At 34.7% G+C, this 144,179-nt stretch overlaps 5 protein-coding genes and 6 pseudogenes across 8 annotated transcripts in view; 6 read left to right on the top strand and 5 right to left on the bottom strand.

The window, feature by feature from the left end:
- Positions 1-458, bottom strand: part of LOC143553360 (putative pectate lyase 5) — a 4,025-nt pseudogene extending 3,567 nt beyond the window's left edge. Inside the window, exon 1 of the transcript XR_013138820.1 lies at positions 199-458. The product of XR_013138820.1 is annotated as a putative pectate lyase 5 (transcript). The remainder of the gene's footprint in view (positions 1-198) is intronic.
- Positions 459-12,532: 12,074 nt separating this feature from the next.
- On the bottom strand, positions 12,533-13,042 carry LOC143553379 (agamous-like MADS-box protein AGL62 pseudogene; annotated as a pseudogene).
- Positions 13,043-63,779: 50,737 nt separating this feature from the next.
- On the bottom strand, positions 63,780-64,289 carry LOC143553378 (agamous-like MADS-box protein AGL62 pseudogene; annotated as a pseudogene).
- A 12,784-nt stretch (positions 64,290-77,073) lies between these two features.
- Positions 77,074-77,855, top strand: LOC143553377 (agamous-like MADS-box protein AGL61 pseudogene; annotated as a pseudogene).
- A 3,269-nt stretch (positions 77,856-81,124) lies between these two features.
- On the top strand, positions 81,125-81,800 carry LOC143553359 (kunitz trypsin inhibitor 5-like; annotated as a pseudogene).
- A 9,200-nt stretch (positions 81,801-91,000) lies between these two features.
- On the top strand, positions 91,001-97,528 carry LOC143553358 (pullulanase 1, chloroplastic-like; annotated as a pseudogene). The gene is made up of 28 exons (XR_013138819.1): positions 91,001-91,117; positions 91,929-92,064; positions 92,186-92,238; positions 92,315-92,423; positions 92,509-92,645; positions 93,043-93,242; positions 93,324-93,472; positions 93,550-93,611; positions 93,687-93,786; positions 93,842-93,968; positions 94,061-94,154; positions 94,245-94,340; positions 94,410-94,550; positions 94,736-94,786; positions 94,969-95,039; positions 95,133-95,225; positions 95,315-95,405; positions 95,517-95,588; positions 95,666-95,722; positions 95,790-95,858; positions 95,985-96,042; positions 96,115-96,191; positions 96,305-96,393; positions 96,496-96,573; positions 96,680-96,818; positions 97,037-97,146; positions 97,233-97,332; positions 97,418-97,528. The product of XR_013138819.1 is annotated as a pullulanase 1, chloroplastic-like (transcript).
- Positions 97,529-102,728: 5,200 nt separating this feature from the next.
- On the top strand, positions 102,729-104,052 carry LOC143553376 (F-box/LRR-repeat protein At5g02910-like). Its single transcript, XM_077043388.1, has 3 exons — positions 102,729-103,619; positions 103,704-103,901; positions 104,041-104,052. The coding sequence occupies exons 1-3, from the start codon at positions 102,729-102,731 to the stop codon at positions 104,050-104,052; spliced, it is 1,101 nt and encodes a 366-aa protein (XP_076899503.1).
- A 990-nt stretch (positions 104,053-105,042) lies between these two features.
- On the top strand, positions 105,043-116,390 carry LOC143553357 (putative small nuclear ribonucleoprotein F). Its single transcript, XM_077043379.1, has 4 exons — positions 105,043-105,086; positions 114,705-114,830; positions 115,169-115,233; positions 116,211-116,390. The coding sequence occupies exons 1-4, from the start codon at positions 105,081-105,083 to the stop codon at positions 116,278-116,280; spliced, it is 267 nt and encodes an 88-aa protein (XP_076899494.1). The 5' UTR covers positions 105,043-105,080; the 3' UTR covers positions 116,281-116,390.
- Positions 116,391-118,316: 1,926 nt separating this feature from the next.
- On the bottom strand, positions 118,317-118,682 carry LOC143553375 (protein S40-2-like). Its single transcript, XM_077043387.1, has one exon. It carries the CDS (start codon positions 118,680-118,682, stop codon positions 118,317-118,319), a length of 366 nt encoding a protein of 121 aa, XP_076899502.1.
- Positions 118,683-122,937: 4,255 nt separating this feature from the next.
- LOC143553356 (acyl-CoA-binding domain-containing protein 4-like) lies at positions 122,938-127,717 on the top strand. The gene is made up of 14 exons (XM_077043378.1): positions 122,938-123,000; positions 124,400-124,505; positions 124,652-124,729; positions 124,822-124,941; positions 125,044-125,110; positions 125,201-125,262; positions 125,424-125,563; positions 125,722-125,848; positions 125,931-126,045; positions 126,125-126,211; positions 126,299-126,384; positions 126,496-126,795; positions 127,153-127,212; positions 127,307-127,717. The coding sequence occupies exons 2-14, from the start codon at positions 124,410-124,412 to the stop codon at positions 127,469-127,471; spliced, it is 1,503 nt and encodes a 500-aa protein (XP_076899493.1). The 5' UTR covers positions 122,938-123,000; positions 124,400-124,409; the 3' UTR covers positions 127,472-127,717.
- A 1,677-nt stretch (positions 127,718-129,394) lies between these two features.
- Positions 129,395-133,665, bottom strand: LOC143553385 (NAC domain-containing protein 53-like). 2 transcript variants are annotated; one of them, XM_077043393.1, is made up of 7 exons: positions 133,482-133,665; positions 131,812-132,089; positions 131,475-131,663; positions 130,697-131,095; positions 130,583-130,660; positions 130,281-130,494; positions 129,395-129,777 (listed from the first exon to the last, which is right to left on the bottom strand). In XM_077043393.1, the coding sequence occupies exons 1-7, from the start codon at positions 133,663-133,665 to the stop codon at positions 129,395-129,397; spliced, it is 1,725 nt and encodes a 574-aa protein (XP_076899508.1). The 2 variants fall into 2 exon arrangements, with proteins under 2 accessions (XP_076899508.1, XP_076899507.1); XM_077043392.1 differs by having other exon boundaries at positions 130,583-131,095.
- Positions 133,666-144,179: the final 10,514 nt, after the last annotated feature.

Below are 144,179 nucleotides of genomic sequence, written 5' to 3'. Positions count from 1 at the left end.
GAGTAAAACCCAGAAGCAGTTTTTTTTAATTTTAAGTTTTTTTTTAAGGGATCTTGGGCGGTGGGAAGGTGTTAAATTGATGCATTTAGTGTGGTGTGAATGGAAAAGAGAATCATACCCAGATGTTAGAATGGTGTAATGAGTAAAACCCAGATGGGATTTTGTTTAATTTTAAGAAAAAGGTATAAAAGATGTTACCTTTGTAGTTCTTGAACTACAGCTTCAGGGTTAGGGTGTTGGTGAGGGAGTGTGAGGTTGAAAGTGGCTTTAATGATGGAAAATAGAGATGCTAAGAGGCAAAATAGTAGAATGTAGGTGTTGGGAGTGTGAGTAGGAGGCATGGTTTGGTTGATTTTGAAGGATTAAGGATGTGAAGGAAGGTAGCTGAAATGAAACAGGAGGTGGGAGGGAAGGAGTAAATTAAGGGGAGTGTTAGTGAAGTTGTATATAATAATGTGTATGGATCTGAGGTAGTTTATGCTTTTCATGGCTTTTTTTGAACTCAGAAGACAAGAAGAGTGGGGTAGCCGGGTAGGGCCAGTGGGTTGGGGGGGTGTGTGTGTGTGGGGGTGGGGGGGGGGGTGGTGGTTGAGGGGTAGATCCAAAGTCAAATAATCCTATGGCAGGGCTGAATGAATTTGGTTCATTGGTATGTTATTTATTCTGGGGATGCGTGTTTGATTACTGTTCGGACCAGTTTGGCGGGTATATGGGTGAATAGACGAATCAGAGCTTTAATTCCTGGTTCGAACCCGAAGGTGGAGGCAAAGATTTACGGATTCCATTCGGTTCCTGCGCATTAGAGGGTACGGTCTTACCATGGTTGAGGAGTCGACCTTGGAATAAGGTTGGTTTACACGTGAGATCATCCGTCGTTAAAAAAAGATAATAATAATCCTATGGTGTTCATAACTTCATATAACAAGTTCTCTTAGGGTACTAGGAGCACCTGTTGGATAAATAATCGGGCTCATTTGGATAGTTCGGGTACATCCTTCTAACGGTTTGGGTACTCCATTTGGGTAGCGCATTTCAGGTTCTGCTACCTGAGACCAAACTACTAATTCCCATAAGTCTTCACGAATAAAAACTGTTGTACAAAACAAAATTATTTTGCTAATATATGCATCCAAACCATGGGAGCACATTAAGATGCGAAACACGACAATAATATAACTTCTCACTCGCAATGTGTTCCTTGAAAAGCAAAAACCACGTAAAGGAATAAAGGAGCATCGTGGATTAAGGATGAGCGGGTACCGATATTGAAAATACCGTTACCAATTTTGGTCATCCCTACCGTGGAGTGACCGTGAAACATGATTTCCATCTAAATAGTAAATACATATTGTGAAACTAGACGCGATACACGAATTTAAAAACAAAGCCTAAAACTAAAATATTGATAAAAAGGAAACAAAACATCATGGTGAAGTGAAACCAAGATTTGAACCCGGGGACTTGTACAAGGGATAAGCGATTATGGACGTCATTAAATGTTTGGCTTACCTGTTGATCAGGAACCACTCTCTTTAGTTAGTATTTAGCATGATTGATGTAACTTTTTGTTGTAATTCTTGGTTTTCTTTGTTGTTCCTATCGTCTTACTAGTGATATAATGAAAGTTTTCGTTCCAGAAAAGAAATATCAAACTCAATGTCTTGTTTTTATGATTAAACAAAGTTAAAAAAAATAAAAAAAACTGCCTTGATGACCAATGAAAATTGAAAATAGTTAACTCATAACTGGATAACTGGATCAAATTGGGCTTTAGGGAGACGACTACTCACGTCCAAAGCCTATTAGTCCCGATGTAGATCTTACTTGAAATGCCCATGCATTAAGCCCATGACTCTAGCTTTAAAACATTAGAAATGGGCCATATTAGGATCGAACCATAAACATTAAAATTCGTACTATTTCATGAAGCATACCTTAATTTATATCTGTCATGAACCTCATAACTTTCATGGTATGCAAATCGAGAGAAAAATTCTATTGCCGAAGCTGTAAGTGTTTATTTTCAAGTTCCAAGCCAATCAATAAACGAACAAAGAAATACATCAAATTTCACTTGTCATTATATCAAGGAAACTAGCTCAAAACCTTAATACAACAAACTTTGAAAGATAATAGTGGTGAATGATATCTAACTCTAACTTGTTAGATCTATTTATACTAGGGGTGTGTTTTTTAACCGTACCCGAATAACAAACCCGAACCGAAGCGACCCGAGACCCAAATAACCCAACCCGAATTCACCCAAACCGACTAAACTCCTAACCCGAACCCGAGATAAATATTCGGGTCGGTATTTGGGTTGAAGTACCCAGATTTGGGTTGACCCGAATAACCCGAAGTATAATGCATTGATGCATGTATCCCTAATTTTATAAGGTAGTTTAGCGGTGAAGTAACACAGTGACCTTATGTATTCTTGTTCGGTTGTTCTCAAGACTCCAATTAATATTGGATTATCACATCCCAATGTATTAATGACCATAAAGCATGTGGAGAATATATCTTCTTCAAAAACTTAAAAAATATAGTATTTTAGTCAATATTTGTTGAGCATGCTTCTTCAATCTGTACAAGTATTAATCCACATGCTACAACAATCATTCATCTTGTCTAATGCATTTTTTTATGATAAATTTCACGTTTTGCTAAATAATATATGTTATTGTTGAATATGGCTGTATATTATGGTTTTATAATGGCTTGGAATATGGTTTTTAATTTATGATATTTTTAAAGGTGGAATTTTTTTTAATTTGTTAAACCCGAAACCGAACCCGAATTTACCCGAACCGTATAACCCAAAACCCGAACAAACCTAACTTATTTGGGTCGGTTCTTGGGTCAATTTGTTTTGAGCTCAAACCCGAACAACCCGACCCAAACAAACCGAAACCCGAATAAATAACCCGAAGAACACCCCTAATTTATAGTAGTTAGCTAACTTGCCAACTACATTCATTTATGTCCACTACTTGACATAAATGTCTAACCACATTAGCTATGGCAACTACTTCATTAATGCCCAACTACTTGACATTATGTCTAACTACATGACATTATGTCCAACTTCCAACTAGCCTCTTAATTCCATACACCATATCGGAATACATAGGCCCGAACCTTATAGACCCGACTCGGTTAATTACCAACATTCAACCCCTTAATTTCCGGGTTGGATTTCGGGGAGGTCTTCAACTCTAAGTAACTCGCGCATCTCCTTGAACTTGAGTCTTCCAAGGGCTTTGGTTAGAATATTAGCTCGTTGTTCTTTCTCGTTTATATGCTCAACCACTACATCCCCTTCTTCAATAGTACCATGAATAAAATGATATCGGGCCTTGATGTGTTTGGTCATTCCATGAAAAATAGGATTTTTAACCAGTGCTATGGCTGAAGTATTATCAATAAGCAAGAGTACTCCTTCCACTTGTTTCCTGGTTACTTCACTTAACAGAGCTCGAAGCCATACTGCTTGACAAGAGGCTGTCGATGCTACCATATACTCGGCTTCAAACAAAGACAAAGCAATCGTGCCTAGTTTATGTGAACACCACGAGATAGGTCCTTTGCCAAAATAGAACACATGCCCGGTGGTACTTCGTCCATCGTCTTCATCAATGTTGTGACTGATGTCACTAAAACCGGTTAACAATTTGGTACTGCCCCATCGATACCGTATACCCATGCTTGTCGTTCCCCGAACATACCTTAGAATCTGTTGCACCCCCTGCATGTGGGATTCCTTCGGGTCTTGCATATACCGACTAACAATGCCAACCGGGTATGCTAGATCGGGTCAGGTATGAAGGAGATACCGAAGACATCTAACACGCCTTCGATACTCGGTTCCATCAGCCGAAACCCCACTCTCGTCTCCATCGAACTTAAATCCGGAATCCCTCGGATATTGAGCCGAGTTATACATTTCCAAACCGGCTTGCTTTAGAATCTTTAACGCATAACTTTCTTGCTTAATCGAGATCCCGTCATTACCTTGATTCACTTCAATACCAAGATAATACGACAATTTTCCCAAATCACTCATCTCGAACCGTTCCCGCATTCGACCCTTGAATGCCTTTACTTCTTCAATTTTGGAACCGGTTACCAAGGGATCATCGACATATACCACAATAATTAATATGGACGTGGTTGATTTCTTCACGTATGCGGCTTGTTCCTCGATACATCTTTTGAAATTCATTTCACTTAGAACTCCTTTTATCTTTGAGTTCCAAGCTCCTGGAGCTTGTTTTAGGCTATAAAGAGCCTTCGAGAGTTTATACACTTTATGAATCTCTCATTCCTTTACGAAGCCATCCGGTTGTTCAACAAACACTTATTCTTGTAAATCACGTGTAAGAAGGCGGATTTTACATCCATGTGATGTACCTCCCATACTTCACTCGCGACTAGGGGTAGAATAAGTTGAACCGTTTCGAGTTGAGCCACGGGCGCGAACATCTCATCGTAATTGATCCCGTGTCGTTGCACATACCCCTTTGCAACTAATCGTGCCTTGTACTTGTTTATTGATCCGTCCGGATTTTTCTTGACTTTGAAAACCCATTTTACCCCGATCGGCTTCACCCCATTAGGACAAACCGTAAGCTTCCACGTGTTGTTTTTCTCGATCGAATCCAACTCGACTTTCATTGCTTGAACCCACTCTTTACTTTCTTTTGCTTCTTCATATTTTGTAGGTTCGTCTTCAATTAAAAGCATTAAATCTTCATCGAGTACATAATTATCAAGGTATCTTGGTGGAACCGACACCCGTGTGGACCTGAATCATGATCCGAAACTGAATTGCTGCTATTGTTCGGGTTAGATGATGAGCTCGAGCTGTTGTTTGGTTCAAAAGCAGATTCATACTCGTTTTCGTTATCGAATTGCACAATTTTCTCTCCCCAATCGATAATAAAATCTTGCTAAACACGCCCATCAACTGTTTCATTCAAATTCTCGGACCAATTCCACCCTTTCCCTTCATCAAATTTAACATCCCGACTCACCACAACTTTCTTTGTGGCCGGGTCGAGCAAACGAAAAACCTTGGAACCATGTTCGTTTCCAAGATACACCAATTTCTTGCTCCTATCATCGAGTTTCTTTAGGTGTTGGGTCGGAATTTTTGCAAATGCAATACAACCAAATACCTTTAGATGGCTTATATTCGGTTCCGTTCTTTGAATGCTTCATATGGAGTCTTGTCTTTTACCGCTCGGGTTGTTACTCAGTTTAGAACATAAGTCGAATGTCTAACCCCTTCACCCCACATATGTAACATTCGTCAATTTTTAAACCCGAAACCCGACCCATTTTAAAATTCTCATATAATTTGGATCTGCATTTATTGATTTCATGACATTTTGTTTCATTTTTTATAATTTTTTGTTGTTGTTGTTGTTGTTGTTGTTTTTGTTATTATTATTATTATTATCTATATACTTATACGATCATTGACTAAGTTTTCGTCATTAATTTATTTACTTCCCATGTATGTATATTAGTTATTTCATAGCAATTTTAAGTCTTATATGTTTATGAATTCACTAATAGTTTTACGCTCGGATTAATGAAACAACATTCATATCATGTCAATTTGTAAACTCGGATAAACAATATATAGTTTATAAAATGGAATATGTACTATTAATATATAAATTGATATATTCACTTTTATTTATTTATTTAAACTTATTAGTTTTAAGAATGTTTCATCCTCATGTACCTAGACCACAATTAAGTATTCTAATATCTTCATATTTTATCTATTGAGTCAAAACTTTTTAATTCTCCATTATTATTCTCTATTATTATTGTTTAAGACTAGCCTTTTGACTAGTTCTTGAAGTTAATTCTTTTTGCCTTGTTATTAACGATTTTATGGCTATATAAACATACCTCCATCTATTATTTCCCTTGCCCAACTCATTTTCACTCAAAGTCTATATTGCTCTCTAGCTTGTTGTATTTGTGTTAAAGTCCAAGTTTGACCAAGAAAGTCAAACCGTTCAAGTTCTTCTATTTCTTTGTTATTCCATCCTTGGGTAATTTATTAATTTATGTACAACACATCATGTTGCCATCACCATGTTGTCACTTTATGTCGACAGTCATGGTTGTGTTTCACTACCGCTTGTCGGCTCGTTTAATGTTCGGTTATAAAAGTTTTATGTTAAAAAAAACTAACCTTTGCAAAACTAATAAAACCAAACTAAACCTTTCCGACATGTCACTTCATCTTATCATTTCAAATATGTTAGACATAAACCCTACTCAAAACCGAGTTCATGTCCGACAAAAAATGAACCACTCGATTAACTTGCTTTCTTAATTAATAATCGGTTCGGCAACAAACCGAACTCATTAAAATTAACTATTAAATATTATAATCTATAATTTCCCAAAAACTAAAATAAATTGGCTAAAAGTGAAGTAACTAACTTGTTTTTCTCTTAACTTATAAAAATAGAATAAAATTATATTTTTAACAAACTTTTTATTCATGAATTCATAAACCAAACATGTCGGCCATTTTTTTCTTATCTTTCCTCAAATTCATTTTGACCCTAGTTATTTTCTTATCTAAGGTCGCTCGTTGAACCGAACTTTGTCGGTTCACTCGCTGAAGACATCTTCACTAATTTTCTCTTTTCCCGCTATTTAACATGTGAGTTTTCATAACCCCTTTTTCATCCTTTAACATTTTGGGGTGTAGTACGTTACAAATTTTTATTTGTTATTTCATAAACCAAAAGTCACACATGTGTCTCGAATGTATTTATTTCATATCATAATGCTTGTAAATTATGTGATTACGTGCTAGTTGTTTACTGTTTTTGTTGGTGGAAGAGACTCATACACATACTCAAACGCAAAGTGGGAGGGTCCGATGTGACGTACCTGCGCCGCCCATTTTTTCAAGTTTTGTTAATAAATGGCGGTATCATTATCATTATCTATACTCCAAGTAGCACGGCGAACAAGGGTTCCTTAGTAGATTTAACTTATGTCAAGCGAATGGGAATATCATGTATTTGCTTTTCTTTTACTTTAGGATTGAGACATTATATCTTGACTTGTGAATTTTACACTTTTCATATTATATACTTATGCGAAACTTTATGAATTCTCACCAATATTATTGTTGACAAAATATATTATTTTAATATAGTTGGACCATTAGGCTATTAGAAACATATCATAATGAAGTTCAACGTTATTGTATTGTTATTTGATTAGTGTCAAATTGTGTAATTGTGATTTAATGAAATGAAGTAATTGTATTTATCACATTAATAGTGTCATGAGCTTGTGAGCAATCTGTACATACCTTCCCGACATATTCCGCCCCGGCATATTACGCCGAAGGTCGAGTTGTTACAATATAACTCGTGGTACATTCCGAGCCATCAAAATACTTCTCGTCATCTCTATTAAGGTTCGGTTTCTCCGCTCAACCACACCGTTTTGTTGAGGTGCGTATGGGCGGTGAGTTAATGAGCTACCCCGTGTAACTTGCAAAATTCCATGAACTCGTGAGAAGTAAATTCTCCACCCCGATCCGTGCAAAAAGTTTTTATTTTAAATCAGGTCTCTGTTTCTACACTTGTTTTGAAACTTTTGAACATACCAAATGCTTCGTCTTTTGCTTTTAACATGAATGACCACATGTATTGGCTAAAGTCATATATCAAAACAAATACTTACCGGTTTCCAGATAAAGTGGGAGGGGTAATCGGACCACATAAATATCCATATATTAACTCCAAAATCTTCGAAGCCCGAAACGAGGCTTGGTCCGGAAATTAGTCCCTCGTTTACTTTCCAATATGGCAAGCTTCACAAACTTCATGTGTCGGGTTTATAGTCGGTAACCCGACCACCAGTTCTTTGCTAGCCATTGACTTCAATGAGTCAAAATTGACGTGACCTAATCGGTCATGTTTGAGAAACCGGGTCTTCGTTTACGTGTAAGAACATGTTCTTTGCCACACGCATCTTGACCTTGTAAAGTTGATTCGTCTTTGGTACTTTCATGATTAGCCTACCGCTAGCATCATACATCAAAAGATCGTACCTTTTCAAAAGGACCTCACACCCATTATCTGTAGCCCATGTAACACCGTGTAAGTACCCTGATTAATTTTGGGCTAAAAATGTCAAATCTGAAAGACAAGGGACTAAAAATAAAATTCTAGTTTTCCTGAATCTTCGCGCGACGTGAAGCTGAGACTGAAACTACTTCGCGCTACGTGAAGTAGAATTACCTTCCCGAATCGGTTTAAACATAAACGAATACAATTACGAAAATCCAAGATGTGACATTATATTGCTTATAAAAACCGGTTATATTTGGGTATTATCACTGTTATAACCATGTAAATATTAAGTAATTATTTACTTAAGTAGTATTTAGTTATATTTCTTTTGAAAGGTGTATCGCAGCGGCTATGTCTCTTCCTAGGGGTTATACGCTTGACATCCCCCATTACCCAAGTTTGAATTCCCCTTATAGTTGTGCTGCCAACATTTTGAGCGCAAACATATGCGACAATTCGAACATGGTCCCAAAATGAAACCCTAAAGAGAAACTCATGACCATCCCACCAAAGTGATGATGACAGTATTTAATTAGAATAGTTAATTTAAATAGTATTTAATTCTACAAACATAAATATTAAATGTAAATTTAAGTCTCTATTTAAAGTATTATAAGTATGATAATATTCAATGTAGTGAACTAAGAAAAGCTTATTTGCATTAAACAATGTATTAAATACAAGAAGTTTAGTAATTAAACAGGGATAAATTGAAATCTGTTGCATATAACACTTGTATCTTATGCAATATAATTTGTTTTAAGCATGTGGAAATTACCTTTTTGTTCACAAAATTTGCTTATAAAGGTTTATAGTATATCATAATAGCCATGTGAAAGTGAAACACATATCCTTCAGTCCCGACAAATCTTAATAGCTTATATATCATTAATATCCAGATAAACACATATTCTTTAATCAAGACAAACCTTAGATATCATTGAATAGACACTTTTCAAAATGAATGAAAAGTTTTACTCAATATTTGCAACTCATAGAGCTTTAAATGCATTTAAATATATTTTATTTGAAATTTATTTTAAAATCTTAATATGATAGATGTAGAAACCAATACGTATATTAGACAGCAGGTTTTCTCAGCGTTCGAATATTAAACATATTTGTATTCGAAATAAATCATTTTCTTAGAGTATCCTTGTCACACCCCTACCTAAGGAGGAATATGCCGGGGCGCGGCATAATTGCATCATAGCTCAAAAGACACTAAAGTAAAATACACGTGTCTCAAAGCACAACATTATCTCAAAAAGAATAAACATTACACCTTAAATAATTAAAAATAAAATTCACTAAATAAGTCTTTATTCATCATGCAACCTAAGGTCAAAGTATTCTTTATCTTGTTTCTTCATCCAATATAGCTACCTGCATCATGCGTGAAAATATATAGTTTGTCAACATAAAGTTGAGCAGGTAATCATGGTTTTTGAATACATATAATATTGAAAATGACAATTCCTTGCGATAAATATGAACTACTACAACTAGCATAACAATAAATATAAAAATTGTCTTTTCACTCGAATCACATGACAGCGTATGATCATACTAATCAGAATGAGGATGAGATACCAACCACCAAAACTTAAAATAAACACATAGTCACATTTGCACGTATAACTAATTGATCAATATCATATAATGCATATATTAGTTGTAGTGTGAAATAAAATGATTAATTGTGAACGCATAATGCCCCCAAAATATAAACGGTAAAAAGGGGGATGTGAATTACTTACCTTATCTAATAGACTAACTAAGATGAAACGGCGAGTAAGAGTTAATATGAGCTTTGTCACGCTCCTCGGGATACGTCAACAAAATTGCCTAATTGTTAAATATAATACAAATCAATTTATAAATGAAATATTAACAAGACTTACATCGCAATTAAGGTTTGATGAGGTTTTAAGCAAAATTGAAATTAACGAATTACTAGATCAATTGCTAAAGTTATTAATCGGTTTAACTAATTTGTAATCTTTTAGGGTTTAGTTCATTACATTTATTATTAATGTTGTTGTTAATTTTCATTATTATTACTATTAGTATTGTTATTATTATTATTATTATTATTATTATTATTTTGTATTTGTAATTGATAAGTAAAATAAGTAACCATTTATTAATATTAAAGATATATAGTAATGAATATAATTAATAAATACCAATATATTATATGTGCTTTGATGAAAATAAACGCGAATGTTCATTTATTGATAGACATTGTTACATGTATGTATATATTTTAGTAGAAAAATTATTTAAACCTTCAAGCTAAATCGGTTTAATAAGTGTGTGAAAATATGTAACATATTTATTATTATTAAAGATGTATAGAGAATTTATATACAAAAATATATAAATGTATATATTATAGATGCTTCAAGAAATGAGGGTTCATGACAAGGAAAAACGTGGGTTTGAGGTTCGGTTTCGTTAAATTGACGTTCCATAAGTATTATATTATTAATAAAATGAAATAGAAATTCAAATAAATCTTTAAAAGCCGGGCTTGGGGAGGTTTGAACTCGCGCCCAGGCCGGTTTCAAAGTTTTAATATCCCACGCACCTGCCATTCAGGTAGGTGCCCAATTCGTTAATCATCCCAACTAGTTAAATATATATATATACACACACACACACATATTCAAATATTCATAATCAAACCCATAAACCCTAGATTCCAATTCCAATTATTCACTCCATGTTTGTTACAATTTATTTATGGTTTTAGATGATTGTATAAAATCGAATTGGTTGCATATAATGATTACTAGAAACGATTGCGGATTAAGGGAGAACGAGGAACGAAAAGTTTTGATTGCAACTTGACCTTGAAACGGGTCTGTTCTGTTAGTAAAATTGAGTTAGGGTTTTGGGCCGTGAGGGTGTGAGGGAGGTGTTAGCGAGTTTAATTGTACATTGGTTACGTATTTATAATGGTTTAAAGTCCAAAGGCGGCGGATTTAGTTTTTGGTAATTTGGCTGTCAATTGTTACTCGTTTTCCATGAATAAAGTGTCGGTGGGATGCGATTTTGATGGAGAATCATTTTTGTAAATTCAATTCCATGATTTGGGGCGAAAAGAGCGAGTTGCCATGGTAGGGGGAAGGTGTCAACGGGAATGCTTTGGAAGGAAGAAGAAGGTTGATTCTTTTATTATTATAATTTTTGAATCGTATTTGCAGATTGGCCTGTGGTCTTTAGGGTTGGATGCAAAAATGGTAAATAGTTTAGTTTAGGGGTTGATTTGACAATTCTTGATACTTAGAATATTTTATATATAAAAAATAATAACCGAAACTAAGTCAGTGTCGTGAAATAAAATAAATGATCAATAATAAATTTATTAATCTAATTTAATAAAATAGAACAAAAAATAAAATTTGGTTTATTGGATTTTAATAATCCCTATTGATGAGTATTGGCCGATAATAATTTCTATTCATTTTATCATCACTGGCGGTCCCAAATTTAAAAAATGGTCATCCGTTAAAAAGGACTTAACGGCGTTATACTTTTTTCTGAAATTCAAACTAATGTTTTAGGGCTTTTGATCAGAAGGAGGATATGAGTCAATTGATGTAAAACTTAGTTAGAAATGGTACTCCAAAACGCCGAAACAGTGCTTCAATTCGGGTATTTGAACTTCCAATTAAAAAAAATCAAGTCGTTTACATCACTGTTTCGAGCTAAGTTTTACATCAATCGACTCGTATCCTCCTTCCGATCAAAAACCCTAAAACATTAGTTTGAAATTCAGAAAAAAGTATAACGACGTTAAGTCCTTTTTAACGGAGGACCATTGGTGGCCAACTCTTTTAAATTTGGGACCGCCAGTGGTGATAAAATGAATAGGAATTATTATCAGTCAATACTCATCAATAGGGATTATTAAAATCCAATAAACCATAAAATTTTTAAATGGATCAGGTTTTAGAGTCCGAAATTTAACGAATGTTACAATCCTTAACCATACCGAGCGACATATCGTACCGGCGGGATGATGAACCGAACTAGTATCGACCCAACAACATAGATACCTAGTGTCTATAATATAGGGACTGATATTGATATTCGACTTTATGATTTTCTATGGATATAAACACATGTTGATATCCGTTACAATGTAGGTACCATTTTCAAAATATCAAGACCGGACCAGCATTCATTTTTATGGTTTTCGATCTATTTAAAACTCCATCGCAATGCGCGAGTACGCTACTAGTTTACGCTTAAATGACAAAAACTACTAATTTTCTTAGGAGTGATAACCCTAATAACATAAAATAACATTACATTGAAGAGCAAACTAAAATACAAAAACAATAAGCACATTAAAATTGATTGACCGATCCACCCAAGGGAGATCCAAAGGCCTATGCCATATGTCTCTCAACATGCTTTTCAGCAAGCTCTCCCAGTTGCAATAATGCCATCTTCAATTGGCCAATATCTTCTAATCCTATATTCTCTATAGGTCTATCCCACCAGTTTTGTTCTTGGCTCGCCTTCTTGATTTTTTGAAGCTCTTCATTAGCTTTCCTCTTAGACTCCACCTCATTGTCCACGTTGGTGAGCTGAGTGTTGAGTTCTTTGATGTTGGCATCACGAAGATGCTGCACAAACTGAGATGTTGAGCTTGAAGTAGGAGCTGGGTTGAGGAAGCGATTTACAACCTCCTCAACATCAGGTTTCCCAAACGAGTACACTTTTTTTTTGGTATAGGAGTGCACAATGACGGCTAATTGTGCCCCACAAAGGGTGCAGAGCTCACTTGCTTTCTTAAAAACTCCAGACCGGCGTTTGGTGAAGGCCACAGATGCACTGCTTTCATTTGTGATTTTAACGATTTCAATCTTTTTTCTGCCTTCACTCTTTCTCGGCATTGTTAATTTGGGTCATAATGTATGGTTTTTTGAACGGAGCTGATAATGTATGTTGATACAGATGTTTTTTGGTTTGTGCTACTGCTAGGAGATACTGATGGATATATATAGAACCTTCCTAGGTATGACTGCATTTAAAACATCATTAATGTTGTCTACTTTATCGATTTCAATTAATCATATGCTAATTTTCCATATATATATATTGATATTGTTTTGACTATTTTATAATGTATTAATTCAAGTTTATAGTCTCAGCATTTGCTATACGGGCCTACAATATATGTTGATCTTGATAACTATATTTTCTAATGAACAAAATTTTTAAGGAATAGTTTTTATGCTGTTAAAGTTTTATTCTAATATATGTTAACCTTTGTTGACTTTATAAATTTTCCAGTATAATAAAAATAACTGATATTTACAATTGAGTAATTAATAAACAATATTCCCTTGATTGTTTGGATTCCGTACAAATAGAGTTGTTAAGGGATCTAAACATGAAGGCATAAATTCAAATATCAGTAACGTACATTAACGGCATAAATTCAAACATCAGTAGCATAAATTGTCCACGTAGATTCAAACATTAGTAGCTCCATCATATATTTGTAAATCATGGCAATTGATTTGTTTTAAGGAAAGGTTATCATGCATGCTAATGTTTTATTCTAATATATATGTTAACCTTTTGGTAAATTTATAAATTTTCTAGTATAATAAAATTATAATTAATATGAGTAATTAATTAACAATATTCGCTTTTTAGTTATGAATCTATACAAAGTTGATACGAATCTGTACATTGATTGCGTAAATTCAAAAATCAGTAACTCCAACTTATATTTGAAATTAGTGGCAATTGATTGTTTTAAGGGAAGGTTTTCATGCATGCTAATGTTTTAGTTGTTCTAATATATATTAATCCTTGTTAACTTTATAAATTTTCTAGTATTTTAAAAATAATTGATATTTACAGCCAGCTAGGAATAATTAATAAACATATTCCTTAAGGAATCCATTCAAACAAAGTTGTAAGGAATATGTACCTTGACCACGTAACTTCAAACTTCAGTAGATCTAATGTATATGCGAAATTCATGGAAATCGATTTTTTAAGGAACAATTTTCAAGCATGCTAATGTAGTAATGTTGAATTCTATTATGTGTTATCTTTGTTAACTTTATAAATTTTCTAGTATAGTAATAATAGAATTTTGTATTTTTTTTTAAGGCAGGTGATAATGTATGTTGATACAGATGCTTTTTGGTTTGTGTTACTGCTAGGAGATACTGATGGATATATATCGAACCTTCCAAGGCATGGTTGCAATCAAAACAACATTAATTTTTTTTTTTTTGAATGTTAATGCTTTCCTTCTACTATTTACAATATACCACCATTGCCAGTAATCGAACCTTGGACCTCTCACCCAAAGGCCAAAGCCTTTACCATCCCACCAAAGTGGAGATGGCAAAAAAAAAAAACAACATTAATGCTGTCTACTTTATCGATTTTAATCAATCAAATGTTGATTTGCCCCATATATGTGTAGATATCATTTTGACTATTTTCTAATGTATTAATTCATATTTATAGCCTAAGCATTGCTATACAGTGTAACACCCCGGCTTAAAGCGGATACGCCTGAGTGTGACGTGCAGATTTTTCAAAACACATGTGACACTATTAAGTGACAATATTATCATTAGTTAATTTAAACATCAAATACACAAGCTTGTAGACAAAAAAAATACATTTATTATTAGAAAAATTAAACAACTTGTCAATTTATTAATATAACCTAAGTACTAGTGTCTTCTCCACACCAGTCTCTAGCGACTGTCCCTATAGCATATATATAAAATACAAGTCAACTAAACAAATAGTTGGTGAGTTCACAAAAGTGTTGTTTATATATATATATAATAAAATCGTACAACTCCATGTGATATGTGTAATAATTGCGCAAGTAAGATCATTTCCAGTTGATAACAATCAACGTACTCAGATAATGAGGCCCTTTTCCACTCATAACAAAATAGTCCTGAGTGCGGCGGGGGGGGGGGGGGGGGATGATCATACTTATTAAGGCTACCACGTGCAAGTAAGATATGAGCAAGTAATCAAGTAACACACAAGTCAATGATTTGAATTGTAGTTTGAATATATGAATAATTAAGCAATTGATTTGGTAGGATATATATCCTACCCCTAAAGTGTGTAAAAGCGTTAAAAAAGGAAGTGTGAGAAACTTACCTCGAAAATAAGAATGATAGTTTGAACGAGTCAAACAAATGATGTAGAGAATCACCATGGCTTATCCTAAGTAAGTAAATACGTATGCTAGATTTTAACAATGAGTCTAAATGGAAAGGAAAATTACGACAGATGGGGACTTGGGTTTTTTTTTTAATTTAAAATGAGTTTAACAAAAATGAATTAAAATTTATATAAATCATTTGATATTTATTAGTTGAAGAATGATTTGTAGATGAATAATTATTAACTTATTAATACAAGCTTAAATATCAAGATTAATAATAATTTATAATTAAACGTTTTGTTTTTGAGTAACATAATAAATTAATTTACTAATTAATTAATTTAAAGGTTTTACAGGAATTATTTTAAAGAAGTTATACATAATAGTTTATATTGTACAAAAATAAACAATAATTAATTTACTCAATTAATTATTTAGAGATATCAAGCATATTAGTTATATTATAAGATATTTAAATAAAACATTTTTTTTATAAATCATCTTATTTAAAAGAACATTTATAAGTTTATGATGATCAATGCATCATAACTATTTATTTATGTTTGTTCTTGCAAAATTACTAGGTTTGATCCAGTAATTAGAAAATTAAAGTGTTTATCTTGGATATCCATGATCATAGTGATTCTTAAAATCAAAATATAAGATTTTATAATAAAAGTATAATGGTCATGAAGAAAAAATTATGAACATTCAACATAAAATCAAAACAAAACTACAAAATACATGAAATCGTAAAATCTACTTGTTAGTGCTCTCAAGCTTAAGAAAAGAATATATTTGAGGTGTGAAATTGACAGAGCACTAGTCCTCTTTTTATATGAAATTGTAGAGTTGTTATGATTATAGAATTTATGAAATTTAATCATGTTTAATATAATTAAAAACAAAAATTAAATGGTTTAAAAGGTTTTCAAATTGTTTAACTCTTTTAATAAATTTATTTAATTAAAACATTTATTGGTTTATTTTTATTAGTTAAAAAACAAAATATGAAAAGACAGTAATAATAATAATAATCCAAGAATAATTCTAGTAATTTGCATGAGAAAAGTTTATGAATAAATTATCTTGATTATGAATGTTTTAAATGATTATGAACGTTGTAAATGAGCATGCAATACTATCAGGGTGGTGAAACATATAATTACATACAAATGATCACATAAAATACATGAGATGAAAATTGATATTAATTAATAACATTATAAAATATATATATATAAATAAAAACAAAAACGAAAATTTAACACGGGTCAGGTTTTCAGGTTTTAAAATTAACGAATGTTACATACATGCCTAAAATATATATGATGATTTTGTTAACTATATTTTCTAATGAACAAAAGTTTTATTCTATTGAACAAAATTGATATTACGAATCATATTAGTTGATTTAACGGTTTTTATGCATGTTAATGTTCTATTCTAATATATGTTAACAGTTGTTAACTTTATAAACTTTTGTAGTATAATAAAAATAATTGATATTTTCGGCCGAGTAATTAATAAAAATATTTCTTCAGTTGTTAGGAATCTATACAAACAAATTAAGTTGATAGGGGATCTAAACATGGCCTCTTAAATTCAAACATCAAAAGCTCCAACGTACATCTGAAATTCATGGCAATTTATTTTAAGGAAAGGTTTTCATGCATGCTAATGTTTTATTCTAATACGTGTTAAACTCTGGTAACTTTATAAATTTTTGGTTTATTGGATTTTAATAATCCCTATTGACTGGTATTGGCTAATAATAATCCGTATTCATTTTATCACCACTGGCGGTCCCAAATTTAAAACAGTTGGCTCCCAATAGTTCGCCGTTAAAAATGACTTAACGCCGTTATACTTTTTTCCGAATTGCAAACTATTGTTTAGGGCTTTTGATCATAAGGAGGATATGAGTCGATTGACGTAAAACATAGCTCGAAACGGTGATCCAAAGACTTGATTTTGTTAATTGTATGTTCTAACACCCGAATAGAAGCATTGTTCGTCGTTTTAGAGCACCGTTTCGAACGAAGTTTTACATCAATCGACTCTTATCCTCCTTCCGATCAAAAACCATAAAATATTTGTTTGAAATTCGGAAAAAAATATAACGGTGCTAAGTCATTTTTAACGGGGACCATTGGAGGCAACTTTTTTAAATTTGGGACCCCTAGTGGTGATAAAATGAATAGGGATTATTATCGGCCAATAATAGTCAATAGGGATTATTAAAATCCAATAAACCTAAATTTTCTAGTATACAAAAATGATTGATATTTACAGCCCGAAACAATAATCCCTTTTTTTGTTAGGAATCTGTACAAAGTTGTTACGAATCTGTATAATGACTGCGCAAATTCAAAAATTAGTAGGTCCAATGTATATTTGATATTAATGGCAATTGTTTGTTTTAAGGTAAGGTTTTCATGTATGCTAATGTTTATATTGTTCTAATATATGTTAATCTTTGTTAACTTTATAAATTTTCTAGTATTATAAAAATAATTAATATTTACAGCCCGGGTAACTAATAAACAATACTGTCTTGGTTGTTAGGTGTAATGCCCCGGTCCCGGGAGCCCTACTTTGGCGTTGGATTTACTCATAAACATAGTTCTAAATATCAGAATTAATTAAAACTTTCGCGGAAAAATTAAAACTTCAAGCATTACTTTACAAAACATCAATTTTTTTTGTCTTATCATAAACAATAACATAAAACCATCACGACACTTCTTCGTAGATTCCAGCCTCTTCGGTTCATGCCATGTGTCTCCCCTCAAGCCAACTGCTTCAGCCTATTTGCCTGCATGCTTACTAAAAGTCAGCTACGCTAAGTGAGTTCTACACACATACGTATCCGAGGATACATATTACATATTTAACCTGCTTATATGTTTCGTTCATACATAGTTTCATACATTCATATAGCATATACTTTTTTAACTATCCCTACATTTTAAGAGCCTTTTGGCCAATACTTCATAGATATTATAAGCGCATGGTCCCTACCATCATAGATATTATGAGGGTCTGGTCCCTACCATCACAGATATTATGAGGCTCTGGTCCCTATCATTACAAATATTGTAAGGGTCTGGTCCCTAACGCCACAGATATTATGAGGGCCTGGTCCCTAACGTCACAGATATTATAAGGGTCTGGTCCCTACGTCACAGATATTATAATGGTCTGGTCCCTTATTAAACCATACGTCCATACGTACTTCGTTGACCTGCTATACATTTATATATAATCATGCACATCCACGTACATTGTAACATCCCGAAATTTCTAAGGTAATATTAGTTATATTACTTATTAATAGATGGAAAGTTTACTCGGGTTATCGGGAAATAAATAATATAATAGGAGTTGGTATGGGTCGGGCTAGTGTTGGGTAATGGATGCGGGTTGTGGACTTGGGTTAATTGAGATGGGTTAAATGAGAATGGGATTTCAGGGATATAAATACCCCCAAAATCCCAAAATATCTTCATTTCTCACCAACTCCCCAACACACACTCCATACACACTCAAAACACACACATTCTAACCGATCAAGATTCGAAGCCGAGACCCGAGATTTGTTGATAGATCTGAGTTGGTAAGGTAAGAACTAATCCCGCAAAGCTAATTTTACTGAAAATGGTTAGGATTTGACGGGTTAACCGGACCCGAAACCTTACTGCCCAAATCGGACCCCTAAAACGTCGATTTTAGGCCGATTTGATGGTTGGGGTTTGTAGGCGCTGATCATACGATTCCGTGGGTACCAAAATCGAGTTATTTGGCTAAGAAACGAAGGAGTTATGGGCAAAACAGATCTGCAGCGCGATAACTTCGCCTGCAAGATTAAGTTCGCCTGATGAACTTCGCCTTCAAGCGTAACTTCGCCTTCAAGCGTAACTTCGCCTAAAAGCCAAGTTCGCCTGAGGATAACTTCGCCTAAAAGCCAAGTTCGCCTGAGGATAACTTCGCCTAAAAGCCAAGTTCGCCTGAGGATAACTTCGCCTGAAGCCAAGTTCGCCTAAGGATAACTTCGCCTAAAAGCTAAGTTCGCCTGAGGTTTAACTTCGCCTGAAGCCAAGTTCGCCTGAGGATAACTTCGCCTAAAAGCCAAGTTCGCCTGAGGATAACTTCGCCTAAAAGCCAAGTTCGCCTGAGGATAACTTCGCCTGAAGCCAAGTTCGCCTAAGGATAACTTCGCCTAAAAGCTAAGTTCGCCTGAGGTTTAACTTCGCCTGAGGATTAACTTCGCCTGAAGCCAAGTTCGCCTAAGGTTTAACTTCGCCTGAAGTGAAGTTCGTTTAGAAAATAAATTAAAAACCTAATGGAAAATGTGTTAAGACAGTTAATGTAAATAAAATTTTTCCAAGCTGACCTGGCAGCTTAACCCCAGCCAGGGGCTCTGCCCCTTGGACCCCGCTAGGGGCTGCCGCCCCTAGAACCCCGCTGCCAGGGGCGCTGCCCCCGGACCCCCGTTCATTGTGGGTCATTTATAGATAGAAATACAAAACGAGTAGTAGTAGTTAATTGATATGTGTAAATATTATACAGTTAGCCGAGCCCAGTTAAAGAAAGGCATTACGATCAACGGCGAGCGTAACAGGATCCAGGTGAGTTTCTAGCCCCACTTATGTGTTATGTTTTCGGGGCTGTGTGCATACTCAATGTGATAGTTAATACACTTATCCTAAGAGATAAGTGTATGCCTTATATGGATAATGTGAACTGTATGAATGATTGCTTGATGGTACGTGAACGACCTACGGATATTGCACGTGCTGTCAGGTTGTAAAGCTATGTATAAGGTAGGAATGTTATGTATGAATGATTGCTTGATGGTGCGTGAACGATCTTCGGATATTGCACGTGCTGTCAGTTTGCAGCGCTAAGAATAAGGTAAGTATGTTATGTATGTTTATGTGTATGAACACGATAGAGATGATAAAAGAAAGAAATGATAACGTATGGTTGTATGGTTATGAAAAGGGTTAGGATTGGATGGGTTAAACCGGACCCGAAACCAAACTGCCCAAATCGGACCCCTAAAACGTCGATTTTAGGCCGATTTGATGGTTAGGGTTTGTAGGCGCCGATCATACGATTCCGTGGGTACCAAAATCGAGTTATTTGGCTAAGAAACGAAGGAGTTATGGGCAAACAGATCTGCAGCGCGACAACTTCGCCTGCAAGATTAAGTTCGCTTGATGAACTTCGCCTTCAAGCGTAACTTCGCCTTCAAGCGTAACTTCGCCTACGGCCAAGTTCGCCTAAGGATAACTTCGCCTACGGCCAAGTTCGCCTAAGGATAACTTCGCCTGAAGCCAAGTTCGCCTAAGGTTTAACTTCGCCTGAAGCCAAGTTCGCCTAAGGTTTAACTTCGCCTGAAGCCAAGTTCGCCTAAGGTTTAACTTCGCCTGAAGCCAAGTTCGCCTAAGGTTTAACTTCGCCTGAAGCCAAGTTCGCCCGAAGGGTTAACTTCGCCTAAAGCCAAGTTTGATTAGAAAATAAATTATAAAGCGATAAGTTATAGTAAGCTAATACTAGGCCACCAGATTAGGTCAGACGAGTATTGATACGTGTAACTTGTACAGTTAGCCGAGCTCAGTTAAAGAGGGGATTTACAGCTACCAGAGAAAGAAGCAGAATTCAGGTGAGTTTCTAGCCCCATTCCTTGTTATGTTTTCGGGGCTGTGTGCATACTCGATGTGTTGTTAATACATTTATCCTAAGTGATAAGTGTATGTCATATGTGATATGTGTGATAGATTTGAATGATTGTTTGTCGGTACGCGAACGATCTTCGGATATTGCGCGTACCGTCAGGTTAAAAATAAAGGTACGAATATTATATATCGTAGATGTATGAATATTTCAAATGAATACTTGTCGGGGCGTGAACGATCTTCGGATATTGCACGTACTGTCAAGTTGTAACGTTATAAATATGGTAAGTATGATATGTATGTTTATGTGTATGAATGTAATAAAGTTAATAAAAGAAGGAAATGACGGTTGTATGGTTGTATGGTTACGAAAAGGGTACCGAGCCCTAATAATACTCGAGGTATGATGTATGGTTGTATGGTAACGAAGAGGGAATCGAACCCTACTAATATTCGAAAACCAAGGGACCAGACCCTAATAATATCTGTGATGTTAGGGACCAGACCCTCATAATATCTGTGATGTTAGGGACCAGACCCTCATAATATCTGTGATGTTAGGGACCAGACCCTCATAATATCTGTGATGTTAGGGACCGGACCCTTATAATATCTGTGAGGTTATAGGGCGAAAGGCTCTTTAAAACGTATGATTATGAATGAAAAGAAAGTATGTAAGTAAGAAAGAAAGTATGTAAGCAAGAAAGAAAGTATGTAAGTAAGAATGAAGGTATGAGTACTTATGTGTGTATGAAAGAAAGTTATGAGGTTAAGTACGTATGTATGTAATAAGGTATTGTATGATTAACTAGAACTCACTCAGCGTAGCTGACTTTTAGTATGCACGCAGGTGAGTAGGTTGAGACAGCTGGCTTGAGTGGAGGACACATGGCAGAAGACTAAAGCCTGGCATCTGAAGATCTGATATGTTTTATAAGTCATGTTTTGATTTTGAAAGACAAGAGGAATGTTTTAAGACATGATTATGAATCGATATGTAATGTTTTATGAAAGTTTTATATTCCGCGTAAAGTTTTTAATTAACTCTGATATTTAGAACTGTGTTTATGAGTAAATCCAACACGAAAGTAGGGTTACCGGTAACGGGGCCTTACAAGTTGGTATCAGAGCCTTAAGCCCCATGATTACTTCGTTGGATTTACTCATAAACACAGTTCTAAATATCAGAGTTAATTAAAAACTTTACGCGGAATATAAAACTTTCATAAAACATTACATATCAATTCATAATCATGTCTTAAAACATTCCTCTTGTCTTTCAAAATCAAAACATAACTTATAAAAGCATATCAGATCTTCAGATGCCAGGCTTTAGTCTTCTGCCATGTGTCCTCCACTCAAGCCAGCTGTCTCATCCTACTCACCTGCGTGCATACTAAAAGTCAGCTACGCTGAGTGAGTTCTAGTTAATCATACAATACCATACAATACCTTATTACATACATACGTACTTAACCTCATAACTTTCTTTCATACACACATAAGTACTCATATCTTCATTCTTACTTACATACTTTCTTTCTTACTTACATACTTTCTTTACATTCATAATCATACGTTTTAAAGAGCCTTTCGCCCTATAACCTCACAGATATTATAAGGGTCTGGTCCCTAACATCACAGATATTATAAGGGTCTGGTCCCTAACATCACAGATATTATGAGGGTCTGGTCCCTATCCTCACAGAGTTGGGTAGTAACCATGATTACTTTGTTGACCTGCTATACATTTATATATAATCATGCACATCCACGTACATACTCTTAACTCTTTCAATATCATTTGTATCTCATTTATAAACATTCATATAGCAGGCACTTACCCCTAAAGTTAAGTGTATTCACTAAACACAAAGGAGTATGCACACAGCCCCGAAAACGTAACAGAGAATGGGGGCTAGAAACTCACCTGAATCCTGTTTCTTTCGGAATTGATAGTGATGCCATTCTTCAGATGCGCACGGCTAACTTTGCACAAATTACAAGCATCACTCAACCACCCCTAGTTATATCATAATTCTATCATAGTGAAACTCCTAATGAACGGGGGTCCAGGGTAGCGCCCCTGGTAGTGGGGTCTAGGGGCGGCAACCCCTAGCAGAGTCCAAGAGACAAAGCCCCTGGCTGGGGTCGAGCTTCTAGGTCAGCTTGTAACAATTTTATTTTCGCTAAGAAGCCTTTATTAAAAATTCATCAGAAAAACTAGTCGAGTTAAGTTTTACAACCATTTGGATCGCATAAGAAACCAATCGCATGGAAGAATTTCAATCGCATCGCATGGATACAAACCAGTCGCATCACATGGATGTAAACCAGTCACATCGGATGGATGGAATCCAATAGCATCGCATGGTAATTTCTAATCGCATCGCATGTCTCTAAACTAATCGCATCGCAGGTGCATCGCATGGTAATTTCTAATCGCATCGCATGTCTCTAAACTAATCGCATCGCATGCACCTGCGATGCGATTTGTCACCGTGCGATGAGAATCGTCGTTTTCTTTATTTTACCATTTTTCAGCAATTTTCCTCTGTGACTCTTCCTTATGACCCGGTTTTACAATTTTAATGGGCTTTGGGTCGTAACAACTTTGTCTACTCGCTTTTTACATAGTCCAAACGTCGCTTGTTCGTCCTATATTGCACCTGTTAAGTTGATGCTTAACAAGTTTATGTTTTTCTTGCATCTTACAGCCCGATCTACCATTATACCGAGTTGCATGTCAAAACCGACCTTAAAAACTCAACCTTTTTAACCGAAACATACCTCACGGTTTCGGGTTTGGTTCGGATCTAGACCAAATCCCGTATCTGGGCGTGTTTCTTATTGTTTGGTGATGCTAATTCACGAAATCACCTTGTTTCTCTTGGATCTTAGAATATGAGAGGAAGAGAGTATGTGCGTGTTCTTGAGGTTGAGAGTGTTTGTGGAAACAAAATGATGGAAAATGAGGTTTTTAGGTGGAATAGGGGGTTTTTATAGGAGACCTATGGGCCTTATGGCCCATAACCATTTCCTAACCCATTTCCAAGTCCATAACGAACATAACTTAAACACTAACACACAATTAAATTAACAAAATTTCCTTTATTTATTATTAATAAAATTAGGATGTTACAAGTCTACCCTCCTTAAAATAGGTTTTATCCCAAAAAACTTGCGCATCTCTTCTTCGACTTCCAAGGTAGCATCCGATCCTTTGCGGTGCTTCCATATCACCTTTACCAGGGGAATAACCTTATTACGAAGCTGCTTCTCCTAGCGGTCGACTATTTCAATAGGCTGCTCAACGTAATTCAGCTGCTTGTCTACCTCAATGTCTTGAAGAGGTACGTAAGACGTATCATTAGCTAGGCACTTTCTCATATGGGAAACATGGAAGGTAGAGTGGATTCCTTCCAGTTCCTCAGGTAGATCTAGCTTATAAGCCATTTCTGCCACACGAGCTACGATTCTGAACGGTCCTATGTATTTTGGACTCAATTTTCCCCTCTTTCTAAAACGTATAATCCCTTTCCAAGGTGAGACCTTAAGCATCACGTTGTCGCTCACGTTAAACTCAACCGATCGCCGTCGTTTATCAGCATATTACTTCTGACGGTCTTGAGCAGCTTTCATTCTTGCCTTGATCTGATCAAACCTCGAGGAGGTTTCTTGCACAACTTCTAAACTCCCAATGTTTTTCTGACCAATCTCTCCCCAACACAAGGGAGTTCTACAATGTCTACCATACAACATCTCGAACAATGACATACCAATACTTGAATGGTAGCTATTGTTATACGAGAATTATGCCAAGTGAAGATGATCATCCCAACTTCCTCCAAAGTCTAACAAACATGCATGTAGCATATCCTCAAGGGTTTGGATCGTTCGCTTAGACTGCCCATCTGTTTGAGGATGATATGCCGTGCTGATGTTCAGTCTTGTTCCCATCGCTTCGTGGAACTTCTTCCAAAACCTTGAAGTAAAGCGGGTATCTCTGTCGGACACGATCGACAACGGCGCCCCATGCTTTGTTATGACTTCTTTATTGAATATGTTTGCCAACATTTCTGACGAGATAGCCTCTCGTATAGGCAGAAAATGAGCGCTTTTAGTCAAACGGTCCACAATCACCCAAATGGTATCATGATTTCTAGTTGTACGCGATAGCTTAGTTATGAAATCCATGGTGATGTGTTCCCATTTCCATTCGGGTATCTCCAAAGGCTGCATCTTCCCATACGGTTTCTGGTGCTCTGCCTTAACCTGTAAACAAGTTAAGCGCTTACCGACATAATCTACCACTTCGCTTTTCATACCCGGCCACCAATAGTCTTTCTTCAAGTCTTGTTATATCTTGGTGGATCCTGGATGAATCGAGTATCGAGACTTATGGTCCTCGTCTAGGACTCGACCTCTAAGATTCCCATGTCGAGGAATTCGCATCCGCTCAAATCTGGTCTTCACACCATGAGTATTATCTATTAGCTCAGCCTGCTGCTCCAAAATCCCTTCTTTCTTCATTATCCCTTCATCCATAAGCACCTCCGACTTACCTTGCTGATCTCTTCAAAGAAATATGAGTTGATAATCAGCTTATAAGACCTCACTGTCACGATGACTTCTTCGTTCTTCCAGCTTAAGGTGTCAGCGACCACATTAGCCTATCCGTGATAGTAATTGATGTCGTAGTCGTAGTCCTTAATAAGTTCTAACCATCTTCTCTGTCTCATGTTCAGCTCTTTCAGCTTAAAGAAGTACTTCAAACTCTTATGATCTGTGTAAATAGTACACTTAGTACCGTACAGGTAATGCCTCCAAATTTTGAAAGCATGCACAACCGCAGCTAGCTCTAAGGGATGCGTTGGGTACGTGCTTTCGTGAACCTTTAGTTGTCTGGATGCATATGCTATGACCTTCCCTCGTTGCATCAACACACAACCTAACCCACGACGTGAGGCATCAGTACAAACTACTAAATCCTCATTAACATTGGGTAAACCAAGGATTGGAGCTTGCATGAGTCTTCTCTTCAATTCTTCAAACGCTTCTTCCTGAAACTTACCCCAACTAATCTCCATAGTCTTTCGGGTCATACCGGTCAACGGTGCGGCTACCTTGGAGAAGCTCGGAATGAATCTCCTATAATAGCCAGCCAACCCTAGGAAGCAGCGTATCTCAGTTGGGTTTTGCGGAGTCTTCCAATTCTTTATCGCTTCAATCTTCGCTAGGTCCACATTAATCCCCTTGGAATTGATTATATGACCTAGAAATTGTACCTCTCGCAGCCAAAACGCGCACTTTGAAAACTTAGCATACTGTTTCTCCTTTTTCAAAAATTCTAGTACTTCTCTCAGAAGCTCAGCATGGTCTGCCTCACTCTTCGAATAAATCAATATATCGTCGATGAAAACGATAACCGACTTATCTAACATCGGCCGGCATACATTATTCATCATTTCCATAAACGCTACGGGAGCATTGGTTAGACCAAACGACATCATGAGGAACTCGTAGTGTCCATACCGCGTCCGAAACGCTGTTTCAGGGATGTATGGCTCTTTTACTTTCAGCTGATGATAACCCAATTTGAGGCCTATTAGCGAGAACCAACTAGCACCTTGCAACTGATCAAACAAATTATCAATCCATGGAAATGGATACCTATTATTCACCGTAAGCTTATTCAACTCCCTGTAGTCGATGCACATTCTCATATTCCCATCCTTCTTCTTAACGAATAACACCGATGCGCCCTACGGGGAAACACTTGGCCTTATAAAACCCTTATCGAGGAGTTCTTGTAGCTGGGACATCAATTCTTTCATCTCGGATGGCGCTAGACGGTAAGGTGCTTTCCCGATAGGCTGTGCTCTTGGCATTAACTCTATCTGAAATCCTACCTCATATTTCGGCGGCAACCCCTGAAGGTCCTCAGGGAACACTTCTGGATAGTTGCACACTACAAGAATGCCCTTCAATTCTTTCGTCTTGGCCGTAGCTTTGACAATATACGCCAGGTAGGCAGTGCACCCTCGCCTTAATAAACCTTCGTCTTTTATCATCGAAATGACGTTAAGCCCTGAACCTTCTTTATCACCATAAACCTTCACTGTATCACCATCCAAAGACTTCAGTCTGATCAATCTACTCTTGCACACTATCTGAGCTTCAAACTCAGACAATCAATCCATCCCCCATACTACATCAAATCCTCCTAAGGTTATCACATAAAAGGTAATAGGGAACTCATGCCCCTCTAACCCGATCTTACCATCTATAACCATTCTCATTATTCTAACAGAGCTTTCACAAGCGGTTTCTACTGTAAAAGTTTCAGGCACACGACAACATTTCATTTTTGCTAACTTACAAAAGGCCGTATCTACAAAACTTCTATTTGCACCGGAATCAAATAACACAGAATGGGAAACAGCGTTTACTAGAAACGTACCAGTCACAACATCTGGGATATGCTTAGCTTGTTCTTGCATCAGCATGCAGGCTCTAGTCTTTGGCCTAAACTACTCAGCATCCTTTTTTTCGCTTCCCCCGGCTTCACCTTCTGTGCACTCCCTTGCCATATGAGCCGTCTTACCATACTTGTAACACGCGGACTTTGCACTACATTTATTTGCATAATGCCCCACCTTCCCACACTTATAACAGGCATTAGACCCTAGCCTGCATTCTCCTCCATGAGCTTTTCCACACTTGTTGCACACATCACTACTCCTACTCCACTTGCACTCCCCACTGTGCATTTTCCCACAAGTCTTACATGGTGTTTTCTCCACACCTTCTGTTTCTTATCCTTGGGGTTCCACATCTGAGTACCAGGTTGCTTCGCAGGAACAACCGACTTCTTCTCTTTATGTTCTTCCACCACCACATTATCAACAGCCAGGTCATCGTAAACCATTTCTGCAAGTTTGACAGCAGAATCAAAAGTAACAGGTTTACTAGCTCGGACTAGGGTGCGGACATTCTGTGGTAGTCCCCTCAAGTAGCACTTGATCCTTTTTGCCTCAGTGTTTACCATATCAGGCACTAATCTGGACAGGCGGCTGAATTTGGTAGTGTACTCACGATGTGTCATTTTCCCCGCCTTTAGATTCAAAAACTTCATCTCAGCCCTTTCTACCTCATTATCAGCACAAAACCTCTTCATGATCATCTCCTTTAAGTCTTCTCACTTCAACGCCTAGATCTCTGTCGGAGTCTTCCTCTGCCCAACAATCTCCCATCAAAACATAGCTTCATCCCCAAATGACTAGGTAGCAAAGTCTACCGCTTGATCGGGACGGCATTCGCTAATTCGGATAACCTTGTCCATCGTAGTTATCCATTGGAGAGCAGCGATTGCATCCCCCTTTTACCAGACAGCTTCGGTGGGTCACAACCTTTGAACAACCTATAGCTACACTCACCTCGGCCCCTCTTTCCATCATCAACCTTCACAGACCGAAATTCACTCAATTCCTCTTTCTCAGTCTCCTCATCTTTCTTACTACCTTCCCCTGTCTTCTTCATGGTTCTTGCACGAATTTCAGTAGACTTATCCTATTGAAGATTCTTCACTGCATCAGCTATTGCCTGAGTAATGGCAGCTTGAATAGATGGGTCAAGCTGACACCCTTCATCTCGCACACTCATGCTTCTCTCTTCACCAGACTCGATGATCGATTCTTTGGAGGGTACTCGTGCAACACGTGGCCTACCACGGCATCCCGTGAGCTTTCCTTGTTTAGCAGGCTTCTTAGTACAAGCCATTCGAATTCTAAAGAAAAACACAAACATCGTCACTTCAGGAACTATTTAGTACAAGGATAGTAAGGCTGCAGGTAAGAACAGTGGCCAACTTTGACTAGCTGCTCACATTACTCTCCGTATCCTATACATTTCCTTTCGTGAGTGCACTTGTGCTAGATTCTACTTATAACCGTTAGATAATCAAACATTTCAAGTATAGCAAGTAATTCTCTTTCCAACAATTTAACTAACCTTTCTACTCATTCTTACAATATACACAAGATGATCTATATACTAAGCTTGCTCGAGTGACACATGGCATTCTCGGACCGGCGTCTTCTTTCGCTCCTTCACTTTGTCCCATTCTTTATTCGAGTCTAAGCATGTTGGATGCTTATTCTTTCGAACTTATGCTCTGATACCAACTTGTAAGGCCACAGTCCAGGTAGCCCTACTTTGGCGTTAGATTTACTTATAAACACAGTTCTAAATATCAGAGTTAATTAAAAATTTTGCGAAATAATTAAAACTTCAAGCATTACATTACAAAACTTTAATTTTTTTGTCGTAACATACAATTTGTCTTATCATAAACAATAGCATAAAACAATCATGACACTTCTTCATAGATGCCAGCCTTTTCAGTTCATGCCATGTGTCTCCACTCAAGCCAACTGCTTCAGCCTATTTGCCTACGTATATACTAAAAGTCAGCTACTCTGAGTGAGTTCTAGTTAATCAGGCAATATACATTACATGCACATACTTACACATACGTATCCGAGGATACATATTACATACGTAACTTGCTTATATATTTCGTTCATACATACTTTCATATAGCATATACTTTTATAACTATCCCTATATTTTAAGAGCCTTTCGCCCTATACCTCACAGATATTATAAGGGTTTGGTCCCTACCATCACAAATATTATGAGGGTCTGGTCCCTATCATCACAGATATTGTAAGGGTCTGGTCCCTAATGTCATAGATATTATGAGGGTCTGGTCCCTAACGCCATAGATATTATAAGGTTTTGGTCCCTAGTGTCACAGATATAATAAGGGTCTGGTCCCTTCTTTCCATACCACCATTAAACCATATGTCCATACATACTTCGATGACATGTTATATATTTATATATAATCATACACATCCACGTATATACTCTTTCTATATCATTCGTATCTCATATATAGACATTCATATAGCATGTACTTAACCCTAAAGGTAAGTGTATTCTCTAAACACATAGGAGTATGCACACAACCTCGAAAACATAACAGAGAAAGGAGGCTAGAAACTCACCTGAATCATGTTTCTTTCGGAATTGATGTGATGCCATTCTTTAGCTGGGCACGACTAACTATGTACAAATTACAAGCATCACTTAACCACCCCTAATTATATTATAATTCTTTCATAGTGAAACTCCTAATGAATGGGGGCCGGGGGCGGCGCCCCTGGTAGTGGGGTCTAGGGGCGGCAACCCCTAGCAGGGTCCAAGGGGCAGAGTCCCTGGCTGGGGTCGAGCTGCCAGGTCAGCTTGGAACAATTTTATTTTCATTAATAAGCCTTTATTTAAAAATTCATCAGTAAAACGAGCCGAGTTAAGTTTTACAACCACTGGATTGCATAAGAAACCAATCACATGGAAGCATTTCAATCGCATCGCATGGATGAAATCCAATCGCATCGCATGCACGTGTGATGCGATTTGTCTCCGTGCGATCAGAATCGTCGTTTTCTTTATTTTACCATTTTTCAGCCATTTTCCTCCGTAACCCTTCCTTATGACCCGGTTTTACCCTTTTAATGGGCTTTATGTCGTAACAACTTTGTTTACCCGCTTTTTACATAGTCTGAGCGTCGCTTGTTCGTCCTATATTTCACCCGTTAAGTTGCGGCTTAATAAGTTTATGTTTTTCTTGCATCTTACGGCCCGATCTGCAATTATACTGAGTTGCATGTAAAAACCGACCTCAAAAACTTAACCTTTTTAACCGAAACATACCTCACAGTTTCGGGTTTGGTTCGGATCTGGACCAACCCGCGGATTCGGACGTGTTTCTTGTCGTTTGGTGATGCTAACTCATGAAATCACCTTGTTTTTCTTGGATCTTAGAAGAATATGTGAGGAAGAGAGTTTGTGTGTGTTCTTGAGATTGAGAGTGTTTGTGGAAACAAAATGATGAAAAATGAGGTTTTTAGGTAGAATAGGGGGTTTATATAGGAGACATATGGGCCTTATGGCCCATTACCATTTCCTAACCCATTTCCAAGTCCATAACTAACATGACTTTAAAACTAACACACAATTAAATTAACAAAATTTCCTTTGTTTATTATTAATAAAAGCAGGATGTTACATTAGGAATCCGTACAAACAAAGTTGTTAGAAAATCTGTATATTGACTGCGTAAATTTAAACTTCAGCAACTCTAATGTATATTTGAAATTAATGGCAATTGTTTGTTTTAAGAAAATGTTTTCATGTATGCTAATGCTTTAATTGTTCTAATATATGTTAATCTTTGTTAACTTTATAAATTTTCTAGTATTATAAAAATAATTAATATTTAAAGCCCGAGTAAATAATATTAGGAATCCGTACAAAGTTAGAAAATCTGTACGTTGACTGCGTAAATTTAAACTTCAGCAACTCTAACGTATATTTGAAATTCATGGCAATTGATTGTTTTAAGTAACGGTTTTCAAGTATGATAATGTTTTAATTGTTCTAATATACGTTTATCTTTGTTAACTTTATAAACTTTCTAGTAACATAAAAATATTGAAATATACAGCCAACCGGGTAATCAATAAACATTTGTGTTATGAATGACCAACTGTAGGACTCCTTCGGTTTTGTGGTTTTACCTAAAACTCTGGTGTCCGTAAAACCTAAGCGTTGTCGGTACAAGGAGTTGAGTCTAGAGTTCGGTCGGTTGCTTTTATGTTCGTTACGATACCGGAACTAAAACAGAAAAAATTGAGGTGGGCCAATGGGGTGGCTGACAAAATTGAAATGCTTCTAATACTGCCCAAACGCGCAAAATGCATAGATCTAGAGGGGTTATGTAACCATTCGACAGCAGATGTAGGGTTTGAGGCTTGTAATGTTGAAATGTACTTAGGTAACTCCTAAAAGCTAGTCAACTAACTGCCCTAAATCCATTTCGTAACAACTTTTCGAGCTCGGCACACCTTGTTATAAGAAGCATCAATGAAGCTCATCTAGATCTTTTTACTTGTCTTAATTTGTATTAGGTGAAGACTATGCCTTAACGAATTTCGTGGAAGATGCGTGCTGCAATATCTTTGGTTTTCAAACTTATGTCATTGTTTCAAATGACCGTTTCATAGCAGTTGTGTGAATTCACACATCTAACAATTCTCCACTTGTGATTATTGGTCTTTTTAGACGCACAGACAAGCCATTTACATGGGGGATATCACGAAAATTAATGTTGCACCTAATTAGGTTATGGGCTATTTTGCTCTCCGTTGTTACAGTTATCTTTCAGTAACTATCCTTAACTAGTAGCTACGGTTACACTTTAGATTCTACAGTCGAATGGGAAGAATCAAATCATCTTCTGAACATACAAGATGAATTGGTTTACCTTCTTTATTCCACGTATCCATGTCGACGTGGTTATCAAAATGAAAACGCTTCATACTCTCTTAAATCCATAAGATCCTAAGAATTGTTGTCGACTACGTGGGAGGATTCTGGATTAGTAGTAGAATTGTATTGTTCGGAAATCCATGTTTGGCTACATCATCATTGTAAGATTCATCGTTTGACGATATGACCTTAAGGTCATTAGTAGTTCGTGGATAAGCTTCTGATTCGAATTCTCATCATATTGCCTATCTTCAAGGTTGGTATTGTCGACAAACCCATTTCAATTAATTTTCAGGTGAGTTGGTAGTATCTTGATATGTGTAGATTGTTCGTTTGGAGCCTCACATACAGAAAATCTGTGTAGGAGATCCTTACAGCTGGATTGTTGTGCACACGTTATTGGCTCGATGCTAGTGAAAATGTTAGGACAAGTTTTCTTCAATCGTTTGTTGCTAAATAATACACTTCAAAAATTCGATCGTTGTAGATTTAAGATGATTGCGAAAAGCCTTGAAAAGTGTAATATAATTTCATCCGAAAGGAATACAATTCCGTTTGGAGTTGAATACGAAGATAAATTAAATCAACAAAATCTTCGTACGATATTTTTGTGAATAATCACACAAAGCAATCCCATATTTGTATGAAACACCACTGCCCCCAACAAAATTGAACGAAAATTGGAGGAAACAATGTATGTTGCAACTTAATAAAAGTCAGTTGTGAAATAAGATGTTGTTGATAAACGTTTTAACTATAAATATAATTGCAACGAAACCTAATCTAGCTTATTGAAAAGTCGTGTAGCGACGTGTTTTAATTTCAAAATCTCTAATGCAAGTACTTTGACATGTTTACGGATTTGACACCACAAAACCCATTACAAATTCAGCTTTATCAAGTGATTTGACTACACTAAACCCATTGCCAAACGATTTGGCAATGCAAAACCCAAAGCTGATGAGTTAGACCTTGACTTTGGCATGTGAACTAGCTGATTTGGCAATGACAAAAGTGATTGCCAAATGGTTTTGTGAACAGTTTAACTTCGACCAAATATGACACATGTATGACAAGCCCATGTTGAAGAAAACTAATTACCAATTCATTTGGCAATGACCCATATAGGACAAATTATTGCAAGAATCCACCCGTGTGATAATCTAATTTCTATATATTTCAGATTATTTTAGAAAATATGTTATGTGTTGAACGATTGGCAATATCATTACAGTTAACAAAAAGAAAATTTAACATTTTTAATTCCATCTGACGTTTTCTATACGTATATTTGACGTTTACTATATTTTTCACCCGGGTGTTACACGGTTAACTAACCTAGTAATATATAAGACAGCACGTCTTATGGTACTATGCTAACTCAGCGTAATCAAAATTTTCACACATATGGCAAACATGCTAGAATGTCTTTTTCATATTCCCGGCAGTTGCGCTCATTATCTAATACTTTCAACTATTTCATAAGACTTGATTATACGACTTTTAATTGTAATATATTAAAAAAGTTGAACTATTTCTTATATAGATTGGTTGGTGACAACAAATTTATCCGGTTGGTGACAACAAATTTATCATGCTCAATCAACTTCCAAGTTATAAGGACTTTAAGGATGACTCTATCTTCAAAGTTTGTGTAATCCATTTTTGGGATAAACCTGACTCCAACAGACAATAAAATAGCATATAAATTTCAAAGATGACAGTTTTCCTTTGCAGCGTGTTTCGCGATGGCCATTGACAAAGCCAAGGTCAATCACTTGTACTTGAAAGAACCCGTGTTCTCACACGGACAATTATAAATGGCTTTATCAAGAGTTACAAGCAGATGTGGACTAAAGATCTTGATTGTTGATAAACAAGGTTTTTTAATCAATACAACTACAAATATAGTGTACAAGAAAATTTTTAGTTATTTATAAAATATTTGTGTAATGTTTGCTTTCTAATTGTTGTAATTTTAATGCAAGTTGTAATTGTATTAACATATGATAATTGTGTTGTTTATTGTATTTTGCTTGTTGTTATAATTAAAATTTTATAAATTCCGTGTATTATACAGATCTCACAAACTAGTATTTTATAGAATAGACCTAGATAATTTTTACAACCTGTTATAATAAAGTTTTACTATTAACAAGGCTATAAATATCAATAATTACATCCGAAAATATAGTAAAGCAATATCAACATGTATTGAAGTTCAATATATGTTTGACTATGTTTTTTTAATGTAAGTACATGGGTATACCTTAATGGCAATAGGGTTAAAATTGAGTTGGCAAGGGTTAATGAGTGGTATACCACTCTTTTTATGGGTTAAGGGACGTTAAATGCATGGTAACTTAAAATGTTAACAGACTTTAAAATCTTCTACACACAATAAATTAATAATCAATTTTACATTAAATAAAAAGAGGTAAATAGGAGATTAAACAATTTCTTTTAGTGTGAGGTGGAGTGAAATAGGATAAAATGGGTGATGGTTATGCATTCATGGAGTTAAAAAACGTAAATATATCCCATGACCTAATGAAAATTATTGATATTTACAACCACATTATTTTTTCCAAGTTAGGATACGTAATAACAATAATGTTTGGTCACAATTATAGATTCTAATGGGCGTTGTTAAACGTACCACCTTTCTCTATATTTGGTAAGTTAAAATGTTAACAATAATGTTTGGTCACATTATTTTCTCTATATGTTTGACTCTGTTTTTTTAATGTAAGTACATGGGTATACTTTAATGGCAATGGGGTTAAAATTGAGTTGGAAAGGGTTAACTAGTGGTATACCACTCTCTTTACAACATTTTGAGAGGACATGAGTGACTCAATGAAGGAAGACTGATCCTGAGAGCGTTTGGATTTTACCACAGGTGGGCTTTCGGACGAGTGGGTTTCCCTAGAACTAGAGATAACTTATAGGCGCTTAAGGACTCCGTACGGTTGGGTTGGGCCAGCTGGCGGTGGCCCTTTTCCATCGGGTTATCCTGTATGAAATACCTAGGTATTCTATGTTTGTTGGTCGTTCAAAAAAAATTGTCAAAGGTTTCAATTCTGATTTGCTTCAATAAGGGGAACCAAATGTTGTTATTAAGGTATCTAATCTTTAAAAGAATTATTAATCTAACTATCTAAGCTAACTATATTATTAAAGCAAAATGATTTTTTCACATGACATCATTTTAGGGCCTTTACATAAGATGACACGTAGATACCATGCGAGCAGTTTTCTATTTTATCAAGCCAATCAGTTATGTTATATTTGGAAATCCCAATAAATAAGTTATAAAAATATTGTAGATGATTTAATATATATACAACGGGTTAGGTTAAAATAAAAACCCACTTGAGTTGTGAAAACTTTAGAAACTCATTCTCAACCACATATTTTTAATTAAAGTTTGAATCTTGTGGTCTACAATTAAAGTTAATAAAAAATGTAAACATATATATAACATTTTCTCTCTCCTGAAAACATAGATAAAAATTAGTAAAAAATGTTTAAAAATAGCAAAAAAATGTTTTTTTTTTATTTTTCGATGTTTTGTATTAAATGTAACAACATATATTACATGTTCAAAAAAAAAACAAAAAAAAAACGATGTTACATAGGGTTTTTACAACTCAAATGAGTTTTAATTCTATATTTTCCCTATATACAACTTCGTTAAATATATATCCTATTAGTATGTTATAAGTTAACATTTGAATATATTTAAATATAATGATTTTAGCATATCTTTTTTAATCACACGGATCACTATCCAATGTTGTATTTAAAAAGGTTTTTAGAGATTTATGAATTGTAAAATTTTATTTATCATCATTTATATCTTGTTAATGCATAAGTTATGTTATTATGTATATTATTAAATTTAATTTTTTTTATTGTATTTTTTTAACCACCCTTGTATTACACGTGCCCTGTCCTAGTAATTCTTATAAAATTTTGATGCACTAATAACAACATTAATGTTTGGTTCCCTTTATGGATTTCAATCATTAATTCTTATAAAGTTTGGGTATATTAATAACAACATTAATGTTTGGTTACGGTTAAGCTAAACGTATTCGTTCCTTTACTTGTCATACCCCTCCCATGAACTTTTATTTCCTTAAGAATTTTATTTGACATATTACTCTCTTGTAATATTTTGTTGTATTTTATGGTATCCTTTAAAAATATTAAATTAAAAACTATAAAGTTTTCATTTCCTTATTTTTTTTATTATTATTTCTTATAAACTTTCATTTCCTTAAAAAATTTGGTTTGACATATTACTCTCATGTAACATTTTTGTTTTATTTTATGGCCCCTCTTTAAAATATTAAACTAAAAGTTAAAGTTTTTTTTCTCGTTCTTTTGTGTTTATTGTACTTGACATAATATTTATTATTATCAATATTGATGCATTATTATACTTAAAAACAACATACATGTACACACACACACACATATATATATATATATATATATATATTTATTGATACTATTAAAATTTTAGAAAATATTATAAAAGTTTACAATATTAATTATTTAATACTAAAAAAATAAATTAATAATAGTAGTTTAATAGTTTCTAAATTGATATATGTAGTGGAGACTATTAAGTGAAAAAATGTTGTAGAGACTAATATGTATGTAAATAATGTTAAGAGCTAATAGTATTTGATCTAATAAGTTCATAGGGGTGTAATTCAGTAAAAATGGTATGGATGAGTACGTTTAGCAACACCCTTGGTTACCTTTATGGATTTCAATCTTCATTTGGTTCAATAACGGAACCAAGCATTAATGTTTTACTTATTTATTGTATAACTTTAATGATTTTATATAATAGAATTGAAGGATGAATATGTGTTCGGCTAAACGTACCTCATTTGTTACTTGTCATACCCCCTCCCCTGAACATTAATTTCTTTAATAATTTTATATAACAACATTAATGTTTGGTAAAAGTTTGGATATATTAATAACAACATTAATGGATGGTTACCTTTATGGATTTCAATCTTGATTTGGTTCAATAAGGGAATCAAACATTGATGTTATTCATGAATGAAACCAAGCATTAATGTTGTGTATTTATTTATAGTATAAATTTAATGATTTATAGAATAGAACTGAAGGATGAATATGAGTTAAGCTAAATGTACTTTCTTTGTTACTTGTCAAACTCCTCTGAACTTTTAATTTCTTTAATAATTTTATTTACCGCATTACACACCTTAACATTTTTTTTGTCATTTTAGAATCTCCCTTCAAAATATAAAATCAAGAACTATAAATTAAAAAAAATTCTGTTTTTCATTTTTGTTTTTCTCTCCTTTTGCGTTTAAATTTATTGACCATAGTAATAACATTTACTATTGAATGCTGTATTGAAATGAATATCGATATGTCTTTATAAAAACAATAAAAGTTTTATTTTTATCTTAAAAAATGCCTCTCGCAGACAAAAAATAAAATAAAATCATTTGGATATTTTTGGTTAGGTTTAGGTTCATGAAAATAATGTCATATGAGAAAAGAACTAAATTATTGATTAAGTCGTATGCTATTTAATCTTCTTTATTTATTAGTAAACAATATGTTTTTTAAGGTAAGCTATCTCTAAAAAGTATTTTAAAAAACACTCTAAAAAATTAAAATACCTGTAGAAAGAAAAAACACTTTTCTATTTTTAAATAAGGAAAAAAAATGTTTTTTACATAATTTTTAAAATAAATATTTACAACATACAAAAATTATTTAAAGAATATAATTTCTTTAAAATAAGAATGATAATTAAAAATAACAAAATGGCAAAGAAAAACAAAATTGTATAAATCTACCAATTCTAATAAAGTAAAATAATTGAGACACATGTTCTTAAAGATTCATTTTTAGCCAAAATTTCCCGCTCAAATTATTTTCCTTTTATTAATAAAAAAATACTTATGTCATAATCAAAACATATCAATCCATCAATTAATTAAATAACTAATTACCTAAATTATAGAGATTAAAAATATATAGCTATTTATGTCAGTATAGTAAAAATATTTATATTCTTAATGAAATCATATCTACATTTTTTATATTAAATCAGTTATAAACACTTTTCGGTGTAGAAGATTAATGTGGTAAATTAATCAATGATATTTATAGATCTAAGAAGATAAAAACAAGAAATTATAAGTGAATAGCAATTTTGTTCTTACGTATTCATTTAACATTCATAGATCCATGGAGTTCTCATCCATCTCTTTCAAATCTGTAATACAAAAGCGTGTTTTAGTAATGTTAATTTTACATACAATGTTCTTTTTATGTCATTTATAATGAAACATCTTATCAGATTTTGTTAAAATTCGCTATTCCATTAAAAAATATAATTACAACTTATATCACTAGGTGCATCATTTTCGTGATTATGAAGAAATTGCGTAAGAATGCACCACACATTTGTATGAATATTCCATTATAAAATATAATTTGAACTTATTAAGCTATTTAATTTAATAAAATATAGGTTTTTTTTAATTTAATCATTTAATTTCTATATTTTAGTTGTATTTTTTTTTGAGTTTTCCATGTATCACACGGGTTCTAACGCTAGTTGTGTTAATTTATAACTTGAGAGAGTGGTACGTTTAGTAAAAATAAATTGGAACGACGTACGTTTAACAACACTAGATGAATATTATTAATGTGGCTGTAAATATCAATAATTATCATTACATTAGAAAATATAGTCATATATCAACATATATTTAAGTTCAATATATATAGTTTAGACTTTATACTATGTTTTCTGGTGTAATGGAAAATATTGATATTTACTGCCACATTAATTTCAATCCTGATTAGGTCCAAAAATGTATACAGACTTTAGAAGAATTAATGAATTAGAAGAATTAATGTAAATTTACATTATTACCAAAAACATTAATTCTTCTAAAGTTTGGATACATTAATAACAACGTTAATGCTTGGTTAGTTCTATGGATTTCAATCTTGATATGCTTTAAGAAAGGACTCGGTTTAACGGGCGACTCCGGATTAATAAGCAAAGAGATTTTTATATATATGCCCTTAAGCCTCTTAATTACATATCTTCCCAATGTTAAAATCCTAATCACATATTTCTCCTTTTTGCATGCAATTACCCTTTTCTCTTTATTATGTCACAAAATTTGTTCATATGCCACCCATGTTAGAAATATTTAGCTTATTAACTATGTAAAAAATATTTTTGATATTTGCTAACGATTAAAAAATTGACTCCAATAATGTGTTAATAATAATAATATTAATAAAGGGAATAAAAGTTTTATAAAAGTTTACAAATATTTTAGATGAATTTCAACTTTTGTATCATTTAAAATTTCATTGCGTCGAGTGACATTTCGGAAATAATATTCATACATTTAAATTATTAAATCTAGACATATATCCATTTGAGTAAGTCCAAATTAACAAGTGTAATTATTGTTGTTAGAAAGAGGATTTATGTAAATAAGTGTTTAACTAGTTTATTAAGGGTAAAATAGTTATGTTTTAGTAAATTTTAATGAAATTATGAAATATGTAACATATGTGGTTTAGGGAGGGGAAATATGTAATTGATTTTTAAGGATTGAATAAATATGTAATAAGAGAATTTAAAAAGAGGATATATGTAAATGTCCCATAAACAAAATATGAAAGAAGAGATCCTATTTATAGTTGAAGGAAGAGGGGTCTATTTAAGACAAAACTTGGAGAGGGGAGGTATAAAATATGGAAAATTCTAGAATATGGAGTGGATTAAATTAGGTAAGTTTTGAGAAAAAAAAGTTTTAAGTGCAGACCATAAATTATTAAGTGTTGAACCAGTAAAATATTATTTGATTAAATCTCTTAATGACTATATATAAAGACTATTTTATCCCTATGACCTATTAGCAAACAATTAGTTTAAACACGCTATTTACCTGAATATGTTTGAACCAAATTGATTAGAATTACAAACAACAAAATAGAAATTGTAAAATATGAAGCCAACAACTGAACTAGTTTCTTTATTCTTTAAGAAATGATTTCTTACTAAACTGTAACACAACCACAAAAGGTAAATTAAAACTCAAAAGAGGTCAACCGTGCACTTCCGGCCACAAGAACATTTCGTAAAAAGAAAATAATAATATTCTAATAAAAATAAATTAAATAAAATAAAAGAATTGGGGAGGTTATAATGCCGTCCTAAATATATATATATATATATATATATATATAATATAGTTATGTAAATAGAATTAACTTTGCTAAATTACAAAAAACACTCTATAGTTACAAAATAAATTGATCATTCATGAAATACAGAAATTTAAAACAGGTCAGGTTTCGGATTTGAAATTGACGAATGTCACACTGCTTTCTTTCGTTATTTTAACGATTTCAATCTTCTGGCGACCTTTCCTCTTTCAAGGCATTCTTAATTGAACTGATAATGCATTTGGATACAAATGTTTTTTTCTGGTTTGTGTTGAGAGATGGTAACAGATATCTGTAGCTGAATAAACAATAACATTAATTAATTGTTGGTTAGCTTTATGGATTTTAATCATTTAAATGTGATTTGATCCGATATTTCCTAATGTAATAATAAAATTAATGCGTGATCTTGTGAAGGGGGTTCTGACTCGGATTGTTTGTTTGCGGAGCCTCACATACAGTCAGACCACATAGATCTATACATTCAATTGGATTGTTATAGACTTTATTGGCTCAATAGCAATGTAAACATTAGGGCAAAAATGTCGAGCGCCTGCTGCTAAATAATACAACACTTAAAGATCGACTTCAAATGAAAAGTGTAATATAATTTCATCCTAGGTATCTTAAATCAACAAATTCTCTATATGATATTTTTTGTTGAACAATTAACAAAGTACTTCTAGCGTAATCATCACACAAAATAATCATATTTTCATACCAAAAAACCATCACCCTAATAAAATGGAAGGAAAATTGGAGTAAACATTTCTTGTTGCAAGTGAACGCTAGTTGTGAAATAATGTGTTGCTGACAAAAATTTATAACTTGGAATATAATGGTGACGAAACCGTAATCTAACTTATCACTAACTCGTGTTTTAATTTCAAATTTCCTACGCAAGTACTAGGACTTGTTATTTCAAGATTCATCCACAAGTACTACTACATGTGAATTGACACTGCAAACCCAGTGCCAAACAAATTGGCATGGGTATGGTTTCAAGACTCCTACACCACAAATGCAAGCTTATTATGTGATTTGACTACACAAAACCCATTGTCAATGCGTTTGGTGTTGAGTTTGGTTTCAACATGCCACAAAGCTACACAAACTTTATAAGTGATTTGGCAATGGAAAACCCATCGCATAACGAATTGACAATAAGTTTTGGCCCTAACTTTGGCACATGAACTAGCTGATTTGGCAATGACAAAAACTTATCACCAAATGGTTTGGCGATCAGTTTAACCTCGTACCGACTATATATAGCACATGTATGGAAAAGCGTGTGCCAAAGAAAACTAATTGTCAATCTTTTAGGCAATGACCCCATATGTAGGCTAATGCACCCCCCGGTTCCCGTGCATGTTTTGATTATCGAGCTCCTTGCTACCCATCAAACAGGCTCAGACACTGAATGGACGACTAGTCGCACTTAATCGCTTTTTGGCAAACCATGCGGATAAGTCGTTTCCTTTCGTGTCAACATTGAGAAACTGCTTAAAGAAAACGCACTTCCGCTGGACACCAGAAGCGGAAGCAGCTTTTCAGGAGATTCGGTCACGCCTGATCGAACTCCCAACACTTACAGCACCACAAGCGGGAGAGGAGTTAATCCTATACCTTTCCGCAACAGATAGAGCAACCGGGGCAGTCCTGCTAATAGAACGAAAAGGCATCCAGATGCCAATCTATTATGTTAGCCGTGTACTAACAGACGTAGAAACCCGGTACTCTACCCTCGAAAAATTGGTCTTAGCACTTATACACGCTTCACGCAGGTTAAGGCGATATTTCCAGGGCCACCCAATCACCATTCTCACCAACTTCAAACTCTCAAACGTTCTAGGCAAACCCGAATTATCGGGACGTCTAGCCAAATGGGCAATTGAATTGGGAGAATATGCAATTAAGTACAAGCCAAGACCAGCCATAAAGGGCCAGGTCTTGGCCGATTTTATTGCAGAAGTCCCCGCTTCGCGGGAGAAAGAGTGCCAGGAGGAGGCTCAACCCTCCCAGCACAAGACATCAATGATGTCTGGCGACTCTACACTGATGGAGCAGCCAGTAACGAGGGTTCAGGCGCAGGGTTAAAATTAACCAACCCATCAGGCCAAGAATATACTTACGCTATTCGGTTGGATTTTCCAAGTACGAATAACGAAGCCGAATATGAAGCATTCTTGGCCGGTTTGAGAATTGCGCGTAAGATGGGAGTGAAAAACTTGGAAGCCCACGTGGATTCCATGCTGGTGGCCAACCAAATAAATGGGACGTACACGGCTGTGAACGACACAATGGCCCTGTACCTCGCCCAGGCAAAAACCCTTATGCGTGATTTTAGTGATTGTAAAGTCATACACGTCAAGCGCAGCGAAAACAAATATGCGGATGCGTTAAGCAAGCTTGCATCACTAGCCTTCACCCACTTGGGAAAGGACATCCGCATTGAACTCCTCGAAGCACCATCAGTCCCGCACAAGGAAATTTGTGTCATCCAAACCGGTACAGAAACGTGGATGACACCAATAATAAATTACCTTGCAGCAGGAACACTACCAGAGTCAAAAACACAGGCAAGAAAACTACGCTGTAAAGCACTGAATTATCAGCTCGTCAATGACATCCTTTACAGACGTAACTTTCTTGGCCCACTCTTGAGATGCGTGGACAACCAAGATGCTGACTACCTCCTAAGGGAAGTACACGAAGGCATCTGTGGAATACACGCAGGTCCCCGCGCTGTTGTAGCTAAGCTAAACAACGCGGGATACTTTTGGCCGGGAATGCATACGGATGCACTGGCATACATCAGAAAATGCAGGTCTTGCCAGCTTTACGCACCCAACACGCACCGTCCGAAGAATGAACTTGTTCCAGTCACTTCTTCATGGCCATTTCAGAAGTGGGCCATCGATGTGACAGGCCCATTTCCTACAGCAGCAGGAAATGTTCAGTTCCTTGTGGTAGCCATCGACTACTTCACCAAGTGGATAGAAGCAAAACCTTTAGCCCAAACAACCGCGAAACATATCAAAAAATTTATTTGGGAATTTATTATTTGTCGTTTTGGACTTCCACAGAATTTGGTGAGCGACAACGGCACCAACTTTGCTGACAAGAAGCTACAACAGTGGCTGAAAGAACTTCAAATCACCCACACCTTTACCTCAGTGGCACACCCGCAAGGTAATGGTGAGGTGGAAAGAGCAAACAAGAGCATCGTCGAAGGCATCAAGAAAAGACTCTTGGAACACAGATCCGGCTGGGTGGACGAGCTTCCGCACGTCCTTTGGGCAAACAGAACGCTGAAGAAGGCCAGTACGGGAGAAACCCCGTTCAGCCTCACTTATGGCACTGAAGCCATGGTCCCGGTCGAAATTGGTCTACCCTCGCCAAGGGTCTTGATTCAGCCAGAAGACAATGATGCGGAAAGACGGTTGGATCTCATGCTAACCGAGGAACGCAGAGACTTAGCCGCAGTGCGTGAAGAGAACTACAAACGACAAATGCAAAAGTACTACAACACGCGGGTAAAACTCTGCAACTTCAAGATAGGAGACTACATACTGCGTAACAACGAGGCTTCAAACCAAGAGCGCCCGGGAAAGCTGGCCCCGGTTTGGGAAGGGCCGTACATTATCAAAGAAGTCCTGGGAAAGGGCGCATACCGGCTCGAAAGGCTCGATGGCACTCCCATCCCAAGAACATGGAATGGAGCTCAATTACGCAAATGTTATATGTAGATCAATTCCAAAACTTGTAAAGAAAAGGCCTAGAGCCACTTCTAATGGAAATGATTCTCCTTTCATAATGTATTTACCTTTATACTTATGAACTTCCCACTGGTCGGTATTTACCGCATAAACGGGAAGAAGTAAGTCGTTACGTGTGGAAGGCGGCAAAACCCGCATAAACAACGTTAAAAATAAGGGAAACCTACACGCAGGACAGATGTAAGTAAAGTTTAGCCATCCTTGTAAGTGCAAGTGACGGTCTTACCCGCACAATCACGAACAAGGAAGCAAAACTTCAACCTATCATCTACCACGTTCAAAGGTTATCCTAAAAAAAAAAAAAAAAAAAAAAAAAAAAAAAAAAAAAAGATGAGGAAAATCTACACGCAGGTCAGATATGGGTAAAGTTTAGCCATCCTACTAAGTGCAAGTGACGGTCATACCCGCACAATCACGAAAGAGGAAGCAAAACTTCACACCTATTATCTACCACGTTCAAAGGTTAACTTATCCTCAAATAAGGTAAACCTACACGCAGGTCAGATGGTAAAGTTAGCCATCCTACTACGTGCAAGTGACGGTCCTACCCGCACAATCACGGAAGAGGAAGCAAAACTTCACACCTATCTACCACGTTCAAAGGTTAACTTATTCTAAACACTTGGAAAATTGCTAATTTAAACTTAAGTCATATAACGTTTATAAAGCAAGGAATCCAATGAATCAAGCGGTCTTAGCCGCGCAAAGATTTACATTTCATAAATATTCGTTACAAGAATGGCCGGGTAACTACCCGCCTACAAGAAAGTAAATCTGTACAAACTAAATCTATCCTAGCAGCGGGAAGGGATCTTCAGGATCAGGCTTCAGGGCCACTTCCACTTGGACCAGCGCCGTCAGTAGAGCGTGGCTGTTCAAGGTAAGCCTCAAGGATAAGTAGCCCGTCATCAGCAGCAGCAATTTCATTCACCTTCTCCACCACCGGATGCGGGAAGGCGGCGTATTGATTTACTGCTTGGTCATATATGGCTTCAGTATCTACATTGTACAAAGGAAAGTTGGATGGCGGGACGCCTTTCTCAACAAACCCTAGACCAAGCAGGAAGCCGACCCGTTCCCCATCCTCGTGAGAAGCGTTGAGGGCTGCGCTCATTGCATCGTCGTAAGATGTCTCTGAAAAGACCCGATGCACAACCTGCATAAGAAAATATACAAGTGTCAACACCCTATCTACAAAGAAAAGCGTGAAGACATGAAGATAGACATACCTGAGACAACGCTTCTCGAAGAAGCCATTCCTTGGCAACCAGAGCTTCTTTAAGGGCGGCTTGAGCTTGGGTGCAGGCGCGTTCGGCTTCGCTTTTGTTAAGGTTGGCAAGTAGCACTTCCTTTGCGGCAGCCTCTTCGACGCCCTTAAGCTTCCGCTCGGTTTGGTTAAGCACGCCCCTCTGGTCCAAGATTTCCTGGAGCTTCTTGGCATCTTCCATCGCCAAGGCATCATGAGCACGTTGGAGAGCCTCTAATTTGGCCTTGAGCTCCTCGTTCTCCATGCGTAAAGGCTCAGCAACGGCTTCAGCCTTGGTGGCCCTCTCGGTCGCGTTCCTCGCAGTCTCCTTAGCTAGCCGAAGCTGTACGTTAACAGCTTGGGCAGCCTTGGAGCGGGCCTCGAGTCGCGCTTGAACCTCAACCTCGAGGGCCTTGAAGGCCTTCTCCTTCTCCGTAGCAGCTGCGGACAGCTTTTGGTTCTCCTCCCGAAGAGCCCGCGCTTGAGATACTTCTTTGGCGCGAGCTGCTTTCAACTTGTCGTTTTCACGACAAAGCAGCTCGACGCGCGGCTGCATCCGGGCTTGGAGAACCCGAAGCTCGTTGGTTAGCCTACCCTCCTGGTAGCTAGCCATGGCTTCCCCCAACGCACCATGGGGAGCAGCGTGGCGAGCCCATTCCACGCACTCCACAGGGGTACGAAGGGTTGTTCCTCGGCGTATGTTCCATCGCGGAACATACACTTCATTGGAATCCGACACTGCAAAAGAAACAAAAAAGCAGTTAGGAAAAGATGATAAAATATATATAGAAAAATGGGCCAAAAGAACCCTACGCACCTGTAGGGTCAATTACAGGCCGATAGCCGCCGAACCCATCACCTGAACCCAATGGAAATCCGTCCAAGAGGTCAGGCAGATGGGAAGGTGGCGGAAAGATGCGAGAAGCCCCACGCGTACCTGAAGGACCGGCCGTCGGTGCCGATGACGGGGGCAGGGTAGCAGCCGCCGTAGTTGCCGCCGCGGTCGCTGCCGCATAATCCGCGGCAAAAGTAACCGCCGGCTCTGTGAAGGATGCTGTAAAAATCGCACTCACAGCCGGCGGTGACGTCATCTCGGCTGGAACAGTCGGCTCAGAATGAGCAACTGAACCAGCGGAAGCAGGCGCAGGCGCCTGGGTCGACGCCTCAGGTAGGCTGACCAAACCTACCGTCATTGGCGGAGAGGTAGTACTCGGCCCCTCACCCTGGAATGCGCCAACATCCACACCTGCGTAAAGAAGAAAAGTGTTAAAAGACTTGGAAGATTAAACTACGAAGATAAAAGCCAAGAGTTGTACTTACGGGTTTTCTTGAGCTTGAACGTACGGACGGGCGGGGACGAACCCGATAGAGCCGGTCTCTTGATGCCGGTCACCGTCGTCGCCATTGGTTCTCCGGAGGTAACAGTCGTAGCCTCCGGAACAGTGGTCTTCTCACCACCGGGGTTCCCCGCCACCTCTTCACTATCTGACTCAGTGTCAGATAGGAGCACTGGATCGGCTGTGGAGGCCGCATTCTCCTTCCCTTTCCCGCCGGCAGCCCTCTTCTTCCGCACTAACGGAGGACCATCTGCGGATTCCTCAGAAGAAGACAGGATGTCAGGAATTCCAGCAGCGGGTACAGCACTGAGGGGTGGAGGAGAGAATAACGCCTTACCTGGCCGCCGGTAGCTCAGGATCTCGTGGCCCAGCGGATAGATCTCCACGAACCGATCCGCTGTTTGCTCCAGGATGGGCAACTCGTTCTCGTCAAGAGCACGAGTACCCACCCGCACGGGACCGTCAGCTTCCCGCGGGTACAGGAGCGACTCCAAATTGTTCCCCTCTGAAAGAAAAGAAACAGTTAGAAGACAAACTCATATCAGCAAGAAAGACAAGACATACCATAAGGAGTAGAGTTCAAACCGTATTCGAGAAGGATGGGAACCTGAGACGCCTCCTTCCATACCCGGCTCATCCCCAGCATCACCATCCCGGACTCCGCAAACCGGTAAACCGGAGATTGGACCCGGGATATTTTCGCAAACCATTCCGCCTCCTGGTAGTTGGTGGCGTGGTGGCTCGGAATTGCTTGGCCATTTTTAAACTTCATGGCAATGGGGACGGCGCGGGCAGAAATGTAGAAGAACTCCTGCTTCCACGATCGGAGACTGCGCTCGGTCGCGCAAATCTTCAAACCCTTGATCCGGGTTGTCAGGGTGTACCACCCCTGGATGCACCTCCAAGTATAGAAGGTCATCAGGCGGTCCACATAGGGCTCAATGCCCAAAATCCGGCACACCCACTCGAAGTGGCGAATCTTGGCGATCGACATGGGGTGCAACTCGGTCAAATGCACACCGTGCCTCTCCAGGACACGGTACACAAACTTTGTCAATGGGAACCTAAGGTTCCCATAAACAAAGAATGCAGCATATACCCCGATCTTGCCACTGGGGGCATCGTACACGGTCTGATGGGGTTCAGGAAACTCAGGCTCGAGAGGATTGAGCATGAACTTCCTAACAATATACCTGTACTGATCGCCGGGCAGAGCACACTGGCACTCGCCAGCAGTACTCTTATCATCGACTACAGCTTCAGTATCATGTGAAGACATATTGCAAAGGAAGAAGAAACGATTTCGGAGGAATGCTCAACTGAATAAGAGAGTATTCACCAGAAATCGCCTTAAGAGATGAAAGAGAAGAAGTGAAGATGTGAATTACAAATGACCCTCTTCCCCTTTATATAGTGATCGCAATTAATGCGGTGAATTTAATGCGAAGGAGAGAGAAATCGAAGGTGCAATGAAACTATGACACGTGGCAGAGAGCAGGCTGGCAACAGCTGTTGACAGGACGCGTACCATTAATTTCGCGGCCACGCGCCCGAAAAATCACGCCCACGCGCCTGAAAAAGCGTCTGGAATGACCATGTACTGTCACGTCACCATAACTTCCTGCACGTCCTGACACAGTCAGAAGAAACCGTCGCACGACGTTTCAGATGTTTGGACTGTTCTTATCCTCACCAACCTTTCGAATTTCAAAATTCAAAATTCAAAAAGATTCAAAAGTAAGCGGGAAAATACCCCTTACCTTGGCAACAAAGTAACTATAAGACGGGTGCGGATACAGTGTTAAGGCAAAACCCTTCACATACCTAGCACCCGCAGGGAATTGAAGCCAAGAATACCCCGGCAACAAAGTAACTATAAGACGGGTGCGGATACAGTGTTAAGGCAAAACCCTTCACATACCTAGCACCCGCAGGGAATTGACGCCAGGGGTACCTTGAAAGTAAAGTAACCGTAAGACGAGCGCGGGTACAGTGTTCAGGCAAAACCCTTCACATACCTAGCACTCCGCAGGGAATTGAAACCAAGAAGGATCTTCTGGGCAATGCTTGCGGAAACGGAAATAACACCCCCGCAAAGCGGGGAACGTCGAGAACTACATGTTTGAGGCTCCAGGATGGAATTGGTGGTTTAAACATAATTGATCACTATGTTCAAAACTACCAAAACCTCAGGGAGAATCCACACAAGTGAGACTCAACGCTCCTGACTTGCGAGAAGGTTACATACCTACCCGCATCATACCCAAAGATCAAGCAAAAAAATTCGGGAATTTTTGCAAGTGACATTAGGAAACCCGCGGGAAGAATCCCCACGGAGAACCTTAAAACTAAAAACCCTTTTCAAAACCCCTTGCTTAAAGTCCAAAAGTTCACCTCACTTTATTAAACATTCATGAGAAGAACATTGGACTGGGGGGACTTGAAGAGGTAGGTCCCAGCAGAGACCAGTTGGTCCCGCAAGACTCACCTTGAACAGGGACGTCTGCGCAAAGGCCATCTGCTCCCGCAGGACCCACCATGCTCATAGAATCTTACGCGCAGTACGCAAGCTGTACACGTAGGGAAAGCCTCCCAATGGTGAAGTACCCCGCCTGTTCCCGCAGTTGCGGATACAAGCCATCAGGGAAGGCTACCCGCAGACAGCAGGGCTACACGCACAAGACACTAGATACTTCAGTAGTCACATGAAGGAATGAGCAAGGCGGGAACAATCCCGCCTAAATGAGCCAGTCTGTATGATTCTGAAAGATCTTGTACTATACCTACCAAGGTATGGATAGGACAGACGATCTGACCAGAACAGCCCATAAGCCAATCACAGGGTGACAGCTCACCGACAACAGTGCGAGGAGGAGCACCCTCTAGTACTGTTTGTCACTATTAGCCGCTGCCTACTCACCAACCCTTACTGTGGGGCATGCGCAGCCTACAGTTGGTGGAATAGTGTTACTGTTGGCCGTAACCTATTCACCAACCAGCATGGCCTGCGTACAATCCACAGTAGGTGGGACGTGCATAATCTGCAGTTGGTGGAATAGTGCAGCCGACTTTGTTACTGTTGGCCGTAACCTACCCACCAACCAGTATGGCCTGTGCATAGTCCACTGTTGGTAGAACAGGAATACTATTCAGCCGGCTGTACCTTCTAGGAAACCTACCTTCGGCTATAAATACTCCAACATCTTGGAATGGTAAGATCATTCCAAGATACACTTATATTCAGAGCAATCTAGTTTGATTCTCACGCCGGAGGGTGGTCACAAGGAGGAACCCCCCCCCCCCTTCTCAGTGACGAGCTTACGGTGTTTGTTTTGCAGGTCCCCTGAAGAACAACCGTCTCTGTTGGACCTCATTCTCGTGGGAAACATTACTTAACCCCCAGATTATCTATAATCTGCACCGGGTCACTTAGTGTTTCTTCATAGGCTAATGCACCCCCCGGTTCCCGTGCATGTTTTGATTATCGAGCTCCTTGCTACCCACTCCAAAAGTAAATTCTAATAATCTATACTGGATCTAGCTAGTGGCTTCGGATCCTGCAGTGGTAGCTGCTTTGAGACTCATGGACATATCTTTGGCTCTTGGTAATGCATCAGTTTCAGAACGTAATAATAATTGTACACAAGCATATGATGCCATCATAAGTTAGTTTTATAAGACAAATAAGATATATTTCACGTAAGTAACGGAAATTGATAGACAATTTGCAAATAAGGAATTCATTCATATGATGCCTATAAGTACTTTACCTTTAATGTGTGATTTTCCATCATACTTACTCTATTAGTCATTCCACTGCTCACATTTATGCATGTTTCTTTTGATAATCATAAACTTATTTAATAGAAACAATATTAAATTGCAGATTCATTCCTTGATCATCAACCTTATATTGCATGCCATTCCAGTGGCCCGGATGGTAAAGGCTCTTGTCGTTAGGTGTGAAGATCAGGGCTTAAACCCTCGCATGAGAGTAGAATTTCTCTTGTAGTAGTTTAGGAGTAGGAGTAGATAAGTGTGTGTAGCCGTTTAAAAAAAAAGAAAGAAAGAACAAAAAAACACCTTATATTGCATTAATTTAATAGGCAAATTGGAAATAAATAATCCCAAATTTTGTGTATTGACAGATAATAATCATAACTTTAAATATCACTACTAGCGGTCCTAACTTTCAACTATTTTTGTCTCAATGGACCTCCGTCAAAAAACATTTAGTGGTGTTAACATTTAACATTGTTAAGTTTTTCCCGAGTTTCAAACTGATGCTTTAGGACTTTTGATCGAAAGAACGATACGATTCGACTGATGTAAAACTTATCTCGAAATGGTGATTCAAATGACTTGATTTTTGTTAATTGGAAATTCAAACACCCGAAATGAAACATTGTTTTGTTGCTTGAATCACCGTTTCGAAATAACTTTACATCGGTCGCCTCGTATCGTTCTTTCGATCAAAAGCCCTAAAACATCGGTTTAAAACTCGGGAAAAACTTAACGATGTTAAATGTTATTTAACAGAGGTCTATTGAGACAAAAATAATTGAAATTTGAGACCGCTAATAGTGATTTTAAAGTTGAGATTATTATCCGTGAATACACAAAAGTTGGGATTAATCATTTCCAATTTAATATGTCGAATTACACGACTTTTTGTTTGTATATCATGTTTTCATCACTTAATTATCAATTGAGTAGTTATTAACATTTCTTTTGTTTATTTTTTTTATTGACTAAACGTTACACTTTACAGAGATTATACCATTGACATCAAATTCTACACCCTAACCACCTTATCACCCTACGAAAATAGGAATGACCATTTCTTTTGTTTACAAACAAGAAATGAAGTTTGAGGTAGGAAATACTCATTTCACATTATAAGTCTTCTTTGAATTAATCTATAGTGTTGTAAGAAAACGTATATATTATAAGTGTTAACTACAACAAAAACAAGTTTATAATAATTGCAAAGTGAACATCATAAATTTTAATCCAAAGAGATTATATATATATATATATATATGGAGAGGATCAAGATTAGAACTCTTTCTTATAGAGAGAACTAATAAATAAATATTTTTAATTTAATTAAAAAAATATTTTTTCATTTTTTTCTTTCATCCTTCTTATATGTTGTTATTCTTCACTAGAAAAAAATTAAAAAATTAAAAAAAAAACTCGTTGTAATGTACATATGCAATACATCGACTTTTTTAGCTGCATATGTTCACTAGTGCGTATTTTGATATGTGCAATAGTGTTGAATAGCATATATGTAATTTTTTGTATTGTATTAGTGTAATAGTGCTATATTATATGCAAAAATAAAAAAAAAATCAATATAGTACATATGTGCATCAGTGTTGTATCACGTATATACGATAGTATGTATTGCATACAATTATTAGTGTTGTATTTGCATAGATAATGTGTATTGCATACAATTATTAGTGTTGTATTTGCATATATTCAATAGTGTGCATTGTATAATGCAATTGTGTTATATTATATGCAATAAAACACTATTGTATTTATGCAATACATATTAGTGCACATATGCACTACATCGACGTTTTTTTATGAACAATATCATCTTATTAGAAGGAGAAAAGAAAAAAAATCACAAAATATTTTTTTTAAAAAAGTTATAAATAATTTTGTATTAGTTTTCTAGTTCTCTTATTAAGAGGAGATTTCTCTAGATCCCACCCTTAAACACCATAAATTACATATTTTCCCCAATCAATGAAATCAAATTACATATTTCCCCATTTTCTAGCAAATTACTCAACTACCCTTATTTAATTAAAAAAAATAAACAAATACAAACTTAAATTAATAACTATAAAGTTAACCCACATCATCTATCATCATGTCCAGCCTACTCAATTTTCCGGCAACTTTCCGGTCACCTGGAATACCCTGATTCTCACATCCTACCTCCTCGACGCCATCTCCTCTGAATTCCGCCTTCACCCTCTTCATAACCCCACCGGAGACGTCCTTTACCGTGCCTCGCAGCTCTCAAACCCGAATTCCCTTTGCTTCCCCTCCAGTCACATCAAGCACATGTCATTCACCTTGAATTGAAAAAACGATTTGTAGACTCAATTAATTGCTTGAATCTTGAGCTTAGTTGTTTGAGTGGGGTTTCGCTCAGATCTGAAAAAACGCGACTGTGGTGGTGGTTGCCGGAGATGGATTGAGCAAACCCGGTAAAACGAAATGGTGGTTAAACTTGCAAATCTTTAGAACTTGTAGTATGGGATTAAAAACTTATTTGTTGTATGATAGAATCAATGCTATAATTCATGTTTTAGAGGGTTTTAGAGTTATGATAACTGAGAAGAAGATCTGGTATAGAAAATTACAAGGAAGAAAAAAGAGATTGGTGGTTCACCAAAAATTGATGTCATTTTTCATTTTCTTATAAAGAGTAAAATCGTCCATTAATGAGTTAATTTTAATAAAATGGGTATATATTATATTTGTTTTATGAAGAGAAAATATGTAATTGAGTTTTATGTGTTGAAGATATATGTAATTAAAGATTTTATGGAGAGGAATATGTAAATGCCCCTACATTAAATAGCAACATTTCTAGGTTAATGAAAAGCTTTTATTCAAAATTTGCAACTCATGGAGCTTAAAGCCAATTACATTTAAATATATATATATATATTTTTTTAAATCTTGTTTCCAAATAAAAAGCCATAACCTTTAGAATAAACAAATTAAGTGGGTGTTGGGTGAGCTTTTAAATTTATTAATTTGCTTAATTGATTTTTGAAAAGGCCCCTCTAAAAACTTTAAAATTGAGCTTTTTAAAAGTGATTTTGCTTTTCAAAAATCAAATAAGCAAATTTGAAAAACTCACCCAAACACCCCCTAAATATACGGTTTGATTAACTTTTTTCTCAGATTTATGATATAATTAATTTTATTAAAGATGAAGTTATATTCGAAATAATACATTTTTTTAGTATCCTAAACTATACCGAGTGTTGTTAGCGTACTGGTAGTGTGATGAACTGAAAAGGTACCGACCAAACATAGGTACCGGTGTCTGTATTATATATCGGGACCGTGCTTGCGTTTGTTTTTATGATTTTCGGTTGATATAAACATGTGTTGACATCCTTTGCAAGTTTGGTACCGGTTTTGATGACCGGAACCGTCATTATTTTAATGGTTTTCAATTGATTTAAAATATTGAACGCATGTGCATGCTTCATAGTTCATGCTTAAAGGACAAAAGGAATATATTTGCATAGGAGCGATAACCATAATAACATATATAGACCTTCAATTGAAATTAAGCAAAAACACAAGAACATTAAGCAGATTAAAACTGATGGACAGATCCACCCAAGGGAGATCAAAGGCCTATGCCATATGTCTCTCAATATACTTTTGAGCAACCTCTCCTAGTTGCGATATTGCCATCTTCAATTACCCAAGATCCACGTATCCAATATTCTCCACAGGTCTATCCCACCGGTTTTGTTCTTGGCTTGTCTTCCTCATCTTTTGAAGTTCTTTGTTAGCTTTCTTCGCAGACTCCACCTCACTGTTCACGCTGGCGAGCTGAGCGTAGAGTTCTTTGATGTTGGCATCGCGAAGATGCTTCACAGAATGAGATGTTGTTGAGCTTGCAGGATCAGGAATCGGGTTCAGGACGCGATTTACTAGTTCTTCAACATCTGGTTTCCCAAACGAGTACACTTTTTTTTTATTATGGGAGTGCACAATGACGGCTGCTTGCGCCCCACAAAGGGTGCAAAGCTCACTTGCTTTCTTAAAAACAAACGCCGGCGTTTGCTGAAGGCCACAAATGAACTACTTTCATTCGTGACTTTTATGATTTCAGTCTTTTGTCTGCCTTCACTCTTCTGCAGCATCGTGAATTTGCGTGATAATGTATGTTTTTGAATGAAGGTGATAATGTATATCGATACAAATGTTTTTTTTTTTGTTTAGGCTAGGAGATACTAATGGATATATATAGAACCTTCCAAGGTATGGCTGCAATTAGAACAACACTAATGCTGTCTACTTTATCGATTTTAATCAATTAAATGCTGATTTGCCCCTATATGTGTAGATATTGTTTTGACATTTTTTTAGAAAGACGACTTTATTTTATCTAAACTATCTCACTCTTCAAATCTAGAGAGCCCCGATGCTCCAATCTGGTCAGACTATACTGTCTGGGCCCACACTGACTTTAGAGTTTGGCTTTGGCTTGACAATCGTAGTGCCACCACAAGAGCATAGCTCTATGGCGTAGCATACGGTTGGATGAAAACCTGAGTGGGCTTAGGGTTTGTACTAACAACTTTTGCACAAGACCTAGTTCAAATCATTTATTGTCAATATTCACCCAAAGGTGACACAAGTAAGCTTTAAACTTAAGTCTCCACTGAAGAACCCAAGCCTCCTACCACTAAGTCATAAGTGGGGGATGCTTTGACTATTTTCTAATGTATTAATTCAGATTTATAGCCTCAGGATTTGCTATGTAGGCCTACAATTTATGTTGATCTTGTTAACTATATTTTCTAATGAACAAAAGTTTTATTCTATTGAACAAAATTGATAATATGAATCACAGCAGTTGATTGTTTTAAGGAACGGTTTTTATGCTTGTTAATGTTTTATTCTAATATATGTTAACATTTGTAAACTTTATAAACTTTCTTGTACAATAAAAATAATTGATATTTAGAGTCGAATAATTAATAAAAGTATTTCCTTTGTTGTTAGGAATCCGTACAAACAAATTAAGTTGTTAGGGGGATCTAAACATATATGACCACGTAAATTCAAATATCAGTAGTGTATATTGACCGCATAAATTCAAGCATAAGTAGTATAGTAAAAAATAATTGATATTTACATCCCGAAACAATAATCCCCTTATTATTAGGAATCCGTACAAAGTTGTTACGAATCTGTACATTGACCGCATAAATTCAAAAAGCAATAGCTCCAACGTATATTTGAAATTAATGGCAATTGATTGTTTTAAGGATAGGTTTTCATGGATTCTAATGTTTTAATTGTTCTAATATATGTTAATCTTTGTTAACTTTATAAAAATTCTAGTGTTATAAAAATAATTAATATTTACGGTCCGAGTAAATAAGAAACACTATTGTCTTGGTTGCTAGGAATCCGTACAAACAAAGTTGCTAGACAATCTGTATGTTGACTAGGTAAATTCAACCTTCAGCAACTCTTAACGTATATTGGAAATTCATGGCAATTGATTGTTTTAAGGAACGATTTTCAAGCATGATAATGTTCAACTTTGTTCTAATATATGTTAATCTTTGTTAACGTTATAAACTTTCTAGTATTATAAAAATATTTGAAATATACAGCCAACTAGGTAATTAATAAACATTTGTGTTATGAATGACCAACTGTAGGACTCCCTTAGTTTCGTTGTTTTACATAAAACTTTGGTGTCGGTAAAATCCGAGCGTTGTCGGTACAGGGAGTTGAGTCTAGAATTTGGCTGGTTTCTATTATGTTCGTTACGATATTGAACCTAAAATAAAAATAGAAAATTGAGGTGAGCCAATGAGGTGGTTGACAAAACTGAAATGCTTCTAATACCTGCCCAAACGCCTAAAACAGATATTTAAAAGTATGACAATGGGAAGATCTAGAGGGTTTATGTAACCATCCGACAACATTTGTAGGGTTTGAGGCTTGTAATGTTGAAATGTACTTGGTTAATTAACTCCTAAAAGTTAATCAACCAACTACCCTAAATCCACTTCATAACAATTTTTCGAGCTCGACACACCTTGTTATAAGAAGCCTCAACGAAGTTGATCTTGTACTTGTCTTATTTGTTTTAGATGAACGACCATGTCTTAACGAATTACGTGGATGATGCGTGCTTCAATATCTTTGGCTTTCAAACCTATGTTGTTGCTTCAAATGACCATTTCATAGAAGTTGTGTGAATCCACCCATCTAGCAATTCTCTACTTGTGATTATTGGTCTTTTTAGACGCACAGGTACAAGCCATTTACATGGGGGGCTGTCGCGAATACTAATGTTGCACCTAATTAGGTTATGGGCTATTTTTCTCTCCATTGTTACAATTATCTTTCATTAACTACTAGCTTCAGTTACACTTAAGATTCTACAGTCGAATGGGAAGCATCAAATCATCTTCTGAGCATACCATGACGAATTGGTTTACCTTCTTTGTTTCACGTATGATGAGTGGGTAAAAGAATGCGTTTTTAATGTCTAGTATCGTGTGTTTTAGCTATTTATATATATCGAACACGATTACTTTGAGATCTTTTATGATTGCAGGTGTGTTGGTGCTTAATGGAGCTTAATGGAAGCTATGGGGATGATACTTGAAAGTTAAAACGAAGATGAACGAGACCGGTAGTCAAGATATGGAGAAAAAATAAAAAAGACCATGCAGGCAGCATATTATGCTGCCAGGGCCGCAATTTGTGGTCCTGTCTGGTAAGAGAGGCTGCAAGTACCAGCGCTGATCAGGCAATTCTGGAGGAGGAGGCCGCAAGCTGTGGCCATATGAGCACAAATTGCGGCCTGTTTCGTAAAAAGATGCGGATTTTAGGTTTTTGCCTCCATATATAAATATAACCTTAGGGTTATGAAGGGGGAACTTTTCCCGGCCGTTTTGGGGTATTATGAAGCCATTTTCCACCATCCTAACACCTACCAATCACCACAATCTTCCATGGTTTCATCCTTCCAACCCATAATCGAGCTAATCATGATGCGGAGGCAAGACTAAACCACTCGTGACCACTTCAGGCGTAGGGTTTGAAATTGAACTGATTATTTTTATGAACATTACATGTATTGGGATTTAGTTTTGATTAATCTTTTGGTTGATTGGATCTATATGTTTATTAGAATTGATTAAACAGTTGTGTTTCTGGGACTTTCGTTTATCATCAATTATTTGGTTTATGTTCATCAACATTTAGGATTAAGTTCTTATCATCATTGAGCCGTTTACCACTTATCATTGATAGATGCTAAGTTTTGTATTAATGAACTGGTAATTAGATAGACCGTGTTCAGTTGTGTCAATTCTTCAGATTAAATTCTGTGAATCATCATAACCAAATTATTGTGTCTAATAATTATTTTCTTATTCTAATAAACGAATTATGTCTATGTGATTCCCCAATTGGTATAAGTTTAATCAGTCAGTGTATTGCATTACCTGAACCTGAAGTGTATCACTGTTTTCTCTAATTGTTTTACAACCAAATCAATATTTAATTTGTTTGACATCGTCTGTCCGCTTTAGGTTAATTAATTAGTAAACAATGAACTATAATAGCACTTTCCACTGATTCTCTGTAGATTTGACACCTTACTTGCCCTAGCTAGTAAAGGTAATTTTTATAAATATTTTTGATTGACCTTTCGACATCGATCAACGTATCCATGTCGTGGTCATCAAAATTAACAAGCTTCATACTCTCTTAATTCCATAGGATCCTAAGAATAGTTGTCTGACTACGTGGGAGGATTCTGGATTAATTAGTAGTGGAATATTGTATTGTTCGGAATCCATGTTTGCCTACATCATCATTGTAAGATTCATCGTTTGATGGCATGGCCTCAAGTTCTTTAATAGTTTATGGAGAAGTTTCTGCTTCGAATTCTCATCATCTTGCATATCTTCAAGGTTGGTATTGTAGACAAAACCACTTCAATTTCATGTGAGTTGTTGATATGGGTAGATTGTTCGTTAGGAGCCTCACATACAGAAAATCTAAGTAGGAGATCCATAAAGCTAGATTGTTGTGCACACGTTATTGGCCCAATGCCAGCAAAAATGTTGGGGCAAGTTTCTTCAATTGTTTGTTGCTAAATAATACTGACACTTCAAAATTCGATCGTTGTAGATTTAAGATGATTGGGAAAAGCCTTGAAAAGTGTAATATAATTTCATCCTCAACGTATACATTTCCGTTTAGAGTTGAATATGAAGATAAATTAAATCAACGAAATCTTCGTATGATATTTTTTGTTGAATAATCACACAAAGTAATCCCATTTTCATATGAAAACCACCGCCTCAACAAAATTAAACGAAAATAGGAGGAAAGAATGTTTGTTGCAAGTTAATAAAAGTCATATGTGAAATAAGATGTTACTGATAAAACCTTTTAAACTATAAATATAGTGGCAACGAAACCTAATCTAGCTTATCGAAAATTCGTTTAGCGATGAGTTTTAATTTCAAAATCTCCAATGCAAGTAATGTGACATGTTTACGGATTTGAAACCACAAAACCCATCACAAATTCGGTTGGCGAAGAGTTTGATTTCAAGATTCCAACGCTATAAATGCCAGCTTTATCAAGCGATTTGACTACACAAAACCCATCGCCAATTTGATTGGGGATCATTTTGATTTGGAGACCACAAACAAGCACAAACTTTATGAGTGATTTGGCAATGCAAAACCCAACATTGATGAGTTGGACCTTGACTTTGGCACGTGAACTAGCTGATTTGGCAATGACAAAAGTGATTGCCAAATGGTTTGGCGAACAGTTTAACCACGTACCGACCAAATATTACACATGTATTACAAGCATATGTTGAAGAAAACTAATCACCAATTCATTTGACAATGACCCGTATAGGCAAAACTAATGCAAGAGATCATTGCTACCCACCTCTTAAAAACATCCTGATAATCAATATTTATTCTGACTAGTGGCTTCGGATCCTGCAGCTGGTACCTATCGTTTTCTATGAACTAGGTGGGTAGCTGCTTCGAGACTACAGGATAAATCTTTAGCTCTGGGCAATATTTGCATCAGTTTCAGTAAGTAATAATAATAATACAAACTTATGATAACATCATAACTTTGCATTATAAGACGAATCAGATGCATTTCACATAATTAATTGAAATTGATGAAAATTTACTTATAAAGAATCTCTGCCTATACCTTACTTGTAATGTGTGATTGGCCATCATTTTTACTCAATTAGTCATTATGCTGCTTACATTAATTTATTTCTTGTTTATTTTGATAATCATACCTTTATTCATCATAAACCAAATTAAATTATAGATTCATTCCTAGAGCATTGACCATATATTGCTGATAAACACCGATTATATATGGGTATTATTACTGTTATAACAATGTAAATATTAAGTAATTATATACTTAGATAGTATTTAACAATATTTCTTTTGAAAGGTGAATCATGCGGCAACGTCTCTTCCGAAGGGTCATATGCTTGCCATCCCCGTTACCCAAGTTTAAATATTGCCCCTTATAGTTTTGCTGCCAACATTTTGGAGCACACACATGAGCGGGTGTAACACCCCGACCCGGAATAGACTGACGTGTCACTATTACAGATATCATAATCCGAACACAATCCATTTAAAATAGGATAATAAATCCAAGGCAACCAACGAGTTAAAACAAACTGAAAGGTGTCCTAAGTCAACTTTATTAAATACTGAAAAATAAATAAGTTATAAATGTCTTTAAAAGAAAGCATCTTGAACTTGATTAATCACTCTCATCACTGATTCCCCTGAATTCCCCGATTACCTGTCAACAATTAAGAAAACGCAACAAAGAAAATACGGCTGAGCCATAAATATGTCCAATAACGGAAATAACAATAGTACAAGTAACGAAGGACGAATGAAATAAATCTACGAACTTTGCTTCAAACTCAAAACCAAACTTATACTCAAATAAATACTAACGTATCTGGATGCATAACCAAATACTTGATCGGAACATAATCAGACTAAGACAGAAGCACATCGATATAATATATGGATACATGCATACAACAAACCACGCGACTATATATAATAAGAAACTAAGTCACGTGAGAGGGAAGCACCAATGAGCCTAAACAGACTGGTACATGGTTAGCTAATCCATGGAACCATGAGACGGTGAGTATTGGCGTATACCCATTATTCCATCTCCACACAACAAACGCAAACTCAGAGCTAAGATCGATCTATACGCCTCTAGGGGCCAAGGTGCTATGCGAGCACGAGCTAGAGACGCCGTGAACTTTCATTACGCACTGTCTCGATAAGTGCAATGCCGCTGACACCCCAACGACAATTTCGGACATGCTCGAGTGACAGAGTACAGAAGCTAAAGTAATGTAAGCAATCAATATGCAACTAAAATGCTACCAACGGAAGCATGCAATAACGAGTACAAAATATATAATCTATTGCATGTTACAAAAAAAATATATAAAACATCTCACACCAAATAAGTTGAACTTCAACGGTAACAAAAAGGTAACGAAAAGCCCGCACTACAAAGTGACGAACACCGAATATGAAATGGAAAAATTTCAACACTATGAGTAAAGGAAAACGGAATCCGAACCTTAACTAATAGGCCAAAAGCAACGCAACTTAACTCGTCTGAAAACAACCAAAAGAACCTATAAACCGTTACTTTTACGAGTTAGACTTATAATATAAATATCATAATTATGTTTTAAATTTGTTTAAAAGAAAGGGTTAAATATAACTTGCTTATCAAACAATGACATCTTTTAAGACCTTTGATTATAATTATAATAAACACATGTGATTCTATTTTATGTATTGCCATTTTCTTTTTTTTTTCTTTTATCAGCCCACACATATTTACACACCACCCACACCACAAACACACCTGCAACACAAACACCACATTTACACCACACATTTACACCACACACACCACACACACCACACATGTTCATAAAACACACATTCATACACAATTCAAACACATCTACAGTATGCAGTTCAAGCACGCCCACACGCAGTACACACTCTTTCTCATTCTTTCTTGTTAATTATCGGAAACGGGTTGCTATAATTTACATGTCTATGGAACACAAGATCGATTTTTTTTTACCTTAAATTGTTAGACGGTTTGTTCCAGAAAGATGGCAGTCGGTGATGGTGGTGGAAGTACATGAGAGTATGACGGGGCTGCGTGTGTCATCGGAATCAAATCAAAGTCACGTAAACGATATAAAAAAAAAGAATGTAACTAACGGTGTGCCGAATAATTTACCCGAATAACGGAAGAAGATGCTAAATAGTGAGTAACACGACGCTACTGCAGTAGTGGTGGTGACCCGTGGCGGCGGCGACGGCAGCGATGGATGTGGCCGGCGACAAGAAGTTACGGTGGTGGTGTTCCAACGATGACAATGACAAGAGGCGGCGGTAGTAGTGCAAGGCGGGTTAGGGTTTGATGAACTAGGGATTTATATAGAAGACAATTAGTTCGTATCTATATTTAACGGCGGTGACGCGGTTCGGAAATCTCGCGGTTGCGAACGTCAGCAAATTTCTTCCAAAGTAAGTTTCAGGATATGGCAAGATCTACCCTTGTACTTAGTTCTATAGAGTATTTGCAAAGCAACCCTTAAAGATTAACTTAAATTGCGTTTAGAGCTTGTACTTACAAAATCAATAACTTATTATTATTATTATTAGGGTATTACAGCGGGAATTCGAACATGGTCCCAAAATAAAACCCGAAGGAGAACCTCATGACCATCCTATCAAAGTGACGATAGCATTTAATTATAATAGTTAATTTAAATAGAATTTATTTCTACAAACATAAATATAAAATGCAAATTTAAGTCTCTATTTAAAAAATTTTAAATATGATAAAATTTTAAATTGTAAATATGATAATAATTAGTGTAATTAACTAAGAAAATCTCGCATTAAACAATGTATTAATTACAAGAAGTTTATTAATTAAATGGGGATAAATTGCAAACTATTGCATATAACACTTGTATCTTATGAAAATATAATCTGTTTTAGACGTGTGGAAATTACCTTTTTGTCCACAAAATATGCTTATTTGGGTGTATATATAGTTTATCATATAATAGCCATGTTTGGTCCAGACAAACCTTATATATTGTCCAGACAAATATGATGGCATATCTTTTAATTAAGATAAACCTTAGATATCATTGAATAGGCACTTCCAAAATGAATGAAAAGTTTTACTCAATATTTACAACTCATATAGCTTCATATGCATTTAAATATATTTTATTTAAAATTTATTTTAAAATCTTAATTGATACATGTAAAAACCAATAAGTATATTAGATAGCAAGGTTTCTCATATAACCTACACTTTTTTCATTATATATATAACGTGTTCGTTAAGTTAAAGAACAAACTAAATCCATGATTTGATTAATTTCTTTTCTTAAAATTCTGATATTAATTTTATTAAAAACATATTTGTATTCCAAATAAATCATTTTATTAGAGCGTCCCTAACCATACCGAGCGATATTACCGTACCGGAAGGATGACAAACCGAACCGGTACCGACCCAACAACACAGGTACCTAGTGTCTATATCATTGGGACTGATATTTGTATTCAATTTTATGATTTACGATTGATATAAAAACGTGTTGATATCCTTCAAAACATAGGTACCGTTCTCAAAATATGAAGACCGGGACCAATATTCATTTTTGTTGTTTTCGATCTATAAACTCCGTTGCAATGTGAGTATGTTGCTAGTTTATGCATAAATGACAAAAACTATTGATTTTTTTACTAATGATAACCCGAATAACATAAAATGACTTTAGATTCAAGAACAAATTAAAATACAAAAACAAAAAGCACATTAAAATTATTAAGGGAGATCCAAAGGCCTATGCCATATGTCTCTCAACATGCTTTTCAGCAAGCTCTCCCAGTTGCAATAATGCCATCTTCAATTGGCCAATATCTTCTAATCCTATGTTCTCTATAGGTCTATCCCACCAGTTTTGTTCTTGGCTCGCCTTCTTGATTTTTTGAAGCTCTTCATTAGCTTTCCTCTTAGACTCCACCTCATTGTCCACGTTGGTGAGCTGAGTGTTGAGTTCTTTGATGTTGGCATCACGAAGATGCTGCACAAACTGAGATGTTGAGCTTGAAGTAGGAGCTGGGTTGAGGAAGCGATTTACAACCTCCTCAACATCAGGTTTCCCAAACGAGTACACTTTCTTTTTGGTATAGGAGTGCACAATGACGGCTAATTGTGCCCCACAAAGGGTGCAGAGCTCACTTGCTTTCTTAAAAACTCCAGACCGGCGTTTGGTGAAGGCCACAGATGCACTGCTTTCATTTGTGATTTTAACGATTTCAATCTTTTTTCTGCCTTCACTCTTTCTCGGCATTGTTAATTTGGGTCATAATGTATGGTTTTTTGAATGGAGCTGATAATGTATGTTGATACAGATGTTTTTTGGTTTGTGCTACTGCTAGGAGATACTGATGGATATATATAGAACCTTCCTAGGTATGGCTGCATTTAAAACATCATTAATGTTGTCTACTTTATCAATTTCAATTAATCATATGCTAATTTTCCATATATATATATATATATATATATTGATATTGTTTTGACTATTTTATAATGTATTAATTCATGTTTACAGCCTCAGCATTTGCTATACAGACCTACAATATTTGTTGATCTTGTTAACTAATTTTCTAGTGAACAAAGTTTTTAAGGAACAGTTTTTATACATGTTAATGTTTTATTCTGATATATGTTAACCTTTGTTAACTTTATAAATTTTCTAGTATAATAAAAATAGTTGATATTTATAGTTGAATAAATAATAAACAATATTCTTTTGGTTGTTTGGAGTCCATATGAACAGAGTTGTTTAGGGATCTAAACATTACCGCATAAATTCAAACATCAGTGGCGTACATTGATGGCATAAATTCAAACATTAGTAGCGTACATTGACGGTGTAAATTCAAGCATCAGTAGCTCCAACGTATATTTGTAAATCATGGCATTTGATTTGTTTTAAGGAAAGGTTGTCATACATGCTAATATTTTATTCTAATATACATGTTAACCTTTTGGTAACTTTATAAATTTTCTAGCATAATAAAACAATAATTAATAGTACAACCCGACTAATTAATTAACAATATTCTCTTTTTTGTTAGGAATAAGTGCAAAGTTGATACAAATCTGTACGTTGACTGCGTAACTTCAAAAATCAGTATCTCCAACTTATATTTGAAATTAATGGCAATTGATTGTTTTAAGGAAAGGTTTTCATGCATGCTAATGTTTTAATTGTTCTAATATATGTTAATCCTTGTTAACTTTATAAATTTTCTAGTATTTTAAAAATAATTGATATTTACAGCCAGCTAGGAATAATTAATAAACATATTCTTTTTAGGAATCCATCCAAACGAAGTGGTAAGGAATATGTACCTTGACCACGTAACTTCAAACTTCTAACGTATATGTGAAATTCATGGCAACAGATTGTTTTAAGGAACAATTTTCAAGCATACTAATGTAGTATGTTGAATTCTATTATATGTTAATATTTGTTAACTTTATAAATTTTCTAGAGTTAATTGCCATTTTCGTCCCTGTGGTTTGCTACTTTCGCTACTTCAGTCCAAAATTTGTATTTTTGTCAATTTAGTCCTCATAGTTTTAAATATTAGCCAATTACATCCTATCCGTCTAACGGCATCCAGCTATGCCGTTAGTTTAAGGGTATTTTTGTCTTTCTCCTTTTTATTTTGAGTTATTGGTCATTTTCGTCCCTGTGGTTTGATACTTTTGCCAATTCAGTCCAAAGTTTGAAATTTTGTCAATTTAAGTCAGTTTTTTTCTATAACCCTAGAGAGCATTATCCAAGCCCAAAACAAGTCTGCATTTACTCTGTCGACAGCAGTAATCATACCCCCTCCTCTCGTATTTAGTTTCTAGACGGTTCCTAAACTCTCCCCCATGGTGGAATTCAATGGTAAAGTGGTCAAAGCAATTCCGTGAAACCGAATTGTACGGAAAAAACTAAAAATCGTTTCTTTGATGAATGCATAATATTTAGGGTTTAGAGATTAACATATCATAACGAAAATCTGGGTCGTAATCAACTATTATACATTAATCAACAAAACAATTTTTAGTTTTTTGTGTATAATTCGATTTCAGGGAATGACCTTGACCACTTTACCATTGAATTCCACCATGGAGAAGATTTTAGGAAATGTCTAGAAACTAAATATAAGGGGGGGGTATGATTACTGTTGTCAACAGAGTAAATGCATACCAGTATTTGAGGTTGCTCGGTGGTTTTGGGCTTGAATTATGCTCTTTAGGGTTATAAACAAAAAACATAAAAAATAAAAAAAACTGAATTAAACTGAACATTAAATTGACAAATTTTCAAACTTTGGACTGAATTGGCAAAGATATCAAACCACAGGGACTAAAATGACCATTAACTCAAAATTAAAAGGAGAAAGACAAAAATACCCTTAAACTAACGGCATAGCTGGATGCCGTTAGACGGATGAGACGTAATTGGCTAAAATTTAAAACTATGAGGACTAAATTGACAAAATTAAAAATTTTGGACTGAAGTGGCGAAAGTAGCAAACCACATGAACGAAAATGGCCGTTAACTCAATTTTCTAGTATAGTAAAAATAAATGATATGTTTTTTTAAGGAAGGTGATAATGTATGTTGATAAAGATGCTTTTTGGTTTGTGTTACTGCTAGGAGATACTAATGGATATATATAGAACCTTCCAAGGCATGGTTGCAATTAAAATAAGATTAATGCTGTCTACTGTATTGATTTTAATCAATCAAATGTTGATTTGCCCATATATGTGTAGATACCATTTTTACTGTTTTATAATGTATTAATTCATATTTATAGCCTCAACATTTGTTATATAGTGTAACACTCCTGCTTAAAGCAGATGCACCTGAGTGTGACGTGTAGATTGCTCAAAACACATGTGACATTATTAAGTGACAATATTATCATAAATTAATTTAAACATCAAATACACAAGTTTGTAAACAAGGAAATATATTTATTATAAGAAAAATTAAACAAATTTTCAATCAATATATATATATTAAAAAAATACATTCTAGCCTCTTTCTATTGGTTCATATTTCTATTTCCATAAATAAAAAGCCATTATAGAATTTTCTTATCAATAAAATAATTCAATAATAAAATAAGTATTTAACTTTAAATTTAATGCATCTTTAGTAATGTTTTAATTACATGTTTTTACACATACATTGAATACATTAAAATATGTTGTGTAACCCTAATTATTTTCAAGAGATGGTCATACTTGTACCTTTATTGTTTTAAATTTTATATGTTTATTGGATATTTTCTATATTTCCAGCTGTGACGACCACGGGTCAATTTGATTCACTTTCAAAATTCATATTCTGGCCAATTTTGCAAATCTAGATATTATCAAACAATGAAAGATATCGAAATTAAAATGGATAACATTATGCCATATCCAACACATTTCATATTAACCTATTATCGATCAAATAAATAATAATTTTTTATTCTATTTTTGAGTGTTTGCGTTTAGTTGATTTTAACATAGTCTTAACAATAATGTATGTTTTCATATATTTTATATTTTTCTCACCATTCCGTCCATCTCAAAGTATCTATGTATTCCAAGTCTTTATCCTCTTTACATCAAGGTTTGTAATTTCATATTTTGTTATTTTTTAAGTTACCCTCACTATAAGTTGTTTATAGCATGATCTGAATACCATTTATGCATTATCAACCTAATACACTTGTTATTATGAAGAATGGCCAAAAGTCAAATTAAGGTAGCGGGTCCGTCGGACCTATTCTTTAAACGAATATAATATTCTAGCGTTTCTTGTGGCGTTAATTTTACTATGCTCTGTTGTGATTGTGAAAAATTTTTGTAAAGGAAAGAATGATACAACAATTATAGACGTACAAATATAACTATATATGATCTTTCATGATAAAAAAACATTTTAATTTATGATTCTCTCTCCCTCTCTCTCTCTCTCTCTCTCTCTCTCTATATATATATATATATATATATATATATATATATATATTATTTATTAATCAAATCTATTATTTTATAGTTGAACAAATTTTATAAGAGCATCGCTCTTCATTTTAAGGCTATGTCATCCTAAGGTACTGCTAAATTGATGCATCAACTATCTGTTTTAGGTCAAGCAAGAAATGGATGCATCAACATTGTCTATAAGGAAATATTTGATGGTTTATGAAGTTTATGTTATAAAGTTTTAAATTTTGTTTGTAAACATTCTACTATGTAACTTCATTTTTTGTGAGCTTATGTTTTGCAGTACTTTCTTTCTGTATAAATATCAATTGTAGTGTTATACCATAGTGACATCTCAAAAAACATATTAAAAAATATCTTGTCGTTTGAAATTATATGTGTGTACCTGACAACTTCTATATTTTCACCCGTGTCGTACACAGGTCAATAACCTAGTTTATTAATATAGGCTAAGTACTAGTGTCTTATCCATGCATCATCCTCTAATGACTGTCCCGGTCGCATATATATATATTCACATACACACACACTAGGCGGGTGCCCGCGCGATACGTCAGGTGTTTGAACACAAACCCTGTTAATCACGTAACACTTATACATTTATGAGTGTTTATGGTTATGGATTGGTTTAAAATCGTGAAACAGTTTAAACCGGATATCGGTGAAGTTTCACAATTGATATTTTTACTTTTGATCGGTTGGTCAGTTTCAAAATTTTCAAACCGTAGTCAATGGTTTAGTTCGCGGTTTATATCGAAAACCGGCCATATGTAAACAGACCATACTGTAAATTTTGAACGCAATTTAATTTCTTTTATTATTTATTATTAGATATGTTTTGTTATATATATTAGATATGGTTAAAATTCAATTGAACAAAGTCTTTTTAAATATAGGTAAACTTGAAAATAACAACTTTATACTAATCTAATTCCAGTATGATTTGTAGCAATGTTTCTTTTTGTTATTATTTCGTGTCTTAGGTCTTCCATTTATGTCGCTAAAATTATCATTTTTCATATATGATCCTCTAAGGTATCATATCTTGATGATGCTTAGTTAGGATTGATGGTATAGCTAAATTAATAATTATTTTAAACGTTTATTATCGCTTAAACTGTGAAACCAAACCGGAATCATACCGTAAGTAACAGTTTGATTTCAATTTTCAATGACTGAGTTTTGGTTTTGAACGACAAAAAACGTACTAACGTTTGGCTAACAAGTTTAACTTAAAAACCATTAGAATCAGCATTGAGCGCCCTCACGTAACATATTAATTTGTTGAAATTTTAAAAATTATAACAATATCGTATTCAAATTAAAGAGAATAAAATGTCCGTTTTTATTGTATAGTTTTATTACAAAAATATTAACGTATGAAAAAGTTAATGTCGTTTAAAAATCATGAGTGGAAAGTTAGTTTAAAATTGAAATTAAAAACATAATATGGTTAAAGATGATGGGGTAAACTTGTAAGTTAGATAAATTATGGTTATGTTTAAAATACAAGTTTAACCCTATTAACATATGTACTTTATACATTAAAATTTTTAAAATTCTTAAAACTCTTAAAATCAAGTGTGAGCAGGCAAGTGTAAAATTGGGACTGATATTTACCAATAAAGCATAGTTGGGATTATTTAAAAACAATATTCCTAAAAACAAAACCGAAAATTTAAAACGGGTTGGATTTTCGGGTTTAAAAATTAACGAATGTTACATACAAGCCTAAAATACATATGTTGATTTTGTTAACTATATTTTCTAATGAACAAAAGTTCTATTCTAATATATGCTAACAGTTGTTAACTTTATAAACTTTCTAGTATAAAAGTTCTATTCTAATATATTTTCTAATGAATAAAAGTTCTATTCTAATGTTCTATTCGTCTCATGTAATGTTCTATTCTAATATATGCTAACAGTTGTTAACTTTATAAACTTTCTACTATAAAAAATAATTGATATTTGCAACCAAGTAGGTAATAAAAATATTTCTTCAGTTTTTAGGAATCCGTACAAACAAATTAAGTTGTTAGGGGATCTAAACATGGACGCGTAAATTCAAATATCAGTAGTGTATATGGACCGTGTAAATTCAAACATCAATAGCTCCAACGTACATATGAAATTCATGGCAATTTATTTTAAGAAAATATTTTCATGCATGCTAATGTTTTATTCTAATACATGTTAAACTTTGGTAACTTTATAAATTTTCATTGATATTTACAGCCGGAAACAATAATCCCTTTGTTGTTAGGAATACAACAAAGGTGTTACGAATCTGTACAATGACTGCGCAAATTCAAAAATCAGTAGCTCCAACGTATATTTGAAATTAATGGCAATTGTTTGGTTTAAGGAAAGGTTTTCATGTATGCTAATGTTTTAATTGTTCTAATGTATGTTAATCTTTGTTAACTTGTAAATTTTCTAGCATTATAAAAATAATTAATATTTACAGCTCGAGTAAATAATAAACAATATTGTCCTGGTTGTTAGGAATCCGTACAAACAAAGTTGTTAGAAAATCTGTAAGTTGACTACGTAAATTTAAACTTCCGCAACTCTAATGTATATTTGAAATTAATGGCAATTGTTTGTTTTAAGGAAAGGTTTCATGTATGTTAATGTTTTAATTGTTCTAATATATGTTAATCTTTGTTAACTTTATAAATTTTCTAGTATTATAAAAATAATTAATATTTACAGCTCGAGTAAATAATAAACAATATTTTCTTGGTTGTTCGGAATTCGTACAAAGTTGTTAGAAAATCTTTACGTTGATTGCGTAAATTTAAACTTCAGCAACTCTAACGTATATTTGAAATTCATGGCAACTGATTGTTTTAAGGAACAGTTTTCAAGCATGATAATGTTTTAATTGTTCTAATATACGCTAATCTTTGTTAACTTTATAAACTTTCTAGTAATATAAAAATATTTGAAATATACAGCCAACTGGGTAATTAATAAACAGTTATGTTATGAATGACTAACTGTAGGACTCCCTCGGTTTTGTGGTTTTACATAAAACTCTGATGTCGGTAAAAACTGAGTATTGTCGGTACAAAGAGTTGAGTATAGAGTTCAGTCGGTTGCTTTTATGTTCGTTAGGATACCAGAACTAAAAAAAATAAATTGAGGTGGGTCAATGGTGTGGCTGACAAAATTGAAATGCTTCTAATACTGCCCAAACGCGCAAAGCGCGTATTTAAAAGTATAGCAATGAGAAGATCTAGAGGGATTGTGTAACCATTCGACAACAGTTGTAGGATTTGAGGCTTGTAATGTTGAAATGTACTTAGGTAACTCCTAAAAGCTAGTCAACCAGCTGCACTAAATCCACTTCATAACAACTTTTCGAGCTCGGCACACCTTGTTATAAGAAGCATCAATGAGGCTCATCTTTGTATTAGGTGAAGACTATGTCACCTAATTTGTATTAGGTGAAGACTATGTCTTAACGAATTTGGTGGAAGATGCGTGTTGCAATATCTTTGGCTTTCAAACTTATGTCGTTTCAAATAACCGTTTCCTAGCAGTTGTGTGAATCCACACATCTAACAATTCTCCACTTGTGATTATTGGTCTTTTTAGACGCATAGACAAGCCATTTGCATGGGGATGTCACGAATATTAATGTTGCACCTAATTAGGTCATGGGCTATTTTTCTCTCCATTGTTACAGTTATCTTTAATTAACTATCATTAATTACTAGCTTCGGTTTCACTTTAGATTCTACAGTCGAATGGGAAGCAACAAGTCATCTTCTGAACATACCAAGACGAATTGGTTTACCTTCTTTGTTCCACGTATCCATGTCGACGTGGTCATCAAAATGAACAAGCTTCATACTCTCTTAAATCCATAGGATCCTAAGAATAGCTGTCGACTGCGTGGGAGGATTCTGGATTAGTAGTAGAATTCTATTGTTCGGAAATCCATGTTTGGCTACATCATCATTGTAAGATGCATCGTTTGACGATATGACCTTAAGTTCATTAGTAGTTTGTGGATAAGCTTCTGATTCGAATTCTCATCATATTGCATATCTTCAAGGTTGGTATTGTCGACAAACCCACTTCAATTTCATGTGATTTGGTAGTATTTTGATATGAGTAGATTATTCGTTAGGAGCCTCACTTACAGAAAATCTATGTAGGAGATCCATACAGCTGGATTGTTGGATGCTAGTGAAAATGTTAGGGCAAGTTTTCTTCAATCGTTTGTTGCTTTTTGTTGCTAAATAATAGACACTTCAAAAATTCGATCGTCATAGCTTTAAGATGATTGCGAAAAGCCTTGAAAAGTGTAATATAATTTCATCCACAAGGTATAAAATTCCGTTTGGAGTTGAATATGAAGATAAAGTAAATCAACGAAATCTTCGTACGGTATTTTTGATGAATAATCACACGAAGCAATCCCAGTTTTTTATGAAGCACCACCGCCCCCCAACAAAATTAAATTGAACGAAAATAGGAGGAAACAATGTGTCTTGCAAGTTAATAAAAGTCAATTGTGAAATAAGATGAAATATAATTGCAACGAAACCTAATCTAGCTTATTGAAAATTCGTTTAGCGATGAGTTTTAAGTTCAAAATCTCCAATGCAAGTACTTTGACATGTTTACGGATTTGGCACCCCAAAACCCATCACAAATTCAGCCGGGTGAGGAGTTTGATTTCAAGATTGCTTTATCAAGTGATTTGCTCATCGCCAATTTGTTGGCGATGATTTTGGTTTTAAGACGCCACAAACCTGCACGAACTTTATTAGTGATTTGACAATGCAAAAAGCAGAGCTCATGAGTTACACCTTGACTTTGGCATGTGAGCCAACCAATTTAGCATTGACAAAACTAATTGTCAAATGATTTGACGAACAGTTTAACCTCGTACTGACCAATGGTTTGACGAACAATTTAACTTCGTACTGACCGAATATGACACATGTGCGACAAACCATTGTTGAAAAAAAGTAATCACCAATTCATTTGACAATGACCCATAGGTGAAATTAATGCAAGAATCCACCCCCATTGTGATAATCTCATTGCTACCCACTTCTTAATTAAAAAACATCCTGGTCATCTATAATGGTTTCAACTAGTGGCTTCGGATCCTACAGCTAGTGGATAAACTTTTAGCTCTTGGCAAGTAATAATAATAGTATTACAACCATATGATATCTTATACGGTAGAAACTCGATAAATTAATACTCGATTATTTAATAAACTCTCTAAGATAATATTTTTTGCGGGTCTCGACTCGGGGATAGGGTGCTAAATTAATAATTCGCTAAAATTATAAAATAATACATTTTTGATAATTTCTTTAGACCCCATATAAAATATAGATTAATAATTCCTTATATATAGCATATTACATGAATGATTTATGAAGGTTTCTTGAAAAATGACTCAATTGTCTTTTGTTTTTTGTTGAAATTAATTTTTCCTTGAATCTCGTCTCTAATTTTCCTTAGCATGGTAAGAACTTCTGGTGTTGTTTTCTCATAGCTCAACAAGAAATTGTTCAATGTGATTGCCGCTTTAATAACTTCGTTTAGCGAATGGGGCTCCATTGTAGAACTTTCATCATCTTCTTCATCGATATCATTTTTATTAATTCCAATAACGCTCTAAATAATTTCTTCATCAGTCAACAACCGTACAACTACATTTTCTTCTGGGTGAGTCAGAACATTCTACTATAAATTAATAAAATATTAATTAATATATAAATTAATAATTATTAATTTATCGATTAATTAATAACTCTTTTAATTAATAATTTTGATGGTTCCAAGCGTATTATTTTATAGAATTTCTACTGTAACTTCACTATAAGACGAATTAGATGCATTTCACATAATTAATGGAAAGACAGTTTGCGTATAAATTATCTATTCATATGATGCCTATACCTTGTAACGTGTGATTCTCCATCATTTCTTACTCAATTAGTCTTTATACTGACTACATTTATTTCATATTTGTTTTGATTATCATACCTTTAATCATCATAAACCAAATTAAATTACAGAGTACTCATCCCCTGATCATTGACCTTATCTTGCTGATAAACCGAACACATACTGAAATTAGTTTCTTTAAGGGGGGAGGGGGTAGTGCTTCTTTCAATCTAAAACCACCATAAGACTATGCACTATGGGACGCGGAAGAGGGGGGGGGACAGGGCGCGGAAGAGGGGGAACACCGCCGGAGGGCGCCTTCAAGGCGGGCGCGGAAGGGAGGGTGTTGGGCCCTCTCTTTCTTCATCTCTCACATACACACACATATATATATATATTGGGGGCGCCCAAGGGGCATTAACCATAACGGGGCGGGCTTCGATGCCCCGTTTTTACGAGGCGATGACATGACACCGTGGAGGGGCTTTGATGCCCCTCACCATAGCATACAGCCTAAGACTCGACCAATCAAGCACCGGCTTCTAAGTTTTACCCAGAACTACTCTAAGACCCGGCCAATCCTATGTACACCGAATAAGGCTCTACAACTTTGTGATGATAATGATAATAATAATAATAATAATAATAATAATAATAATAATCTATCTATTCTAACTGAGGTCACGTGTCACTTGGAGATTCATTCATAGCCTAAATTTTCCACTCAAACTATTGTTCTATTTTTAATGAAACAATATTTATGTCAACGTAATCTAAACATAGTAAACCATGCTTTAATCAAATAACTACTTAAATATATATATGGGTATTTATGCCAATATAATGAAATTATTTATATATTTAATGAGATCAGATCTATATTTTTTTTTATTAAATAGATTTATATACACTTTTGAGTGTAAATGAATGATATTCATATGGGGAAAATTCTTAAAATAGCCCTTTTTAGAGAAAGAAGTCCCAAAATAGCCCTTTTTTTCTTAAAATCTTTTATAATTTGGACTATCAAGACGCATTGAGAAAGGATAAAAATAAAGACGAGATTTCGAAAGAAAGTCAGATAAAAGACGAAATTTGAGGAAATAATGTCGGTAAAGTCCAAATTATTTGTAATCTCGGAGCAAAAGTTCAAATTTTTCAAAAACTTTTTTTACTCAAAAAAACCGTCTTGAGAGACTATTTTTTTATGTTTCCTACCTTTCTTGTCCAAATTTTCAAATTCGTGGAAAATTATATTTTTTACAATTATACCCCATCACCACCACCACCACCACCACCTTGAACCACCACCATCACCGACGCCGCCGGCCCCACCCCATCACCACCACCGTCACTACCACCATAGCCGCCTCCACCACCACCACCGCTGGAATCTCACCACCACCGTACATTTGATACAAATATTTTTTTAAGCAGACAAAATAAACCAGTAATTAGACAAAATGAACCAGTAGTTGACCTTTTAAAAAATGAAAAATAAAAAAATGAACATTTTGTAATATTATGACATAAAATATACCTGGGTGACTCTATAAGGGAACAGCAGTAGCAGATTCACCATTAAATGGCAATTCCCAAAATACCCCTTTCTGATTGTTGAACTCTGATGGGATTCTGCAACTACTGCTGTTATTCTTGCAAGAATCTTTATCAACTCCTGTTTTAAGAATTACATTTTCTTTTTCTTGCTAGTGGCGGTGGCGGTGATGGGTGGGGCCTACGACGTCGGTGATGGTGGTGGTTCAAGGTGGTGGTGGTGGTGATGGTGGTTCAGGAGTATAATTGTAAAAAGTATAATTTTCCAAGATTTTGAACATTTGGATGGGAAAAGTAGGAAATATAAAAAAACAGTCTCTCAAGACGTTTTTTTTTAGTAAAAAAGTTTTTGAAAAATTTGAACTTTTGCTCTAAGATTACAAATAATTTGGACTTTGCCGACATTATTTCCCCAAATCTCGTCTTTTACCTGACTTTCTTTCGAAATCTCGTCTTTATTTTTATCTTTTCCCAATACGTCTTGACAGTCCAAATTATAAAAAATTTTGAGGAAAAAGGGCTATTTTGGGACTTATCTCTCTAAAAGGGGCTATTTTGAGAATTTTCCCTATTCATATGTCTAAAATGATAAGAACAAGCAGAAATTATGAATGAATAACAATTTTTACTCGTCTATTCATTCAACTCCCATGGATCGATGGAGTTTTCATCTATCTTTTTCAAAAATGTAATACAAGTGCGTGTTTTATTCATGCTAATTATATATATGATTTTTTTTGTCATTTAGAATGAAACAACTTATCATCTTTGTTAAAATTCGCATTAAAATATATAATTACAAATTATAAAATCAATAGATGTTTTCTTTTCGTGATTATAAAAAAACTGCGTGAAAATACACAACATATTCATATGAATTTTCCATTAGAAAATATAATTTGAACTTAAGAAACCATTTAATTTGATAAAATATAGGTTTATTTTAGTTTACTTTAAATTTAATCATTTAGTTTTCATAATTTAATTGTATTTTTTTAAGTATCATGTATATAATCACACGGGTTCTAAAGCTACAAATAATAATAAAGTAGCTTAAATGTTCATTTGATTTTTCTTTTCTTTAGAACGGCGACTCTTTTGTATTTAGGCTACCGCACCCTTCAAATTTAGAGAGTTCTGATGTTCCACTCTGGCCAGACTATGTTGTTTTAACCAGGCCCACGCTAGCTTCAGAGTTTGACTTGGGCGTTCCCCCGGGAAAACATACCGCCGGCTGCCACTTGACAGCCGTTGTGCCACCACAAGAGTAGAACTCTCTAGCGTAATACACAGTGGGACGAAAACCCGGGTGGGCTCATGATTCGAACTGACAGCCTTTACACAAGTACTAGCTTAAATCCATCATTGCCAATATCCACCCAAATATGACATAAGTAGGATTCGAACTTGAGTCTCCATTAGAGAACCCAAGCCTCCTATCACTAGTCCAGAAGTGGGGAATAAATGTTCAGTGGATACTTTTGGAAAATTAACTACAGTGTAACCGACAAAAAGTCAAATAGTTTGCCACTTATGTTAACAACTGGAAATTAAGTGTCATGATATGTACGAATTAAAGTGAAGATTTTCTAACTCCCAAATCATTGGTTGTAATAAATTTTTTTTCCAAAAATTAATTCGTCACCTATAAATTGTCATGCTTTATTCAGAACTGAATTATCCAAAAAGAACTTCACCTCTGCAGCAGTAATTTCTTGTTACAAATATCAAACTATGGCTAAGAAACCAAGTTTGGGTCGCCAAAAAATCAAAATCGCGAAGATTAAAAAAAAATCATCTACAAGTGACGTTTTTGAAGAGGCGGTCAGGGCTCTTCAAGAAGGCCAGTGAGCTTTGCACGTTGTGCGGGGTTGAAATAGCCATAGTGGTATTCTCTCCTGCTGGGAAAGTTTTTTCCTTTGGTCATCCTAAAGTCGAATCAATAGCCGACAGATATTTAGCCTGAAATCCTAATCTTAAGTCGACCAGTTTACATCTCGTAGAGGCGCATAGGATAGCCAGCATTCCTGAACTAAATGCTCAGCTAACGTACATGCTTAACGAGTTAGAAGAGGAGAAGAAACGAAGCGGGACGTTAGACGAGATGAGAAAGGCTAGCCAGAGCCAGTTTTGGTGGGAAGCACCAATTGTAGACATGAATTTGCATGAGCTTGAACAGTTAAAGGATTCAATGGAGGAACTCAAAAAAACTATAAGTATACAAGCTGGTAGGGTTGTGGGTTTATATGTACCAGCTAGTTCAGGACAGAAAATTGAGAAGGAAACAAAAGAGATATTGGAGAGACTCAATTCATATTTCATTCATAATCCTCAAAGAAAGTATAGACTCGATTAAATAAAGCAACAAATTAAAGCCATGTGCTTATTATATACAATTTTTCATATGATTTTTTTACGGTCTTTAGATAAAAACAAATCATGTAGAAAATGTATATGAAAGCATGTTAAAATGTAAAAGACTTCAAAACCACTATATTCAAAGATATCTTTGGTTACGACAATCAAACAAGCTAAGAAACGTTTGCAGTTGGTTGAGGCCTCTATGTTTGACTTAATTATTTCCTTTAAAATGAATTGTGTGCTCACACGAAACCATTTACCTTTAGTCCACCATGGATACCAAAATTATGTAGGGATATATGTAGTTCACAATTATATAATAAAATACAAAATAAACTTAAAAAGTAATAAAAACTTGAATACTGTTGAAATAGAAAAAGAAAGAAAAAGATATTGGGTAAGCCTAGACCTCTTTAGGGTTTCAATAGTGTTTGCACTAAAGCTTAAAGATGAAACCCAGGAATGCTATGTGATTACACACCAACAAAATAAATGAGCAGCGGTATGCACCAGAAGCAATATGTGAAAAACATTCAATGTTATGTACGGAGGCGGTTCGTCAATGGTAGCCTTCTGATGAAACTCGATATACACTGAAGTTGAAGACACAATCAATTTGGAGGAGGCGATTTACATTGTGTTCCTGAGTTTCATTTAAAGAAGGAAAGAAAAAGAAAATGAGGGATAAGAAAATTTTGTTGTGTTCTCGAGTTTCATTTAAAGAAGAAAAAAATTGTTAGAGAGGATGAAATGAAAATGAAAATGAAAACTAGAACGTGGGATTTGGATATATACATAAATTATTTCTACGTATTACTAATTATATTTAAAGTTTTTCTAAAGCTTTCTAATCCAAAAACTGCTTTTTTAAGTTTGTATATGTAATGAGGGGTTTTTGAGAGATCCATTGGCTTCAAAAAAGACTTTGGACCGCCTAACAAAACCCAATAACCCAGTCTACCGGTGAAATTATTAGTTTTGGTGGACCTTGAACATGTAATCTAGAATTTGTTTTTTTTTATTACGGAATGAATTCATTGGAATATAATCCATATATGCATTCATACATATTCTTTATTAATTAATTCGTTCCTGATTATGGATCTTCATACAAGAGCTAGCATGAGTACTAGGCCTTTTGAAACACAAACTCAAAAGGAGTACCAGTTGAAACAAGATGCCTAACACCTTTATCTTCGTAAATTCTTACGTTAAAGCAAGTGTGAGGGCCGGCACCATAATAAGAGGGACAGAGTTGAAGCATGTAGCTATACACCTTTGGACTTGTTGGTTTAGGATAATCCACAACCTGAAAACATGTAAGGGCCGTTTCAAGTAACCCACCAGTCGTAATCAAGTTAGAAGGCGCCTTTGCTTCAGGATCGGGAATCTTCCAAAATGTTGACGCTTCACACGAACCCGTGGGTGATCCCGAGTGAACACCAAGAGGTGTTTAAAATACATTGCCTACCACTAAACCACCAACCTTAGAACTTTCTTTTGTTTTGTTGGTAGACTATCCCAAATAAAATCAAATTCACCTCAGTATTTATTTCTTAGTTCTTATCCATTCTAGCTTGTGGTCTAAAACAGAACAGTTTGAGCATGCGACTTTTTATTGGTGTAAAAAAAAGAATGTGTGAAGTTCAGATTTACCTGTCGTGTCAAACATATGATCTCTAACAAACACGACACATACCAGCATTGGTAAAGTAACACATGAAAGATTTGATTATGTCTCCAGAAATCATAAAACGGAAACTTAATCATAAAGAACCGTTTATGATCTATTATTATATTCATGTGGCAAACATAACAATGAAGAACAAATAACATAAGTGTGTCTAATATGAACATAAAATGGAATTAAGATAATGAGAAACCATTAACGGTAAGTCCTCCATCAACAGCAATTGTCTGTCCAGTGATATAAGAAGCAGCAGGTAGGCATAGAAACACCACCATTGATGAAACTTCGTTTGCTTCTCCAGGGCGTTTCAATGGAATTCTGGAAACCACCTTATCCAAAAATTGTTCATCGCTTAACAGCTACACAAAACGAATTATTATTTAAGTTTTAGAAGGTAGTTACACAAAACATCTTTATTCTTTAGCTACTAAGTTCGTAGGTTTAGAGTTTGTTCTTTGAATTTTGTAACAAGTTCGGTTAAGTAAAATGACCAAACTACCCCTTTACTATTTTAGCATAAACACCCAAAACTTCACAGAAAATTCAGTTGGATTTGTTCATCACTCAAACCAAAGAAAACTGGTTCGGTTCACCATTTGTAGGGGTGTGCGTAGACCAGCCGTAACTGGATGCAATAAATAAACAACAGCTTGGTTTTATGCAACCGAATCCACGAATTTCTTCAAATGGCTCAAGAAACTCATAGTCTATTCATAAACTTCATATAAACGAAAGGTTAAGGATGAACCGAAAGGTTCAAGAACGAATTTTTGTAACTTCAAAAACTAAATACAAACCACCTAGAGGTCTAATTTTGTATTTATAATGAGTAACATATTAACAAGGAAATTTCAAATCCCAAAAAATAGGAAAAATCAGTTTTGTACCCTTCGTGTTGCGGTGGTGCATTAGCATACACTTGGTTGTTATGGGCTAAGTTCGTCATGATACTCACACTAATTTATAAAAAGAAATAAGGCATAAAACATTAGCAACACACTTAGCTTCGTTACACTACAAAAAAGTTAAATCAGTAAATGCCCAGAATTTTTTACGGCACCGCAACTAAAACATAAGAAACTCATATAGCTTATGAGAAAAATATAACATACTTAAAATGATCTTTATTCGGTCAATAATACCCGAGTTTTACGATGGCGAGTTGACACGAATTCAATCGGCTTTGGTTACCTTTGTTCAAGACTTTTTATGAAGCCCATGAAGATTTTAACATAACATCTCTAAAAAATTATTAAAAAACATTAAGTTTCCGGACCCAACCCGTATTTGAGTGGATCTGATCCCGCAAGGCCAATTATTTACGTACTATCATCACCGTTATATTTTATTACACCAAAAGAGGTTTTGAGGGCGAGGGTCCTCCCCCAATTGTCACCATTTAGTAGTGTGTGTACGTGGTCAATTATTCCTGCTAAAAGCTACAGCTAAAACTAAAATACCACTATTGTTGATAACGACTAGGGCAAGCAAAATAAACGTGCAATGTAACATTATATAATAAAAAAAATGTCTAAAACTAGCATTAGCAATGAAATCTTACTAGTAAACCACACTGATCAAAACATCTTATAACATGATGAACACAACATTACTCTCCTATGCTGTTTTCATTGTCTTCATCATCAATACCAAATCAATCCCCTCAGCCTCTCAAGATGCAGTATACGACGTTAGCGGGAAAAAGGTGTTAGATAATGTTCCCTACTACCTTGGTCCGGTGATCTGGGCTAAGGGTGGCTGAATCAAGTTAAGCGACACAAAGAACAACAAGAAAATTTGCCCACCATATGTAGTTCAGGACCCCACTGAAGTTAACAAAGGTGGCCAGTTCATCTTTACTCTCCTAGCCAAACAAAAGTATGTCTAACATCATACCCTCTTGGTATTCACTCGGCACCCACGGGTTCGTGTGAAGCGTCAACATTTTGGAAGATTCCCGATTCTGAAGCAAAGGCGCCTTTTACGACTGGTGGGTTACTTGAAACGGCCCTTGCATGTTATCAGGTTGTGGATTATCCTAAGCCAACAAGTCCAAAGGTGGATAGCTACATGCTTCAACTCTGTCCCTCTTATTGTGGTGCAGGCCCTCACACTTGCTTTAACGTAAGCATTTACGAAGATAAAGGTGTTAGGCATCTTGTTTCAACTGGTACTCCTTTTGAGTTTGTGTTTCAAAAGGCCTAGTACTCATGCTAGCTCTTGTATGAAGATCCATAATCAGGAACGTAATAACAAAGAATGTGTATGAATGCATATATGGATTGTATTCCAGTGAATTTCGTACCGAAATAAAAAAACAATATCTATAGTTGTGTGGTCTAATACGTGTTCAGGGTCCAGTACCAAAACTAGTGATTTCACTAGCACTTGTAAGGAGGTTCAAAGTCTTTTTTGAAACGGACCTCCCAAAAACCACTCTATACATATACAAACTTGAAGAGCGGTTTTTAGATAATACCACTTTAAAAAAACTTAAAAAATAATTAATAGTAGAAACAATTAATATGTATCCAAATCCCACGTTCTAGTTTTCATTTTCATTTCATCCTCTCTAACCTAAATCGGCTTCTCCAAATTGATTGTGTCTTCACCTTCAATATATATTAAGTTTCATCAGAAGGCTAAATTGGCGAACCACCTCTGTATATATACGTAACATCAAATGTTTTTCACATCTTGCTTTAGCAACTATTCTGGTGAGATCACGAATGAGGTACCATCGATTTCTCAATTTTTTTGTTGGTGTGTAAATCACATATCATTTCTAGGTTTCATCTTTAAGTTTTAGTGCAAACACTATTGAAACCCTAAAGAGGTCTAGGCTTACCCAATATATTTTCTTTGTTTTTCTATTTCAACAATATTGAAGTTTTTATTACTTTAAGTTAGTTTTGTATTTTGTTATATTATTATGAACTACGTCCCTAGCTACATAATTTTGGTCGAGTGATCTATTGTGGACTTGTATGTTCCGAAACCGGATCAAACAACAAATATTCTTGGATCAGTCTCAACTAGTGTTAGCGAAAATCACACTAGATGAACCGATATCTCGGATCTTGTTTGGGTTTGTTATTTTCATAAGTGAAGAGTAGAAGAGAGAAAGTGGGAGTAGTTGAGAGGATAAGGCTACTTGTTTGCAAAAGGTCGTGTTGTGCATAAGATACTAGTTTGCACTATATATAGTGCAAGTCTCATGCACATATCTTTATTCACATTGGGCCCAAATGGGCTTACAATACAAGTGGCCTTAGGCCCAATTACATAAGTTAATACAAAAGACGATAATATATAAACTTAAACAATGCAAAAGACTTAAATATACAAAATAGGGTATAACAATCTCCCTCTAGTCTTTGGTATTGTGCCTCGTCTTCGTCTCTAGTCGGTCTCGTACTGCAAAGCGTTGTCTTCAGGTAGTGGAAGCTCAACAAGTTTGCGAACGAACTTGTTGAAGGCTTCAACTATCTTGTCGATGTTTTGTTTCCCGTGATCCTCAAGATTGGGCAAAGGAGAATTATATAACTTCAGAATATCCTCCTTTCTGGGGCCATTAACTCATGTTCATCGAACACACACAGTGGATGCATGGTTCGGCATTGGATCACGGCCTCGCCCATGTTATTGTCAACTTCCCAGCAAAGGAAGTCGTGGTGGAGATTTGGCTCGAATGGCTCTCCATGATAAACCTCACGACCTTCCTTGGGCATCTTGTACCTCCAAGTTATTCTTCGATTGCCCGTTGCTGGATCTATTTTCGTCGGATGCTTGTACCCTCGACCTATTGAGCTGGAAGTTGGCGTAGTCGACCTTTAACTCTCGATCCATGTGCCGCTTGAACCAACCTTCCATATTCTTCTCCCCAACACCTTCACTTGCAGCTCGCCTGAAGTAGTTCATATCAAGCTCGGGCAGAGTATGCATTTCGGTGGAATGCATGTAGGTGAGGTCCCCGTTTACCCTTCGTAATGCCCACGATTGGCTGTCGACGTGGTATTTAGCGTAAGATATCAGCGTTTCGTCATGGTACGGGTAGTTTCTGCGACGAGCAATTCCACGGCTCGTCACACAATGCCACTTTTTCTTCATCGGTTTTGGCACTTGTGATAAGGCAATTACTGGATTAGCTTCGGGAGCTGGATCTCTGACTTCTTCAATTGGCGTGTCAAGACATGGAGAGTAGTTGATTCCGTCGTCCTCGTCAGAAATGCCGTCTTTGTCAGGAGACGATAGGGTACCTGCAAAATCATCAGAACAAAAAAGAGCATTAAACTCGTCCTCCAGTGCAGCATCCCTATCCCTCACTCCTTTAGAAGCCTCGGTAGTAGAGGGGTCTTCATGTGGCGGGTCATCATGTGGATAGATTTGCGTGTCCGCTCCACTACCACCTCCTACTCCAGCACCACCATCTCATCCTTCACCGCCATCAGCTCCGCCATCAACATCATCACCTTCATCAAAACTATCATGCACGTCCTCTTCGTCATCTTCCTCGTCATCATCATCATCGTCCTCGTCATATTCCTCCTCCTCATTCTGTACCTCGGTCCTAGTAGCAGATCCTCCAACATCCAGAGGACTAGGACCGGTACCTCCAACACTAGACACGCTAGCTGCGTGAAGTACAAGTATCCCCACTGTAGCTTCGCCTTAAGTATCCACTGCCATCTCGGCACCAATAGCAACACTTGGACCAGCAGATGGTTGATGTCCTTGTGTCTGCTTTCCTCCTCCGACCTCTTCCAGCTTCCGAAGATGGCATCAAGACGGTCATCCAGATTTTCGAAATCATCATCACGCGACCCAATGAGTTCGGAGGCCATGTGATATTTCTTCACCATCTCCTCATTTACCTTCGGCTGCATTTCATTTTGGCGATCATGAGCAGCTACTTTTGTCTTCAAGGCTTCTATTTTATTCATGAAGTCAGAATTCTCAGAGATGAAAATCCCGATACTCTGTGAAGTCCCTTGTTGACTCTCTAACATCTGAACCCGAGAGTCAACCGCCTCAAATATATCGTCCAACTACTTCTCTTAATGGATCCAGCATCAGCTGTTGGGTCTCGGTTTGAATCTCTTCAACTTTGTTATACAATGTGATAATGCATGCTTAAGATAGTCCATCTAACAATAGTTTTGCTGACTTTTTCACTAAAGCCATCTATCATGTTCGGTTCAAAATTTTGGTAGAATCGCTCGGCATGATCAATTTTGATTAAAAAAACCTATCCCCTTTTTGTATATGAAAATTGTAAATATTTTTAAAATATATCACAATTTTAGAGGGAGAAAATGAGTTAAGTTTAACTCATTAAAAAGATTTTCAATTTGCTTTTAAGAAAAACAAAATTGAGTCATTTGACTTACCAAAAATATTTTACATTCTTTTAAGAAAATCATAAAAATGTTTCTAAAAGTACTATCCCATTAAGAGGGAGCTCCTGTTTTGAGGGAGTCAGATAATTAAAACTTTTTAAAAATTTTGAGAAATTGATCCGACCTTTGGAAAATGATAAGAAATTATCTCTAACGATTCTAGCACATGAAAAGAGTAGATCAAAAGTCAACAAGATCATTGCTTGATGTGTAGATAGGCTTGACAAATTAGTAAGTGTCATAGTGATATAAACTTAAATATCTGCATATGATAGTGGTTACACGCTATGAAGCGGTTGTCGACTCCAACTAAAGTCATATCAATGAAGGCAGAAACGTAAATAACATGTTATACCTATGCCTCTCTTTACCTGATCACAGTTGTCTTATGTAATCAAATGTCAATTTTAATTCTGTTGAGTCAAGAAAAGAAAAGGAAAAAGAGTCAGAAAAGAAATAAAAAGAAAAGAAAAAGAAAGTTTAAAAGAGGTATGTCTTAGGATTTTTTACTTTTAATTTATTTCTTCATTTATTTTGATTCAAGCCTTAGACTTACTATGTTTGTAGTCATACAAGATCTGATTGTTAAGGCCCTGAATCTTCTGCTTTATTTTATTTTCTTTCTTTTGTTCAAGCCTTGGACTTTCTTTGTTTGTAGTCATATAAGACATGATTGTTAAGGCCCTAAACTTTTAATTTATTTTAATCTTTCTAGATAGAGTCAATTGTCCAAAAGTAAAGTGTCAATAAGCGTATTGTGATCAAATAAGAAAGGTTTAAGTCAAGTTGAGGTAACATGTGAAAGCAAACTAAGCCTGAGGTATGATGGAGTCTGTAACATGTTAGATTAAATGGGGACCACAAGCATTGTGCTTAATCTATACCTTAACATATCACATTGATATCCAAATACCTGTTAAGTTTAAAGTGGTCAAATTATATCTACAATCGACTTTAGGTTCTTGGCATAATAATGTCCAAATAGAAGCGTGATCTAGAACGTTAACAAATAATGTGATTCCATGTTGTGATCTTTCTCACAAAAATAACTTAGTATATTTTTAAATAACTATTTTTGATATATAATATTAATTTCATCTTTACTTATATCTTTTATCTTTTACTTTCTTCTGTTTTATTTTATGTTTCAACTTCAAAATATTATGTATATATTTTCATAATTTTAAATATATGAAAATATCAAAAAGATTTTAAGGTTTTATTGTGTTCGTCCATATTCTATTAAACCTTGTTTTATTCAAAATCATGTGTTTTGTTGTCAAGGTCGTTCATGCAAAGTTTGTTGGAAACCTAAGACTTAAATAAATCACTTACAAATTGAGGGACTGAAATTGGGAAGGCCTGTGAACGAATTCTTCTTTAACCATCGAGAAGGTCTGCGAACGAATCTTATTCGCTCTAAGTTTTGTGCAGTTGTACATGGACAGGTAGATCAAGATCAAGTTCGCTTGGAGTTGCAGATGTTGAAGAACCTAAAAGAAAACGAGAACGTGAAAGTTGGTGACTGAACCTAAAATTGAACTGATTGTGTTTGAAGACAAGGAAAGAAATCAGTCGGCTCAATAAAGTCAACAAAAGAAAATTAGATGTCAAGCCTCCCGCAACTGATGTTTCTAATATTTGATGTTGCCGCTCCTTCCTAGAAAATAAGTTTGAAGTTTAAGTCTACAAGACCGGAAAATAAAGAATTATCCAATATCCAATCTTGTTTTAGATCCCGGATCAAGGCAAGTAATAAGTTTCAAGAAATAAGACGAAGCAAAGAACTTGACGAAAGTTCCTCGACATACTCAATCCTATAGGGAGATTGTAGTGCCAATATTCTATATTAGTATTAGGATTGTCTATGTCTTTTAGTTTGCTTTTAGTAGATATATTACGTACTCAGTACGTTTATTTTGTATGGTAAAAATATAAACTTTGGAGAAATGGGGACCCTATAAAGGACCACTTTACCTATTTCTCCAAACAACTCATTTTCACAACACCCTTGGAAATAAAGTTTCTTTCTCCCAACCTCTCCCTTTTCTCTCTTTTATGACAAAACTAAGATCCGAGATCCGAGTGTTGTTAGTGATTTCCGCTAACTAGCAACACGGATTGATCCGAGTAAAGTTGTGAAATCCATCTAGAGGACCTACAGGAGATTCTTCACCATCCATAACTCTTATACATAGTAGGCTATGTGTCTCATTTTGATGACGCTAGAAAAAATATAAACTTGAAAATACAAGGAAAAATGTATGCATACATGAAGAGTTCTTGGTGAAGAAGAAAGTTTTAAAGACCCATATGTTGAGAACCTGTAGAGATGAGTTTCTCTATTCACTTCCTCTACGTTTTCATTCTTTTTATTTTTCCACAAGTTCTAACACTATAATTTACATGATGTAACCTCGGGCACATGGACATCTCCGGCAGTCAAAATGCTTCGACTGTTATACCCTTGGAGACAAACGCGTTGTCTTATGTAGAGGCGCAAAATCTGTTTTAAGGGAAGCGTGTTGAACAGATGCCTCAGCCTCAACTGTCAATTTTTGTTTTTGTTCATTCTTGCAGCTAAAGAAACTACTAGAAGCCGTTGTTGTGGTAAAAATTGGAAATTTTATTTTTTAAGTTCTTGTCAGGGAGAATACAAGAAATGTTGCTGAATAACAAGTTGAAGACTTTATCATTTGAAGATCTTAAGTTGAATCATTTAACATATTTGTTATGTTATTTTATTGTTTATTTTTATTTTGTATTACGGTATTTGTACTACTTATTTTCTCATGTTAATAACGAGAGTATATTTATTATTTGTATTAATTTTAATATATAAAGTGTCCCATATTCCTACAATTGGGTTTCAGATTTGCCCCAAAAATGTAAATCCATTGATGCTCAGCGGAATTGTTGTTTTCCGATCTTGGTTTGAGTTTTTACGATCTTGATGTTGTAGAAATTGATAGTGGCTTAGTGGGTATAAGGAATTAGGGTTTGCCAATCGGTAATGATGTTGGGGGAAAGGTGGTTCGTATTTCGTATAAGGATTAAAAAGATTATTTATATAATATAAATGAGCAAAAAATAAATAAAATATTAAATAAACTGAAGACGGTTTTACTCTTTATTTAACGTTAAAAGATAACAAAGTTAGTGATTTGAATGATATTGGCAAACATTGAGAAACCTCAATGGTCCAGTTAAAAAAATTAAACTATTTGGACGAAACTCATATATTTGAACAAACCTCAGGGATGATTTTGACACTTTACTCTATATTTTATTTAAATAAAGGCATTGTTAATACTTATGAAACTGCACTTAAAAGTTAGACGGAGCATATAGGAACCTCATTATCACATAGGCATCAGCTGTTTTGTTCATTTAGATCTGAATGAGTTAGATCTGAATAAGCATCTGTCCTATTCAGCAACAACATGTGTCTGACTTATTCATACATAATTTAGTTCCTACAGGGTTTCCAGGAGTGCCCGAAGCCGATACAATGCGTTCTCCCTCCTACTCGACAAGCCCCCAAACGTATACTTCTCTTCGGATCTGCTGTAAAAATGTCAAAGGCGGACCGTTATCGACTTCTTGGTTTTCTTGGACTACGTCAAGCGGGCACAACTCGCCTCTCGTGACGCATAGTGTCAAGCTGCCACCCGCACCTCGGATTACAGGCAAGATGTAATATTCTGTCCCGGACCGAAGCAAGTGTCTTCATCAATGTCGCGAACTGGATCCGGTGATTCTTGGCCTAAAGTACACGAGATTGTGGAGAGAAGAAGAAAAAGGAACATTGTATTCATCTTCATTTGATGTTAGTTTCTATAAAGATGTATAGTATTGTTGTAGGTGTGCATGTATTGCATGTGATGCAGGGCTGTTCAAAAAGCTCGAGCTCGTGGTTCGCTCGATAAAAGCCTGAATAAAACTAGATATAAAAAGTTGATTTGAAACATTCTGAGCTGATTTAGATCATTTTTGTAACCGAGCTAGAGCCTAACTAAGTTGCATTGCTTAATTTCGAGCGCGAGCTCGAAACCACTTTGGCTCGACTCGGGCTCGACTCGTAAACAGCCCTCAGCACAAGTACGATCCTGATCCTAACACTATCAACTTGAATATCTGAGTTAGGCGTGTACCTTTGAATAATATTTTAAGATGATGAATGAGTCTTGTAGATGTCAAATTCACTTAAAACTATAAGTTTTGTTCTGTTTTTTTTAGTGGACTCTTGTACAATAACTAAATATACTTATTTTGATATAAATGTTAAGTTTTTATATAAAGGATTGATATCTGAAAATCATTTTAGAAAGGCTTATTAACGAAACCTGGTAAAAACCAAGTACGCTATAAAGAAATCAATGGCCTAAAATCAATGAACTTTTTGTATGATAAGAAGAATTTGTATCCAACCCTTTTTAAACCATTGCAAGTTAATTTATGCATGTAGATATGAGTAAGTTAATTTATTATTTTCTTGAAAACCATAATTTATCCAAATATATTAAGCCATTACAAAAAGGATTATATTCATTTTTGTTAATAAGAATAAGATTAATATGGTTGGTATAGTCTTTTTCTCTTTTGCATTTTCACTTATTAAATTACTAATAATAAATCACATTTCTACCCATTAGTCAAGAAATATTATGGTAGCGGAGAGGCATTTCAGTTCAGTATATAAGTCAACAAGCAAGATATAATGACAAGAAAGACAAGTTCTATTAAAAATAACCAGTTGGTTTTTTCGAGCGACATCGCAAGAATTCAGTAAGTATCAGCTCGGCTCGTCAATCCATCAGCAATACTTGCTATACCAACCGAAAAAGAACACAAATAACAGAATTATGATATACCAAAATTATGTCTGGCACATGTTTTAATTCGAAGTTTCACAGTGTACCATACTCATACGTACTATCTTAAAATATTTTATTTCCTTTACAATAATGTTTTTGATTCGGGAGCTGTTTGGTAGCCTTTTAATGGTCATTAAGAGATAACATTTTAACCATTCAGACTTAATGTTACCTCTTAACCATTAAGAAGGTATCAAACAGCCCCTTACTTAACAATGAGTTGATTTAATGTTATCACAGTGTAGAAATCCTCGCTATGATTCGGTTTAAATAACTGTAAAAGACACTAATAGTAAACAGATAGGCTTGTAAATGAACTGAATGAACATGAACAAGAGCATGTTTTGATGTTCGTGTTCGTTTATTTAGCTTTAAACGAACACGAACACGGGCACTTGATCAAACAGGTATTTGTGTTCATATTCGTTCATTTAAAAAATAAGCAAATAAGCATGTCCGTATTCGTTTATATTCGTTCATTTAAAATCTTAACGAAAATTTCACGAATATAAACGAGCATAACTGAACAAAGATAAAAGATCATAACGTAAACAAACACAAACGAAGATGGTTCAATTAAAGTTCATTCAAAAATGAACATAAATGAAAGAACGAAACATGTGCTCAAATTCACCTACGTACAAAAAGCTTGCAGCTCGTGGCTCGCTCAATGAAATCTCAAATAAAATTATCTAAAAAAAACTTGATTTGAAACGACCAGAAGTGAGCTGGCTCATTTTTTAGGGTTGGTCTGGATATCTGTTTAAGACACGATAAGACCTGTTAATCAAAAAATTGTGGTATGCGATTTTTTTTATTTTCTTAAATAATTGAAATTTGTAGGCCTGACTCCATTATATAGACATATAAAGTGGATAAACGAGCCGTATTCATGTTTGTTACTTACGTTTAGTGCGTCGTTTTGAACCTGTTAGGACATGAATTGCCAGCGACATTTTTGTAACTGAACCAAAATCGACCTTGGCTCAGCTCGAGTCATGACTCGGCACATTTTACTTGAATCTCTCTCGAGTTCATTAAACCATATATTTTTAAGTAACTGAAAAAATAACGAATTGTTGAACCTCCAAATGTCCATTTCCTGCCACTCTTTCATCATCATCTCCCCCACCCGGTTTTCCTTCCATATCCGGACCCGCCCGATTGATAATTTGACCCGATCCAAACTACACCTCGTCTTCCTTCCATTGTGAAATGCAAAACAACAAAAACTACTCGCCATTGTTGCTGCTCAACATTAATGCCACCACTTGCTTCATCACCCCCTCAGGTTTCTCTTTATTGTTGATTACACGATCCAATTTGCCTTCTAATTTCTCTGATTTTAGTGAACTCAGATTTTGATTATTTAAGCATTGACCTTTAAATACTCAAATAACTAGAATTAGTTTTGTTGCCGCTTTTATTTTTTTTAGAACTGCGAATTTCTCCAAATTTAGAGAGCCCGATGCCCCACACTGGCGTTGTCTTAACCGGGCTCACGCTGGCTTCGGAGTTTGGCTTGGGCGTTCCCTCGGGAAACCATACCGCGGACTGCCACTTGACAACCGTTGTGCCACCACAAGAGCAGAAGTCTCTGGCATAACACACGGTGGGATGAAAACCCGGGTGGGCTCAGGATTCGAACCGACAACCTTTGCACAAGGCCTAGCTCAAATCCTTCGTTGTCAATATCCACCCAAATATGACACAAGTGGGATTAGAACTTGAGTCTCCACTGGAGAACCCAAGCCTCTTACCACTAGGCCACAAGTGGGGGATGTTGCCGTTATTATTAATATGCTTTTATGGACCCCTATATATTAAACTGAATATTTGACTTCTTAATAGTTAAATGATCATTTTTATGCCACAATGACTATCAAGTGGCAGCCAACGGTATGGTTTTCGGAGGGAACGCCCAAGCCAAACTCTAAAGCCAGAGTGGGCCCAGTCAAGACAACATAGTCTGGCCAGAGTGGGGCAACGGGCTCTCCCGATTGGAGAGTGCGGTAGTCTAAACACACACACACAAAAAGTCGTCGTTATGAAAAAAAGATGATAAATTTAAATTCTTTATGATCATTGTTAATTATTTGCAGGATAGCCTATCCTACTCTCGGGCATACTGGGTCACTAGATCAATAATTGCTTGGGATGTAGATGTTGGTGGTGGTTCGTGTGTTTTATACTCTAGTAAATCCGCGGCGTTATCTGTTTCAGGAAACGGAATCGAAGGTATGTGCTCTACTTATACTTGATTCTGGATTATGCTCATTTTGATTTTGTTTTAAATTGATTTAGAATCCATTAACATATAATTAATCGCGTATAGTCAATCGCATTTCACCTCAAACAGGCTGTGATTTGAGTATTGAGCTTGAGAGACATGGCCAGCAGCTTCCAGAAAATGTAAGATAATTATGTTTGACAACATTATATAGTGTATAACTATTCATAACTTTATTTTCGCTATTAAATTATCCAGGTGAGAGATAAGTTTCCTCATATAAAAGATTATAAGGCTTTTAAGGTCCCTGAAGCTTTGGATCTTAAAAGTATTCTCAAAGATCAACTAGCTGTTGCTTTATTTGACTGTAAGCATATACGCATAAACATAATACCTTAAATTCATACTTGACTGTAAGTATATATGCATAAACACTTATGCTACAATTGCAGCCAATGGACAATGAATTAATGTTACTGGTTTGCAGCTACCTGGTGTGATTGATGACAATTTCTCTTATACGGGCCCACTTGGTGCTATTTTCTCTAATGAAGTTATCTCCTTTTATCTTTGGGCTCCAACCGCTCAAGTAACTTTACTTCTTCTTTCTGCCTTAGCTTGAATTATGTAATTTTATTCTTGGGGTTGTTTGGGCGTGTGTTTTGGAAGCTATTGTCTGATAATTTAATAATCAGAAACCAGCTTTAGTAGAAGTATAATTGGTGTATCAGATAATCAAATGTTTGACAAATACTGATCATTTAAAACAACACAAAATCTCATATTTGTGAGAAAGTAAGAGACATAATGGAATGACATCAAATGTATCTCGAATCTACTTAAAAACTGAAATGAAACTCACTATTTAACCACCAAATATAGCAAAGTCTGTTTATTCAAACATTAGGTTGCAATAATCAGTTCTAATAAGCAAGTCCTTTAATGGAGCTAAATGGCTAATCAGGTTCATGTGTGTCTTAAAACAGGATGTACGTGCACACATTTATAACAAGCCCTCTGGTGGTGAAGCCCTAGAGATTGTCCAGCTTAAGGAATCCAACGGTGTTTGGAGTGCTAATGTTCCAAGAAGTTGGGAAGGATGTTATTATGTGTATGAAGTATCTGTTTACCATCCTAGCCCCTTGCAGATAGAAAAGTGTTTTGCAAATGACCCTTATTCCAGAGGGTATGTTTGTTTAACCATCTATGCCTTTGCAAGTTCTTGTGTTTTTTTCTCTAATATTTTCTTGTTTTGGGCTTCCGGTAGACTTTCAGGTGATGGAAAATGGACGTTTATTGTCAACCTTGATTCTGATGCATTAAAACCTCATAAATGGGATGATTTGGGAGATGAGAAGCCTGATATTGCAGATTTTTCTGATATTAGTATCTATGAACTGCATATTAGAGATTTCAGGTGTGTTAACACTTTACTAAGCAGAAAAACAGAAGAAAAGGATTTATTTGTTAAAATTGTTTGTTTGATTCATACGGCGCTAATGACTCTACCGTGGATCCTGAAACTTGTGGAGGGTATCTTGCCTTCACTTCTCAGGTAGATTTTTATTCCCTGTTTTAACAATTTAAAAAACATACATTCAAAATTAATGTTATAATATTTTGTTAAAAGGATTCTGCTGGTGTACTTCATTTAAAAAAATTATCAGATGCTGGCCTCACACATATTCATCTGCTGCCAACCTTCATTATAATTATTAAAAAAATCTATTGTAATGATCATAAGCTACTAACTCTTTGTAAAAAGAACTGAAAGTTTCAAAAGAGTTAAATCTTTTTTGTGGTTGCCATGAAAAAGATCAGATATGGAGGTGCTCAAATCTCTTCCACCGGATTCTGATGAGCAACAAGAATACATCACCGCCATCCAAAATGAAGATGGATACAACTGGGGGTAATTCATGCATTCTCTCTAATTTCTTACAAGTGAGAATTATTTTTGTCATGTGGAAAGCTAAATTTTTTTTGCAATTTTTCAACAAAAAGTTATAATCCTGTTCTTTGGGGAGTCCCTAAAGGAAGCTATGCAACTAATCCTAATGGTCCATGCCGTATAATAGAGTTCCGGAAGATGGTGCAGGTTATTATATACATCTTTCCATTGCAATTTTTCCTTTAATTAAAAAACTATAATCCTTTTCTTGGGTGTTGATTATATAACCAATTGCAGGCACTTAACCGTATAGGCCTTCGGGTTGTGTTGGATGTTGTTTATAATCATTTACATGGAAATGGACCTGTAGATGATAATTCTGTACTTGACAAGGTTCTTCATTTAACTCTATGCTTGAAAACTTTACAAATGAAGTGTTGACTTGTTTTGAATTCTTTGTAGATTGTTCCAGGTTATTACTTAAGAAGGAATGCAGATGGTTTCATTGAGAACAGTACATGTGTGAATAACACTGCTAGTGAGCATTTTATGGTTGACCGATTAATAGTTGATGACATCTTAAACTGGGTAGTCAACTATAAGGTAATATTACCATGATACCCTTTTTTATGCGCTGCAATTTTATATGTTTGACCTTTGTAGGATCAAATAACATAAGTTTTAGGCATCATACTATGAAAATTAGTCATCTGGTTTTAATATATTATTATTATTACTATTATTTATTTTTAAAGTTTCTAACTATCAACTACATGGATCTCTTGCAGATTGATGGCTTCCGATTTGATCTTATGGGTCATTTGATGAAAAGTACCATGGTAAGAGAAACGACTATCAGCCAAATTTCTTATATGCCTTAGTAATGACAACACAGAAAATCAGAAAAATCATGTGGGTCCCGAACAATATTATCAGTTTTTCATAATAATTACAGTTGAGTGGGAAGTAAACAAAAAAGGAGACTTTCAAAACGATACGTAATGTCTTTTTCTTGTAACAGATGAAAGCTAAGAGTGTGCTCAAGAACTTGTCAAGGGACAAAGACAAAATTGACGGTTCTAGTATTTTCTTGTAAGAATGAAGCACCCACCCTCTAATCTAAATAATTTGTATACATTTGACTTTAATATATCTTTTAATTTGCTTAATTTTTTTTTTTTTAAGATATGGTGAAGGTTGGGATTTTGGTGAAGTGGCAAATAATGGACGGGGGATAAACGCATCACAATTGAATCTAGGTGGAAGTGGAATTGGGAGGTATGCGCTACATTATAATGTAATATCCATTTTCTTTATTAAAAATGACTGAATTTTAATATGGGAATTGATTGATATATTTTATTCAGCTTTAATGACCGAATTCGGGATCCATTGCTTAGTGGGTCTCCATTTGGTCATCCTCTGCAACAGGGTTTCATCACAGGATTATCTTTGCAAGTAATGCTAATGTATCATTTTATTTCTCTCTTTTAGTTATTTTATTATGTAGTGTTGTATCTTATTTAGCCAAAAGATTACAACTTTGTTCAATGGTAACCTTTTTAACAGCCAAATGGTCATGACCATGGTACAGAGGCTAATGCAGCGCGTATGCTTGCTTTATCAAAGGATCACATTCAGGTACTTAAATACCCTCCACAAATAATAGTTCTCTTGATATGCTTTGTTTTCAAGTATTAACCATTTTAACTTTTTAGGTTGGAATGGCTGCAAACCTGAAGGATTTTGTGCTAACAAATTGCGACGGTCAAGAGGTAAGGCGTACATATCAAGTTTTTACTATACTTTGATCATTTTATTTTTAATATATTTTTGTTTTAGGTTAAAGGGTCAGAAATTTCAACTTATGGTGGAACTCCTGTTGCTTATGCTTCACAACCAGTGGAAACAGTAAGATTTTGCTTATTTAGAAAGTGTATACTATTTCTCTTTGATTGAATAGTTAACTTCTGATATCAAGTGGTGATTCCTTTATTTATTATATATATATATATATATATATATATATATTTGCAGATTAACTATGTGTCTGCTCATGACAATGAGACCCTCTTTGATATTATTAGTTTAAAGGTACACTAAATCAAGCTTGTACAAAACTAAGTGTTTTATATTCTGTTCTAACTAACTCGTTCATGTCAAAATACACCCATGGAAATTTCTGTTGATGAGAGGTGCAGGATAAACCATTTGGCAACAAGTATCATAGCACTTTCCCAGTTTGTGAAATTTTCATATAAAAATGATTTTTTTTAACTCTTCCTAAAAGAATAAACCATTTTGAACCTATTATTTCATATTGTCATAACAAAGGGGTACAAATGACAAATTGCCAGGGTGTTCCATTTTTTCATTGTGGAGATGAGATACTACGTTCTAAGTCTTTGGACCGTGACTCGTATAATTCTGGTGACTGGTTTAACAGGCACGATTTCTATTCCCTTTCAAATTTTCTTGTTACATAAAAAATAAATATAAATCCCACTATCTTAACTTTGATATAATATATACAAATCCGTCTTTACAGGATAGATTTTAGTTACAACTCAAATAATTGGGGTGTTGGCCTTCCTCCAAAAGAGAAGAATGAAAAGAGCTGGCCATTGTAAGATTGTCGACTATAGTAACGAGAATGAGCAAATAGAAAAATAAAGTTGAAATTTGCTAAAGAAATAATTGTTTATTGACACTTGAAATATTTTCTTGTTCAGAATCAAACCAAGATTAGCTTCCCCATCATTCAAGCCTCATAAAAGTCACATATTATCTGCACTCGAGAATTTTCAAAATCTGTTGCTTATCAGATACTCTTCAGTTCTTTTCCGCTTAAGGACTGCAAATGCTATCCAGGTCAGCATCACCATGAATATTTTGATTTAATGAAATCTTGAGAAATCACATATAAGTTCGACCACGTACTCATGAATTGGTCAATTTGGTCAAACGGGTTGAAAGTCAACCAAAGTGTATTTTTAATGCATTCTCTAAATCATTATATTCAGAAACTGGATTTTTTTTCAAATAATAAAGAGTTTATAATCATATTTGGCACACTGAATTACGTCCAGGAGCGAGTACGATTCCACAACACTGGTCTATCACATGTCCCAGGTGTCATAGTGATGAGTATTGAAGATGGCCATGAAGGCGTTCCAGGGTTGACCCGTCTTGACCCAATGTGAGCGATCTTTTAATATATATTACTAATTAATTATTAAATGTCATTTGATCATCAACTCAAGACTTTACTTTTTTTCATAACAGCTATTCATACGTTGTGGTCATTATTAATGCTTCCCCGAGTGACATCTTGTTCACAAGTCCTGTATTACGTGGGAAAGCTCTACAGTTGCACCCAGTGCAGGTGCGGTTTTTTAGAATTAAAACACCATGCTTGTATTTATTTATTTCATTAAAGGTTTTTATCCTGCAATTGTTTGTTCGTGCAGATGAAGTCAACTGATGATTCAGTGAAGAATTCAGCATATGATACATCATCTGGATGCTTTCCTTCAAGGACAACTTCTGTTTTTGTTGAGCCTCGCAACACTCAAGAGTAGATTTTAAATGAGTTGACTTTTGAGGTCAAATCTGTTTTCCTTTTAATCAAACTGATGCATGTGTTTCTACATATTCAACTTGAATAAGAAATGTTTCTGTAGTGTTTGTCATAAACTTGAATCTTAATAAAAAAATCATTCGAAAACGAATAAATTTCGTATCAACATTGAAGTCAAAACCGGCTGTTTGACCTCAAAAGTCAAATTTATGGGCATGCTAAATTTTGGTTACTTGTAAAATAAGCTTGCCATGGATCCTGACCAAGTGATTTATTATAGCCAGTGTATTCTCATTCTTGCCAAAATGCATATCCACTTGTAAAGTACAAGTGGGAAATGCATGCGTATTCAAGTTGGAATCTATAGATTGTTCAGACTTTGTAAGCTAGTAAGCTACTAATTATATCATTATTATATATATATAACAATTAATTGTAATGTTTGGTGCTGCTGGATCCTTATTGGTCCATGTGACACCAATCATGTATGACCACTTTAGTTTTTTTTTTTTTGTTAAGTTTTGGTTCGTAACAAACGTAATACGGAGTAAAAATCCACCGAATGCCGCTTTATTTTTGTTCTCATACCGGTACTGTAACGAATGTGACGGAAACCGATCAAATATGCGTAGATTCACCGCCTCAATGTCCAGAATTAACAATCGTCAAGTTTATCGATCGACGCCACTCTATTGGTACACCTCAATTTTAATAATTTTTAGTTTTAATTCCGGTACAATAATGCACCAAAACCGACCGAATTCTCATTGACTTACCGCCTCAATGCTTGGGACTGACAATGCTTGGGTTGTATTCCTGCCCGGCGCAACGTGCTGTGGGAAACACTAGTTATAATATAGTGGAAGTTAACTCCTGCTTAGTTGTGAGTATTGATCAGACTTTTTAAGCTACTAATTATATATATTACAATTTCAAACTTTCTGTTGTATTGCTGTTTGTATCATCTGCACATAATGTTGTATCCCATTCACCTCCTTTCCTTTATAATTTTGTGAAAATCAAGTAGTCAACTTCTGTTGATCAAGTTTTTTCAAAGATTAATAACATATAAAAATAAAGAAAAACTAAAAATTAAAAAAGTTAGTGTTTAAAAGTGGTTTTTATGAATTTTCATGTTAATGTTTGTTTTATGTAGGGGTGTGAATTTCTGGTACAAGATGAAAACATGACACGAACCTAACACGAAATGTGTAGGTTTGGGTTTGATATAAAATGGGTTCGGATGTTTTGGGTCAAACCGCTGAGGCGCTGACTCGTCTAGCTAAATGGGTCGAGTTCGGGTCAACTCAACGAGTTTGCGGATTAACTTGGTTAACCCATTTGATTTTACTTTATTTTATTTTAATGTATTTTATTATGTAATTAATTAAATTTGTTGGGTATCGGGTCAAGTTAAAATAAGAAGTATTGTTTTTGTAGGAAGAATAAGAAATAATCTAGTCTATTGATTTTGCATTTTAATGGTTGAGATTAATTTAAAAGAAAATTAAGTATAAAATTAAGTATAATAGGAAAAACCTATATTTGTTGATTTTCTCTCTCTACATGCAAAGCACATGCCAATTCTCCTCATCATTTTAAAACGCCAATAACTTTTGTATATGACATTTTTTAAGAAAATAATTTCACCATAATAACGAGCGTTCTTTTAACTTTAATATGTGTACCATATTGTTATATAAAAATAAAAAAAAAAAGTTAATGAGTTTTTTATACATTGTGTCATAAGTCATGATCATTGTGTTTTTTCTTCATCATTTTTTATAAATTTTTTTTTTATTTATTTTCGTTGTGTTTAACTATGTTTTATAAATTGTGTTTTTTTATTTATTTTCGTTATATATACAAATGTGTTTTAACATGGTTTTTTTTTTTTCATTGTTTTTCTTCTATTGTGTTTTTTAATCCATTTTGTTTTAATACATTGTTTTTTTTTCCTTTATTTTTTCATTGTGTCCTTGTGTTATTTTGTTAGTGTGTTTTTCTAATCCATTGTATTATTGTGTTTTTTTAATCCATTGTGTTACTATGTTTTAATATATTGTGTTTTTTTTTCATTGGATGTCATTGTGTTATTGTTTTTTCTATTTTGTTATTGTGTTTTTTTAATCCACTGTGTTATTGTGTTTTTAATCCATTGTGTTTTTTTTCTTTGTTTTTTCATCGTGTTATTGTGTTTTTTTAACCCATTGTGGTTATTGTGTTTTATCCTATCTTCAAACAGCCACTGTCATAATTAAACAAACTCTTCCAACACCACCACCAAGTCAAAATACTATCACCCTTGATTCCGAGGAGTCACCACCACGAACGACCACCGCCATCACCTATCTTGAGAACGAGATTGCTGAACGGGTTCACCGGAAGCAACAAAGCGTTTCCCGGCAAGTTGTGTTTTTCCGACGAGGTAACAGATCTTGGTAGTGGAGATGATGCAGAGGTGTAGAAAGGCGATGGAGATCTAGGAGATTGTGTACCGGCGGCGAGACGATGAAGATGGTGCTTGCCGGAAACCTGCAACTCGTTTTTCCGACGGGCAGACGATTCCGGCAGGTAGTTGGTTCGACACTGATGGTAGCGGAGGGTGGAGTGTGGTTGTTGTAGCGGCGGGAGGTGAAATGATGGATATGGTGCTCGCCGGAAACCTTCAACTCGTTTTTCCGGCAAGCAAAGGATTCCGGCGAGTCTGATGATGGCGGGGGTGGAGGTTGTGGTTGTCGTCACGGTGGCAGCGGAGTGACGACGGTGAACGGTGGAATGGTGACAGGTTTTTTGAGAGCTAGGGTGTTGAATTGTAGAAGGTGGGTAAAGATGTAAAAGGGTTTTTGATGTGTGGACCAAAATACCCCCTTCCTAGCCTTCTTAGAAAAACTAATCTTCTTATTTGAACCCAACATCTTATGATAGAACTAAAACTAAAAACGAAATTGTGATGATATTTTATAATTTAAAATTGCTTTATACAAATTTATATATAGATAGATAGACAGGGGGCGGTTAACGTACGCTAATACACTATCGTACATTAGGTACACGAGGATACATAACGTACAATTATACGCGATTAATTATTAAATACAATTATACGATACTATACGCCGGTTATCAAAAGGGTATTTCTGTCCAGAACGTCCAAGTATACTTGATTAAATATATTCTTCAATTCCCCAAATCTCTGTTCTTCAAAATTCCGCCATTACATACAAAATGGAGGTCAATCGACAATCGAAAGCAAACCCTACGTCAAACGTTCGGATTACTAAGGTGAACAAGGAACGTAGGTTGAAAATTAACGATAGACCACAAAAACTGCAAAATCAAGTAATTATAATACGTTTCTGTTTATGGGTAGAGGTTTATGTTTAAAGGAACGTATTATGAGATTCTTTAGTTGCATACGCCAATTTGATTTTCGCTGTGTGTAGACGAGCATATTAGTTCAACTGAGATGATGTAAAAAGCAATTTTGTTGTGGTTTTCAAACAGATGTGTATTAGAAAACGTTTTACCAAAACGTATTAGCAAACGAGTATTAGATGATCCCAAACGTTTTCAAACAGAAACGTATTAGAAAAACGTTTACCAAAACGTATTAGCAAACGAGTATTAGATGATACCTGCAAATAAAACCTCAAACCCTAATACATTATGCCAATACGTTCTGCTAATACTTTCTGCTAATACGTTCTACTAATACGTTCAAATCTTAAACGTTCAATGTCAAAAACCCATCATCCAGAACTCAAAATTGATCAATTGAAGCATCAAATTGATTATTAATTGAATCGATTTCAAAGATTAACCGATCAATTGGCTTCAATTTCAATTTGTTGATGTCACCGGCGAGCGGATTGGCGCCGGCGATTAAAGGGCGACTTTCGGGGTCATTTTTGGAGATGAGGCGGAGCTCGCATAAGGATTGGGTGCGGGTTTGTTCGGAAACGGAGCTGAGTTTGCCAACGAGAGGATTAGTGTAATTGTCATTTTTGGGTTTCTGAAAATCAACGGTTAGAAGTGTCGCGTACATAATGTACGACAAAGGATTATTGTATTTTATCCTTTATCTATATATATATATATTTGCTGTAAAAATATAATTTTAAGTATTAATATGTGAAAACTGAAAACAATAAAAAGTAAATAAAATTTCCTGGTCAAATGGGTTGTGTCCTGGTTAGACCTGCCAACTATGAACACAACCTGTTTGACAACTCTAGTTTATGTAGAATACACGAATATATAAATGTTGGATCCGATACAAAACATGTTTTATGTGAAAATGGTGAGAATATATTATTATGGTAAATATATTATTGTTATCTAAATTTAAAATAAAACACGGTATAATTGGTATTTAACTTTTATAATGATCTCATTATCCATGAAAATCGCTCCCTAAGTCCTAACAATCAGGCCATCAGTTAGAGTCAATCAAGAAGATGAAATCATTTTCAAAATTAAGCTGGTGTAATTAATATTAATATAATATAATAATTATTGATTGTTGTTTACAATATTCTTTAATTGATTTACTCAAGAGTATTGCGAAGAAGAATAAAAAGATGCAGTTAAAGGAGATGACACAGTAAGGAAATAGAGAAAAAAAACAATATACAGGTCGGTTAGTCTATGGTTTATGATATTTTCGTTTGAAATTAAAATATAAAAAATGAGGTTGTTTGAAGGTTTTTTATTGTGCTTTACATAGGCCTGTAAATGAGCCGAACTTTTAGTGAACCGTTAGTTGAGAGGGTTGTTAAATGAACGAACATGAACACATGTTTCATTCGTTTCTATATGTTCGTGAATATTCGTTTATTTAAGCTCGTCTATGTTTGTTTGTGTTCATTTATGTCCGCTTATATTTGTTTGTGTTTTTTTTATCTTTGTTCATATATGCTCATCTATATTCAATTATCTTTGTTCAATTATGATTTTAAATGAACGAACATAAACCAACACAAACGATTGAACATGTTCATGTTTTAGACAAATGAACAAAAACACAAATATTTGTGCGGTAAATTCATCTTAGGTCCTAATTTTTATGCAAGATTTATTATTATTAGGTAAATTCATCTTAGTTCCTAATTGTTACATGCATGATTCTGGTGGTTTGATAAACAAAAACTACATAATAAGCAATGGATTCTTATTTCCATAAAGGCAGAGTTTGGGAAATGGATTCCAGGATTCGGAATGTAGATAATGATAGACTAAGCAACTTGCCAGGCGATCTTATCCATAAAATACTAGCTCGCATGGACACTAAACATGCAGTCAGGACAAGTACTTTGTCATCTAGATGGAGGTATATCTGGACTTCAATGCCAAATCTCTATTTCTCAGATGAGCATTTTAATACGCACGAAAATTACTTAGAATTTGTTAAAGGTGTACTGTCTGCCCGAAATAATCAAATACAAGTGTCTTCCGTCACCCTCGCTGCACTTGGAAGGGTTGCTAACAAGGCGCTTGTTAACATAATTTCAAACATCATTTTGAACTATGCCGCATCCCACAATGTCCAACAACTTACTCTTAGAGGAATCACAATGACCTCATCCGCTCGGGACCTGCTAGCTTTAACAACATTGAATCTTAAAAATGTCAAGTTGTATGATGACAACTCTGCTGGTCTTTTCTCTGACTTTGTTAACTTGAAGAATCTCACCTTAAATTACTGCACACTGAAAAGAAGACCTGGTAGTAAATTCAATATATGTCATCCTGGACTATCTAATCTTACACTTGAAGGATGTTGCAGTCCTCTTACTGTGGTTACACCTCAACTCAAGAATCTTATCATAAAAAACCGAGAAGGAATACACGTGATTTCAGCACCTGACCTTGCCTCCTTGCGGTGTGAAGGTCATTATTATCCTTTGCAGCTTCCTGCTGATCTTCTTCATCTGGAGAAGGTGGAGATATCTTCTTTCCGACCCTTTGATGTCTTTGCTTTCAATCTGGACCTACCATCTGATGATAAAGCCAACGCACATAAAATTGTTTCCCTGCTTCAGCAGCTTCATATCGTCAAATTTCTTACACTCAACATGGAAATTATTGAGGTACGCTGTATTGGTCCTTAAGGTTATCGTTCGCGTCTAATATACTTACTAGATTGCATTATTAATTTTTATGTGTTTTTGCAGATTCTTTTTTCATCCGTGGAACTAATCTCACATCTGCCTTCTCCATTTGCCAACTTAAAGAGTTTAAAGATTCATCGAAAGATTTATTCTACTCAAAAAGAGCAAACACAACCAGAGGTAACTATGTGTACAGAAGTTAAAAACTATTTGTTCGACGGTTCTCCAGGCGCCACTTTCACAATGGTTTCACATGATCAGGTATGTGCGTACACCACCAAGTATATATTTATCTTTCATATAATCTACTTATTGCCCAACGTTCTTATTCAAGTATCGCGTATGCACTAAAATACTAAATATGTATTTAAACTGGGAGAGTATTTCTTAATGTATGCAGGAAAACACATAAGCTTAAGATTCAAGCCTACTGAACTCACACACTTCATATTTGTCTTTAATTTTTTTGATAACACATAAGCTTAAGGTCCAAGCTTATGTTAAAATTTAAAAAAAAAATACGTCGCCACTCAACTAAACATAAAAAAAGGAAAAAAAAATTCCTATGTGAAACAAAAAATTAAAAAAGTTAGAAAAACATGTTAAAACATTTAATTTGATAAAATATGAAAGTTGAGTAATTTAATTAGTACACTTTTTTAAGTTGAGCGACCTAATTGGAATATTTTTTAGACTTGGTTATTATTCTATGATATTAGAGGGGGATATGAAGATAGGCCGTCTTCAAAAACCTCTTAAATCACGTTTTCAATAATGTAATAGATAATTGACAGTTTAACAGTAAGGTTGATTTTCAAAAACCCAAAAAAAAAAATAATAATAACAAACATGTTACTAAAATGACTTATATAAAACACAAACAAAAGTTTTTTATATGAAAAAAATAACATTGATGGTAGGAACTGAACCCATAAAATCCATAGTCTTTAACACTTTCCATTCAACTAAAGAGTCATTTTGTAGGCTTTTGTGTTAAAACAAAATTATATATAAAATATAAATTTTATTTTTTTAACAATTATGGGCCTTTTGGAATAGTGGGTCTAGGCCCGTCGCCCTCTTTGCCCTCCTCTTGCGCCGAAGCTGCATGAAGATTTAAGTTGAAGACTGCAATGTCTTAAGTTCAAATCAGATTCCAACCAGGTTTTACCACGATGGGCAAATTTTCTCTGGAACAGGAGATGGTGGCCGGTAAGCTTGGGCTACCCAACGCTGTCTGCGTATGAAATCGTCTTTTGCCATGTTGGTCGTTAAAAAGAAAGATGGGCTGAATTAGGTTTAGAAGAACAATAAGGGGTGGTAATGTAATAAAAAGATAACCCAAGGGAAAAAAATATAAATACACTCACCATAATAATAAGCTCGATCTCCTCCGTCTGCTCGCATTTGTCAAAACCCTAAACCTTCTTCTCTACGAATATGGCCGTAAGTGTATCAATCCTTGAGCCTTTTAATTTCAGTAATTGTTTGTGTATCCTTTATGATGTCAATCGTTACAAATTGTTAGTCGAATTTAGGATATTGAATCGTGTATTCATCGTTCAAGTAGGTTCGAATAGTTAGAATGAAGAAGATTTAACCGGTGGCTAATTATGATTTTACGAATTGTGTATGCGTTTGTAAAGTCAATCTCATGAATTGATATTCTAGTTGTTGAAAATTAGGGTTCGTTTCGCTTAATGAAATGGAATTGGAATTTGCGTAGAAATTTGGAATTTGAAGGAATTGGATTTAGAATCTTAGCATTCCAATTGGAATTGGAATTTGTGTAGGATTTAGAATTTGAACACAGAGAAATCCTTGTATTTCAAAATTTTAAAGGCTTAGTTTTGCATGATCAGATCCCGTAATTTCTTAACAATGGCTTTTTTTTCTTTAAATTTGGTAATGCAAAAACAAGGACTTATCCATGCAGATAAGCGGATTGAATCGTGAAGTTTTCCCAATATTTTCCCCAGTAAAAAGCTATCATACCCGATAAATGTTGTTTGCATCATCTCATCTATCATTTTGATCTTTTCATGAGTCTCTTAACAATCCTTTATTATTTATTAAGTGATTCAATACGAGGCCCCTCAAAGTTTTTATTCTTCACTTCAGCAGTTAGTTGCCTTTGAGTAGTCTGCCGTTGGGCATCGAGGTTCTTGGCAGCTCCTATGAAGGAGGTGACCAGCTGGAGGCCCACCAAAGAAGCAACCTGAAGACAATCTCGACAATCTTTGAGTGGTGTACTGCAAAAATATAAAAGAAAAAACATGTAAACTTGGAAACCATGTGAGATAGCAGATATGAGTACCAACCATGACAAAGCGATCACATAGTCCATGCACTTGCTAAACAAGACTTGGTCAAACAAAGGTCCGTTCTGGCACCCTGACACCAAATTATCCCAGAAAGACATAATGTTCTGCTTAAAACTTCTGAATTTCTTATTTCCAAAACTTTGATAGTCTTCAGTTTTAGCCTAATTCACAACACGTTAAGCGAAAAACAGAGAAACGGATGTTGCACAAACCGTAATATTTTATAACAAACTCCCGTGTGAAGGCATTTACATGTAATAACAGACCAAAGAGAGGATACTTCTTTAGCCAGACTTTCAAAAGCACCTACGACATCTTCAACATTAGGTCCGTCCGAAAAATCTCCTTGGATGCCATAAGTAGCGCCACATGCTTGCAAGGACAATCAGTCACATGCTCAAGTTAACAAAGATTTCCCGTCTTACTACTAGAATATGAAAGCTGCATAAGAATGTGCATATAATATTAGAAAGGGAAATGGAGTATAGTTACCTCGAACAACATTGTTAAGAGCTCAAGCATTGCAGATTTTGGATCCTTCTCATATGTTCAACTTACGAGTTCACCGCTTGCGGAATATGTTTTTTTGTCCCTTTTAACCACCTCAACGGAAAAGAGAGGACAAAATGCATAAGACACATTAAAGTGAGAATATTACAGTGAGGGTATATGTTGCATCTACTGATGGTAGAGAATTGCATTTGCAAATGAATATCAGTAAGGTTGGTGTTACAAAGTTTTACTTATAGTTATGCTACCAAAAAGAGAGAATAAATGGTTGTTAATAGGCCTGTAAACGAACACGAACAAGGGCATGTTGGTGCTTGTTCATTTACCTTTAAACGAACACGAACACGAATTTTGTGTTTGTGTTCGTTTATTTAAAAGATGAATATGTTCGCGTTCATTTATGTTCATTTACTTCTAAGCGAACAGTTCACGAACATAAATGAACATAACTTAACAGTGATAAACTAACAAAAATGAACATACATATGTAAACAAATGTAGATAAACACAAACAAACCTAAATCAACTCGCTTAAATTAACACAAATGAACATGTATAAAACAATTAACTACTAGATGAGTCTTCAAGATAATATTTAATTATTTTCTATTAATATGTAAACAAACATAAATAAACAAATATAAACGAACGTTCACGAACATAAATGAACGAACGAAACATGCATTCATGTTAGGTTGCTTAATTAAACGAACACAATTTTTTTGTTCATGTTCGTTCGTTAAACAAAAAACAGTTCATAAACAGTTTATCGAACGTTCGGTTTGTTTACAGGCCGGAAGATGCATCAATAGGCAGATAGTTAATAACAAGCCGTAAACTACGATATATTCGTCAACGTAGTTCACCTCTTAGGTTCGAATTGAAAATAATTACTACACGAGATGATATGTTTAACCTAATTCCGATTTCATAATCATGTCATTCAGAGTAGTTACCGATTAAATTCCGAAAACGTGTTGCTGCAGTAGTAGAATGAGTTGCTTCCGTGGTTCGATGTTCAAATTCATCGCTGCCGTAAGTCCTCGTCGGAATCATATTCCGTTCCTATTGATGATTATAAACACGTCAATTACACATACACATGCACAAATGTGTACGTAATTGTACGACTAGTTAGGCATGGCTATCAGGAAACAACAAAATACTTGTGAAAAAAAGAAGAGATTTCGAGACTAACCTAGCCGAGAGCATTCGCTTCATCTTCCATGGCGTCGCTGCATGTACTTTGTGTGTGTGAAAATCACGTAACGAAATGAAGTTAAGTTTATACTTTATACGAGCTATGTTTACTTTTGAGTCCACCAATTTTCTTTTCTTACAATTGAACCCTTCAAGTTTCTTACTTGGTGCCTACGCCCCATACCTCGTCTGATTTTTATCGTTAACTCAGAGGTGTCTATATATGTTTCTTAGTATCTTTGTTTTCTTTTATTATTCATAGTAGTTTGATAGCATGCGCGTTGCATATGGGACACCAAGGAGATTCAGATAGTATGAGTTTCGTTTTTATGACACTGGAATTTCCTATTTTCTTTTAAGTTAAATAGTTCATAAACCTATTTACTCTAATAAAAGACTAACACTTTTGTCATTATTCAATCTCATAGCACTCCTTACATTTTTTTAGCCAATTTTAATATATAGTCCTTATCTTTTAAGTCATTTCAATAAATGAATTCATTATTTTTTATTAAATGTAAATCATAACCGATTCATTTATTAACATTAATAATGAAATAAGAAAATAAGGAAATATAAAAATTGAAGTTGCAGGTTTGTTAGAATAAAATTTTAAAGTCACCGGCAATCTACTAATATAATAGCAAAAATGTTATGAAATTTTAAAGTCACCGGCAATCCTAACCGATTAGTTTATTAACATTAATAGTGGCTTATTGTTCTCTCTTTTGGGACTGCTATTTGTAATATGTGTTGGTTTCTTTTTAACTGAGGTTATGTTCAAGCAATTAATGAAGGTGTCATCTAGAGATGCACATAAAAAATGGTTTGGAACCGGTTAATCGAAAACCGAAACCAGACCTGTTTCAGTCGAACCGGTTCCCAAACCGAACTGGACTGCCGCTTCATATTAGGTTCTTACATTTCACAATCAAACTGGTTTCGAAACCTTTTTTTCTTTTGCCTAAGTTTTTTTTTTCTTTTTTGCATGAAACCGTTTAACCGGTTTTTAAACCGAACCGAACTGGTTTGAGCAGTTTGAGCAATTTCTACTCTTAAAACCAGTTTCTAAACCCAACCGTTTTGGGTCAAATTGGTTTTGACCAGGCGTTGATCAAACCGGTTCGGCTTAGGCCGCTTTTGCATATTTCTAGCGTCATCAAACCTTTTTTTGTTTTTGAAAAAGTGTAAGTATTTTTGTTGATCTGGTTTATAAATGTTGTCACATGCTATGAAACTTGTGTTTCTTTTTATTATTTTGCATATCAATGTATACTGTTTGTACATGATGAAAATGGGCCAAATATCAATTGTTAAAAAAAAAAAGCTCGAATGAAAATATTCAAGGTGAGGTCAAAACTCCATATTATGACTGCACCATCTTATTAGTCAACGAAATTACTTGGTAAATAATTTTATAAAGTTTAATGTATAAATAGATAGCGAGTTTAAAACAATTAAGACGCCAATAATGTCGTGAAAGACGCGTTGGAGGCTATCAGGTGGTGAAACACGAGTTTGGTGGCCAAACAGGCCGTGAAAGACGTGTTGAGGACAAACATGTCATGAAAAACACGTTGAGAACAAAAACATGTCGTCAAAGACGTGTTTATAGTGGATATTTCTAGAAGCTTTTATTTACGAGAACAAAAATATAATCTCTTTCCATTAATAGGACATTAGAAAGAGAATTATTATTTGCGTCCCTTTGATTTCAGGGTAGAGTCACAATGAGTTTCTAAAAATTTTGTTGAACTGGTTGAGTTATGATGATTTCAAAAATGAACCATTTGAGTCCCTGTTGTTACTTAACTATGTTAGCTTTAGGGGTAGATTGGACATTTCACTTCAATTTATTTGCATTGTCACTTGAGTCCTTAAACTTTCATAATTTGTCATCTTGAGTCTCCTTCCCCTTTAAACAAAAATAAATGAACCAAGCTTAGTTTTTAACAAAAATGAACAAACCAAACTTATCTTCTAATAAAAATGAATCAAACTACTTTTTTTTTACTAAAGTAAACTAAATGAATCAAACCATTTTTCTAACAAGCAACTTAGTTCACTTCGTTTAACAAAAATAAGCGAATCAAACTAGATTTTAACAAAAAAAAAGCACGAATCAAAACAAAAATAAACAAATCGAACATGCTATTTTTTAGTACCAAATCCAAAACGTCCGTAACCATTCAAATTTTGTTAACAGTCATTAGCTCCTTGATTTTATACCCTAAAACATGTGAAAAACATATGCTTGGGAATGCCTATAAGCTTCATTAACCAAATCGTTTATTGATAATGGAACTGTATCTTTCCCTAATCATTACTTTTTTTTTTCATTTCATAGAACCATTTAAACGACCTTATCTTGTGACTCCTCAGTCACCACTCACCACACTTAATATGGCTCATTTGCATCCTCAACATCTTCATAATCATCCTCTGTGTCACTGGCATCTTGAGCTTTGGGTTCGGTTTTATCCTGTGAAACTCGGTGAAAGAAAATCTACAACGTTTTCCCAATCATGAAGTTTAGTTCAACAGTTAACTAAAATCAAATTTCACCACAAACATGCATAGAATATAACTACCTTTGATCATTTATAGTCCATTTCGGTAATACATGTGCATCCTTCAGCGAAAATTGCATCTACATATGCAAGCTCACCCAATGTCAAGATGAAATGGCATAAATCTGGACTTCATTTTTCTTTAGATGGCATCCTAACAATCTCTGAATAAAAAATCGGGGTTGTGTTTTAGGGCAAGTAAAGCATTCTAAGTCTTGTTGCACTCAGTTGCTGCTGAAAGTCTGCAACCAAAATTGAAACAATAGATATGAAGATGTCAGTTCGAAGGCATTGAAACCATTGCTGTATTAGAAGGTCCCGGTTACAAGGACTAATATGGATCAAATCATCACATGACTTTTGTTATAAATCAAAATATTACAAATTTAAAATATTATTTTGCAAACCTTATTATGCACGCCTCTTAATTGACTACCAAGATATTAAAAACCAAGAGAATTAAATACTGTTTGTAAGACTTCATATTCTATGGTTAGACATATTCTATAATCTTCAGAGTGCTCACAAAGCAAACAAAACTATAAGCAACAAATAGCTTTCAGGTCAAGGTTATAAAACAAACACAATAGAAAGTTTATACAATGAGCAAAATTGCACAATATTTGTACTACTTTTCCAGTTCAGTAAATCAAAAAAGCATTATGCCAACATTTTTAAAAGTGATTAAACAATTAATGAACCAAACAATAATAGTTGAATAAAAACTTATAGTCTGTATAAGTTGTTCCTCAATTACAAATCAGAAATTGGGTTGTTTTGAAGCTATAGAGATCTCGAAACTGAAGACGAACCAAAAACCCAGAGATGTTGAGAATTAGTAAATGAAAATTAACAAATGAATTACTAGTAAGATTGAGATCAATCTCATTCTTCCTTGGCACCGCAAATACTCCAATTTCTTCACTGATGATCCTGTAAACCCTAAAAAGCATACTTTTTAATAAAAAAGAATTTTAAAACGCAAAAGAACCTGATCGAAGAGTGATGTTAGGTTGGGGATTTTGGTCTGAAGCTCACGTTCAGTAGGGAATGATGACGGCGTAGGTGGATTGGCAACTGACAGCGCTAGAGTGGAATGGAACGACGTTAGGCGGTGGTGGTGAACTTGAATCCGCGCTCAGAGTGACAATGTAAATAAATTGAAGTGAATTGTCCAACCTACCCCTCAAGCAAGCTAAAATAGTTAACTAACGGCAGGGACTCAAATGGTTTATTTTTTAAACCACAGGGATTCAACCAATTCAAATTTTTCTTCGGGGACTCATTGTGCCTCCGCCTTGAAACCACAGGGACGCAAACAGTAATTTTCTCTTTTAGAAATTTTCTCTACTATAAAAGTTTAGCAAATGATAAATAAATATGAGGTTATAAATTATGAACTTATTAATATATATGATTCGATTTCAAACCTTTGATTAGTTTACTAATGGGAATATGTTATAGAATAGTAACTGAGTTTCAAAAGTGTTCCAATTAGGTCACTCGTGCATATTTTCCTCAAATCGGGTCATTAAATCTTCAAATCGAGTCTCACCGATTTTCTTATGCGTCAAGAAATAAATGGAGGATGAGATGTGGGGGTCGGAATTTGCAATGTATGTAGTTAAAATTAAAAAATTTAAAAACGTTAATTGTATTAAAATTTAAAAATGAAAAATAAAATTCACATCGTCACTCAACGTAAACATAAAAAAAGGAAAAAGAGGGATTTCCTATATGAAACAAAAAAGAGAGGCTAAAAAAACTCGTTAAGACATTTAATTTAATAAATATGAAAGTTGAGTGACATAATTAGTATACTTTTTAAAGTTGAGTAGTCAAATTAAAATACTTTTAAAACTTAGTTACTATTCTATGAAATTGTCTATTTGCTGATATATTGAGCTGTTAAATCCTGTTTTTAAAAGTAAAATCAAAATTTGAATCTCTTTTAGATGGGCTTCAGTTAGCCAATTAGCATGAACTCATTTGATGTTAGAGGGGCCGTCTTCCGAGAACCTCTTAAATAACGTTCTTAGTTATGTAATAGATAATTTGTCAATTTAACAATAAGCCTGCTTTTCAAAAAACACGTTACTAAAATGATTTATATAAACACACAAATGAAAATTGTTTTATATAAAAAAATAACATTAATGGTGGGAATTGAACCCATAGTTTCCATAGTCTATAACATTCTTTATTCAACTAAAGAGTCATTTTGTACGCTTTTGCGTTAAAACAAGATTATATATAAAATATAAATTTTATTTTTTAAACGATTATGGGCCTTTCGGAACAGTAGGCCTAGGTCCGTCGCCCTCCCCTTGGGTCGGGTCTGTATGAAGATTTAGGCTGAAGACTGCAATGCCTTAAGTTCAATCAGATTCCAACTAGGTTTTTCCATGATAGGCAAATTTTCTCTGGAACATAAGATGATGTCTGTGTATGAAATTGCCTTTTGCCATGTCAGTCGTTAAAAAAGAAAGATGGGGTTGAATTAGGTTTAGAAGAACAATAGGGGGTGGTGATGTAATAAAAAGATAACCCAAGGGGAAAAAATATAAATACACCCACCATAATAATAAGCTCGATCTCCTCCGTATGCTTCTTCTGTTAACGGCGCATTTGTCAAAACCCTAAACCTTCGAATATGGCCGTAAGTCTATCGATCCTTGAGCCTTTTAATTTCAGTAATTGTTTATGTATCCTTTATGATGTCAATCGTTACAAATTGTTAGTCGAATTTAGGATATCGAATCGTGTATTAATTGTTCAAGTAGGTTCGAATAGTTAGTATGAAGAAGATTTAACCGGTGTCTAATTATGATTTCACGAATTGTGTGTGCGTGTGTACAGTCAATCTCATGAATTGATATTCTAGTTGTTGAAAATTAGGGTTTTGTGAATGGAATATACAAATTAGGTTTCTGTAAAGTGTAAGTTAGGGGTGTAAATGTGCCGAGCTCGTATTGACTTACGAGAGCTTGAGCTTGAGTTCGGCTTTTTTCGAGCTTATTTTTCTTAAGTTATTTTTTTTATTAATTAGTTTATATGCATTGTTAATGATTTTTATATATTTTGAGAAAAACCTTAAACGAGCCTAAGCTTGGCTCGAGCTCGTGTAGTACCTTAAATGAGCCACTCGATTGTGCAGTGTGAAGTTAATATGCATATGTTCAAAAGAGGTAAAACATAGAAATACACAACGCTTGTTAAGGCTCAAGTGCTCAACGGAGCCTAAACGAGCTTCCATACAAGGCTCTAGCTTGGGCTCGATAACTGAACGAGGTTTGTTTGAGGCTCGTGCTCGGCTTGAGCTTGACTTGTTTCAAGTTTTTTATTCGAGCGGCTCGGCTTGTTTACACCACTAATGTAAATGGAAGAATCGATGTTTAAAAAAGCGGAAATGAGCCTAGAGGCTTTTTCCTACAGCTTCAATTTATAGTCGTGAAGATATTTAACTCAAAACACTAATAAAGAAGGTACTTACCAATAATATTTGTGATAACGTTCACACTGTTTTGAGCAGCGAGTGCTTTGGTTAGCAGAAGCAACAAACAACAAGCTTTTCACAAGCTGTTTTTGTTCTTTAGGGCCGCTGGTCTTTCCCAATGCCTCTTCAAATGCAAGCAAATCTTGAGGCCCAAGGCAAGGAAGCGAAAGCAAAATCTTAAGAAACTATTTTTTTAATATTTAAGGGTTTTTTATTATTTTTATTATTATTTTTTTGGTAATGAGAAACGGTGGTTTATTATATTTCACAGAAGTGCCGCTTTATCCTTGTTTTTTTAAAAGAAACCTACAATAAGTCACAAACTCACAGTTATTTAAACTTAGAAAACATGTAGCACAAGAATAATATAGGTAGCTAATGTTTTGGTCAAAACGTGTTTTCAAGTGAACCCGGTACGTTTCACCCAAACAACAAACTACCGACTTTGACTCGAACCAATTTTGACTTGTGACCCAACTCACTCGTTTTGCAACCTCTACGACTACAAGTGGCCTCAATAACTTGTATATAGTGGGTGGGTGTTAATGAGCCAAGTCATTCTAAGCTACTTGAGATTGGCTTGCTAAAGGCTCAAATCGAGCCGAGATTAAATAAGCACAAGCCAGAAAATAAGTTTGAGCTCGAGCTTCCTTGCAAGCCTAAATGGGCCTATTATTAATATTAATTTTATATGATAATAAACAACATATTATAAAATACGAAGAATAATACTATTTGTGACACTTGCATTGGATGAACACCACACCAGTGTTATTTTATGCTGAATTTGGAGTTGTTTTTGAAATTTTGGTTTTTTGATTGTTGTGCAAGTTACTGATGTTTACTTTAGTGTGTGGTTAAAGGTCAATCTTTTGTGATGGTGGTGTTTATGTTTAAAGTTGAAGATTTGTCATGTTGCTAACTTGCTGTCCAAAATTGGGAACTAAATTTTTAAGCATTGCAGACGGTACCGGTTAACCCTAAACCTTTCTTGAACAACTTGACTGGGAAGTCCGTGATTGTGAAGCTCAAGTGGGGAATGGAGTACAAAGGCTTTCTTGTCTCTGTTGACTCATACATGAACTTGCAGGTATACCACTGACTCACTGAGTGACTTTGGTTTGAGGGTTTTGAGAAAGGGGTATGGGAATGAAAGTGGTGGTTAGTGTTTGTTTTAAGTGGTTGAGTTTTGTAAACCTACCTATTTTGTTGCTTGTTGCTTGTTGCATTTCCCTCTTAAAAAAAAAGAAAATATATAGTTTTCAGATGCATAACAAACATTTTAAAAGTTCATAGATTTTTTTTTTATAAACTTATACCATTTGCAATTACATATACAAACCAAAAACACACTTCTTTTCAAATTTTAAAGTTTTGAAATTCTGAAAAGGGTATGCTTCTAATGTTAGCTTTTGTTTTATTTTTCAGTTGTCAAACTCTGAAGAATACATTGATGGCCAGTTTACTGGAAACCTTGGAGAGATTCTGATCAGGTGTGCTTAACTTTTTATATAGCTTGTAAAATATTAACTTCTCTTTCTTAGTATAAGTACGAAGTTCTATTCAAATATTTTTGTTTTAATGCCATTCTTGAGTTTCGTTGAGCTGATATTAGTTAGGGTAGTTGTATACAACTATACATCTATGCATTCTTTAGTAAAACATGATTCTGAGCATATTTGATCCAGGAATACGTATGGCATACCATGCCAGGTGTCTAAAGAGTGGATTTGCTAGGTTATTGTGTATTTTCTTACGTGTCTTATGTACATCACACACAAGTTATGATATGGGACAAAGTGTGGTTTAGTAGCTAATTTGCACGCTGATAAAAAATGAGCTGAATCAGGTTGATCTGCCAACAGTTTTTTCTTTGTTCAAGTTTCTGAAAGTTTAATGCATTAAATGTGATTATATAAGCTATACTGTTAAAATGATATTTAATTTGTTTGTATAAGTTCTAAAAGGTTAGCAACATTTAAAATTTTGAGTTCACTTTTGGTGACTTTTTAACACTTTTGACATGCTAGGCCGGTTACTTTTTTAGACAAGTTACTAAGTTCTGAGCCATTTGGCTTGTTAGTGATAAAGTGTAAATTTCTAATTCTTTACTCTAGTCATCAATTATGTGCATTATTGTATTCATGACAAATTTAGTTATATACTGAAATGGTCTACCTGCTTTATACTGCTTAGTGGCAGAACCACATTATTAATGTTTGTACTTTGTAGTCTATATGTGATACAAAAGGTTTTTTGTTCCTACTCTTTCTTTTTGTTTTGGTGGCTGCAAATGAGCAGGCTGGGTAATGGGTCAAAACGAGTAGGCTTTATGCAAGTGTCAAATTTGTTTGTTTCAAAATTACTAGTTTTTTTAAGTCTAGTGTGGATACATCTGTACTATAATATAACAGTTTCAATTATAATTGAAATTTCTGGCTAAAGATTGATGTTTGTGTTGGATATGCAGATGTAACAATGTTCTCTATCTCCGAGGTGCGCCAGAGGATGAAGAAATTGAGGATGCAGATCGTGACTAGCGCAAATGCAGTTAGATTTATCTGTTTTAATTTCAACATCTTATGTTCTTGTATGTAGATGTTAGATCCAAAACGACACTCAATTTAGCAAGCTTGAATCCTGATTGGTTCGATTTGATGGATATGCATCATCCCTGAGTTGTGTTAGTATGAATGTATCAGATAATGTTAAATGTTGGTTTCTTTTTCTTGACTAAAAACTTGAATTTATTGGTTCATATGGTCAAGGTGATCAGAAATTGAGGTGTTACTATCTGAATTTTGGCTTTGATAATATCTTCAGCTGGTTACCCCCTTTTTTTAAATTATAAATCCAAAAACTTTTTTGGTTTTTTGTTGTTTTAGGTCTGACTTTTGAGTGGTATTTGCATGCTTCTAGATGTTCAAAAAAACATGCAAAATCTTCAGCTGGTTACCCCCTTTTTTTAAATTATAAATCCAAAAACTTTTTTGGTTTTTTGTTGTTTTAGGTCTGACTTTGAGTGGTATTTGCATGCTTCTAGATGTTCAAAAAAACATGCAAAAGTTTAATTTTGGCTGTTAGCATTTTTATTTTGTGACATTTTTGGAAATTATCTATTTGAAATTCTATTAAAATTAGGGGTAGACGATTTTGGAGTTATATATGACACATAGGGACATAGTGTAGTACATTAAAACAAGTTCTTATAATACAAACTGAGTTGATTACTTGCATTCAGATCAACGTATGAATATTTTCTCTATCACATCTTTTTCTTTTATTCTCATTGTAGGATAACAAGCTCATTAGAAATCCTTTACTTTGTTTAACCAAACGCTCTTTTGATTTTGAAATCGTTTTTTTTTATCAATATACTGGTTGTTATACGCATACTTCATTCCATTGTTTAGTAATTCAATTTCGGGTTTAATTAGGACTGTTAAGTTATAAAAGTTTTAACTTATATCTAAGAAGTTAGTTAACTGTAAAAAAATAATAATTTGACACACGTCGTCATTTTAGAAAATAAGAGTTATACAATTAAATTTTGATATATGCTATTGACATGTGATACAACTTTATTAATTTTGACATTTTATATATCTTAAATATATAAATGAAACCTTTAAAAGCTCTTTGATTGCTCTCTACGTTCTCTCAAGCCACCGGATTGCTTTATTTGTAAATTGAGACTTTTCATGCATTTTATCCGAATTCACAGGTATGGATCTTACCAAACCCATATAGCCCTTAAACGAGATAACAATATCTCATTAAATTTAAAATTAATCTTACCAAATATTTGATATGAAAATCATATAAAATAGAATATACTAAAAATTAATATTCAATTTTAAAAAAAATACTATTTATAATTAAGAAACAATTTTATACTGAAAATTATTAAAAAATAAGCGGGTCATAAGTCTTAAACCCAGATAGTTTTAAACCGGATTATAACATTTTATTTATTTGTGAAACTTTTTCATCATCAAACCCAAAGTATATTATTAATTTTTTTACAATAAATAAAATTAAAATTCAAAAAATATATAAATATCATAAACGAATAATGTAAAACAACCCTGTAATAATGGGGAGAGAAGCTAGTAAATTCATAATTTCATATTATCTTATGTTATAGATTAAATTATTCATGTCAATATTTTTGCACACTTGAAAGTGGGAATACCCCTCTATGATTTTGATCAGTTTAAAGTGGGTAACGCGTTAAAATTTTTGTTAAGGCTACTTGTATAATTTTTTAAAAATTGACTTCTAATAGCAAAATCAAAATTTAAGTAACCATGGTATTAATTCATGCAGAAAGAATAGAAAACTATACAAACGTTGAATAGTTCAAAAACGAGTGAACAAGCCATTGAACTTTTATTTTTTATTACATACAAGAATTTGGAATCGTTATTTTATTCATAAATATACAATTTCAATACACATAAAATATATACTTTTAATTTTTACAAATGTTCTCCTTTAAATAAATATATAAAACAATACCCTAAAAACAATTTTCTTTTCTTTTCTTCCATAAACCGAAAAACAAACGTAACAATTAAATTTCATGAAAACCGGTCATTTTGAGAATGAAGTCTCTTATCTTCAAGGTGTCTCTTCGTCGGGTGCATATCGAATATGCTACATTCTCGGCTATTTTCCGATCCCATGTTACATGAGGTGGAATTATCTGTCCACTTGCATTGTCTTCTTCAAATAAATCGGATTCAAGCGACAACTCTTCATATACGCTTGATTTACTTTCCGGTATGTTAATTGGAGCCGATGATGTCTTCCTCTTCTTTGTCTTCCTTCTTTTTAACCTCTTAAGCTCACGTTTTTCAAATTTGAAACAACTATCGTGTTTACTCGATACTTCAACGTGCACGAACACTATGTCGGATTCTTCAAGTTCATCACCCATTTTCTCTGATGAGAAGATGTGTGTGAGATTGTAAAATGGTGGGAAAGCACTAGAATTTATAGGATATCCATATGAATCGTACAAGACACATTATGTGAAGGGTTTTGTTCCCAAAGTCTTCTTTTGGCAATTTGTACAAGTCTTTGGGTTTAATTAAAACAAAGTCTTTACACTAGAGTTTCTTGGTGCTTACATCTTTGTCAATTAAATTATTGGCACTCAGTGGTTTAAATGACTTGACATTTTCCAATGCAAGTGTAGAGAATATTAGAATCATTTTTTACTATTTGATTACGTGTGTAACAATGAAGGGTTTTTAATTTGGATAATTTAATAACCAAATTAGTTTTTTTTATCAACATGGTAACTATGTATCCAAAATTTGAGATAATCTGTATTCACTTGATTATTAGGCCTATGTAGGGCTGACATATCATGTATACCCGTACATGATAAGACAGGAACGCGATAAGATACGAACACGAAATGTGTATAACTGTACACGACACGAAAACTTATCGTGTACATGTATCCCAAACACGAACACGAACCTGTTAATACCTGGTATACACGATAATACATGATAAGAGTTGTTTAGAAACACATATTTGACAACTTGTTTAGTTAAACAAAATTCGTCGAAAGAGAGATTACTAAATTACTAAAGCAGGGTTCATGATGAGGTAGCAAGCTGTGACAACCGGAGGAAGCATCGACGGCTACGGGGCCAGAGTTCAGAGGAGGAGTTGATGGCCAGAGAGGGATGTCGTGAGTGATGACGGCTGAGAAACAGAGAGTGAGAATGTTTTAGGAATTTAGGGTTTAGGATAACTTATAATTATACTTATATTTAATTATAAAAATCTAACCAGGTACTTAACAGGTAAACATGTATTTTACCTTTTAGACACGAAAATTAACAGGTAAATTCGTGCTTACCTGTTTAGTACACAAAACCTGTTAAGGCCTTACTTGCTATCTGTTAAAGTTGTATAGGTACGTGCCGTTTATTCATATCTCGTGTATAAATTGTTAGCCCTAGGCTATGTAGTCTATACATGTAGTCTTATGTACACGAGGCGTTTAGCCTAGCTATATTGAGCCAATGTATCAACGGGAGTTTTGTTAAAAAATTGTTAAAAATGAGATTTTATTAGATATGTATATTTGTTATTTGTTAACACTAGGGTTCAAGTCACACCTCAAGCAAATTCGTAACATACACATATATGTATGGTCAACATGCCACAAAACATAGTTATAAATTTGTTTGTGTCACCAATTACTTATCTTTATCTTTAGTCAATGTAGAGACCAAATTTATAAATTGTCCCTGATTTTGATAGAGATCATCACTCACAGGTTACAACTTTTAAGTGTTTGAAATAATTGCAATAAGAACATTCAAAACATTTTTATCACTTACTAATGCTTTTCTTATAATGTGGAAGATGTTTAAAATGTTAGATATGACCTACAATTCTATAAATGACCGGGAAGTCGTGAGTTTTAGTGTGTTAATAATTTAAGTTTGAAAAAAAAAACTTGATTAAGTGAAGTTTTCAACTTTTTAAAAAGTAAAAAGAGCCTTCAAAATAGATGCTATCAACTGTCCATACTTCGATCATTCTTTTGTTGCATATGTCTTTGTGGAAACTTGGTCCTTTTTTTGGTTTCATCTTTCAAACAATTTCTCAAACCATTTGATTGATAGTTAGAATTTTAGAAAACATGGTTGACCTAAATAAGAGTCTTATATCAAAATGCATATGTTAGGATTTTAATACACTAAAAATGTATGGAAGACATCCCATTGTAGAATATTCTTTCAAGCGTTTTCACATTATATTTAATGTTGTAAAAGACATCCTCTTGTAGAATATTCTTCCAAGCGTTTTCACTTTATATTTAACTAGTGTGTTTATCATAACATAACAACTATCACTTAGATAAAAAAGTGTTTATATAAATATAAAAAAAAACTTGGTTGGTATCAGCTCAGGTCATTACGATATCGACGTGGTACTGCACTCACTATAATATAGCTTACAATAAAAAATATATTCTATTGCGTATACAATTTCATTTTCAACGAAACTTAAATACTTATTGTGAATACACGTTCATTTTAATGACGCTACATAGATGAAATAAACATGTCGTAACGACATACTAAAAAAGCTAAAAAAACTTCGTATGATGGTCATTAAAAAAGATCAGTAACTTAAATATACATATATAATTACAAATTATGAAACAAATTAAAACCATTAATACTTTAGGGGGGGTGTAAAATTAAACAAAGTTATAGCAAAATAGAATGTTTGGGATCAAATTACAACAATTTAGAACTTTGAGGAGACTAATTTGAAAAAACTTAAAAATTGAAGGACTAAAATCACAAAAGTTTAAACCTGCAAAAGAGGAAAGTGCAAAAGCCCCCCTGAGTATTGTAGCTTTTAGTTTTCTTTTATATATAGATTAATGATGTGATAAAAGACATCTTGTGTAATAAAAATACAACAAATGTATAAAATATATGAGAACTTCAAGCATTACCCATTTAAAACATTAAAAGGGTTATAAATATAATATATATTTTAAAATCAATATTGGGTTCAAATAAAAAGTTTGATTTCTCTAGAAAGGCTAGAAATAAGATTATTTTGATCAACTACTTTAATTTCAAAAACCTACTTACATTTTTACTCATCTCCTATAACCATCACTATTCCACTGCCCACCGCCACCACAACCGTCACCCACTGCCGCCACCTCGTTGGAAAAGTCACCAGGAAATTTCACCGGAAAACAATACAGAAAACAGTTGCTGGAAATCGGTCGAAAATCCATTTTCGAACACGTTGTTAAAACATAGACCATATAAACTTCTTATGTTCTTTTAATCCTTCTTGGTTCTTGCCAAATTATACCACCATCCAACATATAAATGTGTTTCTTCCCCACCCATTGACAGGCCTAGCTCTCACTCCATGCAAGGCTCGTCCGCCATGTCAAGCTAGATTCTGACAAGGACATGCAAATTTTTATAAAAAAAATTTATGTATAAGAAATAACTTATGTTTATATTAGGGTCTGAGTTTATAAAAAGAGCCTAAATTATCCAATAGTCCAATTACAAACAAAATAATAGATTTAAACTCTTCTAATTTCGAATAGGTTAGTGACAAAATGGGCCAAACAGTTTGCTTAGATGATAAATTGGGCTTAAGTTTTAGTAGTACTTAACTGATAAATAATCTAGGCCCAATATTTTTATTTGTGTACGTTATCGCCACAATAACTTTATTTTGTTTATTATCATATGTATTACAATTATTGTCAAATTTTCATATATATATATATATATGTCATTTCCATACTTGTTTTCGTTGTTTAAAAACCGGTACGTACAGGCCGGATTTTGGTAAGGTAGCCGGTATTTAGAGCCCAGTATTTTTAGGTGGTTTGCTAAAACATCGTACCGTCATTTTTTTAAAAAAATGCAGGTTTAAACCTGCAAACCGGTTTTGAAACCAAGAGATTGTTGATATATATTTGGGCGCCCATATTTTTTAAAAATGACTTTTAACCTAGCGGATAAAATTAAAACGACTAAACACTGTAAACAATGATTCGTTAATCAACCAATTTTGCATCATGCAAATCCAAGGTTGGTTTTTTTTACATATTTTGTAATTGATTAATTCCATATACAAAGTGCAAACTTTCTATTTTCTTCGATCATTGTTTATGTGTGATGTTTAGCTCATGTGTGATGTTTACTAATGTACTTTAATGTTGTTTTTTAAATTAGAGTTTCTTCATATGAAATTACAAATTAAACTATTCAACTCGGTTGAACCCTCGATTCAACCGGTTCTACCATTTTTGTTACAAATCCCATAAGAGTACAATGCCAGTTTTTAAAACAATGCTCGTTTTGGACACTTAAAATCTTAAAAACGCATATAGAACGGACCTCAATGAGAAATCCCGTAGCTTTTAACTTCAATTTTCCAAGAAAACTCCGTAAAAATCCAATCCACGTGGAATAATGGAAATGAATCTAACTCTTTTGACTATTTGTTACACGCAAGTTATTTTAAATCCAAAAGGGCACTTTAAATCCAACTTGTACCAACTGCATTATCAGTTGTACCATACTCTGGACTCTTTAAATTTCAGCTCTGTAAATCAGGCGAAGACTGCATTACATTACTACTTGACGTCTACCAGATCAAAACGACGGTACATTACATCTCTTCTTTTATACTCATCAGCAACTCGAATTCGAAGGAAACATACACCAATTCAGGTAATATATTTGCTTAAAACAATTGATATTCGGAATATTTTGTATATATGTGTGATCTACTGTATTTAGTTAATGTAACTGATGAAGCTCTGTTCAATTGGATAATACGTTGAACGATTAAACGATTGGTGATTATTAGGTTTAGATGCTGTTAGTGGAGAGTGAGTTAGGTTTATTAGAGGAGGATAATGATGTAATTGATTAGAAATAGTATGAAATTAGTGTGTACATTTAACAAGGCTTTGGATCTTAGGTATCTGATCTTGTGGAAATACTTTGGATTCAGGAAACTGATGTATGTTGATTGTATGCAATGGATCTGGTCTTCTGATGATTTTATCATTTTTTTTTAATTGAATGAATTGTGAAATAGATGAGAAAGTGTGCATATGTGTGTTGTTTAGTTGAAGACTTAATTTGTAAACTGGTTTATATGAGAGTAAGTTTGATTTGAAAATATTGTCTAAAGCATGTGTCATTCAATTGGATCAAATGTTGAACGGTTGTTGGTTAGGGCGAATGGATGATTATTAGGTTTAGATGTTAGTAGAGAATGAGTTAGATTAGAGGATAATGATGATGGTGATTAGAAATTTATAATGTCTAGTGCATACATTCAGCAAGGCTTTTGATCTTCAATATCTAATCTGTAGAAATAGTTTGGATTCAGGAAGTTGCTGTGCTGTCTGTTTTGAAATGCAATGGATCTGAGGATCTCTCGGTTTTCTTAATCGGATTGATTGTGAAATTGATGAGCAAACACATATGTGCATTGTTTAGTTGAAGACGCAATTTGGAAACTGGTTAGTATGAATTTAATCAACTGATGAATTGTCTAAAGCATGTGCCATTTAATTGGGTTAAATGTTGAGCAATTATTGATTAGTGCTGGCAAATGGAAGATTATTGGGACTAGATGTTATTTGAGAATGAGTTAGATTTAGAGGATAATGCATCAAGTTTAGTGCGCACATTCAACAAGGCGTTTGATCTTCAATATATTATCCGTAGAAATACTTTGGATTCAGGAAAGTGATGTATGTTCTGTGCTAAAATGCAATGGATCTGCTGATCTGTCCTTTTTCTAATTGAGTTGACTGTGAAATAGATGAGAAAACTCATATGTGCATTGTTTAGTTAAAGACCTAATTTGGAAACTAGTTTTTGAAAATGAATTGTCTAAAGCATGTGCCATTCAAATTGCAACATTGCATATTTTGGTTTAATTTGAAGCTAATTTTACTTATTTGCTCATTGAGAACCATCTAACTAGATAAAAGTTTGAATATCTGTGGGGGCAGGAAGGTCTTATTTTTATGTTTACTTCTTACTTCTTAGTTTGTTCATTTATTGTTGAGCGCTCGAGCTCTCTAATCTGACTATGATGATCAACCTCTAGGAAGGCTAATATGGGAACAGATAGTGAAAATTGGCGTTCAGCTTTAGAATATGATCAATGGGTTGCCCTTCCGGTAGCTGGGAAACGACCACCAGCCCGTTATAAGGTTCACTCATATCTTTTTTTTTAGAATTTTGGAAGCAACAGTTTCAGTTTCACTTTTATTCAGCTGTATTATACTTTTTTATTCGTTTCTTAAAGGATTATTTTGGTGTTCTTTCATCTCAATGCCCTTTTCTTCTTTCAATGTAGCATGCTGCAGTAGTCGTAGATGAAAAGCTATACATTGTTGGTGGAAGTCGTAACGGGCGATACCTATCTGATGTTCAGGTATAATTATTGTTATGCCAGTGTATATTTTCTTATTACAAGTAAATCCTATACTCATTAAGGTGGTTATGTACCATAACTTATGGTGGCAGGCATTTGATTTGAAGACTTTAAGCTGGTCAACAGTTTCACTAAGCACAAAGGTAGATGCTGAAAATGTTAATGATAGTACACTACCAGAAGTTTTCCCTGCTATATCTGGTCATAGTATGGTGAGCTATTTTCATTCATCTCTGATTCTCTGTTGTAGACTTGTAGCTTCTACTAGTTTCTGTTTTCACTAACTATGCTCTTTAACACCCATCTAAATGTAGATTAAGTGGGGAAACAAAGTACTCTTAGTTGGTGGTCACTCAAGGAATGCATCTGATAATGTGACAGGTTTAATCTTTCAACACAGATGTTCTGACTTCTGGTCTGAACAAGTATTTTGTTCTAACTGAAGCTTTGTGGTTGTTGATTAACTTGTAGTGCGTTTTATCGATCTTGAATCACATGTGTGTGGGGTGATGGAAGCCACAGGAAAAGTTCCGGTAATTAGCAAGCCTCATAATATGTTATTCACTAGTTATTGTTTGTACACTCTGCAATATCAGTCAATATGAACATTATGCAAATGACATCATTTACTTTACTTTCTTGTTTTTTTCAAATTCAGTCAATATCATTACTTACTGTGTAGTGTATCTTATAGGTAGCTCGTGGTGGACAATCTGTTTCATTGGTTGCTTCAAAACTCGTAATGTTTGGTGGAGAAGACAAACATAGACAGCTTATGAATGACGTTCATGTTCTAGATCTGGAGACAATGACATGGAATGTTGTCGAGACAATGTAAGTTTATTTCACAAGCAATCTCTTTCTATTTACATATATATTATATATATATATGTATGTATATTCTTTTTTTTCTTGATTTGAATTTATGTAGGAATTCAAACCTAATTGCATGCTTTGACACGTTCATGCATTGATATCTTCTGCTTTAATAGACAGACTCCTCCAGCACCCAGATTCGATCATACTTCCACAGTACATGCAAACCGTTACCTTCAAATATTTGGCGGATGTACACATTCAATTTTCTTCAATGATCTCCACGTGCTGGATTTGGAGACAGTAAGCCCCTTTTTATGGTTTAGACGTTTCGTTCTAATTTAACTCTTACTTTTAAAATAACAAAATATCTTCTGAAGTGCAGTTAGAATGGTCTCAACCACCGATTCAAGGTGATTTGGTGTCTCCTAGGGCAGGTCATGCTGGTGTCTCTATTGACGAAAAGTGGTTTATAGTTGGTGGTGGCGATAATAGAAATGGTACTATTGTAAATATGAATACATCAATAAGTTGTATTTTCACTTATTTATACAACCTACATATGACCTATTGTTGTAGGTGCCTTAGAGACATTGGTGATGGATATGAACAAACTTGTTATCTCAGTGTTGACAAATGTGAAGGGAAGACACCCACTCGCCAGTGAGGTAACCATTTTATGCTTTCATTTAAGCTAAAATTTACATGAATTGTATTTTATTCTATTTAATTTTCTTTTTTTGATCTGAAACAAAGGGCTCTCTGTGTCATCAGTGTTCTTAGACGGTGATCAGTATTTGGTTGCTTTTGGGGGCTATAATGGGAAATACAGCAATGAGGTATTGAGATAATTACGGTTTTCAGTTAAATTATTCATTTTTTCTGTTATCATTTGTTGATCTCACTATGGGTTTCTAATCATAACTGTTATGTGCTTTCTATGAACAAAGGTATTTGTGATGAGACCTAAACCAACAGATTCTAAACATCCAAAGATCTTTCAGTCGCCAGCAGCTGCAGCTGCAGCTGCAGCAGCTTCTGTAACTGCAGCATATGCTCTAGCCAAATCTGAAAGCTTAGACTTTACAAATATCGGTTTGAAACCTAAAGTGGATCTTTCAGTTGAAATTAATGTGATAAAAGAAGAGAAAAAAACATTGGAATCAACCATTAAAGAGGTTGAAGCAGAAAATTCTGCGATGATGGAAAAACTTGAAGACCTTAAGGGTGCTCATGTTGACTTGTCCAAGGTAAATGGTCAAAAAAGGTTCGGGTCAAACTGGTCATTTTTAGTATGAACCAGTTCCGGTTGATTTGACCTGAAAACACTCTTTTGTTTGTCTTAAGTGTTTTAAAAAATAACCAGTGTACTAAATATATTACAATAATAAGCCATAACTTAAAAATTAAGTGATTTAGGAGGTTGCATACATTGAGAAAACAGTTTTGTTGACTTTCAACATGTTCACTGTTTCGCAAATGCTTTTATTTACGCGTTTGAGATTAATAAATAATAACCTGAATCGAACAAAATTTTTAAGGTTGCTAATTGAGTTATTTAAGTGATGATTAATTTCACATTACTTTCTAACTTCTATTCACTGCAGGAATTGCATTCTGTTCAAAACCAACTGGCTTCCGAGAGATCAAGATGTGATGATCTAGAGGTATTTTCTTCTCATAATGGCTACTTCCGAGTATTTTTTTTCAGCGCCTCTTATGATGGCTAATATTACAATCTATTGATTATGGCGACTTCAGGCGCAGATCGTGGATCTACAGAAGAAACTATCATCAATGCAGTCCATTGAGCAACAGGTTCAAGAACTTCGTTCACAAAACTCGGCACTTGAACAGGACATGGAGCTTGCTTCAACTACCCAAGCCCAAGGTTCGGGTGGTGTTTGGAGGTGGATAGCTGGATAGATTTGGTTAAAACGGTTCAAACTTTCAAGCTTATAATCACACCTTAAAGACTAAATATTCCATCTTTATAAAAACAAATACTGCCCAATACACTTCTTTAATCACCTTATACGAAACAGCTTCTCCGTTTTGTCACCATGTAATGGTAATTTTACCTTTTGAACTTTTATATTAAATTTTTTATTTGTTTTTTCGGTTACAGCTTTATTCATTTGATTATTAATGTTTGGCTTGTTCAAAAGCAAATGGTAGAATGGTCTGATTATGATTTCTCGTTGGTTTTCATCGATTTACTTTAACAAAGAAACGAAGACATATAGTCAACCGTTGCAGCCTCTTTTCCTAAAATCGGTCACTTATGTCCTCAAAGGTGTCCATATGGCCTTGATATTGGAGACTTTTTGTTAACCTGATTCAACTTTGGTTATTATGTGATATGTGTTGAGTCTTGTCGGGAAGCAGGTACAGCGTGTTTATAACTTTCTATGCTTATTGTGATCACCAGAGGTCAGGAATATCATCGAACATGGTTGTCGGCAAAAGGTGGCATGGTCAAGGCAGATTCAGTTGTTTAGTTGAATGTCAAGTGATCAAAACTTCGGATATTTCTTAAAAACATGAATCATGATTCATTCTGCCGAAAATGGTTCAGTAACTTTATTTTTAAATCCATTAATAATATGAAGTTGGGGATTATTATGGAGTATGGACAAAAATATTGTTAATATGTTCAAATGATTTTAACAATCATCAGAAACAAGAACATGAAACTATTTTCATCTTAAAAATAATAGTTCGGAAGCGAATAAAAAAAGTAAAAATAAAATAAAATTAGTGTAAACTTTGGTAGGATGGATGCTAAGTTTACTCTTCAAAAATATACATTTTAATAAATGTCTCTATTTAAATTTCTATGATGTGGTATCATGGCCTTAATGAAAAAGTTAAGTGAAAGTGTTACTATGGCTATGATATAAAAAGTTAAGTGAGTTTTTTATATTTCTCTATGAACATTCTTAATTTTATATATTTCGAAACTTATAAATTATTAAATGTATCCCTTTTCTACTAATTGAAATATCATATTGATCTTTATTTTAACAAAAATATAATTTATTATGGTTATCTACTAATTGAAATATCATATTGATCTTTATTTTAACAAAAATATAATTTATTATGGTTATCTACTAATTGAAATATCATATTAATCTTTGTTTTAATAAAAACATAACTTGACTTATAACTTTTTCTTTGAAAATATAGACGTAACTTATATTTATAGGCCTTGAACACAACTCTTTCTTATTATTAGTAAGATAAGCTGTCTTAGATTCATAACATGTTTCAACCCTATCTTTTTATAAAATGGAACCGAATCTGCTAGATTTTTTTGTTGTGTTGAAGATTCTCTTCGCACTTCAACACATACAAAAGTCCCCTTTCTTCTGGCGGATTTTTTAAAACTTATACTTGCATATACTTATTTTTACCTAAGATTTCATTCCCACTCCGCATACCACAACCATTCCAATTAGATTTGGATTCCATATTATATCAATAACATTGGTCCCCAAAAACATCAAATCAAAATTATATCGGAAGAAAGAGTATTGAGACCCAAAACTGATCTAAATCACTACATGGCTGAATATTATGTTTTTTCAAGCTTGGTTCTAACTGGTAAAAATCACGACCACATCAAGATTAGATAATAGGATAAATAGACGCACACGCATTAAAACCGGCTAATCAAAACGCAAGTAATAAAGTAATAGACTAACACAGACGTGCGACATGAAACAGTGAAGTACTGATTCCTTCCGGTTCAACACGTAGTCATTGTCTTTCTAATGTTCTTACCAACTTCTAACAAAAACAACATTTTCAATCACCACAATTAGCTTGGTCCGTCGGCAACATTTAGCTCAAGTATGACCTGGGACAAACCAGACTGCGGATCTTGAAGCTCAACGAAAGAACCATGATGCACACAAACAAGGAGTAAAGCAAGCTTCGCGAAACAGAAGAGTTGGGCTTCCGGTCATGTGAATTTACAGAATCGACCTCACTTTGTTCCAGCCCGAATGAGAGAACAATGTCGAGATGACCATTTTTGCCCAATGACCAGTCCAGCTTGCTTCCTGTGAAAGTAATATCTCTTATTCTGATCATGCCTGTAGTAACACGGACTGAGGTAGAAGCTTGTGAAGCAGCAGCCAAATATTTTGCAGATGCAAATGCAGGCGGAGCTGATATGTTTCCCAACATGTAACTTGCCGTTTGAAGAAATGGGTATGCAAAATCTGCCAACAGATTAGACAATGTACTAAATCAGTAGATGTGTCAAAACAGGTGAGCTAACTAAATATACGCCACGTGGCATCTGATTTGACATTTAATAACACTATTGAAAATTGAAATATAAAAGTACAAGAAAAGATCCTTTTTTCGATCTTGTATATAATAAATATTTTCAGTTTCACAATAACATTTTTAGCATATATGGCAGCTAGCATAGGATTAACCGATGCCACATCAGCAATTTACAGGTAAAATACTAGAATCAGTTAGAATGATGTCGGTTTGCTTTGCTCCAGTTTCATTCAGTCTTAAATAACTAGTGTGTTACAGAAAAATTATATCATATCGGCAATAATCAGATCTTTAGTATTAAACAATTTATAAGGTTTTACGCATTGGCGATGCACTTTCAGCCCTTTAAAGAAAAAGCATAACAAGAATCGACACATCATACGTAAACAGATCAAAATCGCCACCTCTAGAAGAAACAAGAATTCTACTTTACCTGTTGACAAATCCGCGTCCTCTTGCTTTGAAGACGGGACAATATTGTTATTCTGTCCTTGTTGGCTTGCTTCATAAGTCTCCTGAGTTCCTTCCATGTTACCTGTTGCTGAATCTGAATGCTTCTGGTTTGAAGTGGAAGCAAAATCACTGTTTTGCACTCCAAACAATTCCTGGCTAACTTCACTCAATTTATGAGTTTCGTCATTTGGATTCTGATTATTCAAATACAAAATCATATTAGTTTTAACGTATGATCAAAACCAAATAAGAGAAGAAACTGAAGTGTAATGGTGTGTTTACCTCGAGAATATTCTCGTTATCTAATAAACCAAAACTGTATTCCAAGTTGTCCATTGGTGGCATAAGATACGATGAATACTCATCAAGCATGTCAAGGCCGGGTTCTGTCTTGACTTCATCGAACATGTCAAGGCCGGGTTCTGTCTTGACTTCATTTTTGAGGTCATCAGCTTCAAGAAATGAATTTCCATCAAATTTGAAGTCACCGGTAGAAGCATCAAAGAATGGTTCATCAAGCAGGTAATCCACATCAAAATCTTCAGTATTGCTTGCTTCATTAATGTATTCATGTTTTACGGATGTGGGGTCCAACTCGTTCTGTACCGGCAAATCAAACAACTTTGGTTCGTCTTCTTGGTCAGCCTGTGGTTGACCCTCAGCCTCACCAACCAAGAAGTTTTGTGGGTCATCAACAACTTCTGTGGATACATCGCCACTGCTGACATCATCGCCTTGATGGTATTCCAACTGAAGAGGATGCTGTTGTTCCTCTGGTACGTCTGAACCGAGAATCTGATCCAAAGAAAAAGAACTATGAATACATAAGATAATACACATAATCAAAACTGATAACAATTTTGGAAACATGTTTTATTTTGGTCATAACGTCACTTATATATTTAAATAGACAGATCAAATGGTGTTTGGTGATAACATCCAATTTACTCTTTTGAGTAGTACCTTTATAATCTGTTCCAACATAAGCTAGTTTCTAATAATTTGAAATATCAATGTCATAGTTATATATGTAAGTTAAATAAGCCAGTGATAACTTCAATTAAATAATTATAAGTCAATAGACTTGTACGGTTAATTAAATTTAAATTTAAGGTAAGATTAAACGAAGGCATGCTAAAAAGATGACAGCTATCAACTATGCAAACGTTCAAACCTGCTCAAAGTCATCTGCATCCAGATACGCATCATCATCAACAGGCAATTCCTCAGCAAACTCTTGTTTGGGTACCATTACCAGCTCATCATCTTCCCATTCCTCATCAACAAATGGTGCCCCATACTGTTCACCATTTTTGGGCCCGGAACCACTCTTCCGGAAGATTCTACAAAGAACAAAGCCATCCTGCCAATCCAAATCCCCAAAAAGTTAAGATATACACATCCATAATCACATATGACTCATCAACCCTTCTTAATATATGATTACTTTGATGTTCAAGCCATATGATATGCATGTCTGTTTTTATTACATTAGAGTAAATCATCCTCACCTGGCCAATTCCAGCTTTTTCCAACTCCTGATCAATGAGCCTGTATTCATGCATAACCCAGTTTGTTCTCTCGCCTTTTGGTGCCCGACCAATATGATAAACCAAAGTTTTCTTCATGCCAACCAGTTGGGACCTATGGTAAACAGACCGGTCCTTCCCAGTAGTTTTCCAGTACCCTCGATCAGTTGCTCGATTGGTACGTGATCCATTCCCATACTTCTTATCGAGAACACTAAAAAAGTACCATTCAAGGTCTCTGGTCTTGAGTCTGGACAAACCTGCACACCAAAATTGACCGAATAATAGAATCATCAGGCCAGATTCTACAAAGTAAAAAAAAAACAATATGTATAACACAAAAAAACAATTCAAAGCATTTTCAAAATCATTGACCAGACGTATAAGATGACATATGAGTTTTTTTTAAGAATAGTAAAAAGTTCCAAGAATCGCCGCTTAGATTCACATAAACTCAATCCATATCTTCAAGATCATTCCTGGATTCGTAACTTCTTTTGATTCTAAAACATATAATTAACACAAAACTCATATAAATTAATAAAAAAACTCGTATAATTAACACATAAATCACATAAAAAGCTCAAAACAATTAACACAAAACTCATATAATTAAAACCAAATTCATAAAAATTTAAAGAAAATTCATAAAATTAACAAAAATTTCATATAATTAAACGCAAAATTCATATAAAATTAACACAAAATCCATAAAAATAACTGAATAATTGAGTAACCATCAGATCAACGATTAAGATATCAGTAAAAAACAATTCAAAGCATTTTCAAAACCGTTGAGCAGAAGTATATTATGGCATATAAGTTCTTTTTGAAGAATATTCCACTTAGATTCACATGAACTCCATCCATATCATCAAAATCATTCCTAGATTCATAACCTTTTTTGGTTTTAAAACATATAATTAACACAAATTTCATTTAACTAACAAAATATTCATATAATCAACACAAAATTGCAAAATTAATATAGTTAACAAAAAACTGATATAATCAAGTAATCAACACAAAAATCGTATAATTAAACACAAAATACATATAACTAACACAAAATACAATTTTGATATAATTAACACAAAATTCATACAACTAACAAAATATTCACATAATTAACACAAATTTCACATAAACAACAACAAAAATTACAAAATTGATACAATTAACACAAAATACAAAATTGATATAATTGACTTAGATTCATATAACTAACAAAATATTCATATAAGTATCACAAAATTCATACAATCAACAAAAAAAATTACAAAACTGATATAATCAACATGAAAGTCGTAATTAACACAAAATTCATATAACTAACAAAATACTCATATAATTAACACAAATTCATAAAATCAACAAAAAAAATTACAAAACTGATATAATTAACACAAAATCCAAACAATTAACACATAATACAAAACTGATATAATTGACTTAGATTCATATAACTAACAAAATATTCATATAACTAACACAAATATTCATATAATCAACAAAAAGTTTAAAAGATTGATATAAGTAACACAAAATTCATAACAATAACTGACTAATCGAGTAACAAAACACCAGATCAACGATTAAGATCTCGTTTCAACCAAAAACACAAAATTAAACAAATTAACAACTGAATTCACCTGGAAGATCCCACGGCTCGACTTTATAGACATCAACGTCCGAAATCGCGTCAAATCTGAACGTCTTGCCGCAAATCTTCCGTCTCAAGTAGTACCTCACGAGTTCTTCATCCGTCGGGTGAAATCGAAAGCCAGGAGCCAGCGAAGAAGCCGTGGCTGGTGCCGAATCGATCATTACCGCCATTGATTGAGAGAATTAGAATTGGAATTGAAAAAGTGTGTGTTGTTTGATTGGATTGGATTGGATTGGATTGGATTGGATTGGATAATTAGGGTTTCATTGATTGTTGTTATTGTGAATGTAAATGTAAAAAGAGGCGAAATGAGTCGGTCTATATTGACGACTTTTATAATTGAATTATTATTTATATGATTTGTGATGAGAAGTTGTTAAATAAATGGATGGATGCTTCCTAGAAGGAAAGAGAGACTTTATGAACCAACTCTAACTAAACAAACCTTTTTTTGTTTTCTAATATCCTTATATTTTTCTTAGGGTGTGTAGATATATAAGTGTTTTAACTAGGTTATTCAATTTAAAAAGGTGTTTCAATTAAGTTATTAATTTTTATATTTTGTTAATTAAAAGTTTTAACATGTTTTTTTAGTTCTTTTCTTTTTTGTTTCACATAGGAAATCTTTTTATCTTTTTTTTAAAGTTGGCGTTGAGTGACGACGTGAATTTTATTTTTTGTTTTTAAATTTTAATATAATTAACGTTTTTTTAAATTGTTTAAATTTAACTACATATATTGCAAATTCCGACAACCACATCTTATCCTCCATTTCTTTCTTGATGCACAAAAAAATCGTGAGACTTGATTTGAAGATTTAGTGATTCGATTTGGAGAAAATATGCATTAGTGGCCTAATTGAAACACTTTTAAAAGTTGGTTACTATTCTATGAGATTTTTCTTTTTTTTAAAGGTTTGTTTGGATAAAGATTTATAAGATTACACGTGTTTGTTAGCTTTACTTGCTTACTTAACATATTGTATGTTTTACGATAGAACAAACTAACACTAGCACTATGGTTTTTACTGTTTATATATTTTTTTACGTGCAATACTTTGCTTAATGTGTAAAAGAGGAAGATGGTGGGAAAGATGTATTTGCGATGGAAGAGGAAGCAGGGTGGGATCTGTGAAACAGGTGAGAGATGAGTCACTTATGCGGTTCAATTGCAGTTGTTTAAAATTCAAATTTCCTTTGATATGTATTATAATTATAATAAGTGGTATCTTTTTAAGTGTTTGTAATCGCTTTTTAACGATGACTTGTTTCGAATCACTTTCACGTATCTAGCATTAAAGACTCATTTTATCTCAATGGTTTATGTTTGATTTTTTTTTTTATTAATTTTTATGATTTACGACGGTTTTGGGTTGTGTGATTATCTTATTGATGTCAAATAATTAATGTTGGAAGCTAGCGCTATGAGGGATTAGCTTTGTAGAGATTTTAAATCCGCCAATATAATTCTCTAAGAGAGTCACAATCATTTTGAAGACAAATATGGCGTGCACCACAACGGTATAGGTGGTGGTGGTGGTTGTTACAAAATCTAGCAGTAATGACGACAGACAACGATTGTAGGTGGTTTATTCAATTGCATCCAACTGCTATGAAGGCTCCAATAGTAAGTTTAAAGATGTTACAGTCGAATGTGAATATTATGTTCAACTTGATTAGCCTTCGATTTGGATCGGATCGCTATAAATCTCATTTATTTTTTAATTCAAGAATACATCAAATGCGAATTTCCCTACTATCTAGCCAATGTCATTTCGTTAATGATTAAAATAATATAATTTGAATGTGTTTAGTATTTTTATCAAGGAGATATGTCGTTAATATTCGTTGCAAGTAATTACGGATAAAAGTTACAATATAATCCAATAAATATAGAAAAGAGTATGGTTAAAGTGTTAAACATTCCAAAATATTGAATATTCAAAAGTCGGAAACTATAATATAATATGGCATATAATGTTTTAAAGTTGATATAATGGTTGTTACTTTATTCTTAACTTGTAAAAGATGTATTTGATGTGGTAGGTTCCATGCTTCACATCCACGTTTCCCTTTTACTTTTTGTTTTGTTTCTTAATCAATATTTTTACTATTAAGTGTATATAATTTGTAAAAGGTAAAGTAGAGAATAGACCAATCAAAGAACCAATACTGCTTTATGAACTAAACGAGACTTAACAATTAAGATATATGAAATATAGACGTCCAATTAATACAGGTTTGGATACTAAAATCCTAAAATTCAAGGTTTTAAATATCAAATTCGATCAAAATACGAATAACAAAATAATTATTTTAGGGATATAGAAAAGACTGAAAGAGTTCAAATGCATAGAAAAGTTAAATAACAGCAATAGTATCAATGATATTTAAATGTAAACAAGTTCAAAATATTAATTAATTTATTCATCATTATCAATATATCATCTTGACGTGTACGCATATATACGATGTATATTTATTTGTTTTTAGCTAATGTAGACTTTCTTGTAAATATAATCATTTGTTTAACTTAATACTTAATTGACATATAAGATGGTGAATTGATAGCACCCTCGTTATTTGAATCCTGTTTCCTCTTTTTCTAATCCGGCCCAAACAGTTAAAACAGTTTAACCTGGTTTTGAGTAAAATTGACCAGTCTGTTATAAAGCAGCTCAACTGATTTGAAATCTGCTAAAATTTAAAATCTCATATATTCGACAAGACATGTTCCTTTCAATTGATATGGTTGCAAGTTGACAAAACCTGGTTATAGTAAAAGTTAAATAAAGATGTAAAAACTAAATTCCACATTTGATATGTAATTTGATTAATAAGTTATTAATTACCATGATACTTTTGAACGGAAAACTAGGTTAATGTAAATGAGTAAAGTATACGACTTCCCACATGACACATGTGCCGCAGTTCATACGTATCTTTTTGGATTAACCTACTTGTGTTAGCCTTCAATGTAGGTAATCTTTCCTTATTTGTATTATAAAGGGGATGATAAGATATTAAGATATGCTTTTAATTACTAAAGATAAACTTGCAAAGCGGTTTACTTGTGTAATTTATTTATCTAATTTGTTATTTTTATGTATAATCGTTTAGTTTGTGATATAGTTACTCACTCGGTGAATATATTAGACTACATGGTACTGGTTTGATATTTATATTTTTTTTCTTATTTTCCTCCCAGTCGCCTTTTCATTCTACAATGGCAGCTGTTGGCGTCATCATCCCTTCACCAAAGCCGTTAGGTGCCTTGATTCCGCTTGGAACGCTCCTACACATGTTTACAACAAAGATTCTTCTTTCGAATAACTTGTCAATCTTCTTATGTATAAAGAAATTCATGGCTACATAGATGGCAACATTGAATGCCGCACCAGACTGTGGCGTCACCAAATTCCAAAATTTATTATCTCACATGAAGTTGACCAACAGGTTCCATTATTCTCCGATATCTTCTTAGCGAAAAACAATGATTTAAGCTATTGGCCTGGCTAGTCTGGTGTTTTCTTAAAGTTGTTTACGCAGGATTTTTGTGACTACATACGACAACTATATAAAGGTATTTAATATGTTCCTGACTGTGGGTAAAAAATAAAAATATGTTTGTCACTAAGCGACGGCTATTGAACACCTGGTTGACAACATGAACAAATCCTAGTGGTTCCTTTGTGGCTAGTGTCCGTATTTGGAGACATTATACAATGTTCTTCGGGTTGCTAAATCCTGACCTTTTTGTGACTTTCTCAGTCAAGTAGAAGGCGACAAGTTACTAAATTAATCACCGCATGGCTCGTCCGTTCTATATGTCGCCTTAATTGTTTCACACATGAGCGTAGCAAATCTTAGCTCGACGCTCGTTCACATATCACACTTGCAATACTAATACTTACTTTGTATGACACTAATGTGTGTAATTATGTATATGTATAGTTTATATTTTCTAGAGAACTTGTTTTACACAAATTATAGTTTTTAATTTATAAAATGATTAATAAGTCAACCCAACTACACACAATCAGCAAGTGTACCTATCATATGACAGTCTAGTAATTGTAAGAATCAAGTATCAAACCAATAGAATGGAAGCTCATGATACTCAACTTTTGCTATTGTTTAGTCAAATCTGAATGTAGACAATGAAGTGGTAAAATAACTTTTCATAAACCAACATAAGAGGTTGAAAAGTATTCAATCAAAGATGGGTATCACTTTGGATTCGATTCCCTTTCATGTACTCAATGATATAATAACATAGACAAATGGTGTGATGATAAAAATGCAATACATAAATGAATCCCATTACGGTGGTTACTAAATCATATGACCTTTTGGAAAGATAGAATGATAAAACAAACTAGCCACCTCGAGTCATCAGTCATGCAATGAAGATCAGATGGCTGGTTTATGCTTTTGCAATAAAGTCAAAAGACTCCAGTTAGGGTTGTTAAACCCCACAACTCATCACAAAGCTAGAATGATAAGACATGCTAATCACCTCAAAGCCGGCATTAAAGACATCTTGAACATCACAAAACTTTTAAGTATGAAATTACAACTCAAAGCTAGTTACTTGTTAGATTATCTTAAAATAAGTCATGATTTATTTATTACGCTATGTTACAATAACCACTAACCTTCACATTCTCAATAATTTGAGCTAAAGTTTTGCGAACCATGCACTAGCTAATAATAACAATCTAATAATGAATATTCGTTAAGTAACAATCTAATTGTTTCATAACCCTACTATTCACGTTCTCATATGATCTATCTTTTAGTGTTGAATTTGTATATTTACATACAAGACTGGCACATTACTAATTGGTAGCCTCTTAAACACCTCAATCAGTAGCATTAGATGCGTTTGGTTTACTAGAATGAAATATCTGAATCAATCAGCAAACATTTTTCACCTATTGGTTCAAAATCTCTTAATTATTTAGATCTCTTACTGGTTTAACACTTTACTTGTTCAGAGGTTGCCAAACAACCCCTAATATCATTTATCTCATACACACATACTCAATTATACATCTAAATAAAATACCAGGACTCGCACGGGTTTAACATATTCATTCAGTTTGACCCTAACTTTGTAATCATGTCATTGTCTAATGTTTGTATGTGTGTAGTGATACGATATATGATTTTATATTATTTGAATTTAATATACTAATTAAGTTTATCTATTATTCAGTTTCCTTATTGTATTATAATTAGGTTTTCTTATTGTTTAACTTTTTCCTATTTTTATGTCTTTCTTTTCCTATAAATTGTAATCGTTTCAATATGAAAAATAATCAGAAAATTATCTCAAGTTTGGTTTCTCTTCTTTTCTCTTGTTCTTGGAGCCTAACCCACTCTACGGGTCTATTGGGAGATTGACTATCTCGAATCGGCCTCTATCAATTTGGTGTTTTCATTCATCGTCCTCATGCCTCCTTAGTCGGTGAAGACCTGATCATGGCTTTGGTCGACAAAATCGATCGGCTATTGATTCAACAAGAATCAAGCGCCTCCCAAGCCAAGTTCCAGTTTGACTCCCTCACTACCACCATGAACCAAATAACCGCAAATCTTACCGCCACCCTCAACAAAATTTCTAGCACATCCTCGCCAATAACCGGCCTCAAATCAGAAACAACCCTAATACCGGCACCGACCCCGCCCCCATACCAGTTTATGTGACATCCCTCGATTTCGGGTCAAATTGTATTTATTTTGTATTTGTTTTTATGTTGTAAACCGACCCGATTTATATCCCGAACATTTCAAATATATAAAATATTGGATTTTATGTTACTAAAACATTCCCGCTTGTCTAATTTGAAAAACCCCTTTTACAGATTCGAAAACGGACTTAAAACGCTCAAGATACATCAAAAACGAACTTCCGGACGCGAACCGACGTGCTGACCAGCAGCAGATCAGCAGCAGCTCCATTTTTATTTTTTTTTTGTTTTGTGACTTGTCTTGACCCCTCTTGCATGCAAACCTTGATATCACACCCCATGTTTGACCCTTTCAACCCACCCTATATATACACCCCTATCCCCTTCATTAATCCTTGCTCATTCATCTCTTTCTCTTCCAATTCTCAAGCATTCAAAGGTGTTTTTCATATTTTTTTGGCAGTTTGACTTTCCAAAGTCAAACTAACCATAGTCTTACATTATAATCAACTTGTTAACACTTATTTATACTTGAAGATTGTTATATAACATATATATAATAGCACCCTTTATACCTTCGGTGGGCATTTCTCCGGTCTTGGTCGGTTAAGTGTCCGGCCCATAAGACAAAGCTACATGGAGGACTCGTAGTAGTCCTTGATTATATATATTTTCCACATCTAACTATCAAACTTGTTATACTTGTTTAACTTCTGCTCATATTAGTTCTATTTTACATTTTGAGTTCCATGGTTATGGGTTTGTAGAGACTAGCCTCGGTTATTCCGTACATAGCTTCAAACCGGAAGCCGAACTCTTGTTTACTAGTTTGTTTAAATAGTTGTATAAACATGTTTTATGTAAGATTTGAATTTCTAAAATCATTTTAATTAGTTTCATGGTTATGGGTTTGTAGAATCTAACATCGGTCTTATCCCGAAACAAGATCCGAACCGAAAACCGAACTTTCGTTTAAAGACTTTGTTGTTAACTTTTTGTATGTAAAACTTTGGTATTATTATTTATAAATTATTTTACAAGTTCTATGATGTTTGGACATGTGGTAACCATTCTTGGCCTTATTCCAAGATAAAAACCGAACTAAACCAAGTTTACTCGCTTAAGACACACAAGTGTGTTTTTAATCATTAAAGCTTATATATTTCTTTAAAAATACTTTATAAACTGATTTTAATTATTTTCACAAAGTACTTGGAATGTTGAATCAAACTTGATCTTATAACAAAGTTTGGACCGATTAAACCGAACACTCGCTTAACGGACGTTGTTAGTTCTAAAACAATAGAACTACATACTTGGTTAATTCTCTTTAAGATTTATTGAGTTATCTCGTACATTTATTATTTTGGGAAAGTTGACTTTGGGTTTGGTCAAGTCACCAAGACCCGAACCGACCACCCGAACACTCGTTAAAACCCGTTTTAGTATCTATATTATAAAGGGACTTGTTTTCTTGCATTTTTACCCACCTTATTACTTAACATAGGTTGAGTAAAATTAAGGGCTAGATACTTTAACCCGGTTTCAAGCAAACTTACATTTTTAAAGGACTATTATTATTATTTCTTAAATATTTACATTTTAAACCTTAAACTTTAAATTGTTTACATTTCTTATCATTTATTTTCGTTTAAAGACTTCCAAGACAACTTTTCTAATACAAGACTTCTTCTCCTTTAGGCTTCGTTCGTTAAACTCATCGTTCCGGTTAATCTCCAAATCATCAAATATTTCAAGTTTATTACTTGAATGTGAGTACTTTCATCCCCCGTTTTCACTCTTTTATATTTTGGGGATGACATTGCAAACTTATTCAAATCCAAATGATTTATACTTGAGTCTTAAACCACAAACTTTATTGTATACTTTACTTAAATAAATGCTCGATTTGGTGATTATATGCTTATATTCTTGAGTGCTAATGTGTTTACCGCTTTTGGATGGTTGATTCATAAATCCGAGTATATCTGGCATCCCCTTATAGAAAGGTGTCGTTAATGTATTCTTATTAACGATTTCATACAAAATCCGAGTATATTTGGCATCCCCTTATAGAAAGGTGTCGTTAATGTATTCTTATTAACGATTTCATTTATCTAAATTGTTGCTATTATTTATTGTTTTGTATACAAGTTGTGGAATTTCATATTATATATTTATTGTTCAAAAACTATGAAATTGCTCACCAACCTTTGTGTTGACAAAATTTATTTATGCAATGTTACATGTTTGACTTTAGGTTGACTCGAGGACTTGAAGAAAAAAAAAACGTTATCGAGGCTATTAGGATATTAGCAAAACGAACATTATATTATTTACTATGATTTGAATTCGGTTATTGTATGAACAAGTTATGTGACTTTTTGTGTTTTTATGAATTTAAATGAGTTGATTAAATATTATCACTTAATAGTGTCGTGTGCGATGAACAATCGGTTGCGCCCCGACGTTTCCGTCATGGTCGGGGTGTGACAGTTTACACCACCAAACACCCTAGGGCTAGCCCCTTCCAAAGTCGATAATGATCTCCCTATAGTTGTTGTAAAACAACCTTTGGTCACAGGCTCTCCTAATGGAAACTCAAACACTGTTGCAAAGGGTGTCAAGGGCATCACTGGTTTGTGCCATGTGAAAACCATGCCACATGAGGCATTTGGATCATATGAAAGAAGTATACAAAATATATACCAGTGTCCAAATTGCTGTTTTTATGTATTGCAGTTTTCAATAACAAGGTTAGATGGACAATTGCTAGAGGCACCGAGCAAAGGTGTAGCCTTCCATCTGGAAGACGCAAATGACCCGGATAAAGAAACATCCACAAGAAGCAAGTGGCACACACCGTGGCAACCCATTGAGACCAACCCATATGTTGTTGTTCGGCTTGAATGGCGACCACCGTGGTACACCGCCAAGCTTTTTCGGTCTCCATCCTTGAGGACAAGGACGTTTTGAAGGGCAAGGAATTGATACGATATAAGATTTTATATTATTTGAATTTAATATATTAATTAAGTTTATCTATTATTTAGTTTCCTTATTGTATTATAATTAGGTTTCCTTATTGTTTATCTTTTTCCTATTTTTATATCTTTCTTTTCCTATAAATTGTAATCGTTTCAATAAGAAAAATAATCAGAAAATTATCTCAAGTTTGGTTTCTCTTCTTTTCTCTTATTCTTGGAGCCTAACCCACTCTACGGGTCTATTGAGAGGTTAACCATCTCGAATCGGTCTCTATCATGTAACGAGAAGTTGTCCCTTATCTTTCTCAAACCTACAATTGCTAACAAATCACAATTTAATTGATATTGAAGCAACTATTACTAAAACTTTGGTGAGACTAAGAACTTTAATATATATTATTTTATATTCCAAATTAGAACATGTCCATTCGAATTAATACTAGCGTTATTTAGCGTGGAGATTGAGACTTATATCAGTATATGGGTACCTACAATCCACGTTATCTGCTTTTTAGATCCGAATTGTTTTTTAAAATGCTAAACAAGTAGAAACCACTTTTCCTATGGTTACCATTTATTTATCATAAGATATTAAATAAGTACATTTTCTATTATTTTAGTGTCATTAGGCATTTATATTAAAGGGTACATGTTTTAATCTCACAAAATGATAATTAAATTGATTTTGGGGGTGTTTGCCGTTAAAAACTTAAAAACAGTGTACTTTTTTTATAATATGTATTTGTTTTTCATTTTTCTTCGAAGTCTTAATACTTTTTCTTCTATATATAAAATCAAAATACTTAACTATGTGAAGAAACACTAATCTACCCCGGGCAGATTACGGATAATCTGGGGGTTAAATAGATGTTTCCCACGAGGGGTTAGATCCGGCAAAGATGGTTCTTCTGATAACCTGCAAAACAGACACCGTGAGCTCGTCACTGAGAAGGGGGGGGGGGTACCTCCTTGTGACCACCCTCCGGCGTGAGAATCAGACTAGATTGCTCTTGAATATAAGTGTATATTAAGAGAATGACTAGAGCAGATATCAGGTAATATATCAAGATATGAAATATGAGATAAGATACAAGATGATCATACCATTCCAAGGTGTTGGAGTATTTATAGCCGAATGTAGGTTTCCAAGAAGGTACAGCCGGCTGAATAGTGTTCCTGTTCTGCCAACTGTGGGCTACGCATATGCCATGCTGGTAGTTGGTGGGTAGGCAGCGGCTGATAGTGACCAGGCCGGCTGTGTACTATTCCTGTTCCACCAACTGCAGGCTATGCACGTCCTCCGACAGGTTGGTGAGTAGGCAGCGGCTAATAGTGACATACAGTACAAGAGCGTGCTGCTCGTTATACTGTTGTCAGTGAGCTGTCGTATCTTTGGTCAGATCTTTTGTCCATACCTCGTCAGGTACAGTACAAAAGATCCTCCCGTATCGTACGGACTGGCTCATTTGGGCGGGAGTATTCCCGGCTTTGCTCATTCCTTCTTCAGGTGACTACTGAATTATTATGAGTTAAGTGCCTTGTGCGTGTAGCCTTGCTGCGCGGGTAGCCTTCCCTGATGGCTTGTATCCGCAGCTGCGGGAACAGGCGGAGTACTTCACCATTGGGAGGCTTTTCCTGCGGGACCAGCTTGCGTACTGCGCGTAAGGACGTCACGTCTCTGAGCATGGTGGGTCCTGCGGATCCAGTTGGTCTCTGCGCAGACGTCCCTTAAGTCTTGCGGGTTCAACCGCGCAGACGTCCGTTAAGGAGTCTTGCGGGTTCAACTGCGCAGACGTCCCTTTTCAAGGTGAGTCTTGCGGGTCCAACTGGGCTCTGCTGGAACCTACCTCTTCACTATGGAAAAAGAGAATATAAGCATGTCCAGAAAATATTTTATGATGAAGAGGATTAAACTAGAAAGATTTAATAAGTGCTAGTATAAAATTGTCAATGCCAATATCTAAAAAATGTGAATTTATGTGGTATTCGAGTATTAGAGTTT

Source organism: Bidens hawaiensis, unplaced genomic scaffold, assembly GCF_021521415.1.
Source record: "Bidens hawaiensis isolate Kalapana, Puna unplaced genomic scaffold, B.hawaiensis_p1.1 tig00017168_1, whole genome shotgun sequence".
NCBI classification, from domain to species: Eukaryota; Viridiplantae; Streptophyta; class Magnoliopsida; order Asterales; family Asteraceae; genus Bidens; species Bidens hawaiensis.
The sequence above is the reverse complement of the archived record's forward strand: the minus strand, read 5'-3'. Positions and strand labels throughout refer to the sequence as shown.

Bases quoted from the DNA above. Each gene is read 5' to 3' on its own strand.
- LOC143553376 (XM_077043388.1), top strand. From the start codon at position 102,729: ATGGATTCCAGGATTCGGAATGTAGATAATGATAGACTAAGCAACTTG. The intron at 103,620-103,703 runs GTACGCTGTATT...GTGTTTTTGCAG, and splicing joins TCAACATGGAAATTATTGAG to ATTCTTTTTTCATCCGTGGA.
- LOC143553357 (XM_077043379.1), top strand. The intron at 114,831-115,168 runs GTATACCACTGA...TTTATTTTTCAG, and splicing joins ACTCATACATGAACTTGCAG to TTGTCAAACTCTGAAGAATA. The intron at 115,234-116,210 runs GTGTGCTTAACT...TTGGATATGCAG, and splicing joins CTTGGAGAGATTCTGATCAG to ATGTAACAATGTTCTCTATC.
- LOC143553375 (XM_077043387.1), bottom strand. From the start codon at position 118,682: ATGGGTGATGAACTTGAAGAATCCGACATAGTGTTCGTGCACGTTGAA.
- LOC143553356 (XM_077043378.1), top strand. From the start codon at position 124,410: ATGGGAACAGATAGTGAAAATTGGCGTTCAGCTTTAGAATATGATCAA. The intron at 125,111-125,200 runs GTTTAATCTTTC...ATTAACTTGTAG, and splicing joins TGCATCTGATAATGTGACAG to TGCGTTTTATCGATCTTGAA. The intron at 126,046-126,124 runs GTACTATTGTAA...CTATTGTTGTAG, and splicing joins TGGTGGCGATAATAGAAATG to GTGCCTTAGAGACATTGGTG.
- LOC143553385 (XM_077043392.1), bottom strand. From the start codon at position 133,665: ATGGCGGTAATGATCGATTCGGCACCAGCCACGGCTTCTTCGCTGGCT. The intron at 132,090-133,481 runs GTGAATTCAGTT...TTTGGTGTGCAG, and splicing joins CGAGCCGTGGGATCTTCCAG to GTTTGTCCAGACTCAAGACC. The intron at 131,096-131,474 runs GTTTGAACGTTT...TCTTTGGATCAG, and splicing joins ATGCAGATGACTTTGAGCAG to ATTCTCGGTTCAGACGTACC.